This window comes from Loxodonta africana, chromosome 3 (genome assembly GCF_030014295.1).
Source record: "Loxodonta africana isolate mLoxAfr1 chromosome 3, mLoxAfr1.hap2, whole genome shotgun sequence".
Lineage (NCBI taxonomy): Eukaryota > Metazoa > Chordata > Mammalia > Proboscidea > Elephantidae > Loxodonta > Loxodonta africana.
The window spans coordinates 30,377,522-30,520,926 of record NC_087344.1 but is presented as its reverse complement, the minus strand read 5'-3'; the positions used below and the strand labels follow the sequence as shown (position 1 = coordinate 30,520,926).

General features: G+C 45.7%; 6 protein-coding genes across 6 annotated transcripts; 2 read left to right on the top strand and 4 right to left on the bottom strand.

The window, feature by feature from the left end:
- Positions 1 to 6,015: 6,015 nt before the first annotated feature.
- LOC100661834 (olfactory receptor 10T2-like) lies at positions 6,016 to 7,822 on the bottom strand. The gene has a single exon (XM_003413299.3). The coding sequence runs from the start codon at positions 7,680 to 7,682 to the stop codon at positions 6,693 to 6,695; it is 990 nt and encodes a 329-aa protein (XP_003413347.1). The 5' UTR covers positions 7,683 to 7,822; the 3' UTR covers positions 6,016 to 6,692.
- A 42,983-nt stretch (positions 7,823 to 50,805) lies between these two features.
- Positions 50,806 to 51,675, top strand: LOC100662394 (olfactory receptor 10T2-like). The gene has a single exon (XM_010593477.1). The coding sequence runs from the start codon at positions 50,806 to 50,808 to the stop codon at positions 51,673 to 51,675; it is 870 nt and encodes a 289-aa protein (XP_010591779.1).
- An 18,779-nt stretch (positions 51,676 to 70,454) lies between these two features.
- On the top strand, positions 70,455 to 82,016 carry ILVBL (ilvB acetolactate synthase like). The gene is made up of 16 exons (XM_003413047.4): positions 70,455 to 70,566; positions 71,043 to 71,187; positions 73,044 to 73,245; positions 73,338 to 73,465; positions 73,548 to 73,686; positions 73,775 to 73,886; positions 76,632 to 76,731; positions 76,865 to 76,962; positions 77,083 to 77,219; positions 78,719 to 78,853; positions 79,941 to 80,055; positions 80,144 to 80,313; positions 80,388 to 80,458; positions 80,539 to 80,610; positions 80,755 to 80,860; positions 81,179 to 82,016. The coding sequence occupies exons 2-16, from the start codon at positions 71,053 to 71,055 to the stop codon at positions 81,355 to 81,357; spliced, it is 1,899 nt and encodes a 632-aa protein (XP_003413095.2). The 5' UTR covers positions 70,455 to 70,566; positions 71,043 to 71,052; the 3' UTR covers positions 81,358 to 82,016.
- Positions 81,602 to 88,865, bottom strand: SYDE1 (synapse defective Rho GTPase homolog 1). The gene is made up of 7 exons (XM_064280856.1): positions 88,761 to 88,865; positions 86,166 to 87,119; positions 85,524 to 85,738; positions 84,820 to 84,946; positions 84,463 to 84,623; positions 83,489 to 83,714; positions 81,602 to 83,131 (listed from the first exon to the last, which is right to left on the bottom strand). The coding sequence occupies exons 1-7, from the start codon at positions 88,846 to 88,848 to the stop codon at positions 82,725 to 82,727; spliced, it is 2,178 nt and encodes a 725-aa protein (XP_064136926.1). The 5' UTR covers positions 88,849 to 88,865; the 3' UTR covers positions 81,602 to 82,724.
- Positions 88,866 to 102,819: 13,954 nt separating this feature from the next.
- On the bottom strand, positions 102,820 to 103,761 carry LOC100662959 (olfactory receptor 1I1). Its single transcript, XM_010593480.3, has one exon. It carries the CDS (start codon positions 103,759 to 103,761, stop codon positions 102,820 to 102,822), a length of 942 nt encoding a protein of 313 aa, XP_010591782.1.
- Positions 103,762 to 133,591: 29,830 nt separating this feature from the next.
- Positions 133,592 to 136,863, bottom strand: CASP14 (caspase 14). The gene is made up of 6 exons (XM_064279906.1): positions 136,831 to 136,863; positions 135,613 to 135,897; positions 135,292 to 135,517; positions 134,975 to 135,091; positions 134,357 to 134,460; positions 133,592 to 133,696 (listed from the first exon to the last, which is right to left on the bottom strand). The coding sequence occupies exons 1-6, from the start codon at positions 136,861 to 136,863 to the stop codon at positions 133,592 to 133,594; spliced, it is 870 nt and encodes a 289-aa protein (XP_064135976.1).
- Between the last annotated feature and the right edge of the window lie 6,542 nt (positions 136,864 to 143,405).

Sequence of the window (143,405 nt, the reverse complement as noted above, 5' to 3'; positions counted from 1 at the left end):
TCTGTCCAAACAACTGCCTCTTGGTTTATGTAAAGGTTCCTCATGAGCACAATTAAGTGTTCTGGAGTTCCCATTCCTTAGCAATGTTATCCATAATTTGTTATGATCCACGCAGTCAAATGCCTTTGCATAGTAGATAAAACACAGGTAAATATCCTTCTGGTATTGTCTGCTTTCAGCCAGGATCCATCTGACATCAGCAATGATATCCATGGTTTCATGTCGTCTTCTGAATCCGGCCTGAATTTCTGGTAATTCCCTCTCGATATACTGCTGCAGTCACTTTTGAATGATCTTCAGCAAAATTTTACTTGTGTGTGATATTGATATTGTTCAATAATTTCTGTGTTTGGTTGGATCACGTTTCTTGAGAATAGGCGTAAATAAAAACCTCTTCCAGTCAGTTGGCCAGGTAGCTGTTTTGCAAATATCTTGGCATAGGCCAGTGAGCACTTCCAGTGCTGCATCCGTTTGTTGAAACATCTCAGTTGATATTCTGCCTTGTTTTTTGCCAATGCCTTCAGTGCAGCTTGGACTTCTTCCTTCTGCATCATCATTCCTGATCATATGCTACCTCTTGAAATAGCTGAACATCAACCAATTCTTTCTGGTGTAATGACTCTGTGTATTCCTTCCATCTTTTTTTGATGATTTCTGTGTCTTTTAATATTTTTCCCTTAGAACCCGTCAATATTGGAATTCAAGGTTTGAATTTTTTCTTCAGTTCTTTCAGCTTGAGAAATGCCAACTGTATTCTTTCCTTTCAGTGTTCTATCTCCAGCTCTTTTTACTTGTCATTATAATACTTTACTTTGTCTTCTCGAGCTGTCCTTTGAAATTTTCTGCTCAGGATAATATCCATATGCCTACAAGGAAGACCAGTTATTATGACCATTATACAAATTTATGCACCAACGATAAGGCCAAAGATGAAGAAACTAAAAATTTTTAACAGCTTCTGCAGTCTGAAATTGATGGAACATGCAACCAGGATGCATTAATAATTACTGGTGATTGGAATTTGAAAGTTGGAAATGAAGAAGAAGGACCAGTAGTTGGGAAATATGGCCTTGGTGATAGAAACAATGCCAGAGATTACATGATAGAATTTTTACAATACCAATGACTTACTTCATTGCAAATACCTTTTTTCACCAACATAAGCAGCAGCTATACACATGGACCTTGCCAGATGGAATACACAGGAATCAAATTGACTACATCTGTGGAAATATCATCAGTCAGAACAAGGCCAGGTGCCGACTGTGGAGCAGAACATCAATTGCTCATATGCAAGTTCAAGTCGAAACTGAAAAAAATTAGAATTCCATGAGAGCCAAAGTATGACCTTGAGTATATCCCACCTGAATTTACAGACCATCTGAAGAATAGATTTGACACATTGAACTCTAATGATCAAAGACCAGATGAGTTGTGGAATGACATCAAGGACATTATACATGTAGAAAGCAAGAGGTTATTAAAAAGACAGGAAAGAAAGAAAAGACCAAAATGGGCCATATGGTAAGAGCTTATTTAACTTTATAAGAAACTGTCAAATTGTTTTCCAGAGAGGCTATATCATTTTGCATTCCCCCAAGGAATATATGAGGATTCTAGTAGCTCCACATCTTCACCAGCACTTGGTATTGTCAGTGTTGTTTTCGTTTGTTTTACCATTCATATAGAAGTTAGAGACATCTCGTTGTGGTTTTTGTATGCATTTCCCTAATGGCTAGTGATGTGATGACCTTTTCATGTGCTTATTTGCTATGTGTATATCCTCTTTTGTGAAGTGTCTGTTCAAGTGTTCTGTGTATTTTCTAAGGTGTTATTTGAGAGTTCTTTATATATTCCAGGTAAAAGTCTTTTGTTAGATATGTAGTTTGCACTATGTGATTTGTAGCTTGTCTTTTCATTCTTTTAACAATGTCTTTCACAGGGCAGAAGTTTTGAATTTTTGATGAAGTACAATTTATTAATTTTTTCTTTTAGGGATTGTGTTTTTGATGTTATATCTAAGAACTCCTGGCTGATACCCAGGTCATGAAGATTTCTTCCTAAGTTGTTTTTTTTTCTCAAAATTTTATAATTTTGCATTTAGATCTATAGTCTATTTTAGGTTAAATTTTATATAAGGTGTGAGGTATAAATTGAGGATTTTTTTTTTTTTGCATGTGAATAATCAGGTGTTACGCCATTTGTTGAGAAGACTATCTTTTCTCCTTGAGTTGCTTTTGACCTCTACTGTTAGGTGATGTGGAGTCGACGCCGACTCATAGTGACCGTATGTGACAGATCAGATTGCCCCATAGGATTTCCTAGGCTGTAATCTTTATGGGAGCAGATTGCCAGGCCTTTCTTCTGTGGAGCTGCTGGGTTTGTTCAAGCTGAGTGCTTAACCATTACTCTACCAGGGATCCTTTTGCACCTCTACCAGCAATCAATTGGCAACACTGGTGTGGGTGCAAGGTATGAGACTCCTATGCTGTGGACAATTTTGCCTTTTGGTCTTGTTTCTGAGAGTAGAACCACACCTGAGGCCAGTGAGTAGGGGGCCAACCCAGCTTAGTGGGATCATTTGGGGGCCGATACTGCTATGCCTCAGGAGGCTACATGGTGAGGTCAATAAAGGCCTTGGAAGACAGAGACTCACAGGGTCTTCCCAGGTTGGAGGTTGCAAACATTCTGCTCTGGGAGTGGTGGTGAACATGGCCCCTGGAGACACCCTCCCAGTAATTCTTGTCCCAGAGTGGAGAAGTCAGCCTAGGGGATAAGGGATTGGAAATTCATCAAAAGGGACTGGCACCAGAGCAGAAGAAACTCTGGATCAGGTAGAAGGCAAGCCGGGAGAAAACAGCAGCAGAGGCCAGGAGAAGCAGAAGCAGGTGTCTGGTGAACACAGAAGTGAGAAATCGGCTGAGAACTGTAACACGCATAGGGCTATGACACCACTGGAAACAGTGGAGACCACCAGTGGCCCTGGGCTGTGGCAGAAACTCTGCCCGAAGGGCAACGGTGGCCCTGTCCGAGGCACAAGGGGTCCTGTCTGCTCAGCTGGGCAAGTTGAGCTTGTAGAGGATGCCCTCTGCACAGTTCTGCTTTGAGAGCTGTTGTGATGCTGGCCCATGGCTGTCCAGAGCTGCTCTGGTTGAGAGATGGACCAGCAGTGAAGTGGGCAGAGCCAACCAAGAGGAGCTGTGGAGAAAGAGAAAGTGCAGTCACACCACACCTGACCTGAGCTGGCAACAGTGAATGCAGCATCTAAATTGTGTCACACCTGCTGACAACTGCGATGTACCCCCGCAGTGACATAAGAGTGAACGTCGACTTCTCACCGTTATGGATTGAATTGTGTTCCCCTCAAATATGTGTCATAAATCCTAAACACTATACCTGCGGTTATAATGCCATTTCAGAATGGGTTTCTTTGTTGCCTTAATGGGGAAGTTTTAGTATATCTTGAGTACATTTCTTTTGAGGAATAAAAGGAAAAGATTAAGAGAGCAGAGATGGGAGGAGATAGATGCCATGCCACATAAAGATCACTAAGGACCCAAGGAATAGAAATTGTGCCATCTTTACTCGCTATAACTTCTTTACTTTCTGCCCTCAGTCCTCATCTCTGGGGCTAAGGCATCATTCAAAGCATTTGTACCAGCTTGAAGGTCCCTGGGTTGTCCCTAACAGTTGGTGGTTTGAATCCACCCAGAAGGTCTACAGGAAAAAGACCTGGCATTCTGCTTCCAGAAGGTCACAACAAAGAAAACTCTATGGAGCAGTTCTAGTTTGTAATAATGGGGTTGCCAAGAGGCAGAATCAACTCAACGGCAGTGGGTTTGCTTCTGGTGTTTGGTATCAGTTTGGGGGAGAGGGGCTTTGAGCTGAAAGTAACAGAAAACCACAAGTGGGTTTAAATTATAAGAACAATTCATTCTTTCACAAAACAAGGAATCTCATCAAGGACCTGGGACTGTTTTATTTTATTCTTTGTACTCTGCCATTCTCAGATACTGTGCCACAAAATGGCTGCAGAATCTCTGGACATCACTTTCTCACACAGCCCCAGCTAGAGGCAAAAAAACCCAAGCCAAAACAAAAGAACACAAAACAAAAAGTCTCTTGAAACATATTTTTTTAAATGTAAATTTCAGGTTGCCCATCCACTGACTTCCCTTCCAGTCTCATTAGCCGGTGCCCATTCCTATAACAATCTTTAGCAAGAAAATGGAGTTACTATGTGCATGAGTTTCCTGCGAGTGCTGTAACATGGTACCACACACTTGGTGGCTTATAAGAACAGAAATTTATTGTCTCACAGTGCTGGAAGCCAGGGTGTCAGCTGTTTCATTCCTTCTGAGAGCTCTGAGGGAAAAATCTGTCCTATGCCTCTCTCCCAGCTTCTGCTAATGGCCGGTGACCCTTGGTGTTTCTTGGCTTGTGGCTGCATCACTCCAAAGCTCTGCCTTCGTCATCACATGCCATCTTCCCTCTGTGTCTCTTCTCTTCCTTTATAAAGATATCATTCATACTGGATTAGGACCTACACTACTCCAGTATGACCTCATGTTAACTGATAACATCTTCAAATACCTTATTTCCAAACAAGGTTGTATTCACAGGTACCAGGGGTCATTACTTCAACATATGTTTTATGGAGACACAATCCAATTCATAACACTATGATTGGCTTATTATAATCAAAATTCTTCCCTCTGGGGCTAGCTAGACAGAAGCCAAACTTCCAAGATTCCCCCGAAACCCAAACAAAATCAGGGTTCTGTTAGCGAGCAGTAAGAGGAAAAAGAGATGTTGGGTGGGTTACAAAAAAATCTACATAGTTTCTTCTGGCATCAACTAAATTTGTCTTTCCATTTAAAACCACCACTTTCAGGTACACTCTGTCTCATTTGAATAGCATCCTCCACGTCCCTTCCCAAAGACGGTGTCTGAGTGAGGTGGAAACTCTCAGACTCCAGTGGTCCCCTTGGGCTAACTCAGATCACCTGAATTTGCCCTAGAGATGCAGACCCTGCTAAGTCTCAGGGCCATGACCTTTCCTTGTCCTACCCATGGAGACTCTATGGCACACCTACCAGCTGTCACTGCCTTTCCAGGACTTGTGGAAACATCCAGATCCTTCCCATGGCACATGAGAGCTGAGGGAGGCTTTGGATGCCTAGTCTATCTACCTAAATATGGTGGAGACAACCACGCTTGTCTGGGGCCACTGTGCATGGGAAGTTCTTTACAGATTTCGTACTGTGGAGAGGAGAAAGAAGGCTTCACTTTTCACAACCCTCCCCATAAAAAAAACAAACAAACAAACAATTTATTGGTTATATATTGCTATTCAAAAAAATTACCCCAAACTTAGTGGCTTACAACCACTGGAACACTGGGGAGCTGTTAACACCTACTTGCCTGAAGCTGCAAGAGTGGTTACAGCTATCTAGAGAAAGTATCTGTGGCCACTGGTTAAGGGGAAAACCCATCCATGGCAACCAGGTAGAGAGGGACCTGGGAGAGTGAAACCCCAAACTTTCTTTTTTCTGTCGTCCATCTCCTGCCTGGGCCACTCATTGGCCAAACCCAACTGGAAGTCAGAAGGTGAGCCCATCAATGTGGTCCATACAGGTTGGTCTCCCAGGTTACAGTGTAGAGTGGAAAAGGTTGGACCTGGACAGGTGAATAGAAGATACAGCACATTAAGCTCAGGCCATATTTTCCTGGAGAATAACATGACTGCAGGCCCATTACCAGTGTTTAATTTACTCCTTTTTCTAGTTTCTTTATACTTAAGTTATAAGTTATGTTATTAATTTGGGATCTTCCTTCTTTTTTAGCATAGGCATTTAGAGCTATGAATTTCTCTCAGAGCACTGCTTTTTCTGCATCTTATAAGTTTTGCTACATCGTGTTCTTACTTTCACTAGCCTCAAAGTATTTTCCAGTTTCACGTGTAATTTCTCCTCTGACACACTCTTTAAGAACGTGTTGTATAATTTTCACATATTTGTGAAGTTTCCACTATTCTTTTTATTTTTGACTTCTTATTTCATTCCATCATGGCTGGAGAAAATTCTTTGCACGATTTCAATCTATCAACAGAATTTAATTAAACAAAAGTGAACTACATCTCAGTGAGACAAAATAAAGGAATGCTGGACATCATGCCCTTCACTGCTGACTCCTTCACTGCACAGAGAATGCTGGGCTGTCAGAGGCTTCCTCCACTGGTTTTCATCATACACAGCAGATCACACTGGATCCTGACCAAGGCAAGAAGTTAAGACAAAGGGAAAAAGCAGCTTTTATTAAGCTTATACCATGTCTCAGGCACTGTTTGTTAGTTGCCTCACACGGTTATTTCATTTAAGGTATGGTAGTGGCCTCTGGAGTCCCTGGGTGGTGCAAATGATTGATGTGTTCAGCTGCTAACTGAAAGGTTGAAGGTTCAAATCTGCCCAGAGGTACCTCAGAAAAAAAGCCTGGAAATCTACAGAAAAATCAGCCATTGAAAATCCTATAGAGTACAGTTCCACTCTGACATGCATGGTGTCATAATGATTGTAGTTGACTCAATGGCAACTGGTTTTAGTGGCTCCCACTTCCCAGATGAGGAAGCAGAATCTTTGGAGAGTTACATGTGTTAATAAAAAGCTAATGGAGAATGTGGAACAAGTCCTTATTTAAAAACTCTGAGACCCACAGCTACGTGCCAGATTCCGCCTCAGAGCCACCCTCACCTCCTTATTCCGCAGCGTGTATACCACAGGATTCATCAAGGGAGTCACCACCGTATAGAAAACAGCCACCAGGCGGTCTTGGTCATGGTTTCCCCCTGACTCAGGCCGCAGGTAGATGATGGCGGCACAGCCAAAATGCACAATGACCACAGTGAGGTGCGCTGTGCAGGTAGAGAAGGCCTTGTGCCGGCCAGCTGCTGAGGGGATCCTCAATATGGTGGCCACAATGAAGGCATAGGAGAAGAGGATGAGGAGAAAGGAGACCAGCACGACAAGGATGCTCAGGAAGAAGATGACTAATGCTTTGCTGGCACTCTCTGTGCAGCTGAGCTTCAGGACAGGGGCAATGTCACAGAAGAAATGCTCCACACGGTTGCTATGGCAGAAAGGCGAGGAGAAGATCATGGTGGTCTCTATCAAGGCCACAGAGAACCCAGAGCAAAACACAAGGGCTCCCAGACAGAAGGAAATGGTGGGTCTCATGATCGTTGAGTAGCGGAGGGGGTGGCAGATGGCTACGTACCGGTCATAGCCCATCAGGGTAAGGAGGAAGCAGTGACTGCAACCCAAGCCCAGGAAGAAGAACATCTGAGCCTGACAGCCAGCAATGGAGATAGCCTGGCTCTCCATCAGCAGATGGGCCAGCATATTGGGGATGGTCACCAGTGTGTAGCAGGTCTCGGAGAGGGACAGCACTGCCAGGAAGCGGTACATGAGAGTGTGGAGGGTTCGGTCCACATGAATGATGGTGATGATGGTGGCATTGCCACTGAGGGTGATGATGTATGTGACGAAGAACAAGGTGAAGAGTATGGTCCTCAAGTCTGGAAGGTTGGAGAATCCTACCAGAACAAACTCTGTCACAAGCCAGGTCCTATTTCCCTGCTGCTCCTCAGGAGCCTGAAAAGAGATAACGGAGTCTATAGAATACATTGTATTATGAATGGTCTGCTATGCATCATGTACCAGTGGGTTAGGAGAGTTGTGATGATAAATTTATGGTCAATTTGGCTAGGCTATTTTTTTATGGGTCCCAGTTGTTGGACAAACACAAGTCTAGTATTTATATGTAATTAAATCATTGACCTTAGGTGGAGGAGATCCTACCACTCATCTGTCAGTCTGTCAAACTGTGATGGCTTGTGTGTGGCTGTGATGCTAGAAGCTATGCCACTGGTATTTCAAATACCAGCAGTGTCACCCACAGTAGACAGGTTTCAGCAGAGCTTCCAGACTAGGACAGACTGGGAAGAAGGAACTGGTGATCTACTTCTGAAAAAATTGGCCAGTGAAGACCTTAGGCAGAGCAGTGGAGAACACTGTCTGATATAGTGCTGGAAGATGAGCCCCTCAGGTTGGAAGGCACTCAAAATACTACTGGGGAAGATCTGCTTCCTGAAAGTAGAGTCAATCTTAACGACATGCATGGAGTAAAGCTTTCAGGACCTTCATTCACTGAGGTGGCCAGACTCAAAATGAGAAAAAAACAGCTGCAAACATCCATTAATAATTGAAACTTGGAAGGTATGAAGTATGAATCAAGTAAAGTTGAAAGCTGTCAAAAATGAAATGGAATGCATGAAGATCGATAACCTAGGTATTAGTGAGCTGAAATAGATTGGTATTAGCCATTTTCAATCAGACAATCATACAGTCTACTGTGCCAAAAATGGTAAATTGAAGAGTAATGGAGTGGCATTCATTGTCAAAAAGATCATTTCAAGATATATCCTGAAATACAACTCTGTCAATGATAGGGTATTATCCGTATGCCAGTAAGGAAGACCCATTAATATGACTATTATTCAAATTTACAAACCAACCACTAATGCCAAAGATGAAAAAATTGAAGACTTTACCAACTTTTGCAGTCAGAAATTCATCAAACATGAATTCAAGGTGCATTGGTAATTACTAGTGATTGGAATGCAAAAGTTGGAAACAAAGAAGTATCCGTAGTTGGAAAATATGATTTTGGGGATAGAAATGATGCCGGATGTCATATGATAGAATTTTGTAAAACCAATGACATGTTCATTGCAAATACTTTTTTTTCAACAACATATACAGCGACTATACAGGTGGACCTCACAAGATGCAATACACAGGAATCAGATCAATTACATCTGTGGAAAGAGATGAAGGAGAAGCTCAATATCATCAGTCAGAACAGACCATCAATTGCTCATATGCAAGCTCAAGTTGAAGCCAAAGAATATTAAAATAAGTCCAGGAGAACCAAATTACACCTTTGAGTACATCCCACCTGAGTTTAGAGACAACCTCAAGAATAGATTTGACACATTAAACACTAATGACTGAACACCAGACAAGTTGTAGTACAATGTCAAGGACATCACACATGAAGAAAGCAAGAGGTCATTAAAAAGACAGGAAAGAAAGAAAAGAACAAAATGGATGTCAAAAGAAACTGAAACTTGCTCGTGGGCACAGAGTAGCTAAAGTGAACGGAAGAAATGATGAAGTGAAAGAGCTGAACAGAAGATTGCAAAGGGAGGCTCAAGAAGGTAAAGTAAATATATAATTAAATGTGCAAGGACCTGGAGTTAGAAAATGAAAAGGGAACAGCTTGGCATTTCTCAAGCTGAATGAATTGAAGAAAAAAGTTCAAGCCTTGAGTTGCTAAGTATTCAATGAGCAAAAATTGAACTACACAGGAAGCATCAAAAGAAGATGGAAGGAATACACAGAGTCACTGTACCAAAAAGAATTGGTCGATGTTCAACCAGTTCAGAAGGTAGCATATGATGAAGAACCGATAGTATGAAAGGAAGAAGTCCAAGCTGTACTGAAGGCACTGGTGAAAAACAGGGCTCCAGGGATTGTTGGAATGTTAATTGAGATGTTTCAACAAATGGATGCAGCACTGGAAGCCCTCACTTATCTATGCCGAGAAATTTGGAAGGCATCTACCTGGATGATGGACTGGCTGCTTTTGTTGTTAGGTGCTGTGAAGTCAGTTACGATTCATAGTGACCCTATGTATAATAGAACGAAACACTGCCCAGTCCTGGGCCATCCTCATAATCATTGTTATGCTTGAGTTGATTGTTGCAGCCATTGTCAATCCATCTCCTTGTGGGTACTCCTCTTTTTCACTGACCCTCTACTTAACCAACCATTATGTACTTCTCCAGGGAGTGGTCCCTCCTGATAACTTGTCCAAAGTATGTGAGACAAAGTCTTGTCGTCTTTGCTTCTAATGAGCATTCTGGCTGTACTTCTTCCAAGACAAATTTGTTCCTTCTTCTGGCAGTCCTTGGTATATTCAGTATTCTTTGCCAACATCAAAACTCAAAGACATCAATTCTTCTTTGGTCTTCCTTATTCATTGTCCCACTTTCTTATGCATATAAGGCAATTGAAAACACCATGGCTTGGGACAGGTGCACCTTAGTCCTTAAAGTGACACCTTTGCTTTTTAATACTTTAAAGAGTCCTTTTGCAGCAGATTTGCCCAATGCAATACATCATTTGATTTCTTTTCTTTTTTCTTTTATTGTACTTTAGATGAAGGTTTACAGAACAAATGAGTTTCTCATCAAACAGTTAGTACACACACTGTTCTATGACATTGGTTAACAACCCCAAGACATGTTAACACTCTCTCTTCTCAACCCTGGGTTTCCTATTACCAGCTTTCCTGTTCCCTCCTGCCTTCTAGTCCCTGTCCCAGGGCTGGTGCACCCCTTTAGTCTTGTTTTGTCCCATAGACCTGTTCAATCTTTAGCTGAATGGTGAACCTCAGGAGTGACTTCATTACTGAGCTGAAAGGGTGTCCAGAGGTCATACTCTCAGTGTTTCTCCAGTCTCTGTGAGGTCAGCAAGCCTGGTCTTTCTTTCTAAGCTAGAATTTTATTCTACATTTTTCTCCAGCTCTGTCTGGGACCCACTACTGTGATCCCCGTCAGAGCAGTCAGTGGTGGTAGCTGGGCACCATCTAGTTGTACTGGACACAGTCTGGTAGAGGCCATGGTAGATGTGGTCCATTAGTCCTTTGGACTAATCTTTCCCTTGTATCCTTAGTCTTCTTCATTCTTCCTTGCTCCCAAAAGGGTGAGACCAGTGGAGTATCCTAGATGGCCACTCACAGGCTTTTAAGATGTCAGGCGCTATTCACCAAAATAAAATGTAGAACATTTTCTTTACAAACTGTGTTATGCCAGTTGAGCTAGATGTTCCTGGAGACCATGGTCCCCACAGCCCTCAGCCCAGCAATTCGATCCCTCAGGGAATCTGGATAAGTCTATGGAGGCACCATGACCTTGCCTTGTACAGGTTGTCCTGGCTTCCTCAGTACTGTGTACTGTCTTAACCTTCACCAAAGTTACCAGTTATCTATTGTCTATTAAGTGTTTCTCCATCCCCATCCCTCCCCTACCTTGTAACCATCAAAGATTGTATCTTTTTGAAAGTAAACATTTTCATGAGTTTTTATAGTAGTGGTCTCTTACAATATTCATCCTTTTGTGATTGATTTATTTCACCCAGCATAATGCCCTCCAGATTTCATTTGATTTCTTGACTGCTGCTTCCATGGACATTGATTGTGGATCCAAGTAAAATGAAATCCTTGACAACTTCCATCTTTCCTCTGTTTATCCTCATGTTGCTTATTAGTCCAGTTGTGAGAATATTTGTTTTCTTTATGTTGAGGTGTAATTCATACTGATGACTGTGGTCTTTGATCTTCAACAGTAAGTGCTTCAAGTCCTCTTCACTTTCAGCAAGCAAGGTTGTATCGTCTGCATATGACAGGTTGTTAATGAGCCTTCCTCCAATTCCAATGCTGCCTTCTTCATATAGTAGAGCTTCTCGAATTATTTGTTCATCATACAAATTGGATAAGTATGGTGAAAGGATACAAACCTGATGCACACCTTTCTTAATTTTAAAACACGCAGTATCCCCTTATTCTGTTAGAATGACTCCTTCTTGATCTAAGTACAGGTTCCTCATGAGGACAATTAAGTGTTCTGGAATTTCTAGAATGTGGTAATTATTGAACAATATCATTAATAGCATGCACAAGTGAAATGTGGTGATGACCATTCAAAAGCAGCTGCAGAAGTACATCAATAGAGAACTCCAGAAATTCAAGGCAGATTCAGAACAGGATGAAGAACAAGGTGTATCATTGCTGACGTCAGATGGGTCATGGCTGAAAGCACACAGTACCAGAAGGATGTTTACCTGTGTTTTATTGACTATGCAAAGGCATTCAACTGTGTGGATCACAACAAATTATGGATAACATTGCGGAGGATGGAAATTCTGGAACACTTGGTTGTGCTTAGCCAAAACATGTACATAGGTTAAGAGGCAGTCGTTCAAACAGAACAAGGGAATACTGTGTGGATTAAAATCAGGGCGGTGTGTGTCAGGGTTGAATCCTTTTACCACACTTATTCAATCTGTATGCTGAACAAATAATCCAAGACGCTCTACTATATGAAGAAGAAGGCAGCACTGGAATTGAAGGAAGGCTCATTAACAACCTGTCATATGCAGACGACACAACCTTGCTTGCTGAAAGTGAAGAGAACTTGAAGCACTTACTGATGAAGATCAAGGACTATAGTCTTCAGCGTGGATTGCACCTCAACATAAAGAAAACAAATATCCTTACAACTGGACCAATAAAAAAAATCATGATAAACAGAGAAAAGATTGATATTGTCAAGGATTTCATTTTACTTGGACGCACAATCAATGCTCATGGATGCAGCAGTCAAGAAATCAAATGATGTATCACACTGGGCAAACCTGCTGCAAAATTCGTCTTTAAAGTGTTAAAAAGCAAAGATGTCACCTTGAGGACTGAGGTGTGCCTGACCCAAGCCATGGAATTTTCAATCACCTCCTATACATGGGAAAGCTAGACAGTGAATAAGGAAGACTGAAGAAGAATTGATGCCTTTGAATTATGGTGTTGGTGAAGAATATTGAATATACCAAGGACTGCTGGGACAACAAATTTGTCTTGGAAGAAATACAGCCTTAGAATGCTCCTTAGAAGCCTGAGGCTTTGTCTCATGTACTTTGGAGTCGTTATCAGGAGGGACAATTAAGTGTTCTGGAATTTGGTGAAATAGAGGGTCAGCAAACAAGAGGAAAAGCTTCACTGAGATGGATTGACACAGTTGCTGCAACAATGGGCTGAATAACAGCAATGATTGTGGGGATAGACCAACCAATGTCAAGTTCTCTTGTACATAAGGTCGTCGTGAGTTGGAACCGACTTGACGGCACCTAAAAACAGAGCAGATTACTTTCTGTAATGTAACCTAATGTAATTACATTACATTACATATAATACAATGTATTATAATGTAATTATTTTCCATAATGCAATCTATCCTAATGTAATCGATCATTGAGATCATACCATTGTAGTGTGGATCCTCAACCTAATCACCTCTGAGTTATAAAGAGACCAAATAGACACACATAGGGAGAAGACTGAAAGTTAAACTTCAAATGATCACATGACCCAACAATTCTACTCCTAGTTATATACTCAAACACATGCTTGCACAACAATGTTCATTGCAGCATTATTCGCAATAGCCAAAAGATGGAAACAACCCAAGTGTCCATCAGCAGGTAAATGGATAAAAACAATGTGGATAACCATGTTGTTGTTGTTGTTCTTGTTGTTAGGTGCCGTCGAGTCGGTTCTGACTCATAGCGACCCTATGCACAACAGAACGAAACACTGCCCGGTCCTGTGCCATCCTTACAATCGTTGTTATGCTTGAACTCATTGTTGCAGCCCCTGTGTCAATCCACCTTGTTGAGGGTCTTCCTCTTTTCCCCAAACCCTGTACGCTGCCAAGCGTGATGTCCTTCTCCAGGGACTGATCCCTCCTGACAACATGTCCAAAGTATGTAAGATGCAGTCTCGCCATCCTTGCCTCTAATGAGCATTCTGGCCGCGCTTCTTCCAAGACAGATTTGTTCGTGCTTTTGGCAGTCCAAGGTATATTCAATATTCTTCGCCAACACCACAAGTCAAAGGCGTCAACTCTTCTTCGGTCTTCCTTATTCATTGTCCAGCTTTCACATGCATATGATGTGATTGAAAATATCATGGCTTGGGTCAGGCGCACCTTGGTCTTTAGGGTGACATCCTTGCTCTTCAACACTTTGAAGAGGTCCTTTGCAGCAGATTTACCCAAAGCAATGCGTCTTTTGATTTCTTGACTGCTGCTTCCATGGCTGTTGATTGTGGATCCAAGTAAAATGAAATCCTTGACAACTTCAATCTTTTCTCCGTTTATCATGATGTTGGTCATTGGTACAGTTGTGAGGATTTTTGTTTTCTTTACATTGAGATGTAATCCATACTGAAGGCTGTGGTCTTTGATCTTCATTAGTAAGTGCTTCAAGTCCTCTTCACTTTCAGCAAGCAAGGCTGTGTCATCTGCATAATGCAGGTTGTTAATGAGTCCTCCTCCAAGCCTGATGCCCCATTCTTCTTCATATAGTCCAGCTTCTTGTATTATTTGTTCAGCATACAGATTAAATAGGTATGGTGAAAGAATACAACCCTGATGCACACTCTTCCTGACTTTAAACCAATCAGTATCCCCTTGTTCTATCTGAACAACTGCCTCTTGATCCATGTAAAGGTTCCCCATGAGCACAATTAAGTGTTCGGGAATTCCCATTCTTTGCAGTTTTATCCATAGTTTGTTATGATCCACACAGTTGAATTCCTTTGCATAGTTGATAAAACACAGGTAAACATCCTTCTGGTATTCTCTGCTTTCAGCCAGGATCCACCTGACATCAACGATGATATCCTTGGTTCCACGTCTTCTTCTGAAATCAGCCTGGAGTTCTGGCAGTTCCCTGTCGATATACTGCTGCAGCCATTTTTGAATGATCTTCAGCAAAATTTTGCTTGCATGTGATGTTAATGATATTGTTCTATAATTTCCACATTTGGTTGGATCAACTTTCTTGAGAATAGGCATAAATATGGATCTCTTCCAGACAGTTGGCCGGGAAGCTGTCTTCCATATTTCTTGGCATAGATGAGTGAGCACCTCCACCACTGCATCTGTTTGTTGAAACATCTCAATTGATATTCCATCAATTCCTGGAGCCTCATTTTTTGCCAGTGCCTTTAGAGCAGCTTGGACTTCTTCCTTCAGTACTATCAGTTCTAGATCACATGCCACCTCTTGAAATGGTTGAATATTGACTAATTCTTTTTGGTATGGATATCCATACAATGGAATATTATTCAGCCATAAAGACAAATGAAGTCCTGATACATGCTACAATGTGGATAAACCTTGGAAACATTATGCTAAGTGAAATAAACCAGACACAGAAGGTGGCATAATGTAAGACTCCACTTATATGAAATGTCCGGACCATGCAAATCTATAGAGACAGAAAGCAGATTAGTCCTTGCCAGGAGCTGTGGGTGGTGCCGAATAGGGCGTGACTGGTTAATGGCTTGCTATGTTGTTAGTAAGGAACCCTGGTGGTGCAACTGGTTAAGCACTAGGTTGCTAACAGAAAGATTTCGGTTTCAACCCACCCAGCAGCTCCTTGGGAGAACGATTTTAGCCTAGAAAACCCAGGAGAAATCTATATCAATTGGCATAACATGGTGCATAAAACAATATTCTGTATCTTCCTTTGGTCTGAGGTCTTAAAAGCTTATGAGCAGACGGGGCCAAGATGGCAGAGTAATCAGATGCTTCTGGTGATCCCTCTTACAACAAAGACCAAAAAAAACCAAGTGAAACAATTATATTTATGACAAGCTAGGAGCCCTGAACATGAAAGGCAAAGTTAGAAAATGGACTGAGTGGCAGGGGGAGGGAAAGATGGTTCAGAAGTGGAGCGGAGTTGCAGGACCTGAATCGCCTGGGAACCCACAGGCACCATTCCTGGGAGTGACTGCTGCGGGCTGGTGGTAGCATTTGGCCACAGTTTTCTTGGGGAGAAACAACCAGGCTTACAGCCTACTCACACCTCTGGAACCAGAGAAGAATGGCGCTCTTAGCAAAAGCTAAGTACTTGCATATATTTTACCACGTCCCCAGCCCACAAGTTGGCTTCAGTGGCTGTTGGTTTTCCTTGGCCTGAGATAGGCTCTGCTGAGCATTGTGAGCCATTCTCCCTGCCTTGGGGCAGGAAAAAATTCACAACTGGGGGAAAAGATAACCTGCCAGCTCCACTAAGCTGGGGAGATCAAGACACAGGTGGCTCCTGTCCAGGCATAAACGGCCCCTGGACTTTGAATACCTTTCCCCCCTGCATGGACCTGTGTGGCCCTATTTCAGGAGAATAGGCCCTAGTTGGAAGGCTGCAACTGTTTCAGCTGTGCGGTGAAGAGGTGGGTGTTTGATGTTTGACACCACTTTGCCTATTAAACAGGGTCCTCGCCTACCCACATCAGTGGCCTAAGGACTGGTGGCTCCACTTAGGTCACCCAGCCACCCGCAACAGGGATCTAAGGATAACTGGTACCTCCCAGTCCTTACAACTAAAAGCATTGTGTGCCCATGGTCCCTCTGCAGAACCTACCCACCTCTGCACTGTAGGAAACAGGGAGGCGCTTTCCTCACAGACACTCGGAGAATGATTGTCAGCCCCCTGCTTGTTCAGAGTGTGATCCTCTGCTGCAGCCAGATACCAGTACCTACACCAATCACCCCTGCCCCACTAAGACTGTAGGACAGAGCCTCTACCACATACTTGATGACCAGCTACCTGGACACCTAAGCTGAATCCATACAAGAAGGGTGAATGGACTCTTAGGCTGATATACCTGATACCAGCTCTAGCCATCTGGTGACAGGGTGTTAGAGCTTCAAAGGTGAAAGTAATCAAGCTAGCTTACTCAAGCAACTTATTTGGGCATATCAAAACAAAACAAAGCAAGAAGCTAGGATAGAGTAAGCAAACATAAAATAAACTAACACAATAACTTATAGATGGCTCAGAAACAACAGTCAATATCAAATCACATAAAGAAGCAGACCATGATCGCTTCAACAAGCTCTCAAAACAAAGAATCAAGGGCTCTTTTGGATGAAGGTGCCTTCCTGGAATTACCGGAAGCAGAATACAAAAGATTAATATACAGAACTCTTCAAGACATCAGGAATGAGATCAGGAAGGAGACCAGGCAATATGCAGAACATGCCAAGAACACACAGATAAAGTAGTTGAAGAAATTAAAAAGGTTATTCAAGAACATAATGAAAAATTTAATAAGCTGCAAGAATCCATAGAGAGAAATCAATTAGAAATTCAGAAGATTAACAATAAGATTACAGAATTAGACAACTCAATAGAAAGTCAGAGGAACAGAATTGAGCAAGTGGAAGGCAGAACTGGTGAGACTGACAATAAAGCACTTGGCATCAACATATTTGAAAAAAAATCAGATAAAAGAATAAAAAAAACAACAACAACAAAGGAACCCTAAGAATCACGTGGGGCTCTATCAAGAGAAATAACCTATGAGTGATTGGAGTACCAGAACAGGGAGCAATAACAGAAAATACAGAGAGAATTGTTGAAGACTTGTTGGCAGAGAACTTCCCTGATATCGTGAAAGATGAGAAGATATCTATCCAAGATGCTCATCGATCTCCACATAAGGTAGATGTTAAAAGAAAGTCACCAAGACATATTGTAATCAAACTTGCCAAAACCAAAGATAAAGAGAGAATTTTAAGAGCAGCTAGGGTTAAACGAAAAGTAACCTACAGAGGAGAGTCAATAAGAATAAGCTTGGACTACTAGGCAGAAACCATGCAGATAAGAAGGCAATGGGATGACTTATATGAAGCACTGAAGGAAAAAAATTGCTAGCCAAGGATCACATATCCAGAAAAGCTGTCTCTCAAATATGGAGGCGATATTAGGACATTTCCAGATAAACAGAAGTTTAGGGAATTCTTAAAAACCAAACCAAAACTACAAGAAATACTAAAGGGAGTTCTCTGGTTAGAAAATCAATAATATCAGATATTAACCCAAGACTAGAACACTGGACAGAGCAATCAGATGTCAACCCAAATAGGGAAATCACAAAAATAAATTAAGATTAAAAAAATGCTCAGAACAGGGCAACAGCGACATCATTATGTAAAACAATGTAAAACAAGACAACCTTAAAACAATAAAGAAGGACTAAGAAATGTAGTCATAGATCTTTCATATGGAGAGGAAGACAAGGCGATATAAACAAATAAAAGTTTTGTTTAACCTTAGAAAAATAGGGGTAAATATCAAGGTAACCACAAAGGAGACTAAGAATCATATTTATCAAAATAAAATACAAGAAAAAATAGAGACTCAGCAGAAACAAAATCAACTACAACGAATAAGAGGAAAAGACAATATATAAAGATAAACTACTTGGCACAAAAAATTAAGTGGGAAAAAGAAACTGTCAACAACACACAAAAAAGACATCAAAATGACAGCACAAAACTCATACCTATCCATAATTACACTGAATGTAAATGGACTTAATGCACCAATAAGGAGGCAGAGAGTGGCAGAATAGATTTAAAAAAACACAATCTGTTTATATGCTGCCTACAAGAGACACACGTTAGACTTCGAGACACAAACAAACTCAAAGGATGGAAAAAATATATCAAGCAAACAACAATCTAAAAAAAGCAGAAGTGGCTATATTAATTTCTGACAAAATAGACTTTAAAGTTCAATCCACCACAAAGGATAAGGAAGGACGCTATATAATGACTAAAGAGACAATATGCCAGGAGGATATAACCATGTTAAATATCTACACACCCAATGACAGGGCTTCCAGATACATTAAAAAAACCCTAACAGCATTGACAAGCGAGATAGACAGCACTACAATTATAGTAGGAGACTTCAACACACCACTTTCGGTGAAGGACAGAAAATCCAGAAAGAAGCTCAATAAAGACATGGAAGATCTAAATGCCACAATCAACCAACTTGACCTCATAGATTTATACAGAACATTCCACTCAACAGCAGCCAAGTATACTTTCTTTTCTAGTGCGCATGGAATATTCTCTAGAATAGAGCACATATTAGGTTATAAAGCAAGCATTAGTGGAATACAAAACATCAGAATATTACAAAGAATCTTCTCTGACCATAAGGCCATAAAAGTAGAAATCAACAACAGAAAAAGCAGGGAAAAGAAATCAAACACTTGGAAACTGAACAATACCCTGCTCAAAAATGACTGGGTTATAGAAGACATGAAGGATGGAATAAAGAAATTCATAGAATCCAATGAGAATGAAAACACTTCCTATCAGAACCTTTGGGACACAGCTAAAGCAGTACTCAGAGGTCAATGTATATCAAAATATGCCCACATACAAAAAAAAAAAAAAAAAAAGAAGGGCCAAAATCAAAGAATTATCCCTACAACTTGAACATATAAGAAGAGAGCAACAAAAGAAACCCTCAGGCACCAGAAGAGAGCAAATTATAAAAATTAGAGCTGAATTAAATGAAATAGAAAACAGAAAAACAATTGAAAGAGTTAACAAGAGCAAAAGCTGGTTCTTTGAAAAAATTAACAAAATTGATAAACCATTGGCCAAACTGACAAAAGAAAAACAGGACAGGAAGCAAATAACCTGAATAAGAAACGAGATGGACGATACTACAACAGAACCAACTGACATAAAAAGAAACATAACAGACTACTATGAAAAATTGTACTCTAACAAATTTGAAAACCTAGAAAAAAAATGGACGAGTTACTAGAAACACACTACCTACCTAAACTAACACAAACAGAGGTAGAACAACTAAATAAACCCATAACAGAAGAAGAGATTGAAAAGGTAATGAAAAAACTCCCAACAATAAAAAAACCCTGGTCAGGACAGCTTCACTGCAGAGTCCTACCAAACTTTCAGAGAAGAATTAACACCACTACTACTAAAGGTATTTTAAAGCATAGAAAAGAACAGAATACTCCCAAACTCATTCTATGAAGTCAGCATATCCCTGATACCAAAACCAGATTAAGACACCACAAAAAAAGAAAATTACAGACCTATAATCTTTATGAACTTCGATGCAAAAATCTTCAAAAAAATTCTAGCCAATAGAATTCTACAACATATCAAAAAAATAATTCACCATGACCAAGTGGGATTCATACCAAATATGCAGGGATGGTTCAAAGTTAGAAAAACAATTAATGTAATCCATCATACAAATAAAACAAAAGACAAGAACCACATGATCTTATCAATTGATGCAGAAAAGGCATTTGACAAAGTCCAACACCCATTCATGATAAAAAAAACTCTCAGCAAAAGAGGAATAGAAGGAAAATTTCTCAACATAATAAAGGGCATTTATTCAAACAACAGCCAACATCATCCTAAATGGAGACACTCTGAGAGCATTCCTCTTGAGATCGGAAAGTAGACAAGGATGCCCTTTATCACCACTCTTATTCAACATTGTGCTGGAGGTCCTAGCCAGAGCAATTAGGCTAGATAAAGAAATGAAGGGCATTCAATTGGTAAGGAAGAAGTAAAAGTATCCCTATTTGCAGATGACATGATCTTATACACAGAAAACCCTAAAGAATCCTCAAGAAAACTACTGAAACTAATAGTTCAGCAGAGTATCAGGATACAAGGTAAACATACAAAAGTCAGTTGGATTCCTCTACACCAACAAAAAAAAATCAAAGAGGAAATCACCAAATCAATACCATTTACAGTAGCCCCCAAGAAGATAAAATACTTAGGAATAAATCTTACCGGAGACGTAAAAGACCTATACAAAGAAAACTACAAGACACTACTGCAAGAAACCAAGAGAGACCTACATAAGTGGAAAAACATACCTTGCTCATGGATAGGAAGACTTAACAGTGTAAAAATGTCTATTCTACCAAAAGCGATCTATAGATACGATGTAATTCTGATCCAAATTCCAATGACATTTTTTAATGAGATGGAGAAACAAATTGCCAACTTCATATGGAAGGGACAGAGGCCCCAGATAAGTAAAGCATTACTGAAAAAGAAGAACAAAGTGGGAGGCCTCACTCTACCTGATTTTAGAACCTATTATACTGCCACAGTAGTCAAAGCAGCCTGGTACTGGCACAACAACAGATACACAGACCAATGGAACAGAATCGGGAATCCAGACATCAGTCCATCCATACATTTGACAAAGGCCCAAAGTCAGTTAAATAGGGAAAAGACAGTCTTTTTAACAAATGGTGCTGGCATTACTGGATATCCCCCTGCAAAAAAATGAAACAAGACCCATACCTCACACCATGCACAAAAGCTAACTCAAAATGGATCAAAGACCTAAATATAAAATGTAAAACGATAAAAATCATGGAAAAAAAAATAGGGACAACATTAGCAACCCTAACACATGGCATAAACCGTATACGAAACATTACTAACAATGCAGAAGAGAAACTAGATAACTGGGAGCTCCTAAAAATCAAACACCTGTGCTCATCCAGATTTCACCAAAAGAGTAAAAAGATTACCTACAGATTGGAAAAAGTTTTTAGCTGTGACATTTCCAATCAGTGCCTGATCTCTAAAATCTACAAGATACAGCAAAAACGATAAAGATCATGAAAGAAGAAATAGAGACAACGCTAGGAGCCCTAATACATGGCATAAACAGTATACAAAACATTACTAACAATGCGGAAGGGAAAGTAGATAACTGGGAGACCCTAAAAATCAAACACTATGCTCATCCAAAGACATCACCAAAAGGGTAAAAAGATTCCCTACAGACTGGGAAAAGTTTTTAGCTATGACATTCCTGATTAGCACCTGATCTCTAAAATCTACATGATAGTGCAAAAACTCAACTGCAAAAAGACAAATAACCCAGTTAAAAAATGGGCAAAGGATATGAATAGGCACTTCACTAAAGAAGACATTCAGGTAGCTAACAGATATTTGAGGACATGGTTACAATCATTAGCCATTAGAGAAATGCAAATCAAAACTAAATGAGATACCATCTCACTCCAACAAGGCTGGCATTAATCCAGAAAACACAAAATAGTAAATGTTGGAGAGGTTGTGGAGATACTGGAACAGTTTTATACACTGCTGGTGGGAATGTAAAATGGTACAACCACTTTGGAAATAGATTTGGTTCTTCCTTAAAAAGCTAGAAATAGAACTCCCATACGATCCAGCAATCCCACTCCTTGGAATATATCCTAGAGAAATAAGTGCCTTTACAAGAACAGATATATGCACTCCCATGTTCATTGTAGGATTGTTTACAATAGAAGAAAGATGGAAGCAACCAAGGTGCCCATCAACGGATGAATGGATAAATAAGTCATTATATAGTCACACAATGGAATACTATGCTTGCTAGCTTTTAAGACCCCAGACTCCACTCTCCAAAGTGGGATGCAGAATGTTTCTGCATAAAGAACAATGATGAATCTGTGAAATACTTCATAACATGGAGGAATCTGGAAGGCATTATGCTGAGTGAAATTACTCAGTTGCAAAAGGACAAATATTGTATGAGACCACTATCTTAAGAACTGGAGAAATAGTTTAAACAGAGAAGAAAATATTCTTTGATGGCTACGAGAGGGGGGAGAGAGGGAGGGAGGGAGGGTGAGGGGCTTTCACTAATTAGATAGTAAGTAAGAATTATTTTTAGGTGAAGAGAAAGACAACACAACACAGGAGAAGTCAGCACAACTGGACAAAACCAAAAGCAAAGAAGCTTCCTGAATAATCTGAACACTTCGAAGGCCAGTGTAGCAGGGGATGGGGTGTGGGAACGATGGTTTCAGGGGACATCTAGGTCAATTGACATAATAAAATCTATTAAGAAAACATTCTGCATCCCACTTTGGAGAGTGGAGTCTGGAGTCTTAAAAGCTAGCAAGCAGACATCTAAGATGCATCAATTGGTCTCAACCCACCTGGAGTAAAGGAGAATGAAGAACACGAAAGACAACGTAATTATGAGCCTGAGAGACAGAAAGGGTCACACAAACCAGAGACTACACCAGCCTGAGACCAGAAGAACTAGATGGTGCCAGGCTACAACCGATGACTGTCCTTACAGGGAACACAACGGAGAACCCCTGAGGGGGGAGGAGACCAGTGGGATGCAGACCTCAAATTCTCATAAAAAGACCAGACTTAATGGTCTGAGACTAGAAGGACCCCAGAGGTCATGGTTCCCAGGCCTTCTGTTAGCCCAAGACAGGAACCATTCCCGAAGATAACTCTGCAGACAGGGATTGGACTGGACTATAAGATACAAAATGATACTGGTGAGGAGTGGGTTTCTTGGATCAAGTAGACACATGAGACTATGTGGGCAGCTCCTGTCTGGAGGGGAGATGAGAGAGCAGAGGGGGCCAGAAGCTGGCCAGATGGACAAGAAAATAGAAAGTGGAGGGAAAGAGTGTGCTGTCTTACTAGGGGGAGAGCAACGAGGAGTATACAGCAAGGTGTATATAAATTTTTGTATGAGCGACTGACTTGATTTGTAAACTTTCACTTAAAAAAAAAAAGCACGATAAAATAAAATAAAATAAAATAAAATAAAAGCTTATGAGTGGTCATCTAAGACACAGCTAGTAGACTCTTTCCATCTAGAGCAAAGGAGAGTGAAGGAAACCAAAGACTTAAGGGAGCAATTAGTCCAAAAGACTAATGGGACACACATACCACAGCCTACATGACCCTGGGACCAGAAGAACTAGATGGTGCCTGGCCATCACTTCCGGCTACTCTGACCGGGATCACAAGAGAGGGTCCCAGACAGAGCAGGGGGTGGGGGGGAATGTACAACAAAAAACCAAATTCATAAAAAAAGACCAGACTTACTGGCCTAATAGAGACTAGAGGAGCCCCCGAGGGTCTGGCCCTAAGACACCTCTCTGACTTGGAACTGCAGCCATTCCTGGACACCACTTTCCAGCGAAGCAATAGACAGGTCTATGAAATAAATATTTAATACCCGAAAGGAACGTGATCCGTAGAACAATCAATCATAGGAGACCAACAAGGCAACATTGGCCCAAAAGCAAAGATGAGAAGGCAGGAAAGGGCATGTAAACCTGACCAAGGAAAAGGGGAACCCAGGGAGAAAATGGGGAGAGCGTCGATACAGTGTGGGGATTGCAACCAGTGTCACAGAACACTTCGTGTACAATTTGTTGAACGGAAATTAATTTGCTCTCTAAACTTCAACCTAAAACACAATGAAATGTTAAAAATAAATAAATAAAACCCTGTGGGGCAGTTCCTCTGTCACATGAGGTCACAATCTGTCTAAAACGACTCTACAGCACCTACGACATGTAGTTAGTTGACTCCGCTTTGGCTCTGACTCACGGGAATCTTGTGTGTAACAGGAGGAAACATTGCCCAGCCCTGGGCTATCTTTAGGATCATTGCCATGTTAATGGGTACGGGGTCTTTTAGGGGCGAGAGAAATGTTCTGGAACCAGATAGAGGAGAGGTATGACATTTTGAGTACATTAAATGCCACCGAACTGTATACTTTTGTTAAAATGGTATGTTTATGTTGTGTGAATTTTACCACAGTAAAATCTTTTTAAACGAAATGAAATTTTAAAAATATTTAAAATGGCAATTGTTCTGATATTTATATATTTACCAGAGTAAAAAATTTTAAATATAAAAGAATTAAAAAGAAAGAATACACACATAAAAAAGAAAGAAATGCCCATAATATTGACTTCTGAAATAAACAAGATAATATTTTTAGAAACTCTTAATTTCCAGAGCCACGTCATGGCTTTCACAGGCCCTCCACACTTTCGTCTTCCTCCATTAAAAAAATATTAAAAATTATATTTTATTCCTGAGTTGCTATAAAGATGAATGTAATCTTCAACCTTAAAAGCTCATTTATTCTTTTTAATTTTAAGAGAAATTAAACCATGTTTGTGAGCCCCTAATAGTACTGTAACTAACAGGTGAATCTGTTAATTAAATGGAAAATAACTGAGGTTGTCGACCGTTTCAGTTAAAACAATGACACAACAGTTGCAAAACGTGGATTGAAGGGCATTTTTTAGTTTATGAATTATGCAAAAACCCAGAACCATCGTGTCGATTCCGACTCATAGCGACCCTATAGGACAGGGTACAACTGCATTATATAACCTTGTAATTGATGAGCCTGCGATCTCAGAAAGAAGTTCCAAAATGTTTTTGAGAGTCATTTGCACTCATTTAGAACATGAAACTTTGTTTCAAGGCCAATGTTCCTAATACAGTCTTTCCTTATTATTTCTTAAGAACTAGCTATGCCAGTTATAGTTTTCATTTATCAATAGTGAATTGGCTTGGATAAGCATAATCCAGCCTTGAGTTTCCCAAATACCTCTCAGAAGATGAGGGTGGTCAATTTTCTGATTTACACCAAAGAGAGCAAGATGGCCACCTAATGGCTATTTGGGTACTATGCAAGCAAAACCACCAACCCCATTGCTGTCCGACTCCTAATGACCCTATGCCACAGAGTGGAACTGCCCCATAGGGTTGTAAAGGCTGTAAACCTTTATGGCAGCAGACTGCCACATCTTTCTCCCTGGAGAGGCTAGTGGCTTTCAACCACTGATCTTTTGGTTAGCAGCCGAGCTCTTTAACCACTGCGCCACCAGGGCTCTACAAGTCAGTGACCCTTAAGCCAAAACAAACCTACTGCTGAAGAGCCAATTCTGACTCATGGCGACCCCATCATTACAAAGTAGAACTGCTCCATAGGATTTTCTTGGCTGTCATCTTTATGAAAACAGATCACCAGGATTTTCTTCTGCAGTACTACTGAGTGGATTCAAACCACCAACGTTTAGGTTAGTAGTTGGGAGCAAACCTTTTAGGCCACCTAGGAACCTTTTTATTCTTCTTAAAGAGGTTTAATCAATCCCGTTTTGATATAGGAAGTTAAAGGAAGAGACAAAGAGGTACCTCTTTGAATGCAAAATATGCTAAAACCAGTAGTAATTCGGGTTGTCAGGAAATGACCTGACCAGGAAGAGCAATGTCTAGAAAAAACTGAACGTGTAGATGACACTGAGCTCTCCTGGCAAGCTACCAGGTGGATCTTTAAGGAGGATCATAGGGAGCCATGTGTAGGGACATACAGGAGTTAGAGGAATTTTCCAGAGTGAGGTGATTCTTTGTAAAGAGAAGAGTCCAACCCAAGAGATCCCTGGGTGATGCAAATGGTTTATGCTTGACTGCTAACCTAAAGGCTGAAGATTCGAATTCACCCAGTGGCAGTGTGGAAGAAAGGCCTGGCAATCTGCTTCCATTAAGATTACAGCCAAGAAAGCCGTATGAAACGGTTCTACCCTGTAACACATGTGGTGGCCACGAGTTGGAATCCATCTGACAGCAACTAACAACAATAACAGTCCAAGGTACCACTCGAAAGTCCAAACCAGGCTGGTGGGCTCCCAACTGTTAATTGTCACGTAGGGAAAGGACCTGGTATTATCAAGCCTCCTCCAGGAATAAGAGCTCTCTTAAGCATCTTTTAAAAAGCCCTTTTGGCATCTTATGAGGAAACCCTGGTGGCATAGTGGTTAAGTGCTACAGCTGCTAACCAAAGGGTTGGCAGTTCGAATCTGCCAGGCGCTCCTTGGAAACTCTATGGGGCAGTTCTACTCTGTCCCGTGGGGTGGCTACGAGTCGGAACGGACTCGAGGGCACTGGGTTTGGTTTTGGTTTTGGTATGAGGCAATGGCGGTTCAGTGGTAGAATTGTAGACTTCCATGTGGTTCGATTCATAGCCACTACATCTCATGCGCGGCCACCACCCCTCTGTCAGCGGAGTCTTGTGTGTACCAGGATGCTGGACACGTTTCAGCGGAGCTTCCAGACTAGGACAGACTGGGAAGAAAAGCTTGATGATACTTCTGAAAATCAGCCCCTGAAAACCCTATGGGTCACAATGCTCTAGTCTACGATGCATCATGGGGATAGCAGCATTTCTTTCCATTTTTCATGGGGTCGCTATGAGTCAGGGCCAACTCCACAGCAGCTAACAACAACAATGTGGTCATCTCTAAAAGGGGGGTTGGAAACAAACCTCTCCTCGATATACACTCAACATAGGAGTCTCTTCTACCGCCATTATCCAGCCTTCACTTCAATGCCTCCAGTGATGGGGAGGTCACTACCTAGCGAGAAACTCCCATTATATGGAGCAGGAATTCTCTGCCCCAAAACAGCCCTTCAGCGACTGAAGCCTACGAACTCTGGAATGAGACAAGCCTGGGTTTGGATGCTGGTACCTTCCCTTGCTGGGGGCTGTGTGTCCCTGGGCAGCTGGCTCTGTCCCTCTGAGCCCCATCTGTGTAAGCGGAGATTGACCGCCATGGGCTCTAAGACCCCTGAACACTGCTGGGAATCCATCATCCCCTGCGTCTTGTGATGATGGTCTATAGCTGGGATTATTATTTTTCCCACTGCACCCGCGAGGGGTCTTGTGTGATGCAGACGGTTCACAGTTCAGCTGCTCACAGAAAGGTTGGCGGTTCCAGGGCAGGGAGTCAGGGTATGTGGGGGAAGGGCATTCCAAGTGGAGGCAACAGCCTGCGCAAAGGTCCTGAGGGTGGACGATGCCTGGTGTGTTCAAGTAATAGAGAGGAGGCCTGTGTGGCCTGAGCTGGGGGAGTGAGGGTAAAGTGGGAGGAGACAAGGGCAAGAAAGGATGGGACAGTTTGTGGAGGGTACAGTGGGCCAAGGGGGGGGGGTGGGCATTGGCTTTTACCTGTAGTGAGGTGGGAGCCACGAACTGATCCAAGCACAGAAGGGACTTGTCCTGACTCAGGTGCTCACATTCGCCCACTGGCAGCAGTGGAGGGAATAGACTGTGAGGTCAAGAGGGGAGCAGGCAACTACAATGGTCCAGAGAGTGATGAAGGGGCTGTACCAGGTAGGTCAGTGGAGGTGGGGAGAAGTGGTCACACCTGGACAGAGTTTGAAAGTGGAGCCCACGGCATTTCCTGATTGGTTACATGTGGTATGAGAGAAGAGTGGAGTCCAGGAGCCTGCAGTGACTGACATCAGGAGGGTGGGGCCGGGCCGGTCCAGTCAAGGGGACAAAAGAGAGCGCTGATTACTGCTGAGGCTGCTGGGGGCAGGGGACATCATCTGGAACCCAGGCCAGCTCAGGAAAGACACCTGAACCCTCAATACCTTCACCATAAATGTGGCATTTCTCTGAATCCCTGAACTCAGCACCCACCTCAGAGAGGAGGAAGGAGGGAGTGGGCCACCCCGAATGTGGCTAAAATTTAACACTGCAAATGCTGAGAAACTGTGACTGTGACTTTGTTCAAAGTGTCCAGAATCCATGTTGTAATCCTAACAAGTGAGGGTGCCTGGTCGAAAGGAAGTCCAGGTAGAGGGCAAGAAAGTTACTTACTGGCATCACTAAACCAAAACCAAACCAGGTGCCATAAGTCGACTCCGACTCCTAGAGATCCCATGTGTCACAGAGTAGAGCTGTGCTCCATAGGGTTTTCAGTGGCTCATTTATTGGAAGTAGATCGCCAGGCCTTTCTCCCCAGGTGGACTTGAACCTCTAAACTTTTGGTTAGCAGCTGGGTGCGTGAAACATTTGCACCACAGGGGACTCCTGGAGCCCGTGAAAATCACACCCATTGATGCCAGGAGTTTGCTTAGTAGGAGAGTTGCTGAATTCTGTGACCAGGACCGGTGCCACCTCTTAGGTGGGCAGGAGGAACCCAACTGTCACTCCTGAAAAATCAGCCATGAAAACTCTACAGAGCACAGTTCTGCTCTGACACACACGGAGTTGCCACGAGTTGTAGTCAACTCAACGGCAACTGTTTTTGTGTGTGTGTGTGTGTGTGTGAGCCCAGGGAGTGAGGAACCTACGGGGCCAGGGGTCTGGAGTCTCTCTTTGTCTTCTTCCTTCTCACTAGGAAGCCTCCCCACCACCTTTGAGCCCTCGTTCTAAGACTCTGTTTGAACTTGTGTGTGCATTTATCCCCATGAGACTTCAGGCCACACACAAACACACACACACACACAAAACCCAAGCCAAAATAAAACCAGTTGCCTTGGAATGGACTCCAACTCATGGTGACCTCATGTGTGTGGCAGAATGGAACTGTGCTCCAGAGGGTTTTCATGGCTGATTTTTCAGAATTAGATGCTCCAAGAATTTGAGTCCCAGAAACCCTGGGTGGTGCAAAGAACAGGCTCAGCTGCTAACTGAAAAGTTGCAGGTTTGAGTCCACCCAGAGGTGCTTCCAAATGAAGGCCTTATGTTATGATCGTCTTCTGAAAAATCAGCCGTTGAAAACCTTAGAGAGCACAGCTTTACTCCCACACACGGGGTCGCCATGAGTTGGGGTTCACTCCAGGAGCAACAGGTTTATCTTCAGACTGCATGTGGTCTAGGCCTGGGGTGGCAGAATCGGCATGAGCGTCCCGCAGCCCCGCTGTCTGCTCACTCAGCACCTGTGCGCGCCAGGGTGTGGGTGGGTGTGTGCAGCAGTCAGGTGTCTCCTTAAGTTCCCCATAACACCCTCTTCCTTTCCTGGGCAGATCTCAGATTCTCCTCCACATCGTATTCCGTCGCCTGTAGAAAACAGACAAACTTCACGCAAGCCCTCATTGCTCGACGTTTCCAGGTTTATTTAAAGCTCAGTCACTCCGCAATTTCTCGCTTTCCCCCTCATTCTCAGATCTCACCCCTCGGGCTGGGCAAGGGCCGGTGGCTTTTCAGCCCGGCAGAGGCCCCAAACTCATACTCACCATGGCCGAGGGAGGCTTCAGAGGAGCCTGCGCGCACCTCTTCCCCGCGCGCCTGAAGCGGTGGCGCTGAGGACGCGAGTCCTGTTATACCCGGGTCCCAGAAGCCGCCGTCCCGACGGCTTCCCGAGGCTAACAAGCCCCCCAGCGCTCAGGCTGGCTGTGCCCTGCGGGGTTTTTCCCAACTGGAAACTCCGGACCCCAGTCGATTTCCCCAGCCCCCCAGGCCGGGATGTGCAGAGCCGCAGGAGGAGTAATTACCCGTTCTCCTTGTGGATGGCGGCCCCAAATGGCTGCCTCACTCCATCAATGCTCCCTAGTGCCTCTAGGGCCCACCCCGTGCTGGGCAAGGCTGCTGCCCCACCCCGCGGGCACGCAGCCCCAGCCCCTGCCTTCAGCAGAACCCTGTCTGGTAAAGGAGGGAGAGGTAGACCGCTTGATGTTGTCATGCAAATGTTGCCTCCTAGTGGTCACGCCTTCTCTGTCCCTTCCCACTCTTCCTCCCCAATCGTGCCCCACCCCCTGAGCCCCACCCTAACTCAAGACTCCATATTTCTTAAGCAGTCTTGCTTCCTTCCAGGTCTTCCACCCTGGCTGCCAGAACGTGGGGCTCTACTCAAGGACCTCCTATGGCTCCCCATTCCCCTTCTAATAAAGTTCAGAGTTCTCCCATCCTGGCATTCAAGACCCTTGTGATCTGACCTCTGCCACCTTCTCTACTTCAAAGGCAGCCATTGCTCCATGCACAACTGAAACCCATTCATTTATTAAATCAGCAATAAGTGAGGAAATGAGGTGTAGACCTAGCCATTCCAAGTTGCCCAGCATACTTCAGAAATTTCCATGGTGTTTTACATCATTTTGCCTCTCCCCATGCTGTTCCCGCAGTTGGAAATTTTTTTTCCCCTCCTCTCTTCCGGGTACATCTCCAGCGTCACCTCCTCCAGGAAGCCCTCCCTGTTACCCCAGGGTTGTCATCTGCAGTGTTTGTGCTCCAGGAGGCCCTGGGTTTCCCCTTCATATTGTCTGTGTCCTTGTCTGCCTCCCCCTAGTCTGAGAGCTCTCCAGAACTGTCCTCATCTGTTCCACCTTCCAGTAACATTAAACCCAGATGATGAATTTCCTTCTTGCCATGCCCTCTTTTCTTAACTTCCATGGTGCCTGTTTTTTCTCCTGTCTGTCTATCCACCCTCTCCTCAATTAGAATTCCCCAGGGCTTGGTCCTAGACCTTCTTCTCTCTTCTTAGCTGGCAAGTAGAGTCTCATGATTTTGCTTACCCACGCTGTGTCAACAACACCGTATCATAAATTGGGCTCCCCCAGAAGCTGACCTTGAGACGATTCGAGTGCAAATAAGTTAGTTTGGGAGGTTATCTCAGAAAACACCAGTAGGGGAGTGGAGTTAGACAAAGGAAATGAAATGAAGCTGATAAAACATGTGTTATCAAGCAAGTAACCACTGTGAGCAACTGGAGCTCTATCCTACCAGGGACCTCTGGGAAGCAGCGTAGAACACGCACCTCAGAGGGGTGAGGAAGCTGGGGTATATATACACCAATTCCAACTGGTGGTTGTTGAGGGCTGCTCCTGAGGGCACTAATTTCCCAGTACTCCTGGCCTGCTATACATGTGAATAGAGCAAGCTTTGGTGGCTAGGGAAAGACCTCAGGCAAAGAGATGCAAGTGCTGGCAGCTGGAAGTTAGGTTGATATGCACTGAAGTGGTAGGAGCAGGAGGTATGGGCAGGGACTGACGACATGTAATTCATTTGTTTCAATCCCTTCATCTGTAACCACTCCTTTTCAGTCTCCTTCTCTTCTCCCCAAACTCTGCACCCAATATATACAGATGCTCTTGCAAAGCTCTCTCTCTCTCTCTAGATCCTGTATCTGGCTCATCATCATCTGACCTTTGGTTCTTGGGTCTTGAGCTAGCAGCCTGCCATCTGACATGATTTGCTAGCTTCCACAGCCTGGCGGGCCAGCAGCCTGTCGTCTGATCTGCCAATTTGGGTTTGTCAGCCCCTGCAACCATGTGAGTTTGGAGAAACCTCCAGTCTGACATCTGACCCAAGATTTTGGGACCTGCCAGGTGAGAAATCTATTTATCTACCTACCTACCTATCTATCTATATGCTTCAGTGGTTTTGTTTCTCTAGAGAACCCAGACTAAGACATCAGCTGATGATTGGGCAGAGATTTCCTTAAATGCTTGGAACCAATAAATCTCTCAGTCTTTCCTGAGGGACTCTGTGTATTGGGGTGCACCTTCAACACTTAGCCAGGCAGTTGACAATTCTGCCTTAGCCTTCACTTCATTCTTGTGTAGAGCCTCAAGGTAAGCCAGAGGTGAGAGCACACGACCTTCTCAGGTTTTCTCTGAGCCTGTGCACAGCCCTACACGTGTGTGGCCTTTTTGAGTCCCAGGAATATGTCTGAGATTTCCAAAGCCCTTAGAGAAATCTCATTTCCCGGCTTTTTGTTTCGTCTGTTATTTGCTCCAACTGTCATCCACTGCTTCAAGCAGCCACAAAATTAAAACGCTTGCCTGCAATCATGTTCAACAAAGGACTCCTGGGGAGAAGGCTTTTCACACAGAGTGAGCTCCTAGTCAGCTCAAATACAGACAGCCTTGTAAGTGGAGTCTTCTAGATCAGATAACAATAGTTCCTTGGGAATGAGGCTTTGAAAGGGTTCCAGCTCTGCCTTGCTTCCTCTGGTGGCTTCCAGGCTCCACTGAGATGTGGGCCATTACTTATTTTTTTTGCGGTGGTAAAAAAATATATATATATATTTAAAACAGAACATTTCCCAATTCAACAGTTTTTACATGTAAATTCAGTGACATTGATTACATTCATCACGTTGTCCATTACCAGCTTCTTTTAATGATTATTTCACAATCATTGAAAGAAGCTCAGTGCCCCCTTGTTGTCGTTGTTAGGTGCCATCGAGTTGGTTCCAACTCATAGCTACTTTATGTACAACAGAACGAAGCCCTGCCTGGCCCTGTGCCATCCTTATGATCATTGTTATGCTTGAGCCCATTGTTGCAGCCACTGTGTCAATCCATCTCCTTGAGGGTCTTCCTTTTTTTTTGCTGACCGTCTACTTTACCAAGCATGATGTGTTTCTCCAGGGACTGATCTCTCCTGATAACATGTCCAAAGTATATGAAACGAAGCCTCGCCATCCTCACTTCTAAGAAGCATTCTGGCTGTACTTCTTCCAAGACAGATTTGTTCATTCTTTTGGCAGTCCTTGGTATGTTCAATATTCTTCCCCAACGCCACAACTCAAAGGCATCAATTCTTCTTTGATCTTCCTTATTCATTGCCTGGCTGTCACATGCATATGAGGTGGATGAAAACACCATGGCTCGGGTCAGGCGCACTTTAATCCTTAAAGTGACACCTTTGCTTTTTAATACTCCAAATAGGTATTTTGCAGATTTGCTCAGTGCAATGCGTTGTTGATTTAATGACTGCTGCTGCTTCCTAGTGGGGTGTTATTTTAAAATTCTACTTACTTTGTTGTTGTTTGGGTTGTTATTTTTTAATGCTACCACGGAGCTGGAGAGTAGGAGATGGGACTAACCCAAAACACCGCAGAGCTCACTGTTCTTACTGATACCCAGCTGTTTTTCTTGAATAAACTCTTCCCACGTTGCTACAAGCCTTTGGGTAATTTCCAGAGTTCTGGAAAAGTTTATTCTGATGATTTTTGCTAGTTTTCTCATTGCTTTTAGGAAAGAAAGGATTTTTAGAAGTTCTTACTCTGCCATTTTTGGTGACGTCGCCCTTCATGTTGATTGATTTTTTATTGTGGTGAAAATATACATAACAAAACACACATTGTCTCAGCAATTTCTACAAGTATGATTCAGCAACATTGATTACATTATTCAAGTTGTGCAACCATTCCCGGTATTCTTTTCCAAATCATTCCACCAGCATTAACATAAACCCAGTGCCCCAGAAGCAAAAACTCTTCCTTCTCCTACCTTCCCATCCTGGGTAACCACTAATAATCTTTGGTTTCTATATATTTGCTTATTTCCTATAAGTGAGATCATACAGTATTTGCCTTTTGCAACTTATTTCACCCAGGGTGATGTTTTCAGTGTTCACTCATGTTGTGGTGTAGATCAAGATTTCATTTCTCTTTACAGCTGAGTAATATTCTATTGTATGTATGTATCATGTTGTGTTTATTCATTCATCTGTTGATGAATCTGTTGATGTCAGTCGTTTCCACCTTCTGGGTGTTGTGAAATGTGCTGCAATAAGCAATGGCATACAGGTTTCTGTTTGTATTACTGCCTTCTTCTGGGTGTTGTTGTTAGGCGCTGTTGAGTAGGCTCTGACTCATAGTGACCCCATGCCCAACAGAACGAAGCACAGCCCAGTCCTGCGCCGTCCTTACAATCGTTATGCATGAGCTCATTGTTGCAGCTACTGTGTCAATCCACCTCGTTCAGGGTCTTCCTCTTTTCCGCTGACCCTCTACTGTGCCGAGCATGATGTCCTTCTCCAGGGACTAATCCCTCTTGACGACATGTCCAAAGTATGTAAGACGCAGTCTCACCATCCTTGCTTCTAAGGAGCATTCTGGTTGTACTTCTTCCAAGACAGATTTGTTCATTCTTTTGGCAGTCCATGGTATACTCAATATTCTTCACCAGCACTGCGATTCAAAGGCATCAATTCTACTTTGGTCTTCCTTATTCATTGTCCAGCTTTCACATACATGTGATGCGACTGAAAATGCCATGGCTTGGGTGAGGTGCACCTTAGTCTTCAAGGTGACATCTTTGCTTTTCAACACTTTAAAGAGGCCCTTTGCAGCAGATTTACCCAATGCAATGAGTCTTTTGATTTCTTGACTGCTGCTTCCATGGCTGTTGATTGTGGATCCGAGTAAAATGAAATCCTTGACAACTTCAATCTTTTCTGTGTTTATCCTGATGTTGCTTATTGGTCCAGCTGTGAGGATATTTGTTTTCTTTATGTTGAGGTGCAATCCATATGAAGGCTGTGGTCTTTGATCTTCATTAGTAAGTGCTTCAAGTCCTTTTCACTTTCAGCAAGCAAGGTTGTGTCAGCTGCATAACTCAGGTTGTTAATGAGTCTTCCTCCAGTCCTGATGCCCTGTTCTTCTTCATATAGTCTGGCTTCTCGGATTATTTGCTCAGCATATAGATTGAATAGGTATGGTGAAAGGATACAACCTTGATGTACGCCTTTCATGACTTTAAACCAATCAGTATCCCCTTGTTCTATCCGAACAACTGCCTCTTGATCTATGTACAGATCTATGTCTGTCAGTTTGTTGTACTGTGGGGGCTTGCATGTTGCTGTGATGCTGAAAGCTATGCCACTGGTATTCAGATACCAGCAGGCTCACCCGTGGAGGAAAGTTTCAGCTGAGCTTCCAGGCTAACACAGATTAGCAAGAAGGACCTGGCAATCTACTTCCGAAAAGCATTCGCCAGTGAAAACCTTATGAGTAGCAGCAGAAGCTTTCTTCTGGGTAGATACCTAGAATTGGGGTTGCTGGGTCATATGGTAGTTCTATGTTCACTTTTTGAGGAAATGCCAAGCTGTTTCCCACAGTGGCTGTAACATTTTACATTCCCACCAGCAATGGACGAAGGTTCCACAACCTTGCCAACATCTGTTGTTTTCCTTGAATTTATTCATTTGATCATTGCCATTCTAATGGAGGTGAGGTGCTATCTCATAGTGGTTTTAATCTGTGTCTCCCTAAAGGCTAATGGGAAACGCTGGTGGTGTAGTGGTTAAGAGTTATGGCTGCTAACCAAAAGGTTGGCAGTTTGAATCCACCAGGTGCTCCCTGGAAACCCTATGAGGCAGCTCTGTCCTTTAGGGTCAGTAGGAGTCAGAATTGACTCAATGGCAACAGGTAATGGCTAATGACATTGAGTGTTTTTTCATGTGTTTGCTGGCCATCTGTACACCCTTTTTGGTGAAATGTCTGCTCAGTTCTTTTGCTCTTTTTTTGATTTAGTTGTTTCTCTTCTTGTACATTGGTTTTTGTTGTTGGATTGATGGGTCTGGAGCTCAGAGGGAATGTCTGATCTGGGATATAGACTTGAGGATTAATGGCATGGAATTGGGACCCTGATGGTGCAATGATTAAGAGCTTGGCTGCTAACCCAAAAGGTCAGCAGTTCCAATCCACCAGGTGCTCCCTGGAAACCCTGTGGGGCAGTTCTACTCTGTCCTATAGGGTGGGCTATGAGTCGGAATCAACTCAACAGCAATAGATTTGGGTGTTTTTTTTTTTTTTTGGCATAGAATTGGTATTTAAAACCATATGACTCTGGGTCAGCTAGGGAGAGAGAAGAGTTGAGACTGGAGACTGAAAAGGAATGGTTAGAGAAGAAGAGATTGAATCAGGTGTACCAGATGTTGTCAGTCCCAGCCCATATCCCCTGCTCCTACCACTTCAGTGCACATCAGCCTAACTTCCAGCTGCCAGCACTTGCATCTCTTTGCCTGAGGTCTTTCCCTAGCCACCAAAGCTTGCTCTATTCACATGTATAGCAGGCCAGGAGTACTGGGAAATTAGTGCCCTCAGGAGCAGCCCTCAACAACCACCAGTTGGAATTGGTGTATATATACCCCAGCTTCCTCACCCCTCTGAGGTGCGTGTTCTACGCTGCTTCCTAGAGGTCCCTGGTGGGATTGAACTCCAGTTTCCAACAGTGGTAACTTGCTTGATAACATGTTTTATCAGCTTTGTTCCCTTTCCTTTATCTCCACACCCCTACTGGTGTTTTCTGAGATCACCTCCCAAGCTAACTTACTTGCATATGAATCCTTGTGTCAAGGCTGGCTTCTTGGGGAACGCAAATTATGACAGAGTGTTGTTGACATAGAGTGGGTACCCAAAATCATGAGACTGTATTCATTGGCTCCCCACTCATCTGTCAATTTGTCCTACTGTAGCAGCTTACGTGTTCCTGTGAGGCTGAAAGCTATGCCACTGGTATTTCAAATACCAGGAGGAGCACCCCTGGTGGATAGGTTTCAGTGGAGCTTTCAGACTAAGATCGACTAGGAAGAAGGACCCGGCAGTCTACTTCTGAAAAAATTGGCCAGTGAAAACCTTATGAATAGCAGCGGAGCATCGTCTGATGTAGTACCAGAAGATGAGCCCCTCAGGTTGGAAGGCATTCAAAATACAACGGGGGAAGATTTGCCTCCTCAAAGTAGATTCAACCTTAATGATGTGAATGGAGTAAGGCTTTCAGGACCTTTATTTGCTGAGGTGGCACTACTCAAAATGAGAAGAGGCAGTTGCAAATATCCATTAATAATCATGGAACATATGAAGTATGACTCTAGGAAAATTGGAAGTCGTCAGAAATAAAATGGATTCCATAAAGATTGATATCCTAGGTGTTAGTGAACTGAGATGGACTGGTATTGGCCATTTTGAATCAGACAATAATATGGTCTACTATGCTGGGAATGAAAAATTGAAGAGAAATGGCATTGCATTCATCATTAAAAAAAAGAAAAAGTATTTCAAGGTCTATCCTGAAGTACAAGGCTGTCAGCGATAGGATAATATCCACATGCCTACAAGGAAGACCAGTTAATGAGACTATTATTCAAATTTATGCACCAACCACTAAGGCTAAAGACGAAGAAATTGTAGTTTTTTTTTTAACTGTTAAGAAAATTTTCATGGTTTTATTGTTTAATGAGGCATCAAAACATCTGAACAAACCAATATCTGGACAGTGAGGCAGCTGCTTTCTCCTTCATTTCTTTAGGTTACTAGAGCAACTTGTCAGTAGATTAAAAAAAGACAACCTTTGATGCCTTTGAATTGTGGTATTGGCGAAGAATATTGAATACACCATGGACTGCCAAAAGAATGAACAAATCTGTCCTGGAAGAAGTACAACCAGAACGCTCCTTAGAAGCCAGGATGGTGAAACTGCATCTTACATACCTTGGACATGTTATCAGGAGGGATCAGTCCCTGGAGAAGGACATCATGCTTGGCAGAGTACAGGGTCAGCAGAAAAGAGGAAGACCCTGAACGAGGTGGATTGACACAGTGGCTGCAACAAAGAGCTCAAGCATAACAACAGTTGTAAGGATGGCGCAGGACCAGGCAGTGTTTTGTTCTGTTGTGCATAGGGTCGCTGTGAGTCTGGACTGACTTGACAGCACACAACAACAACAAGAACAAACAACAACAAAACTTTGCATCAGCAAAGTCTTTTCAAGGCATGCACTGGTACAACAGAAACTTCTCCTGTCAGAAGCAATGAGTGTAACACCCAAGCATCATGCCCTGCGCTCACCCCTACCGTGGCCCGGCTCCTTTGTATATGATGTTTGGAACATCTGAAGGAGTGTGAATGGTATTGGGGAGAAGAGAGAGGAGAAAAGACCATGAGTACCTGGCTGGAAGGAGACCAGCTGAAGTCTTGCAGGGCAAGCCTGAATGTGTCACTGGGGAAAACCCAAGCATTGCTGATGCTCTTTAATAGGAACACCTGGTGAAAGCCAATAATGGAGGCCTTCATCAGCCTTGAACTGGCCCACAACTGATGATGCAGCTGATAATGCAGGTATCTGGCTTGGGCTGATGGTCTTGCGGCCTGATGCTGTGCTGGATTCTGGAAAGGAAGGCTAGACAACTTCTCTGCAATGGCACCTTTCCCTTGGAACTGTTGTCCTTCCCACGTAAGGCATAATGTGTCAATGTGAATAGGACCTAGTTGGGTTCTGTCATAAAATAACTGATAGTAATGTTGAATGAAGCTGGATCCAGTCTGTTCCTAAACTGGCTTTGTCTCCCATTCTGGAATGTCACCCAGCATTGTTGAGACCCGAAAGGCTGGCACGGTGGTGGCTGTGGCAGCGGCAGCCCAGTGCGGTCTGCAACCAAGTGGAAATTGTAGATTTTTACCAACTTCTGCAGTCTGAAATTGATCAAACTTGCAACCAAGATGCATTGATAATACTGGTGATTGGAATGCACGAGTTGGAAACAAAGAAGAAGGATCAGTAGTTGGAAAATATGGGCTTGGTGATAGAAATGATGCTGGAGGTCACATGATAGAATTTTGCAAGATCAATGACTTCTTCACCGCAGGTACCTTTTTTCAACAACATAAATGGCTACTATACACATGAAGCTCACCAGATGGAATACACGAGAATCAAATCAGCTACATCTGTGGAAGGAGGTGATGGACAAGCTCAATATCATCAGTCAGAACAAGACCAGGGGCCAACTACGGAAGAGACCATCAATTAATTACTAGCATGCAAGTTCAAGTTGAAGCTGAGAAAAATTAGAGCAAACGCACAAGAGCCAAAATATCACCTTCAGTATATTCCACCTGAATTTAGAGATCATCTAAAGAACAAATTTGATGCACTGAACACTAATGACCAAAGACCAGATGAGTTGTGGAATGGCATCAAGGACATTATACATAGAGAAAGCAAAAGCTCATTAAAAAGACAGGAAAGAAAGAAAAGACCAAAATGGATGTCAGAAGAGACTCTGAAACTTGCTCTTGAAAATAGCTAAAGATAATGGAAGAAATGATGAAGTTAAACAGCTGAACAGAAGATTTCAAATGGTGGCTGAAGAAGACAAAGTATTAAAATAAAATGTGCAAGAACCTGGAATTAGAAAACCAAAAGCGACGAACATGCTAGCATTCCTCAAGCTGAAAGAACTGAAGAAAAAATTCAAGTCTCAAGTTGCAATAGTGAAGGATTCTATGGGAAAAATATTGAATGATGCAGGAAGCATCAAAAGAAGATGGAAGGAATACATGGAGTCACTGTACCAAAAAGAATTGGCTGACATTCAACCATTTCAGGAGGTAGCATATGACCAAGAACTGATGGTATTGAAGGAAGAAGTCCAAGCTGCACTGAAGGGAATGGTGAAAAAAAAAAGGCTCCAGGAATTGATGGAATACCAACTGAGATGTTTCAACAGACAGACGCAATGCTGGAAGTACACACTTGTCTATGTCAAGAGATTTGGAAGACGGCTTCCTGGCCAACCAACTGGAAGAGATACATATTTGTGCCCATTCCAGAGAAAGGTGATCCAACAGAATGCAGGAATTATAGGAAAATATAATTGATATCGCACACAAGTAATATTTTCCTGAAGATCTTTCAAAACTGGTTGCAGCAGTACATTGACAGGGAACTGCCAGAAGTTCAAGCCAGATTCCGAAGAGGACGTGGAACGAGGGTTATCATTGGGATGTCAGATAGATCTTGGCTGAAGGCAGAGAACACCAGGAATATTTATTGACTATGGAAAGTCATTTGACTGTCTGGATCATAACAAATTCTGGATAACATTGCAAAGAATGAGAATTCCAGAACACTTAATTTTGCTCATGAGGAACCTACTTAGACCAAGAGGCAGGAAAGGTGTGTGTCATGGTTGTATCCTTTCACCATACTTATTCAGTCTGTATGCTGAGCAAATAATCTAAGAAGCTGGGCTATATGAAGAGGAATGGGGCATCAGGATTGGAGGAAGACTCATTAACAACCTGCAATACGCAAATGACACAACCTTGCTTGTGGTAAATGAAGAGGACTTGAAGCACTTACTGATGAAGATCAAAGACTACAGCCTTCAGTATGGATTGCACTTCAACATAAAGAAAACACAAATCCTCACGGCTGGATCAGTATACAATATCATGATAAACTGAGAAAAGATTGAAGTTGTCAAGGATTTTATTTTACTTGGATCCACAATGAACACCCACGGAAGCAGCAGTCAAGAAATCAAACCACATATTGCACTGGGCGAATCTGCTGCAGAGGTGTTTTTTTTTTTTTAACACTCTTTAAAGCGTTAAAAAGCAAAGATGTTATCTTGAGGACTAAGGTGGGCCTGACCCACGGTATGGTTTTTTCAATTGCCTCATATGCATGCGAAAGCTGGACAATGAATAGGCAAGACCAAATAAGAATTGATGCCTTTGAATTACCATGTTGGCAAAGAATGTTGAATATTCTATGGATTGTCAGAAGAACAAACAAATCTGCCTGGAAAGGAGTAGAGCCAGAATGCTCCTTAGAAGTGAGGATGATGAGACTTCAACTCACGTACTTTAGACATGTGATCAGGACGGACCAGTCCCTGGAGAAGGACATTGTTCTTGGTAAAGTAGAGGGTCAGTGGAAAAGAGGAAGACCCTCAACGAGATGGATTGACACAGTGGCTGCGACAATGAGCTCAAGCATAACAATGATTGTGAGGATGGCACAGGACCAAGCAGTGTTTAATTCTGTTGTACATAGGCTCACTATGAGTCGGAATTGACTCGGCAGCACATAACAGCAACAACTCATCAGCTGGGAAGAGTAAAGAAGGTCTAAGACCAAGCCTCAAAAATTTTAAGTTAGGAGGCTAAGAAAGGATGGCTACACAGGTGGTAGAAAAAACAGGCACCTTGGAAATTAAGAGAGGAAGGCATTGCAAGAAGGAAATTAATCATCTGGGTTTAATGCCCTGGTGGGGCAGTGGTTGAGAGCTTGGCTGCTAACCAAAAAGTCATCAGTTTGTATCTACCAGCTGCTCCTTGGAAACCCTATGGGGCAGTTCTGCTCTGTCCTGTAGGGTCAGTATGAGTTGGAATCGACTCGATGGCAGTGAGTTTCGGGGTTTAATGCTGCTGGGAAGTGGAACAGATGAGGACAGTTCTAGAGAGCTCTCAGGCTAGGGGGAAGCAGGCAAGGTCATAGACAATATAAAGGGGGAAATCCAGGGCCTCCTAGAGCACATGTGCTGGACATGACAAGCCTGGGGTAATCAGGGAGGGCTTCCTGGAGGAGGTGATGCTGGCATAGAGGCATTTGCCAGGAGGATAGGAGGAGGGAGAAAGAAATTTCCACCTGAGGGAACAGCATAGAGAGAGGCAAAATGATGTGAAATAGCATAGAAATTTCAGAGGTACCGTCGTCCACTTGGAATGGCTAGGTCTACACCTCGTTTCCTCACTTATTGTTGATTTAATAAATGAATGGGTTTCAGTTGTGCATGGAGCAATGGCTGCCTTTGGAACTAGAGAAGGCAGCAGAGGTCAGATCACAAGGGTCTTGAATGCCAGGATGGGAGAACTCTGAACTTTACTAAGAGGGGAATAGGGAGCCATGGAAGGTCCTTGAGTAGGGGATGAACACAGCCAGAGCCCAATGTTCTGGCTTCCAAGGTGGAGGACCTGTAGGGAGGTGAGGCTCCTTGAGAACGGGGAGTCTTGAGTTAGGGTGGGCCTCAAGGGGTGGGGGACGATCGTGGAGGAAGTGTGGGAAGGGACAGAGAAGGCATGGCCACTAGGAGGCAACATTTGCATGACAACATCAAGCGGTCTACCTCTCCCTCCTTTACCAGACGGGTCTGCTGAAGGCAGGGGCTGGGGCTGCGTGCTCGCAGGGTGGGGCAGCAGCCTTGCCCAGCGTGGGGTGGGCCCTAGAGGCACTGGGGAGCATTGATGGTGTGAGACAGCCATTTGGGACCGCCATCCACAAGGAGAACGGGTAATTACTCCTCCTGCGGCTCTGCACATCCCGGCCTGGGGGGCTGGGGAAACCGACTAGGGTCTGGAGTTTCCAGTAGGGAAAAACCCCGCAGGGCACAGCCAGCCTGAGCGCTGGGGGGCTTGTTAGCGGCGGGGAGCCCTCGGGACGGCGGCCCCTGGGACCCGGGTAAAATAGGACCCTTGTTCTCAGCCCCTGTCCTCTCAGGCGCCCAGCGAAGAGGTGCGCGCAGGCTCCCTGGGAACCTCCTTCGGCCATGGTGAGTGTGAGCTCCCAGCCTCTCCAGCTGGAGAAGCCACCGGCTCTTGCCCAGCCCGAGGTTTGAGATCTGAGTAGGAGGGGGATAGCGAGAAATTGCGGAGTGACTGAGCGTTAAATAAACCTGGAAACGTCGAGCAATGAAGGCTTGCGTGGAGTTTGTCTGTTTTCTACAGGCGACGGAATACGATGTGGAGGAGAATCTGAGATCTGCCCAGGAAAGGAAGAGGGTGTTATGGGGAACTTAAGGAGACACCTGACTGCTGCACACGCCTACCCACACCCTGGCGCGCACAGGTGCGTGAGCAGACAGCGGTGCTGCGGAACACTCATGCCGATTCTGCCACCCCAGGGCCTAGATCACAAAATGCCGTGTGGAAATAAACTTGTTGCACCTGGAGTGAATCCCAACTCATGGTGATCCCGTGTGTGGGAGTAAAGCTGTGCTCCCTAAGGTTTTCAGTGGCTGATTCTTCAGAAGAAGACGATAAAGACTTCATTTGGAGGTGCCTCTGGGTGGACTCGAACCTATAGCTTTTCAGGTAGCAGCTGAGCCTGTTCTTCATTTGCACCACCTAGGAACTCTGGGGGCAAAATGCTCATGCGTGTGTCAGCAGCCTCTACTTCTGAGAAATCAGCCATGAAAATCCTATGGAGCACAGTTACACTTTGCCACACATGGGGTGGCCATGAGTTGCAGTGGACCCCATGACAACTGTTTTTTTTTTTTTTGGTGGCCTGAAGCATCATGGGGACAAATGCACACACATGGTTATACCGAGTCTTACAGCCAGGGCTCAAAGGTGGTGAGGTGGGGGTCCTGCCTTGGAGAGTCTTCCTTGTGAGAAGGAAAAGGACAAGGAGAGGCTTCAGATCCCCCCCTCCCAACCCACCCTCACTCCCTGGGCACTAAAAACGACAAACAACCAGCCCAGTTGCCCTGGAGTTGGCTCAGACTCATGGTGACCCCACGTGTATTGGAGTAGAACTGTGCTCTGTACGATTTTCACGGTTGATTTTTCAGGAGTGACAGCTGAGTACCTCCCCCTCACTCCGGAGGGAGCACTGTTCCTGGCCCCTGAACTCAGCAACTCTCTTACTAAGCAAGCCGCTGGCATCAATGGGTGCAATTTTCATGGGCTCCAGGAGTCCCTGGTGGTACGAAAGGTTCAAGCGCCCAGCTGCCAACCAAAAGTTTAGGAGTTGAAGTCCACCCGGGAAGAAAGGCCTGGCGATCTACTTCCAAAAATTCAGCCACTGAACACCCTATGGAGCACAGCTCTACTCTGTTTAACACATGGGATCTCTCAGAGTCGACTTCATGGCACCTGGTTTACTTTTGGTTTAGTGATGCCAGTAAGCAACTTTCTTGCCCTCTACCCGGACTTCCTTTCAACCAGGCACTCTCACTTGTCAGGATTCGAAAATGGAATCTGGACATATTGAACAAACTCAAAGTCACAATTTATCAGCAGTTCCAGGGTTAAATTTCAGCCACATTCAGGATGGTCTCCTCCCACCTTCATCCTCTCTGGTGTGGGTGTTGAGTTCAGGGGTTCAGGGAAATGCCACATTTATGGTGAGGGTTGTGAGGGCTCAGGTGACTTTCCTGAGCTGGCCTGGGTTCCAGATAATGTCCGCAGTCCCTGGCAGCTTCTGCAATAATCAGCGTCCTCGTTTGTCCCCTGACTGGACCGGTCACGCCCCACCCTCCTGATGCCTTGGTTGCAGGCTTTTGGACTCCACTCTTCCCTCACACCCACATGTAACCAAACAGCAAATTCCATAGGCTCCACCTTCAAACTCTGTACAGGTGTGTCCACTTCCCCATCTCCACTGTTGTACCTGGTGCAGCCCCATCATCGCTCTCTGGATCATTGCAGTTGCCTGCTCCCTGGTGCATGGCTCCCCGCTGGACCTCACAGTGTATTCCCTCCAAGGCTGCCAGAGGGCGCATGTGAGCACCTGAGTCAGAACAAGTCCCTTCTGTGCTTAGATCACTCCGAGGCTCCCACCCCACTGTGGCAAAAGCCAACGTCCTGCCCTCGGACCACCACGCCTTTCAAGAGCTGCTCCGTCACCACCTTGCCCTTGTCTCCTCCCACTCTCCCCTCCCTCCCTAGGATCCAGCCACCCAGGGCTGTTCTTTCCTCCTTGAACCCACAGGCATGGTCCAGGCTCAGGATCTTTGCACCGGCTGTTGTCGCCACTTTGAATGTCCTTCCCCCACGTATTCTGACTCCCTGTCCTAGAACCACCAACCTTTCTGTGAGCAGCTGAGATCATGAACCGTCTCCACCACCCAGGGACCTGTCGTGGGTGCAGAGGGGGAAATAGTGATCCCAACTGTAGACCATGCTGTCGGGTCCTGTGCCATCCCCGTGATCGGTTGTAAATCAGAATATTGTGATTCATAGGGTTTTCACTGGCTGATTTTCAAAAGTTCATCACCAAGCTTTTCTTCCCAGTCTGAGGTACTCTGGAAGCTCCACCTAGACGTGTTCACCATCATAGCAACATGCAAGACCCCACTGGCAGAAGGGTGGTGGCTGCGCATGAGGTACGTTGGCCATGAACCCAACATGTAGAGCTGCACGGAAGCCTTCGATTCTACCGCTGACCCACCACTGCCTCATAAGATGCCCAAAAGGGCTTTTTAAAAAGATGCTTAAGAAAGCTGACTTATTCCTGGAGGAGGCTTGACGATACCAGGCCCTTTCCCTACATGACAATTAACAGTTTGGAGTCCACCAGCCTGGTTTGGACTTTTGAGTTGTACCTTGGACTGTTGTTGCTAGTTGCTGTCAAGTTGATCCCAACTCATGGCCACTGCATGCCTTGCAGAGTAGAACTGTTCCATGTGGTTTTCTTGGCTGTAATCTTAATGGAAGCAGACTGCCAGGTCTTTCTTCCACACTGCCACTGGGTGGGTTCAAATCTCCAATCTTTAGGTGAGCAGTTGAGCACAAACCATTGACATCACCCAGGGATTTCTTGGCTTGGACTTTTCTCCTTAAAAAGAATCACCTCATTCTGGAAAATTCCTCTAACTGCTTTACGTCCATACACATGGCTCTCTGTGATCCTCCCTAAAGATCCACCTCATAGCTTGCCAGGAGAGCTCAGCAGATCACCTACACGTGTTCAGTTTTTTCTAGACATTGCTCTTCCTGGTCATTTATTGACAACTCTAATTACTAGTGGTTTTAACATATTTTGCATTCAAAGAGGTACCTCTTTATCTCTTTCTTTAACTTCCTATGTCAAAACTGGATTGATTAAATCTCTTTAAGAATAATAAAATTGTTCCTGGGTAGCCTAAAAGGTTTGCTGTCAGCTACTAACCTAAAGGTTGGTGATTTGAATCCACTCTGCGGCAGAGCAGAAGTAAGTCCTGGCCATCTGTTTCCATAAAGATTGTAGCCAAGAAAACTCTGTAGAACATTCTACTCTGTAACAATGGGGTCACCATGAGTCAGAATCGACTCATAGACAGCAGGTTTGGTTTGGCTTAAGGGTCACTGGCTTGTAGAGCTCTGGTGGCGCAGCAATTAAAGAGATCGGCTGCTAATGCAAAGATCAGAGGTTTAAACCCACCAGCTGCTCCAGGCAGGAAGATGTGGCAGTCTGCTTCTGCAATGATTTACAGCTTTGGAAACCCTGTGGGGCAATTCTACTCCCTCCTTAGTGTTGCTTTGAGTCAAAATGAGCTTCAGGGAAACGGTTTCGTGGTTTTGGCGTGCATTAGTGCCCAAATGGCCACTAGGTGGCGATCTTACTGCTTCGTTGGCATAAATCAGAACATTCACCACCTTACCTTCTGAGAGGTAATTTGGGGAACTCAAGGCTGGACTATGCTTATCCAAGCCAATTAACTATTGATAAACGAAAACTATAACTGACATAGCTAGTTTTTAACAAATAGCAGGGAAAGGCTGTATTAGGAACATTTGCCTTGAAACAAAGTCTCATGTTCCAAATGAGTGCAAATGAGTCTCAAAAACATTCCGGTATTTCTTTCTGAGATCGCAGGTTCATCAATTATAAGATTATAAATTATATAATTTATAAGTTATAAAACGATCCTCAATCCAGCGTCTCTACTGTTGCATCATTGTTTTAATAGAAACAGTCAACAATCTGAGAATTATTTTCCTTTTATTTAACATGGCTTAATTTCTCTTAAAATTAAAAAAGAAAAAACAAAAACGAGCACTTAAGGTTGAAGATTACATTCATCTTTACACCAAGTTAGGCACAAAATATAATTTTTAATATTTTTTTTGTGGAGGAAAGCAAAATTGAGGAGGGCCCCTGAAAACTATAACGTGGCTCTGGAAATGAGAGTTTCTAGAAGTATTATTTTGTTCATTTCAACTATAAGTGATACGGGCATTTCTTTTTTTGATTATTCTTTCTTTGAAAAATTTTTTTAAATTAAAAAATTTTATTCTGTAAAAAAAAGTATATATACATATAAAACAAAAACGATTGCCATTATAAGTACTTTTAAAATTTTATTTTAAAAGATTTTATTGCGGTAAAATTCACACAACATAAAACATACCATTTTAACAAAAGTGTACAGTTCGGTGGCATTTAATGTACTCAAAATGTCATACATCTCCTCTATCTGGTTCCAAAACATTTCTCTGGCCCCTAAAAGACCCGGCACCCATTAACATAGCAATGATTCTAAAGATAGCCCCGGGCTGGGCAATGTTTCCTTCTGTTACACACAAGGTCCCCATGAGTCAGAGCCAAAGCAGAGTCAACTAACTACGTGTTGTAGGTGCTGTAGAGTTGTTTTCAACAGATTGTGTGACCTTATGTGACGGTGGAACTCCCCCACAGGATTTTATTTACTTACTTTTAACATTTCACTGTGTTTTAGATTGAATTTTAGAGAGTAAATTAGTTTCCCATTCAACAAATTGTACACAAAATGTTCTGTGACATTGATTGCAATCCCCACACTGTGTTGGCGCTCTCCCCATTTCCTTCCTGGGTTCCCTGTTTCCTTTGGTTGACCTACCCCTTCCTGCCTTCTCATCTTTGCTTTTTGGGCCAATGTTTTCCTGTTAGTCTCCTATGATTGATTGTTCTGCGGAGCACGTTCCTTTCAGGTATTAAATATTTATTTTATAGACCTGTTTATTGCTTCACCGGAAAGTGATTTCCAGGAATGGCTGCAGTTCCAAGTCAGAGGGATGTCTTACGGCCAGAGCCTCAGGGGTTCCTCTAGTCTCTATCAGGCCAGTAAGTCTGGTCTTTTTTTTTTTTTAATAAAGTTAATTTTTTTGTTCTACATTTTTTTCCCCCGCTCAGTCTGGGACCCTCTGTTGTGATTCTGGCCAGAGCATTTGGTAGTGGTAGCCAGGCTACCAGTCAGCTAGTTCTTCTGGTCCCAGGGTCTGTAGGCTGTGGTGCGTGTGATTCATTAGTCCTTTGGTCTAATTACTCCCTTAAGTCATTGGTTTTCTTCACTCTCCTATGCTCCAGATGGGAAGAGCCTACTAGTTGTATCTTAGATGCCTACTCATAAGCATTTAAGACCCCAGATGCTACTGACCGAAGGAAGATACAGAACAGTGTTTTTATGTACTACGTTATGCCAATCGATGTAGATGTCTCCCGCCCATAGAGTTTTCTAGGCTAAAATCTTTCTTCCCGAGATGCTGCTGGATGGGTTCGAACCAAAATCTTTCTGTTAGCAGCCTAGTGCTTAACCATTTGCACCACCAGCTTTCCTTACTAACAAAATGTTATTAAGTACAGTGGAGTCGGTTCTGACTCATGTACAACAGAATGGAACACTGCCTGCACCATCCTCACGATCGTCGCTGTGCCTGAGCGCGTTGCTGCAGCCACTGTGTCAATCCATCTCCTGTGGGTCCTCCTCTTTTTTGCTGACCCTCTACTTTATCAAGCAAGCATGATGTCCTTCTTCAGGGACTGGTCCCTCCTGATAATATGTCAAAGTATGTGAGAGGAATTTTTGCTATCCTTGCTTCTAATGAGCATTCTGGCTGTACTTCTTCCGAGACTGATTTGTTCATTCTTTTCGCAATCTATGGTATATTCAATATTCTTCACCAACACCATAATTCAAAGTCATCAATTCTTTGGTCTTCCTTATTCATTGTCCAGCTTTTGCATGCGTATGAGGCAATTGAAAACACCATGGCTTGCATCAGGCGAACCTTAGTCCTCAAAGTGACATCTTTGCTTTTTAACACTTTAAAGAGGTCTTTTGAAGCAGATTTTCCCAATGCAACACGTTGTTTAATTTCCTGATCGCTGCTTCCATGGGCGTGGATGTGAATCCGAGTAAAGTGAAACCCTTGACAACTTCGATCTTTTCTCCACTTATCATGATGCTGCTTATTGGTCCAGTTTGAGGATTTTTGTTTTCTTTATGTTGAGGTGCAGTCCATACTGAAGGCTGTGGTCTTTGATCTTCATTGGTAAGTGCTTCAAGTCCTCTTCACTTTCAGCAAGCAAGGCTGTGTCATCTGTAGGTTTTTAATGAGTTGTCCTCCAATCCAGATGTTGCCTTCTTCTTCATACAGCCCAGCTTCTCATATTATTTTGCTCAACATAAGATTGAATAAGTATGATGAAAAGATACAACCCTGATGCACACCTTTCCTGAGTTTAAACCAGTCAGTATCCCTTTGTTCTATTCAAACGACTGTCTCTTGGTCTATGTACAGGTTCCTCATGAGCACAATTAAGTGTTCTGGAATTTCCATTCTTTGCAGTGTTATCCATAATTTGTCGTAATCCACACGGTCGAATGCCTTTGCATAGTCAATAAAACACAGGTTATTGACTAACAATATAGCAACTCATTAAGCAAGCTGTACCTCTCCATCCCCCCACCTCAGCCCCTGGCAAGCACTCATCTGCTTTCTATCTCTATAGATTTGCCTGTTCTGGACATTTCATATAAGTGGTATCATACACTATGTGGCTTTTTGTGTCTGGCTTATTTCACTCAGCATAATGTCTCTGAGATTTATCCACATTGTAGCATGTACCAGGATTTATTTCTTTTATGTCTGAATATTTGATTGTATGGATATCCACATTGCGTTTATCCATTTCTCTGTTGAGGAACACTTGGGATGTTTCCATCTTTTCGCTATTGTGAATAGTGCTGCGATGAACATTATTGTACAAGTATCTGTTTGAGTCCTTGCTTTCAAGTCTCTTGAGTATATACCTAGGAATGAAATTGCTGAGTCATGTGATTAACCTTCAGTCTTCTTTTTCTCCCTGTGTGTGTCTCTGTGTCTGTTTTGGTTTCTTTATAACTCAGAAATGATTAGGTTGAGGATCCACCCTGCAGTACTATGGCCCCAACTGATTGATTACATTAGATTAGGTTGCAACGTGGAAGATGATTACATTACACTGTATTAGATGTAAGGTAATTACATTACTTTACCTTATGGACAATGAATAAGGAAGACCAAAGAAGAATTGATGCCTTTGAATTTTGGTGGTGGTGAAGAATATTGAATACACCATGGAATGCAAGAAGAATGAACAAGTCTGTCTTGGAAGAAGTACAGCCAGAACGTTCCTTGGAAGCAAGGATGATAAGACTCATCTCAAGTACTTAAAACATGTCATCAGGAGGGACAAGTCCCTGGAGAAGGACTGCTCAGTAAAGTAGACGGTCATTGAAAAAGAGAAATACTCTTGACGAGATGGATTGACACAGTGGCTGCAGCAATGGACTCAAACAAAGCAATGATTGTGAGGATGACTCAGGACCGGGCAGTGTTTCATTCTGTTGTACATAGGATTGCTATGAGTTGGAACCTACTTGATGGCATCTAACAACAACAATGACACATTATAGAATGTAATCTGTTCTACCCAAGTTCAACTGATTTAATCATATGTAACTACTAAACTAGTGTTTGGCCAAACAACTAGGAATCATGCCATACCATACCCATTGCTATTAAGTCAAGTTTGACTCATACAGACCCCATGGGACAGAGTAGAACTGCCCCATAGGGCTTTCTCGGCTGTAACCTTTATGGATGTAAACTGCCACATCTTTCTCCTGGGAAGCAGGTGGTGGGTTCAAACCACTGACCTTTCAGTTAGCAGCTGAGTGCTTAACGAGTGTGCCACCAGTGTTCCTTCTGGGAACCATAACCCAGCCAAGTTGACCATAAAATTTAACCATCAAAACTCTCCTAACCCACTGGTACCTGATGCATAGCAGACCATCCATCCATCACTGTATTCTATTGACTCTATCGTCTCTTTTCAGGGTTCTGAGAAGCAACAGGCAAATAGGACCTGGCTGGTGACAGAGTTTATTCTGGTGGGATTCTCCAACCTCCCAGACCTAAGGACTATGCTCTTCACCTTGTTCTTTCTCACATACCTGGTCACCATCAGTGGCAACATCACCATCATCACCATCATCCATGTGGACCGAACCCTCCATACTCCCATGTATCGCTTCCTGGTGGTGCTGTCCCTTTCTGAGACCTGCTACACACTGGTGACCATCCCCAATATGCTGGCACATCTGCTGATGGAGAGCCAGGCCATCTCCATCACTGGCTGTTGGGCTCAGATGTTCTTCTTTCTGGGACTGGGTTGCAGTCAGTGTTTCCTCCTTACACTGATGGGCTATGACCGGTACGTAGCCATCTGCCACCCCCTCCGCTACTCAATGATCATGAGATCCACTATTTGCTTCTGGCTGGGAGCCCTTGGGTTCTGCTCTGGGTTCTGTGTGGCCTTGATAGAGACCACCATGATCTTCTCCTCGCCTTTCTGCCATAGCAACCGTGTGGAGCATTTCTTCTGTGACATTGCCCCTGTCCTGAAGCTCAGCTGCACGAAGAGTGCCAGCAAAGCATTAGTCATCTTCTTCCTGAGCATCCTCGTCGTGCTGGTCTCCTTTCTCCTCATTCTCCTCTCTTATGCCTTCATTGTGGCTGCCATTGTGAGGATCCCCTCAGCAGCTGGCCGGCACAAGGCCATCTCCACCTGTGCGGCCCATCTCACCGTGGTCATTGTGCATTTTGGCTGTGCCTCCATCATTTACCTGCGTCCTGAGTCAGGGGGAAACCGTGACCAGAACTGCCTAGTGGCTGTGTTTTACACCGTGGTGACTCCGTTGATGAATCCCGTGGTGTACACACTGCGGAATAAGGAGGTGAGGGTGGCTCTGAGGCGGAACCTGGCCCGAAGCTGTGAGTCTCAGAGTTTTTAAATAAGGACCTGTTACACTTTTTACTCTAGCTTTTCATTAACGTGTGACTCTCCAAAGATTCAGTTTCCACATCTGGGTATAGGGGCCACTAAAACCAGTGGCCATTGAGTCAACTATAATCATAATGACTTCATGTGTGTTAGCGTAGAACTCTACTCCATAGGGTTTTCAGTGGCTGATTTTTCAGAAGCAGATTATCAGGCCTTTCTTTGAGGCACCTCTGGGTGGACTTGAACCTCCAACCTTTCAGTTAGCAGCTGAACACATTAATCATCTGTACCACCCAGGGACTCCAGAGGCCACTACCATACCTTAAATGAAATAACTATGTGAGGCAAATAACGAAGAGTGCCTGAGACATGGCATAAGCTTAATAAAGGCTGCTTTTTCTCTTCGTCTTAATTTCTTGTCTTGGTCAGGAGCCAGTGTGTTCTGTTGTGTATGGTGAGAGCCAGTGGAGAGAGCCTCTGACAGCCTAGCATTCTCTGAGCAGTGGAGGAGTCAGCAGTGAAGGGGGAACTATGCCCATCCAGCATTCCTTTGTTTTGTCTCACTGAGATGTAGTTCACTTTTGTTTAATTAAATTCTCTTGATGGATCGAAATTGTACAAATGATCTTCCCCAGCCTCAATGGAATGAAACGAGAAATCAATAATAAAACAGGAAGTGGAAATTTCACAAATAGGTGAAAATTAAACAACACACTCCTGAAAAGCCAGTAAGTCAAAGAAGAAATTACAAGTGAAATTGGAAAATACTTTGTGGTAATTGAAAATAAAAATACAACATAGCAAAACTTATGAGATGCAGCAAAAACAGGGCTCTGAGATAAATTCATAGCTCTAAATGTCTATTTTAAGAAAAGAAGGAAGATTCCAAATCAATAACCTAACATATACTTTAAGTATAAAGAAGCAGAAAACAGAACAAATTAAACACTGGTAGCCATGGTGGTGCAGTGGTTAAAGTGCTTGGCTGCAACCAAAAAGTCAGTGGTTCATACCCACCACCCACTTTGCTGGGAAAAAAATGTGGCAATCTGCTTCTGTAAAGATTTACAGCCTTGGACACCCTACGGGGGCATTTCTATTCTGTCCTATAGGGTTGCTATGACTTGGAATCGACTTGACGGCAGTGGGAATGGGGCTGCTATCATGAAATTCTCCAGGAAAATATGACTTAAGCTTAATGTGTTGTGTCTTCCATTCATGTGGCCTGGTTCGACCTTTTCCACTTTATTCTGTGCCTGGGAGACCAACCTGTATGGACCACATTGATGGGCCCTGACTTCTGACTTCCAGCTGGGTTTGGCAAATGGGACGCCCCAGCAGGAGATGGAAGGCAGAAAGAGAGAAGGTTTGGGGTTTTGCTCTCCCAGCTCCCTCTCTATCTGGTTGTTATGGGTGGCTGTTCCTCTTATCTAGAAGCCACAGATACTTTCTCTAGATAGTTGTAACCACTCTTGCACCTTTAGGCATGTAGGTGTTAACAGCTCCCCAGTGTTGCAGTGGTTGTAAGTCACTAAGTTTGGGGTAATTAGTTACACAGCAATAGGTAACCAATACACAGGTTGTATGGAAGTGTGTGTACAAAAGTGAAGACCTTTTTCTCCTATCCCTGGTGTGAAACCTGTGAAGAGCCTCCCATGCACAGTGGCCTCAGACGAGCATGACTGGCTCCACCATATTTAGGTTGATAGAGTAGGAACCCAAAGGCTCTCTCAGCTTTCATGTGCCATGACAGGGGCCTGGAAGTTCCCAGAAGCCCTGGAAAGATAATGACAGCTGATAGGTGTGCCATAGAGTCCCCACGCTAGAGCGAGGAAGGATCAAGTGGCTAAGACTTAGCAGGGTCTGCATCTGTAAGGCAAATCCAGGTGGGCTGAGTTAGCCTGAGGGGACCACTGGAGTCTGAGCATTTCCATCACACTCAGAAGACATCTTTGGAAAGGGAAGTGGAGGAAGTTACTCAAATGAGACAAAGTGTACCTGAAAGAAGTGGTTTAAAATGGAAAGACCCAAGTTAGTTGAAGTCAGAAAAATAATGTATGTAGACTTTTCTTGTAGCCCACCCAACATCCCTTTTTCCTCTTACTCCTTGCTAACAGAACCCTGATTTTTGGGGAGCTTTGGGGGAATCTTGGAAGCTGGGCTCCTATCTAGCTTTTTATGAGAATTTGGGGTCTACATCCCACTGCTCTCCTGCTCCCTCAGGGATTCTGTGTTGTGTTCCCTGTCAGGGCAGTCATTAGTTGTGGCTAGGCACCATCCAGTTCTTCTGGTCTCAAGCCGACGTAGTCTCTGGTTTATGTGGTCCTTTCTGTCTCTTGGGCTCATAACTACCTTGTGTCTTTGGTGTTCTTCATTCTTCCTTGCACCAGGTGGGTTGAGACCAACTGATGCATCTTAGATGGCCACTTGCTAGCGTTTAAGACCCCAGACATCACTCTCCAAAGTGGGATGCGGAATGTTTTCTCAATAGATTTTATTATGCCAATTGACTTAGATGTCCCCTAAAACCAGCTCCATAGGGTTTTTAAAAACTGATTTTTCAGAAGTAGATCACCAGGCCTTTCTTCTGAGGTGTGTCTGGGTGGACCTAAACCTCCAAACTTTTGGTTAACAGCCAAGTATATTAACCTATTGCACCACCCAGAGACTCCAGTATCACAACTGGAAACTCCTATTTCCTAACAGGGTTATATTAATAGGTAGAGGAATTAGGACTTCCACACACATTTTTGGGGGTTCTGTATTCAATCCATAACACCTCTCTCTAAGGGAGATATCTTAATGAGTGTTATGGAGTGAATTGTGTCCTCCCAAAAATATGTGTCAACTTAGTTGTGGAAGTCCTAGTGTGTGCCAGGGTTATATCCTTTCACCGTACCTATTCAATCTGTATGCTGAGCAAATAATCTGAGAAGCTGGACTACATGAAGAAGAATGGGGCATCAGGATTGGAGGAAAACTCATTAACGACCTGCATTATGTAGATGACACAACCTTACTTGCTGAAAGTGAAGAGGACTTGAAGCATTTGCTGATGAAGATCAAAGACCACAGCCTTCAGTATGGATTACACCTCAACATAAAACAAAAATCTTCACAACTGGACCAATAAGCAATATCATGATAAACTGAGAAAAGATTAAAGTTGTCAAGGATTTCATTTTACTTGGATCCTCAGTCAACACCCATGGAAGCAGCAGTCGAGAAATCAAGCGATGCATTGGATTGGGCAAATTGGCAGCAAAAGACCACTTTAAAGTGTTGAACAGCAAAGACGTCACCTTGAAGACTAATGTGCGCCTGACCCAATCCATGATATTTTCAATCACCTCACATGCATGTGAAAGCTGGATGATGAATAAGGAAGACCAAAGAAGAATTGACACCTTTGAATTGTGGTGTTGGCTAAAAATATTGAATATACCATGGACTGCCAAAAGAATGAAAAAGTCTGTCTTGGAAGGAGTACAACCAGAATGCTCCTTAGAAGCAAGGATGGTGAGACTACATCTCACATCTGTGGACGTGTTATCAAGAGGGATCTGTCCCTGGAGAAGGACATCAGGCTTGGGTAAAGCAGAAGGTCAGGGAGAAAAAGGAAGACTCTCAATGAGATGGATTGACATAGTGGCTGCAACAATGGGGTTAAGCCTAACGATTGTGAAGATGGCACAGGACTGGGCAGTGTTTTGTTCTGTTGTACACAGGACCTCTATGAGTCGGAGCCGACTCGATAGTACCTAATTGTTCCCTTAACTGTTACCAGGGTCTCAGGTCCTTGCTCAGTGTGGCCATAGAGACATGAAACTAGTGAAAGTGAAAGAAGAAACTTTACTTAGTTGGCCAAGCAAAGGAACACACTGGGACTTGCATTGCCAAGATGGCTCCCTGAAAAACGGCTGAAACATTATTTATTATGGGAAGGGTCCTGGCGGGAAGCAGCAAGGTCATTGATTGGTCTGGCCCAAAATAGTGTTCCTGGGCCAGTTCCATTGTCTGCACTTGCTTGGTCCAAAAGGGTGGGTCTCTCAAACTGGATCTTAGGCTCAAGCCCTTTGCTTCTGAAAGTCTTCCCCCAGTCTTGGGCTGCGAAAGTTTGGTTCCGTCTGGAGGGAGTAAAGTTCCGGGGTCACTCAGAAGACAGGAGTTGATGGTTCTGCGAATGTCAGGCAGGCTACATTTGGTCTTAACTGGCTCTGTGGTTTGTGACCCCAGCCTCATTTTTCTTATCTTGGGCAGGAAGTTGGCTGATTGCTTAAAAAAACATCTGGAGAAACCATTTAGAAGAGGAGGTGGCTCATGCTACTCTACTTACAAGTTGGGGGTTGGTAACGGTGCCTGGAGGCTGTCGGCCTCATAACAACAACAACTGAGGCACCTTGGAAGAAAGGCCTGGCTATCTACTTCTGAAAAATTAGCCATTGAAAACCCTATGGAAAACAGCTCTAATCTGACTCGGTGGCAACTGGTTATTGTTACGCTTGGATGTTGGCACTGTCTCAGGTTAATGGTGGCTACCCTGAGCCTCCTAAAATGTGAATTTGGGAGGGAAGGCTGCACCTTTGCTGCTGGGTTGACTCTCACAATCTAGAAAAGAAGCAGGAGGCTCCTGAGGAAGGGTCAAGGCTTCAGTCTAATTTTTTTCTATGACTACCTCCTCAGAGAGGTGCAAAGGTGTTTTGAAGCCCTGTGAACTCCAAAAAACCAGACGCAGTCAATTTAGATTGCAGCCTGTGTGGAAACGACCCACCCCATTGCTGTTGAGTTAATTCCAACTCACAGTACTCTTTAGGACAGAGTAGAACTGCCCTTCATAGGGTTTCCAAGGCTGTAATCTTTACGGAAGCAGATTTCCATGTTTTTCTTCCACAGAGTGGCTGGTGGGTTTGAACCATTGACCTTTCAGTTAGTAGCTGAGGGCTTAACCACTGTGTAACCAGGGCTCCTTCGTGGACAGAAGGCCTCCCTTAGTATAACTCTATTCCCTTCTGTGATGTGTGTCAACTTGACTGGGCCATGATTTCTCAGTGGTTTGGCAGTTATGTAATAATGTAGCTTGGCAGTATGTAATGGTGTAGTCATCCTCATTTTGTGATCTAATGTAATCATCCTCCATTTTGTGATCTGATGTGAGCAGCCAATCAGTTGAAAAGGGAGTTTCCCTGGGGATGTGGCCTGCATCCAATATATATGGACGTTCTGGCAAAGCTCGCTTGCTTGTTCTGGGTCCTGCATCCAGCTCACCATCATCTGACCTCTGGTTCTTGGGACTTGAGCCAGCATCCTGCCATATTGCCTGCTGATCTTGGGATTCATCAGCCTCCAGAGCCCGTGAACCAGTGACCTACCATCTGACCTGCTGATCTTGGGCTTGTCAGCCCCTGCAGCTATGTGAGTCAAGAGAAGCCTCCAGTCTGATGCCCGACCCACAGACTTGAGGCTTTCTAGCCTCTACAACCATGTGAACCATTTCCTTCAGATAAATCTCCCTCCACACATATTTATATACGTAGGCTTCACTGGTTTTTATTCTGTAGTAAACCCAGCCTAAGACACCTTTCATCTTTGCTTGCCTCAAAACTTCTCTCTTTTTACTAACAGTGGAAAGGAATAGTCAACACACACAAGTAATCTGGCTTCTCCCAACAACTTCCCCAAGGGCTACAGGCTCAATAGACATGTAGTCTGTCTTCTAAGACATCACGGCCTTACCTCATGTTTTGCCATAGCATTACGGGGTCACCAGCTTTCCACCTGGTATCTGTGTCTTCATGGCCCACTGCCTGATTGTTAAGTCAATGCCTCATAGTTTAGGTTTTCATTGCAGCAGAACCCCACTTCCAGTACTAACTTCGCTGTTAGTTATTGTGCAGTGTGAGCTGCTATAACAAAGAGCACCCAAAATACAGTCACTTAAATTGGATAGAAGTCATGTCTTGCTCAAGTACAGTTTAGAGGTGGGTGGCTCAGGGCTGGTAAAGTTACCTTGGTTTCCTCAAATCATGGCTTCTATGCCTAAGTCCAAAGTAATTCCTTCTTTCCTTCCTTGCTTCCATCCTAGTTTCCTTTCATTCCATTCCCTTCCTTCTTTCTCTTTCTTTTTTGTGGTAAGTATATACATAACATTTAACATATATACATATAACATTTGTCATTTTCAGCATTATTTATATCTACAATTCATTAACGTTAATCACCTTCATCATGTTGCTCAGCCATCACCACTGTTAATTTTCAAATTTTTCCATCACCCTTAACAGAAGCTCAGTGCTCCCCAAGCAGTGACATCCTCTTTTCCCCTCTCTCCCACCTCTAGTAGCCATGAATAAACTTTACTCTCTATACATGTGCCTCTTCTAGATATTTATGTAAGTGGGATCATACAATAGCTGTCCTTTTGTGACTGAATTATTTCACTCAGCATAATATTTTCAAGGTTCAGCCACGCTGTAGCATGTATCAGGACTTCGTTTCTCTTCATGGCTGAATAATATTCCATTGTATGTATGTAACACATGGTGTTTATCCATTCATCTGTTGATGGACATTTCTGTTGTTTCTACCTTTTGACTATTGTGAAAAAGTAATTTATTTAGTTCCAACCATCACATCTGCTTCCCAGGCCATATAAAACAAACAAAACAAAACAAAAAACCCCAACAGTTGCTGTCAAGTTGATTCTGACTCATGGCGACTGCATGATTGTCTGAGAAGAACTGTGCTCCATATAGTTTCCAATGGCTAATTTTTTTGGGAAATAGATCACTAGAGCTTTTTTTTCTGGGGCACCTCTGGGTGGACTCCAAACGTCAACTTTTCGGTTTGCTGCAGAGGGCATTAACCATTTTCGCCACCCAGAGATTCCACATCCTAGGCTACAGGAAAGGATAAGAGGCCCAAAGGAGTGCACACGCCTTCCTTCTAAGGGCAGAACGTGGTCATCACTCCCATTCACATCCCATTGACTAGACCTATGGCACAAATTACAGCTGGCAGCAAGGGTGTCTGGATTTTCATGTGCCTGGCCACATCTTGGGAGTTCTGCTATTAAAGGAAGATTGGAAGAATGAATTCTGGTGAACAACTAGCAACACATTACTTGTTTTATCCTCAGAAGCAAGGTTATTATTTCCATTTTTTGATGAGAAACGTTGAGGCTCAGAGAGTTTAAGAAACTCACTCAGTATCACCCAGCTACTACTGAAAGGCTAAGGTAAGATGCAGACCCAGGTGAGGTGTGCTCTTAACAGTCTTAACCAGTTCGTTGGGAGCCAGGGTCCTGTGGGTAGAACCAAGAGATTAAAAAACAATCCAAGGAAAAGTGCGTAAAAAAAGACGGGAGTCTAAAGAGAAGTTGTTGTTAGGTGCCATCCAGTTGGATCCAACTCATAGGAACCCTATGTACAACAGAATGAAATCTTGCCCAGCCCTGTGTCAGCTTCAGAATTGGTGCTATGTTTGAGCCCATTGTTGCAGCCACTGTGTCAATCCAGCTTATTGAGGGTCTCCTTGTTTTCACTGATCCTCTAGCTTACCAAGCATGATGTCCTTCTCCAGGGATTTGTCCCTTCTGATTTTGTGTCCAAAGTACATGAAACCAAGTCTCGCCACCCCCGCTTCTAAGGAGCATTCTGGCTACACTTCCTCCAAGACAGGTTTGTTTGTTCTTCCGGTATTCCATGGTTCTAAAGAGAAGGACTCCCAGATTTCCTTCTGAGCTGAATTGACTGGAGGCTTAAGAGAAAAATAAAGTTTTGGACCAATTTCTAGATTCTGTGTATTTATGATTGTCTAGTATTAAAACTTTCTTTCTGGGACTGGAATGTTCCATTATTTCCTTCAGCCGTTGGGCAAGGCTAAAGAGTTACATATTTGGGGAGGTTTGTTTGCAAGAGCACACCTCTTTTCTCTGATGATAATAACTGCCTTTCTTTTCTAGGTTGTTTGATTTCAATTTCTATTTTAAGGGTCAGATGAAGCACATTAATATTTTTGTAGGCTGCCTTTTTTATTTTTATTTGGGGCATCGGGTCATTTGTAAATTACTAGCGACTCCTTTAGTAATGTTTGTGTTGTTTCTGTTGACTTTGTATTTTTCCCGGTTTCAAGAACTTGTTGGTGCTCATTTCTGTTTGGGTGGATGGAAATACCGGTTCCGCTCTTCCCTGTCAGCATGACCTCATGCAGGTGTGGAGCCAGGTATGAATCACACCTAATGAGGGTGATTGAAAGCCCAGATGATGGTGTCTATGGCTCAAGGAGGTGGAGCCAGGATTGAGAGTTTGCATCACAGTTCAGAGGGGCCCTTGGGTGCCTTGTGCTCCTTTTCAAGGGCTGTATGAGCGTTTGGAGATCCCTGGGTGGAGCAGTTTGCACTTGACTATTAACCTAAAGGTTGGTGGTTTGAACCCACCCAGCTGCACCACAGAAGAAAGTTGTGGAGATCTGATTGTGTAAAGATTACAGCTCAGAAAACTCTACAGAGCACAGTCCTACTCTGTAACACACGGGTATGGCATGAGTTGGACTCAACTTGATGGCAATGGGTTTGGTTTGGATTTTTTTTATGAGTGTTTGGAAAAAGGGGGCATCTCATTTTTCTCGGTTCTGAATCAGGAGATTTGAGTCCCAGCTTAGCTCTGAACCACTCACTGAGACCTGGGGAGGTCCCTTCCCCTCTCTGTGTTCCAAGGAGGATTCAGCGAAGGAGTTGGCTATGATGAGCTCTTCTCTCTTTTATATTTTCAGACCCTAGGATTTCTCTGATCCCAGTGCAAATGGTTTGCACTCAACTACTAACCTGTATGTTGGCAGTTTGGACCCACCCAGCAGTGACATGGAAGAAAGTCCTGGCAAACTGCTTCTGTAAAGATTACAGCCAGGAAACCCCTATGGAGCAGTTCTATTCTGTAACACATGGAGTTGCCATGAGTTGGAATCCACTGAACAGCAATGAGTTTGGTTTTGATTTGGTTTGATCTCTCTGAAACTCACAAAGATGAGGATTGATGATAATATGAGTTTACTAAATTCACGGTTTCCCAAAGTGTGAAGCACTTAATCCATAGCATTTCCTACAGTCGGCATTTAAAAACCTTTGAATTATCCCCTTTCCCAATTCTCTTTCAAGGCTTTTAATTAGTTTAGGGGAAAATTTTGGTGTAGTATTAGTCCATATTCAATTTCATTTTTTTACATTGTGTATGTCTTTATATTTTACTTATAGATTTTTTCTTTTTTAAATTTTATTGTCTTTTAGGTGAAAGTTTACAGCACAATTCAAAAATTTATGCACTAATTGTTTTGTGACTTTGATTGCCAATCCCTGCATTGTATCAGGGCTCTCCTCTTTTCCCTTTCCACCCTGGATCCCCCAGTAATTTTATTTTTATAAAATATCGTATAGTACAATCAAATTTTTTAGTGAACAGTTCAGTGAATTTTAACACATGCATGTTGTTGTTATTGTTAGTTGCCGTTGAGTCAATTCAGACTCAAGCAGACCCTGTGCTACAGAGTAGAACTGTTCCATAGGGTTTTCTTGGATGTAATCTTTTTTTTTTAATTTGTGTTTTAAGTGACAGTTTGCAAAACAAGTCAGTCTCTCATACAAAAATTTATGTACACCTTGCTATGTACTCCTAGCTGCTCTCCCCCTAATGTACAGCACAATCCTCCTCTCCACCCTGCATTCTCTGTGTCTATTCAGCCAGCTTCTGTCCCCCTCTGCCTTCTCATCTCACCTCCAGACAGGAGCTGCCCACATAGTCTCATGTGTCTACTTCAGCCAAGAAGCTCACTCCTCACCAGTATCATTTTCTGTCTTATAGTCCAGTCCAATCCCTGTCTGAAGAGTTGGTTTCGGGAATGGTTACAGTTTGGGCTAACAGAAGGTCCAGGGACCATGACTTCTGGGATCCCTCTAGTCTCAGTCAGATCATTAAATCTGGTCTTTTTAGAAGAATTTGTGGTCTGCATCCCACTGTTCTCCTGCTCCATGAGGGATTCTCTGTTGTCTTTGCTGTCAGGGTAGTCACCGGTTGTAGCTGGGCACCATCTCTAGTTCTGGTCTCAGGCTGATATAGTCTCTGGCTTATGTGTGGACTCATATTTACCTTGTGCCTTTGGTGTTCTTCATTCTCCTTTGCTTCATGTGTTTTGAGACCAACTAATGCATCTTAGATGGCCACTTGCTAGTGTTGAAGACCCCAGACGCCCCTCACCAAAGTGGGATGCAGAACGTTTTCTTAATACAGTTTGTTATACCAGTTGACCTAGGTGTCCCCTGAAACCATGGTCGCCAGACCCTCGTCCCTGCTACTCTGGCCTTTAAAGTGTTTGGTTGTATTCAGGAAACTTCTTTGCTTTCGTTTTAGTCCAGTTGTGCTGACCTGTCCTGTATTGTGTGTTGTCTTTCCATTCACCTAAAATAGTTCTTGTTACTAACTAACCCTGGTGGTATAGTGGTTAAGTGCTATGGCTGCCAACCAAAGGGTCGGCAGTTCGAATCCACCAGGCGCTCCTTGGAAACTCTTTGGGGCAGTTCTACTCTGTCCTATAGGGTTGCTATGAGTCGGAATCGACTCAACGGCACCGGCTTTGGTTTTGGCTTACTAACTAGTGAATACTCTTCTCCCTCCCTCCCCACCCTCGTAACCATCAAAGAATATTTTCTCCTGTGTTTAAACTTTTTCTTGAGTTCTTACAATAGTGGTCTCATACAGTATTTGTTCTTTTGCAATTAATTTCACTCACTGGCTGTTATCTTTACAGAAGCGGATCACCAGCCCTTTCTTCCATGGTGCTGCTGGCTGAGTTCAAACCACCAACCTTTAGATTTCTAGCTGAGCACAAACCATTTGCACTACCCAGGGTCCTAGATTTACATAACCACCACCATAATCAGGATACAGAGCAGCTCCATCATCCTCCAAAATATCCTCAGACTATCCCTTTATAGCCACTCCTCCCCTAAGCCCTGGCAACCACTGATCTGCTCCCCATCACTATAGCCTTGTCACTTTGAGAATATCATATACATGGGATCATACAGCATGTAGTCTTTCAAGACTGGTTTCTTTCACTCAGTATCATTATTCTGAGATTCACCCAAGTTGTGTATTTCGATAGTTTTCCCTTTTGATGACTGAGTAGTATTCCACAGAGTCCCTGAGTGGTGCAAACAGTTAACACAATTGGCTGCTAACTGAAAGTTTGGAGCTTCGAGTCCACCCAGAGGCACCTCAGAAGAAAGGCCTGGTGATTTGCTCTTGAAAAATCAGCCAATGAAAACCCTGTGGAGTGCAGTCCTACTCTGACACATATGGGGTTACCATGAGTCAGAACTGACTCAAATGGTAACTTTTTTTTTTAAGTATTTTATGGTAAGGATGGACTACAGTCTGTTTAATCAGTCACCTATTAAGGGACATTTTGGCTTTTGTAGTCTTTGGCTATTATGAATAAAGCTCTTATGAGCAATCATGCACAGGTTTTATGTCACTGTACACTCCCCTGAGTGGCGCAAATAGTTTGAGCTTACAGGTTGGTGGTTCGAATCCACCCAGTGGCACCATGGAAGAAAGACCTGGTGATCTGCTCCCATAAAGATTACAGCCAAGAACACCCTACGGAACTCAGCCCTGCTCTGTAACACAAGGGGTTGCGCTGAGTTGGAACTGACTCAACGGCAACTTTTTATTTATTTTTTTATGTAGCTCAACACCCCCTGACCCCCCGCCCCAGTCCACTGCCGACTTCCCAGCTCACTCAGAATAAAACCCAAAGTCCTTATTGTGAGCTGCAAAGCCTTATGCCCCCCGGTCCTTGCCGATCCTCTGACCTCATCTCCCTTTCCTCCTCCTCCGTGTTCTCGTATATTCCAGCTATACCGGCCTTTTCAATTTTCCCTGCTCATATGAAACTTATCCCCACCTGTAGTTGGTTCAATGGTAGCCTCCCCCAACCCTGCAAAAAAAAAAAAAATTGTCTACCTGGAACCTGAGAATGTGACTTTATTTGGAAAAAGTTTCTTTGAAGATGTAATTAAGTGAAAGATCTCAAAATGGGATCATCCTGAATTTCCTGGGTGGGCCCTAAATCTAACGACCAGTGTTCTTAGAACAGAAGGAAGAAGACACAGGGGAGAAGACCACATGAAGATGGGGACAGAGATTGGAGTGATGCAGCCATAAACTAAGGAATTCCTGGAACTGCCAGAAGCTGGAAGAGGCAGGAAAGTATTCTCTTCTAGAGCCATCAGAGGAAGCCTGGTCCTACAAACACCTTGATTTGGACTTCTGACTTGCAGGACAGTGAGACAATAAATTTCTGTTGTTTTAAGCCCCCTAGTTTGTGGTAATTTGTTACTGCAGCCACAGGAAATGAATACTCTACCTCAGGGCCTTTGCACTAGCCATTTCCTCTGTCTGGAATCTTTCTATAGATTTTTTATGAGGCTCATTCCTTCACTTCTCCTCGTCTCTCTGCTCAAATATCACCTCAGAGAGCCTTCCTGACTATCCCAGCTAAATTAATCCCCTTACCCTGTCCCTCCAACTCTATACTCTGTTTCAGTTATCTTCAGAACAAAAGACCCTGGGTGGCGCAAACAATTTGCTATTGGCTATGAAAGGTTGGCGGTTTCTACCCACCCAGTGGCACCATGGAAGAAAGGCCTGGCAATCTGCTTCTGAAAAGATTATAGACAAGAAAACCTATGGAGCAGTACTACTCTGTGACACATGGGGTCACCATGAGTCAGAATTGATTCAATGGCAACAGATTTGGTTTTGGCTTTATCTTCAGAACACCAATCACTTTTGGATACATTATATTTATTTGTTGCCTTGTTCATTGCTTTTCCTCCCTGTGTCTTTGTTGGATAAATCTAGCTTCAGGAGGAAAGCCTTCTGGACATTTGCCTGATGACAGTTTTTCATCACCTGGGGAGAGATAGAATCAATAAACATTTCCATTAGTCCTGGAGTGTAGCAAAGCTTTCTCTCTCATGAAAGAGTTTACACATTGTTGCAACATTTCTCTCTGGAAAACTTTATGTGCTTGCTACCTAAAAATTTTAATTCAGATTTACAGAACAGCTGGAAAGATGGTGCAGAGAGGTTCTGTATACCTTTCACCCAGCTCCTCCTGATGTTAACATCTTATATAACATAACCTTATACATACAGTACATTCGTTAAGAGATCAAAGTCGGCACAACAGTATTAACTAAACTCCCAAGTGTACTTGGATTTTAATCAGTGTTTTCACTAATGTTCTTTTTCCATTCCAGGATCCAATCAGGATACTGTATTGAATTTAGTCATCATGTCTTCTTAGTGTCCTCTGCTCTGTGACATTTTCTTAGTCTTTCCTTGTTTTCATGATCTTGACAGTTTTCAAGGGTGCTGTTGTTAGCTGCCATGGAGTTGATGCCAAATCATGGTGACCTTACGTACAACAGAACAAAATGCTGCCTGGTCCTGCACCATCTTCACAATCATTGGTGTGCTCAAGTCTGTTGTGGCCATGTGTTTGAGTACCTTCCAACCTAGGGGCCTATTTTCTGGCACTATCTTGAACAACATTCTGTGGTGATTCATAGGGTTTTCATTGGCTGATTTTTGGAATTAAATTGCCAGGCCTTTCTTCCTACTCTTAGCCTGGAAGCTCTGCTGAAACCTGTCCACCATGAGTGACCATGCTGGTATTTGAAATCCCAGTGGCATAGCTTCTAGCATCACAGCAACACATGAGCCACCACAGTGCTGCCAAGTATTTTGTAGAATGTCCCTCAATTACGGTTTCTTCTGCTTGCTACTTTCAATGCCTCAGATGAGCAGAAAAAATTTGCATTTGGGTTTCATTGCTGCAAACACATAGGTTCTTTTTGGGTGGCGGGAGGACAAGCCATCTGGAGCCCCTTCCTTTTTGGGAGCAGTGATGTCTTAGTTTCTTAGTGCTGCTATTAACAGAAATATCAGGAAGGGATGGCTTTAACAAATTTATCTTCTCACAGTTTAGGAGGGTAGAGTTCCAAATTCAGGTTTCATTGGCTGATTTTGGGAATTAGATTTCACCGGCTCCAGGGGAAGTCTCTCTCTGTCAGCTCTGGAGAAAATTCTTGTCTTTGCTTCTGTAGCCCTGGTGTTCCTTGGTTACTTGGTGATCTCCATGTGGCATCCATCTTTCCCCCATTTGTGCTGGCTCATGCTTCTGTGCCTAATTGGCTCTTTTAATATTACAAAAGTGACTAGGTTTAAAAAAAAATTAAATAAAAAAAAAAAAAAAAAACTAAACTCGTTCCCATCGAGTCGATTCCGACCCACAGCAACCCTATAGGACAGAGTAGAACTGCCCCACAGAGTTTCCAAGGAGCGCCTGGGGGATTCAAACTGCTGACCTTTTTGTTAGCAGCCTAGTGCTTCACCACTACGCCAGCAGGGTTTCCTTAAAACACATGACTACCCTGATATGGCCTCATCAACATAACAAAGCTCTATTCCCAAGTGGGATCACATGCCCAGGTATATCCTGTTGCCATTACGTCAATCGCAACTTCTAGCGACCCGATAGGATAAAGTAGAACTGCCCCACAGGGTTTCCAAGGAGCAGCTGGGGGATTTGAACTACTGACATTTTGGTTAGCAGCTGAGCTCTAAACCACTGTGCCACCAGGGCTCCTTCCCAGGTATAGGGGTTAGGATTTACAACACATATTTTTGGGGGACACAATTCAATCCACAACAAGTAGTGAGGCTGTGTCCACAGAACATGACCACAGGAACGTCTTTTGATCCCACATTTTCTAAGACCAAATGAGAGAAACTTTAAGAGCAAATGCCTGAGAATGAGCGTGGGCAACATCTGACTATTAATGTGATCTCAAAAGAAAAAAAGGGGATGCTGAAAAACCTGTTTTGAGGTCGTTGACTCTTGAGTTCTAAAACGTATGCCTCTTTGCACCAACTGCCATCTCTTTACCACCTTCCCAGTCACACTTCTATCCATTTGTTACCCTGTGGAGGCTCGTGTGTTGCTGTGATTCTGGATGCTACGCCATTGGTATTTCAAATGCCAGTAGGATCACCTAGGGTGGACAGATTTCAGCAATGCTTCCAGACCAAGACAGAGTAAGAAGAGAGGCCTGGTGATCTACTTCCAAAAATTAGCCAGTGAAAACCCCATGGGTCGCAACAGAACATTGTCCAATAGAGTGCTGCAAGATGAGCCTAAACATACAAACAATCATGAAGATGGTGTGGGACCTGGCAGTGCTTCATTCTGTTATACTTAAGGTCGCCGTGAGTTGGAGTCAATTTGATGGCAACTAACAACAACACTAAGACCAAAGGATAGAAGCCGTAGGAGCAGAGGCCTAAAGATGAGCGTGGGCAACATTTGCCTACTAGTATGATCCCATAAGAAGAATACAGAATGTTGAAAAACCTGCTTTGAGATCCTTGACTCTTGAATTCTAAAACATATGCTTCTCTGCACCAACCACCATTTCTTTAACACCTTCCAGTCACATTCTATCAATTTGTCATACTATGATAGCTTGCATGTTGCTGCGATGCTGGAAGCTATGCCACCAGTATTTCAAATACCATCAGGGTTACCTGTGGTGGACAGATTTCAGTGGAGCTTCTGGACTAAGAGTAGGAAGAAAGGCCTGGTAATCTATTCCTGAAAATTGTTTGACAGATGAGCCCCCTATGCGGGAAGGGGCTCTAAATACACACTGGCTATACCAATGGACTCAACCATACCAATGATCATGAAGATGGCACAGGACCGGGCAGTGTTTTGTTCTATTGTACACGGGGCTGCCATGAGTCAGAGTGGCTTGATGGCAACTAAAAACAACAGTCACACTTCTGGGAAAAGTGGCATAGACTAGCTGTGTCCACTTCAGCCTTACCTCAAAACCACCACTGAATTGGCTCCTAAATCTTCTCATCAAGGCTACATCAATGAACTTGACCTGGGCTGTTTGTGTGCAAGAAGCAGAAGCTCCCTCCAGCTGCTTCGAGTGCCAGTATCTAGAGTTGGTTGCTTCTCCACCTTGTTGGAGATGACTATTCTTGGTCTCTTGGGTTACTTTCAACCAGACCCTTGCCGGTTTTCTCAGACACCTTTTTCCTGCCTCCTGGCTCCTGCTTATTCACGGCTCCTGTGCCTCAGCCCCGCTCTCTCTGGATTTTTGCATCTGCCTCTGTTACGAATCAATTGGAGTCCCCAAGAGGTGGAAATGGTAAATGTGTTTGAAAAGGTTGGAGGTTTGAGTCCGCCCAGAGGCAACTCAGAAGAAAGGCCTGGTGATCTACTTCCAAAAGATCAGCCATTAAAAACCTTATGGAGCACAATTCTATTGTGACACACATGGCTCGATGGTAACTGGTTGCTGTTATTGCTGCCTTTTTTTTTTTTTTTTAACTCATCAACTGCTTCCCTCTTGGCCTCTCTGGTTCAGGCTTTCAACATTTCAAGACAAAGAATCTAATCCAACTGTAGTAAATTGAATCTCATCAGTTTGTTCATATACCTACAAGGAAGACCAGTCAATATGACTATTATTCAAATTTACGTACCAACCACTAATGCCAAAGATGAAGAAACTGAATTTTTTTTTTACCAACTTCTGCAGTCTGAAATTGATCAAAAATAGAATCGAGATGCATTCATAATTAGGATGCGGGAGATTGAATGATAGAATTTTGCAAGACCAACGACCTATTCATTGGAAATACTTTTTCAACAACAGAAACAGTGACTATACACATGGACCTCGCCAGGTGAAATACACAGAAGTCAAATCAACTACATCCGTGGAAACAGACTATAGAGAAGCTCAATATCATCAGTCAGAACAAGGCCAGGGGACGACTGTGGAACAGGCCATCAATTCCTCATAAGCAAGTTCAAGCTGAAGGTGAATAAAATTAAAACAACTCCATGAAAGCCTAAGTATGACCTTGAGTATACCCCACCTGAATTTAGAGACCATCTCAAGAATAAATTTGATGCATTGAACACTAATGACCAAAAACCAGAAGAGTTTTGGGATGATATCAAGGACATCATATATGAGCAAAGAAAACTGTCATTAAAAAGACAAGAAAGAAAAAGACCAAAACGGATATCAGAAGAGACTCTGAAACTTGCCCTTGAATGCAGAGTAGCTAAAGCAAATGGAAGAAATAATGAAGTAATAAGAACTGAACAGTAGATTTCAAAAGGCAGCTCGAGAAGAGAAAATAAAGTATTATAATGTCACATGCAAAGACCTAGAGTTAGAAAACCAAAAAGGAAGAACACGCTCAGCATTTCTAAAGCAGAAAGAAATGAAAAAATCAAGACTCAGGTTGCAGTGTTGAAGGATCCTATAGGGTCGCTCTGAGTCGGAATAGACTCAACGGCAGTGGGTTTTGTTTTGGTTTGGATGGGGAAAAGTAACAATTACTACTTCGTTATTGGCCCTGGGAGTTTGGGTATACGAGGCCCTTCTAGAAAGTTTGCATTTTATCCTGTTGATTATTGGTCAGGCAGGTGGTGACTGGGGGTGACGCCCTCCCCCACTGCCTTTGGTGAGTTCACAGCAGCTGCCTTGGGGAGAATGGGGTTGAGCCAGTGGGTGAGAGACACAAGGAAGAGGGACTGGTTTGGAGACTGTTGGAATAATACAGAGCAGCTCTCATGGACTGGTGGGCAGAAACCTGTGTGGAGTAGGTTTAGGAGGGAGTAGGAGGCATGTTCATGGAGTCAGCAAGTATAGACAACTTCTACTAAAAAGGACCAAAGGAGCAGTAACTGGTGGAAAATTATGAGGCCAGGGGAGGTAAGATTTTTTCCATTAATGGGTGATATTAAAACCTAGAAATGATTTAGTAGAAGGAAAATTAACTATTGGGAGAATGTTCGGAGGGGCATCCCCAAAATTGACAGGGATGGGAGTTAGTGTAAAACCTGCAGTATTTGTCTCGGATAACAGGGCGCTCGATCCCTCCCCCCACCCCTTTACCGATGGGGGATCAGTTTCCAGAAGCTACATGGCTGGAACGTGGTGGAACGTGGGCTCGAACCAGGTACCCCGTGGCTTCCTTGGGTCCGTACTTCTCCCGCCCCTGCTCCGCTGCACTGAGAGCTGACAAATCCCGAGAGTCCGGGAAAGGGGGCGGGCCTGTGGGGCAGAGCCAAGGTTGGGGGCGGGACCTTTGCCGTCGCAGGATTACACGATGGCGGGGTGGAGCCTGGTTTAAGGCGAGGGGCGGGGTTTGTTTGGGGTGCTGTCCTTGAGGATAGAGCTCTGAAGAGCCGGCCTGTGACTGTCCACACTCTCCGGCGTGGAACACGGGGCAGGGTTTGGGGAGCCCCGGGACCGACAGGCCTACAAACCGGAGCCAAATGAAGGCTGCGGTAGTGGGCCCATGAAGATCATAGCCTGAAATCTGTTAACTGCAAGGCACCGAGGAGCGTGACCCTTTGGTAAAGAAGGGTGTGAGGCCTACTGTTAGAGCCAGTGAAAGTCGAGGGAAGGCGGGATCTGTGCGCAAGGCGGCCAATAGAGACAGGGCTCTTACGGGAGGTGCCCTTGGCTCCGGAGCGTGGCTCCGGCTCTGCGCACGCGCATTGGGCCGCACTACGGGGCGCAGTTTATTCAAGTGGGCGAAGGCGCACTGCTTCGGGCTCCGGCCCCGCCCCCTCATGCTGCGTGTCTGGGTCACGTGACGCCGAGGGTGCCGAGTCCAGCTGGGGACAGCGCCATTTCCTTTAGGTAAAGGTTGAAGGGCCTTCGGGCCCGGCTGGCCGGCGTCAGAGAAGCATTCCGAGGCGATCTGACCCAGAATCTTGGCCTGGGGTCGGGGATCTAGCCTGGGTGAGCGACCGGAAGGAGGGGGTGGCTTGACAAGTGGGTTGCGCATGCCAGCCAGGGGGCGTGGCCTAGCCTCGGTGACGTAGTCGTGGGGCGGGCTCACCACCGGAGCCTGACGTAAAAGAGAGGCAGGGCTTCGCGGCGATTTGTGGAGAAATAGGTAAGTGGGAAAATGAGTTTTGGGGTCGTTGTCGCCGTATTGGTCTGTGAGGCGCAGAGGACGGGGACCTCGTTTGAATGGTAGTGGTGATGTAAGGGTCTGGGGCTTTTTGTCGCAAGAGGTGTGGCCTGGCGTCTAGCAGGCATGGTCTGGGCCCGGAGGCGGGGCCTAGCCTGGAGCGTAGACGCTTAGGGGGCGTGGCTGCCCAGCCTCTTGACAAAGGGGCGTGGCCTGGGAGAGGGCACCGAGAAGTGGCGTGCTTTCTTCCGATTGCTGTATCTGTCGCGCCCAGTAACTTGCACTGTCCTTTCTCCCTTAGGTGCCATCTCATGGATCTCCCCGCGGTCGCCCCCGCTGCCTGGAGTTTCGTCTCTTCGCTTCTGCTTCTGGCCGTTGGTACAATGGTGGCCGCCCTTCTGGGCGTCGCACATCGCTTGGGGCTCTTCTACCAACTGAGGCACAAGGTGCGGGCACACGGACGGGAGGCGGGCTAGGGTCAGGCAAGAAAAGGGGACCCCCGGCACCCCTTGCAGCTCACCCACATTACAGGCAGGGAAAGCAAGGCCCAGCCGGCCCGCAGGGACTAGCCTATGGACTCTGCCCAGGACCCTGTCCCATTGCCACGCATCACTAGGGAGAACCTGGACTTTGCTATGGAGAAGGGAGAACTGGGAAGCTACGGCTGCCGGCCCTCACGCCCCGTGCATCTCCTTCCCCGGGGCTGGCCCCTTTCAGAGAGTGGATGACACCACTACTGTCCTGCACTCCAGACCCCATGGGATCAGAATGGACAGGCATCTGAGGGGATGGCAGTGACGGTTTTGTGACCGTTTTCTTCTGCTGAGCTTCATGATTTAGAGGGACTTCTCAGGTAGCTCAAACCACATCTCTGAATTAGGTGCTGTTGTGATGGTCCCGTTTTCCATCAAAGAAACTTAGGCCCAGAGAGGTCATGTGGTAGTTTGCTCTAAGTGACTTGTTTGGGGAGAACTGGCCCCATAGTCATCACTTGTAACTACTTGGCACGTCTCTGTGGAATTTACTTTCCAGACCCCTCCCTAGACCTTTCTCTCAGAGCTGGGAGGAACCCTTACCCCCTCCGCAGTGTGTTTCAGAGTAGAGCTGTGCTCCATAGGGTTTTCAGTGGCTGACATTTCAGAAGTAGATTGACAGGCTTTTCTTCCAAGGCCCCTCTGGGTGGTCTCAAAGCTCTGACTTATCATTTAGTGACCAAGGGCAGTAACTTCGTACCACCCAGGGACTAACCCTCTATGCAGGCACCCCAGTCTTTCATAAGGGGGACCAACACTAATTCCCTCCCTAGTTGTTGTGGAGTCGACTCTGCCTCATGTCAGCCCCGTGCTGTCAAAGTAGAACTGTGCTGCATAGGGTTTTCCGTGGCTGACTTTTCAGCAGTAGATTGCCAGGCTTTTCTTCCAGGGTCCCTCTGGGTGGATTTGAACCTCCAGCCCTTCAGTTAGCAGTGGAGTGTTAACTATTTGCACCACCCAGAGACTGCCCATTCCTCAGGCCCTCCCTGTTTCTTCTTGTCATAGCCAGCAGCAACACTGACCCTTCCCCAGGCCCCTCTGCTGTCCTTCAACCTGGACCTCCACAGGCCCCTCCCCAGCCCTTCCTCTCATAGCAATCAAGCAACATCACCAGCCTTGAGGACTTGTGGGGTTAAAAGCACAGGCTTCTGGGGTGCGTGGGGCACGGAGCCTCGGGCTGTGCGAGTGGCATGTGCCAGGCCCGTGGTGGCTGGCAACCTGTCAGCTGGGCCTGTGCTTATGTCACGGGGGTGAGAGATAAGGGAGGGAAGGAGTCAAGCCATCAGGCTCTGCAGGGACACTGGTGGGCAGGCAGTTCTGGATTCCCAAGCCGGGAGTTGGGCCCGTGCCCCATGCCCTGGCCAGGGTCCTTGGGGTCATCTAGGTCCCTTCCTTCCTCTGGCTCAGGTTGCCCCACCATCCCCGTAGCAGGTAGTGTAACGGAGCAGAGAGTTGAAGATCGTGGGTTCTATCTGAGTGTCAGTCTTCCTTTTATTACTTTGTAGCTGTGGCTTTGGGTAACGTGGCTTCCTTAACTGTTCAAGAATATAGTGATGATCCCTCAGCTTAGGGCTCACGGGAGGGAAGGAGGAAGGAAAGGAAGGAAGAGATGATGAGATGACCGCCTCATCGACACCAGGCATCCCCTGACACCGACCCTGCTCCCACCCTTTTTTCTGGGGTGGGCTCACACCTCCACCACCTGCCCTGGTGCCATTGCCCTGGTTGTTGACCTTCTTGTCCCTCCTCCTCTTCCCCCTGGGGCCCAGGTGGACAAGGCCAGTGTCCGGCATGGCGGGGAGAATGTGGCGGCCGTGCTGCGTGCCCACAGCGTGCGCTTTGTCTTCACGCTGGTTGGTGGGCACATCTCCCCACTGCTCGTAGCCTGCGAGAAGCTGGGCATCCGTGTGGTGGACACTCGCCATGAGGTCACAGCCGTCTTTGCAGCTGACGCCGTGGCCCGGTTGACTGGTGAGGGCAGCAGGAAACGGACTGGGGTGGGTGTGACTGCCAGTTGGGGTGTCTGGGTTGGGGGCAGGGCCATGACGGTGTCTGTGTTTCAGGGACGGTGGGTGTAGCAGCCGTGACGGCAGGCCCCGGCCTCACCAATACTGTGACAGCAATAAAGAATGCCCAGATGGCCCAGTCCCCGGTTCTGCTCCTGGGGGGTGCTGCTGGCACCCTGCTGCAGGTACCTAGCCCACAGGGGGCAGTGGGGGCCCCGGGGAGGCCTGAGGGGCTCACGTGCTGATGTCCCAACTTGTCTTTTCTAGAACCGGGGGGCACTCCAGGCCATTGACCAGATGTCACTATTCCGGCCACTCTGCAAGTTCTGTGCATCGGTGCGGAGGGTGCGGGACATCGTGCCCACCCTGAGGGCTGCCATAGCCACTGCGCAGTCAGGCACCCCGGGTAGGTGGTGGGGGCCGGGCAGTGGTCAGGTCCTGGGGGCTGGAGGCCTGGGGTGCACTGCAGGCTCAATGCCCCCCTGTCCCTGCAGGCCCAGTGTTTGTGGAGCTGCCTGTTGACGTGCTGTACCCCTACTTCATGGTCCAGAAGGAGATGGTGCCCACCAAGCCGCCCAAGGGCCTCCTAGGTTGGGGGGTCACCTGGTGAGGACCCCCAGCTCACCATACCCTCTCCTGTCCCTGGCCTCTCCTGCAGCCTCCTGCCCACACTCTTCAAGGAGAGCCCCTTTTGTCTGTTGATTCAAGTGGGAGGAGCAGTCCAAGTAGAGGGAGCGGTACACGCATAGGCCCTGGGGCAGGGATGAACTTTGGGTTGGCAAAGTCAGGAGTCTCCTGTGTGTGGAAGCACGAGAGCAAGGGGCAGAGCGGAAGGGGGGTGAGCTCAGAGCAGCTGGCAGGGGCCACTGTGAGGACCTGGGGTTTTGTTTTTACGTCGTGCTTCCTGGAGAAGCATTGGAGCAGCTGAAGCAGTGGCATGGAACTCCCCGAATTTGGGTTTTGGTAACGTTCTCTGGGGCTGCTGTTGGAGAGAGGTCTGTGGGGTGGGAGTGGGGGTGGGGGTGGGGGCTGGAAGCCAGGAGAAGGTGTCAAGGACCGCAGGGCGAGGGGCAGTGATGGCCTGGTTCAGGGTAGTGGCTCTGGGATGGGGAGGGTGGATGGATTGAATATAAGTGCCTAGATTTCTGTGAGGGCCAGATAAGGGGACAGTGGGTCACAGTAGGTCCCTGTAGGCCCATTGACTTCAGGCCCAAGTGGCAAGGAGCTTAGAGAGTTAAGGGCAGCAGGGCTGGCCTGGAATAAGCATGAAGGTCTTTCTGGAAAAGCCGACAGTTTGAGGTGAGCTTCTTGGAGTTGGGGAGCCTAGGTGGAGCAAGTCGTTTGCAGTCGGCTGCTAACTGAAAGGCTGGTGGTTCAAGTCCACCCAGAGGTGCCTTGGAATAAAGGCTTGGCAGTCTGCTTCTAGAAGGGTCACAGCCTTGAAAACCCCGTGGAGCACACAGTTCTGCTCAGGTACACGTGGGGTTGCCAGGAGTTGGGGTTGACGTGACAGCAGCTGGTGTCTTTCAGTGGAGAGGGTAAAGGGCGCTCCCAGTAGGGACATAGCCTGAACAGAGGTGTGTGGAAGGTGGGGTCAGTTTTGGGGCACTACCAAGGTAGGCCTAGCTGAAAGGGGCACAGGATGGAGATGTGTCTTTCTTCTTACACCAGGCCGGACAAGAGACAGGCCAGCCCCTGCTCTCTGGACGTGTGCAGAGTGCCTTGAGGGCCAGCTCATTCAGCTATTTTGCGGTAGTGACAACTTCATTCTTAGAACTCCCTACTCCTTGGCCTCCGGGCTACTCCCCGCCCCTTGTCCTTCTAATCCTCTGCCAGGCCGGCTCTTCCCAGGCCTTTTTAAAAAAAATTATCAGTGGTGAAAACACAGATAACAAAACATGCCATCTGTACGGTTGCCACACGTGCAATTCGGTGACATTGATTCCATTCTTTACGTTACACAACCATTCTCTCTACCCTCTTCCAAATCATTCCATCACCATTGACAGAAACTTGGTGCCCACTAAGCCAAATGTCCCCCTTTTTCCTTTCTTCCCACCCTGGTAACCACTAATAATCTTTGGCTTCCGTGTATTTGCTAATCTCAGATACGTGAGATCATACAGTTATTTGTCCTTTTGTGTCTGACTTATTTCACTCAACATGTTTTTAAGATTCATCCATCTTGTAACATGTATCAGAACTTGGTTTCTCTGTGGCGGAGAGGTCCTAACCCTGACCCTAACCCTAGGAATGGATCACATTTTATTTATCCACTCTTTTGTTGATGGACATTTTGGTTGTTCCTGCTTCCTGGGTCTTATTTATTTATTTATTTTAAATTGTGCTTTAAGTGAAAGTTTACAAATCAAGTCGGACTGTCATACAAAAGTTTATAAGTACCTTGCTATATACTCTTAATTGTTCTCCCTCTAATGAGACAGCATACTCCTTCCCTCCACTCTCTCTTCGTGTCCATTCGGCCAGCTTCTGACTTCCTGTACCCTCTCATCGCCCCTTCAGATAGGAGATGCCAACATAGTCTCATGTGTCTACTTGGTCCAAAAAGCTCATTCTTCACCAGTATTGTCTATCCCATAGGTCCAGTCCAATTCCTGTCTGAAGAGTTGGCTTTGGGAATGGTTCCTGTCTTGGGCTAACAGAAGGTCTGGGGACCATGACCTCCAGGGTCCTTCTAGTCTCAGTCAGACCATTAAGTCTGGTCTTTTTATGAGAATTTGAAGTCTGCATCCCACTGCTCTCCTGCTCCCTCAGGGGTTCTCTGTTGAGTTCCCTGTCAGGACAGTCATCGGTTGTAGCTTGGCACCATCTGGTTCTTCTGGTCTCAGGCTAATGTAGTCTTAGCTTTATGTTCCTGGGCCTTTTCTTAAACGTTGGGGTGTCTCTTGGCTTCATCCTTGATCTTTCAGTCTCTGAAATCTTGACTCCCCTTTAAAAGAGAAAGTGGAAGCTTCTGGCTCGGAACTTCAGTGGCTGCAGTCTACGTTTCTGTTCTTGGGCTGATTGTATGTTCCTTGAGGGCAGGGGCTGGGCCAGGCTTACCTTTATGCCTCCAGGCCCTGCACAGGTTTGGAACAAAGTCAGTGACTAAACCAAACCAGTTGCTGTTGAGTCGATTCTGACTCATGGCAACCCCATGTATGTCAGAGTAGGACTGTGCTCCATAGGGTTTTCAGTGGCTGGATTTTTGGGAGTGAATCGCCAGGCTTTTCTTCTGAGGCACCTCTGGGTGTACTCAAACCTTCAGTCTTTTGGTTAGCAGCCGGCGCATTCACTGTCTGCACTTCCCAGGGACTCCTGGTAACCAGCCCCTTCCTCTGCCCTTCACAGGTACTTAGAGAATCACCTGGCCAACCTCTTTGCGGGGGCCTGGGAGCCTCAGCCTGAAGGGCCCCTGCCACTGGACATCCCCCAAGCACCCCCTCAACAGGTGAATCACCTCTTTTCCCCGGCCGAGGACCACTGCTTGGCAGTGTGGCCTTCCCCTGAATTGGTACCGAGGCCTTGATCGTGAGGGCTGATGGAGACTCAGGGATGGCCCTGTGATCCCGTTCTCATCTCAGGTCCAGCGCTGTTTGGAGATCTTGAGCCGGGCTAAGAGGCCCCTGATGGTACTGGGGAGCCAGGCCCTGTTGCCCCCGACACCCGCTGACAAGCTTCGGTGAGAAGCCCCTGGCCCTGCCCTTGTTATCATCGAACTCCTGTCCCTGGCTCCTTTGGTGCCTGTTGCAAGGGGGTGGGCTCTTGGACTTGCTGATCCCTGCTCTGCCTGGACCACCAGGGCTGCCGTTGAGACCCTGGGCGTCCCCTGCTTCCTGGGGGGCATGGCACGGGGGCTGCTGGGCCGCAACAACCCCCTCCACATCCGGCAGAACCGCAGCGCCGCCCTGAAGAAAGCCGACGTGGTCATCCTGGCAGGTGGGCTGGCCTCCTTCCCTTCCACCTTTGCCCCATCACGTGACACCCCTTACCCTGTTGGCCGGCCCCTCCCAGCCATGGACTCCCTGGCACCTGCACCCCAGCCTTTCCCTGATCTGGTTTCTTCCACAACCCTGAATCTGAAATCCAGGTTATTGTCTCCAGGCTGTGGTTGTGTTGTGCCCCAGGTGCACAGAAAGGAGAGTGGACGTATATTGGGCACTTATTCTGTGTTTTCTACACATCGTCACATGAAGTGCTTTGAACTCTGCCAGACACATGATAGGTGGCTGTCTTAGTTCCCTAGAGCTGCCGTAACAGAAATACCATCAGTGGGTGACTTTAACGAACAAAAAGTAATTTTGTTACATATCAGGAGGCTAGAAGTCTGAATTTCAGGCGCCAGCTCTAGGGGAAGGCTTTCTGTTGGCTCTGGGTGAAAATCCTTGTTTCAGAGTCTCTGTCGTTCTCGGTTCCTTGGCATACTCCACATGGTGTCTATGTTCTCCCTTTTGTCCTTGCTTTTCACTGTGCCTGATCTGCCCTTTTAATATCTCAGAAGCGGTTATGTTTAAGATACACATTATGCTGATACGGACCCCTGGTGGTGCAGTGGTTAAGAGCTGGCTGCCAACCAAAAGATCAGCAGTTAGAATCCACCAGCCGGTCCTTGGAAACCCTGTTGGGCACTTCTACTCTGTCCTGTAGGGTCACTATGAGTCAGAATCTACTTGACGGTAAGGGTTTTTTTTTTTTTTGGTTTGTGCATATGTGGCCTTATTCACATAACAGTGAAAATCCTATTCTCTGTAGGGTCACTATGAGTCGGGATCGACTTGACGGCACCGATACAGGGGTTAGGATTCCAGCACAGATATTTGGGGGTTACAGTTCAGTCCATAACAGTGTATCAATGAGCTATTGCTGTGTGATAACCATCTCCTAGGCCAGTGTCTTAAATTGCATTTATTATTTCTCAAGACCCAGCCATGGGTCAGCTGGGCAGTTCTTTTGGTTTCAGTTGGGCTCATTCACATGTCTGCAGTCCTTTGAGGCAGTCAGCTGGGGAGGCAGCTCTGCTCATCCAGGCTGGGCTCTTTCATACATTTGGGGGTTCGCTGGCTATAGGTCTCAGTTGGAGTAACTGCATTCTCCTCACTGTGTTCTCTTCGCCCAGCAGTACAGCTTGGGCTCGTTCACTTGGGGGAGAATGAGAAACACGTGGGTCAGTGGGGGAGCCCCGATATTCTAGAGGGAGAGAGAGGAAGCTGCAAGGCTTTTTGTGGCTTAGTGTCAGGAAAGGCATGCTGTCATCTCTGCCATGCATGTCACAAAGCCAGCCCAAAATCAAAGCAGAAGGCAGGATACAAGGAGGGGTGGAGAACGGGGCCCCTTTGCACTTAATCTACACAGTGGAAGAGGTAAGGCAGCGAGCCCATCCCCAGGACCCTGGCCCTCTGTCCACTGAGGCCCCACATCCTCTCCCCTGCCACCCTCAGGAGCTGTGTGCGACTTCCGCCTGTCCTATGGCCGTGTCCTCAGCCGTAGTAGCAAAATCATCATCGTCAACCGTAACCGGAAAGAGATGCTGCTCAACTCAGACTTATTCTGGAAGCCCCAGGAGGCTGTGCAGGGTGAGCCCCCGAGTCTCCCCACTCATGCCTGCTCCTCCCAGCTTCTCTCCTCCCTGCTTGAGCTGGGTACTCGTGAGCAAGGCCCCACACTTGCCAGGAGTAGCCAGTCTCGGACGGATAGGCAGTTTTGTGTGAACAGACGGAGATTTGGAAACATGGGTGCCATTGTGTCGCCTGGCTGCCCACCCTTCCGTGGCAGCCCACTGCTCCCAAAAAATGAAGAACTCATCCCTGGGCCCCTAAGGCCTCCTCCCTGGTCCCCTAGCCCCCATCTTTTAGCCCCATCCCTGGGGCCTTTCCTTGCCCCCTTGTGGATCACCCTGAGGATGTGACTGTCCTGCTTCTGTGTTTGGTACAGAAGTGGCACAGTTGAACTTGCGTTTGGAAAGGTCTCCTCTGGCAGCTGGTGGGGCAGGTGGGGTGAAAGGTGGCCTAGCAGAAGCAGGGGGCTCAGGACAGAAATGATGGTCTCTGGAGGAGAGATGAACAAGGACAAGAGATGCAACTTCCCTGATCCCCGTTTGCTCATTGCCAAAGTGCACGATACGAAGTGCACCCCAGGCCATTTATCCATTTGTGGAACGTTCTCTTTGGGGCTCTGTGCACCTGGCTTGTAGACATGTGCCCCGTGGGTGCAGCTGTGTTTTTTGACCTATTTCAAGGCTGAATCGACAGGCCCAGTGGCCTGTGTGGGAGAGGGTGGCGGGCAGGCCAGCTTGTATTTCCCACGTGCTCCTTGTTGGTGTTAGTTGTGGTAGAGCCGACTCAGACTCATGGCACCCCCATGTGTGCAGAGTGGGACTGTGCTAGGGTTTTCAAGGCTTAGACCTTTCGGAACCATTGCCAGGCCTGTCTTCTGAGGCACTTCTGGGTGGGTTTGAACGACCACACCTGAAGTTCGTTTCTCTGGCCTACCCTTCATTCCCCTGGGCAGTCTCACCTGGCAGGCTCAGGGTGTTTCACCCACTTGGACCTATTGGGAAACTGTTCCAAGGGGACCCTAGCCTGCCACCACACCTCCTCAGATGTCCCTGTCCTCAGGGCCTTGCCCGTGCCCCACAGGCAGACCCTCTTGTTCCTCCTACAGGAGACGTGGCCTCTTTTGTGCTGAAGCTGGGGGAGGGCCTGCGGGGCCACACGTGGGCACCAGACTGGGTGGAGGAGCTTCAAGAAGCCGACCGGCAGAAGGAGCAGACTTTCCGGTGGGGCTGGGTAGGGTGGAGGTAGGGGTCCCAGTGCGTGTGGGTGTTCCCGCTGCTGCCTGCCACTGACCTGTGTGCCTGGTCACAGGGAGAAGGCGGCAAAGCCCACTGCCCAGCACCTAAACCCAGTGAAGGTGCTACAGCTGGTGGAGGAGACCCTGCCTGAGGATGCGGTGCTGGTGGTTGATGGTGGAGATTTTGTGGGCACTGCTGCCCACCTGGTGCGGCCCCGTGGGCCCCTGCGCTGGCTGGACCCCGGTAAGGAGGGGCCCATACCCTGGAAGGCGTGTGCTCCTGGCCCCTTCACACCCACTTTATCTTGGTCCTCTTAGGGGCCTTTGGGACGCTGGGGGTCGGTGGCGGGTTCGCGCTCGGGGCCAAGCTGTGCTGGCCGGACACTGAGGTGAGCTGGGGCACTGTAGGTGGGGGACTGGCTGCTCTCTGAGCCACAGGCCCTACTCACTGCCCTCTGCCCCTTACCAGGTCTGGTGCCTGTTTGGGGATGGAGCTTTTGGCTACAGCCTCATTGAGTTTGATACCTTTGTCAGACACAAGGTGAGCAGGCTGGGGTTCCCTGCCCTGAGGGACGCTCAGGGAGATGTCATCAGGGGTGGGGAGGCCACCCTTCAGTCTGGCAGAAGCCTTGTCCCCTTCTGTCCTTTCACCGAAGGCCATGGCTGGCCTTGTCTCTCTCTGTAGACCCCGGTGATTGCCTTGGTGGGCAATGATGCTGGCTGGACACAGATTTCCCGGGAGCAGGTGCCCTCTCTGGGTAGCAACGTGGCCTGTGCCCTTGCCTATACGGGTGAGGGGCTCACTTGTGGGGAAGGAGAGGGTGGTAGGGAGGAGGAGGGGCTGTGGGGAGGGAAGAGGGACTGTGGGGAAGGGGAGGGGCAGTGGGTAGGAGGGAAGGACCTTGGACAACTGGGAGTGGGGAGGGGCAGGGGGCCCCGTGTTAGGTTTGAGGGGCTGTGAGGAGGGAGGGAATGTGGGGAATGGCATGGGATAAGGGACCTTGAGGAGGGCGAGGGTCCGTGGGGACGGTGGCAGGCTGTTTCAGGCCCAGGCTGGCTGTATGGTGGCCTGGGTCCCTGGTCCCATCTGACTGAACCTCCCCCTATAGATTACCATAAGGCGGCTATGGCCCTGGGGGCGCGGGGATTGCTCCTCTCCCGGGACAATGAGGATCAGGTAGCCCAGGTGCTACGTGAGGCCCAGCAGCAGTGCCAAGAGGGCCACGCAGTTGTGGTCAACATCCTTATCGGAAAGACTGACTTCCGGGATGGCTCCATCGCCGTGTAAGGTCTCATGCGTTGGGATCCTTGGCTCCTTCCCACCCCTGGTCTGTGTCTTGCTGGCCTGAGTTTCATCCTTCCCTGCCTCAGGCCCACATAGTGACCCCAGTGACTCCTCCACCTCCCTGAACACAGGGAGGGGCTGGAGGAGTCAGGGCCCAGGGAGGCTCCCAGCAGTACTCGTCAAATCTTAGGCCTTTTCCTTGGCTTCTCTCTAACAGACTGAATAAACCACTTTTGGCCCTTGGGGGTGAGCCTGTGCATATTGATTTATTGTCTACAAAGATGGAGGTGAGGGAAGGAGGTGGAGACAGGAGGGGGCCCTACTCTCCCACTGGAACCTTCCCCCTCTGTGGTCCCTCAAAGAGCCCCACACACCCACTCCACACACATCCACTCACAGGCATCCTCACACACAGACACACACATGCATGGAGGCAATAAATAGTTTCCGTACCAAAGTGCCCCAGCCTGAGGGTTCAGGCAGGGCCCCTCCAGAAGGGAGGGGTTAAGTGCTCAGAGTTTTTTGGGAGATGGGGAAGGGGAGTTGGGGAGGGGAAGGGCCAGACCCTGCTATCTCCATTTGCTGGTCTGAGGCAATGTCGGGGTCTTCCCTGGAAAAGGGGCTGGGGAGACCAGCTGTTTTTCTGTAAGCCTCAGAAAAACCAGTTGTCAAGCTGACTCCATCTTGTGATGACCCCATGTGTGTCAGAGTAGAACTGTGCTCCACAGGGCTTTCAGTGGCTGATTCTTTGGAAGATAGCCAGGCCTTTCTTCCCACGCACCTCTGGGTGGACTCAAACCACCAACCTTCAGTTAGCAGCCGAACATGTTAACAAATATTGCCACCTAGGGACACCCTATAAGCTGGAGCCCAGGATAGGGGCTGGCCTCCCAAAACAGTACCCAATAATGGTCCTTAGGTCTTCCAGGGGCAGGAGAAGCAGAGTGTGGCCTTCAAAGCTAATACTGACTTGGTTGGCAGCAGCAAGAGGCTTGGCTGGTGTAGACTGGGGGTGTTTCACCCTTCCAGGTTGATGCTCACAGTAACTGGTATTTCCCCGGACAAGGAAAGGCAAGAGAGGCAGCCCTAGTAAGCTGTAGAGCTGCCTTTTTGGCAAAAAGAGAAGCCCTTGGTACTCAGGAAAGCTGGTCCCTAAAACCCCAGTACCCGGCCTTTGCAATGGGCCAAGTATCAGCAACTGGGTACCAGAAATGGGGTTGGATTCTCAGCAAGGGATTGGCTGGTCCCCTGGCAACTCCCTAACAACCAGGAGTTGGGCCTTGACAACAAATGTGGTCCTTGGTGATTAGGGCTCCGCCTTAGCAACCGGGAGGCTGGCCCTTAGCAACCGGGGTCCCGCCCCGCCTGGTTCAGAGGCACACGTTGATTTGCTTGGAGAGCTCTCTCTCCAGGTCAAGGATGAGGGCGTCGAAGTCTTTAAGATTCAGGTGCGGGTTGAAAGGCGCCTCGAAGTCGTCTTCGAAGTCGGCAGCGCCCTGCGCCTCGCCCGCTTCCTCTTCGTCGTCGTCCTCACTGTCGCTGCCTGTCACGTGGTCGTAGTCTGGGCCCGACAAAAAGTCCCGCCCACAGGGTAAGAAGTCTCGTCCGCAGACGCTCCAGTCGCCAGCGTAGCGATTGCTCGGGGGGCTCTCGGGGCCTCCCCGGCCGCGGGGCCTGGTCACCACTTCCGGGGCCGCCAGCGGCAAGTGCAGTGGTGGCTGTCGCTTGGGCCGCAGGCACGGAGCTTGGTCCAGAGCCTCTGGGGGCCGCTGGGGATCTGCGGAGAGGAGAGGGTGTCACACACAGTGGAGACGCCCTATCCTCTGATTGGCTCCTGAGGCCACCAGGCGTCTGTTGGGCTAGTCGAAAGGCGACGCCTTCGATCGGATCAGGATCTCATTGGCTGGGCCAGAACTGGTTGCTGAGGCAACCAGGCGTGTGATTGGTATGCCAAAAGGCAGGGCCTCTGACCGCATCAAGGATGGATTGGCCGAATCAGAAGTGGTTGCTGAGGCAACCAGGTACGAGTTTACCCTGACGAGGGGGCGGGGGCGGCCTGTCTCATGTTCGATACTTTGGCCGCCCGAGTAGACATTGCCGCGGCGGCCTGGTCTGATTGGCGGAGCGGGCTCACCTGGCCAGGACTGCAGCAGGTAATGCAGCACCTCGATGTGGCGCTTGAAGTCCACTGCGCTGGCAAGGCCAGGGCCGGAGCCGCGGACGCGTGGCCGGGAGGGCGCCTGGCGCGCCGGCAGCAGCACGGGTCCGAAGCACACGGCCAGGTTCTGCGGTGTCATGCGGTTGTGGACGTGGAAGGAGGAGACTAGGCGCAGGTGATCCAGGAGGAGTGTCAGCGTGGCCTGGGGAGAGGGCTGGGATAGCATGAGGCTGGCAAATCCAGACCCCGGTTGTACGTGAGGGAGACTAAGGCTCACAGTGGGGAAACAGGATCTAGGTCTCATAGCAGAGATGTGGCAGAGCCAAGACTGGAATCCAGGACTGGCTGTAGTGGGTATTAATACTATGATCCCATTTTGCTGGAGGGGAGACTGGGGCTGGAGGTAGCTTTGGAACTGGCAGAGCTTGGACCTGAACCCACTCCTCTATGTATTAGGCAGGGCTGGCATTAGCCCCACTTTACAGATGAGGATCTTGAGGCATAGAGAAGGGCAAGACTTGTCCAGGATCCCACAGCCAGGAAGCTGTCTGTGGCAAGTTGACTGACCCTAGTTCAGAGTCTAGGTTTTTGACACATCCCAGCTGTGTAACCTTGGGCAATCCATGCAACTTCTCCGTGCCTCGGTTTCCATATCTGTGAATTGGTGATACTAGGAGTCCCTGGGTAGTGCAAATGGTTAACACACTCACTGTTAACTGAAAGATTGGAGGTTCGAGTCCACCCAGAGGCACCCTGGAAGAAAGGCCTGGTGATCTACTTCCAAAAAATCAGCCACTGAAAACCCCACTGAGCACAGTTCTACTCTGACACACAGGGGGTTGCCATGAGTCAGAGCTGACTTGACTTCCTAGGGTTGTGATGCCATGAGCTCATGCCCATTGCCCATGCGTTCCATCCACCCCTGACAGGCCATCCTTGGCCCAACTCACCCTCTCCACATCTGGCAGGCAGCTTAGGAGCCCTCTGGTGCCCTCAGGACTGGGGGGAGCCCGGTCTGGGGGCCCCTGGGCCATGGCCTCCAGCACCACCTGATAGAGGGGCTGGGTGATGAGCGGGGTGGGCAACTCCCGAAGATAATCCTTGAGGATGCCTATGGACACACAGCACCCTCTGGTTAGGGCACCCCTAGCTCCTGAGGCCAGAGGGGTCACTTAGGACTGGGAGAGGGGAGAACAACAGCATCAGGAGGGTGAAAGCAAAGCCAGGCAGAGGAGGTGAGGTCCCAGAGGGACCACAGGGACAGCTTGAAGGTGAGGGGGCAAAGCAGGTGGGGGGGGCATGCTGACCAGTGATGACATTGATATCGGGATACAGGTCCTCGGAGAGGCAGACAGCTGCACTGTCCCGCTCAAAGGCATCCCGTAGCTCTTTTTTCACTGCAGCCGAGCCGCATAAACGGTACAGCCCCACGACCTGGGGTTGGGGACGGAGAGAGGGTGGGGTGGGTACCAGAGGTCTAGGCCAGGTTGGCAGTGGATGCTGTGGGCTGGGAGATTGGAGAATGGTCTGTAACCCCATTGGCTGTCTTCCTGCTCCTGACACCTGTTGTGGGTCCCTGCCTCGATGCCTGGACAACCTGGCTCATATACACTGATTAGATCACTTGTCTTGAGCCTCCACTGACATAGGAAACTCTGACTCCCTGTCAGCTCACTTGTCACCTCCTCAGGGAAGTCTTCTGTGACAACCCCAAGCAGACCAGGTCCTGCTTTCAGCTCTCACAGCCTCAGCTAGCTTGCCTCCTTAACTGTCCTCCTAGCTGCAGTTTTACATTTGTGAGTTAATGGATTTCCCCATCAGACTCTGAGCTCCAGGAGGGCCAGGATGCTGTGTTATTAAGACGGTGATGACCCAGAGGGTTCCAGGCTGGTGCTATGGTCTGGAGGCCCCCTGCCCCTGTGAAGGCTGGGATGGATGTTAGGAATGGCCCAGGCTGGGACCAGGCTGGGCATCCTGAGGTCTGGGGGCAATGGGGTGGTGGGAGGCTCACCCGCAGTCCACGGCGCTCAATCTGCCCCACACACTTCTGGATGATGAGGGGCACCTGGCCAGGGGGCCGCTCCCGCTCCACCAACAGGGGCAGGGGCAGCCCAAAGACGCGGGGCTCAGCTGTGCCTGGGGCTTCCTGCTGCTCTGACAGGGTCAGCTTCGCATACAGTAGCCCTTGGGGCTCCAGGCGAACAGCCAGCTGCTGGGCCTGACACCCTGGGAACGAAAAGGGGCCTGACTGGGTCTGGGCCCTGCAGGCCCTTGTACCCTGCCCTGCATACTCCCACTCATCCCTTTACCCAAAGCCCAGACCTGGAGGACTTCTGGGAGTTGGTGGATCCCTGAGTTGGGGCTGCCCTGAAGGATCCTGTGCCCTGGGACCCCTACTCCAAGCCACCTCCACCGCAGGCCCTTACATACCCTGTGGACTCTGAGGGGGGTAACCCCTAGTTGGGTCTGCCCCTGCAGGTTTCTGTGCCCTGGCCCCCAGCCCCCCACCCATCTCCTCACCCTGGGCTCAGCACCCTGGGTACTCCTGGGAAGGGGGGATCCCTGAACCGCATCTACCCTCCCACCCCCCATCCCCCAAGGATTCAGTGTCCTACCCCACTCCACCCCTCACCCCTCTGTAGCCCATGCATACCTCGGAAGACCATGGGTAGCAGCACAGTCCCCTGGGCACAGGGCCGGTGCCGCCGCACTCCAGGGTCCCAGGCCAGCACCAGGGCCCGCAGAAGCCGGGCGGCCTCGAGCTCCAGGTGGAAGGTATGATCCAGCCGCAGGAAATCTGGGCCACCGCGCAGCGGCCCGGTGCGCGCCCGGGCCACTCCGTCCACCTGCAGCAGGCAGCAGAGGTCCCGCGGCGGCGCCCCGGGAGCCAGCCGCAGCCCCCCGAGCCCGTACAGATGCAGGCTCAGGCGGCCCCATAGCGCGGGCGGGGGCGCGCGGGCGGTGGGGCCCGCTTCGTAGGGCCGGAAGGCGTTGGGTGACGGGGGCCCTGCCGCGCGCTCGGGTGAGTCGCCGTCGCTCAGATAGCCGGCCCGGGGCCCCCGCGCGCCCCCGGCCCCTGCTGCGCGCCCGGGGGCCCCCACGCTGCTGTCCAGGTGGTAGCGACTGATGACCGAGCCCGCCGGAGCAGCCCTGTCACGCTCACGGCCGCCCCGGGGGCCCCGCAGGCTCAGGCGGCGCCGCAGCTCCGGCAGTTTTTTCATCTTCAGGGACAGGCGCCGCGCTGGGCCTGGGGACTTGGTGCGAGAGGCCTTGGCCGGGGGCGGCGGCGGGTGCTCGCCGTCCAGCTCCTCCGAGCCTGGCTGCGTCCCCGCGGGCGCCGGCTGCCGGAGGTCTTCCTCGGGTATGGGGTTATACCAGATCTCCCCGGCCGGCTCCCCGCTGCCGGGCACCCCGAGCCCCAGCGTGGCTTCCTCCTGTGGCTTTGCCCCGCCCAGCACCCAGCGGCGGCTGCTGGACTCCAGGCTCTGCAAGTAGGCCCCCCGTGCGGGGCTCCGAGAGGCCTCGGGGCTGGGGGGGCCCTCTGCGCCTTCGGGGGCCTGAGGCTCCGGCTCGGGAATGATGGGCTCTAAGGGTTGGGTTGGGCGACCTGATGGAGAGCAAGGAGATGCGACTCAATGTCCTCCATCCTCCTGCCCCCAACCACCCCTGGCTGCCCCTGGCCACCTCCAGCCACTCTTAGACTAGTGCCAGCCCAGGGCTCTTTCCCCAGCTTCTCCCAGGGCTGGGATACCGCTCAGTACCTACATCCACTAGAAGATTGTTGGACAGTGAGAGCCAGCCCTGGCTCATCCTGTGGCTTTGGACAGGTCACTGCCCCCTGAAGCCTGGTGCTTTGTCTGGGATGGGTGGCCTCAGGCCAAGGATCTCAGCAGTTGCCATCTTAGAGCCCACCCTCTCTCAGGTCCCTATGTCCAAGCAGGGACTCGACACCTTCCAGCCTTGGGGTCTGGGTTGATTTCTCAGGGTCCTGTTCCCATATTCCTGCCCCTTTCCTTAGCCCTGGCTTCCCCCCTACCCCCACTGGGTGGCCTTGGGCACTTCACTTCCCCTCCCTGAACCTCGGTGTCCTATAAATCGGGAATGTGAGGCCCACCCCGGAGGAGATGCAGTAGCGTTAGAAGTGCCTACTCCGAGCCTTGTCACAGTCAAGCACATAGTGGACACTCACTTGGGTTCAGGGGCTGGCTGGCATCACGATGAGGCTGAGCTCCTCCTTCCCCGCAGGCCCCCTCCCTCCACCCCTTCCCCACCCCGGGGGCCTGTCTTCCAAACTCTGCCCTCATTCAGGGGCAGGCCCTGCCCCTCAACTCAGGCTTGATCCAGACTGTCAACTTCTGGTAGCCTCTGCTTTGCTCCTTCTTCCCCCTCGGACATCCGGGGCGATTTCCTGTGTATATGTGTGTGTGTGTGTGTGTGTGTGTGTGTGTGTATTTGCAACCCTGTCCTCTCTCCCTGCCCTGGGAACCTGGGAACCTTTGGGAATGGCTGTCGGGATTAGATCCGTGGAATTGTCTGTCCTCCCTTTTCCTCCTTCCCAGGGGCCCCCTGTCCCATGCAGCTTATGCTTCCCTAAAGTCTTGTCTGGGGTGCCTGCTGACCCCTCCTCCAGTCCCCCGATTTACACCCACAGGGCTCTGTCTCGGGGGTTTCGACAAGAAGCATAGTCAAATGAGTCTGTTAAGTTACTTCACTGGCCCCGCTAATTACCCAACTGCCCGGTGACTCAGTTTCCCTATCTGTATAAGGGGAAGAATGTCCCGCGGCTGCCGAAGACGGCCAAACCCTTTGCCAAGCCGCTGCAGCAAGGGGGGTAGTGAACCCGAGCAAGGGGGGTGGGATACCTGCCCTCTTCCCATCTCCCCTTCTCCGGCCGCTCAGGGCCCCAGCGCCTCAGCCTCTCAGCCCCTCCTTCCCTCCAGGCGCTCCGTCCTGGCCCCATTTCCTGTCAGGGGCGAGGCCCCCTCCCGGGCCTCCCAAGGCTCCCGCAGCGCTGGTATCCCGGGCCCGCGGCACATAACGGTCTGCGCCACCCCCTACCTCGTCCCAGGTCCTTCCTTCCAGGACCCCGGCCCCGGTGGCTCCAGGCCCGGTCCCCACCCGCACCCGCTCCCGCAGGGGGCACCGCGGGGCGCCCCCTGTCCCCGCGGCCGCTCCTCCTCGGGGCCCCAGGGCCCCCTCCCAGCTCAGGCAGGACTCGCGCCCCCCAGACCCCCAGCGCCCGGCTCACCGCGCTCCTTCGCGTCCGACTTTTTCCGGGGCAGTTTCTCCCGGCCCCGCAGGCGGGAGAAGGTTTTCCTAAGCAGCGGCTCGGCCATGCTGGGGCCCGGGCCCGGCCGAGTGCGCGCCGGGTCCGGCCGCGCCGCCCCCCGCAGCCGGCCCGCCCCGCCCCGGTCTCTCGCCCGCCCCCCGCCCCGCGGCAGCAGGAAGCACATTCCGGGAATGCTTGGCCCAAACTTTTTTTTTTTCCCCCCCGCAGCCCGAGCGGGCGGTGCTGGGAGATGTAGTCGCTGGGGCCGGGAGGGCACGGGGTGGGGGCTGCGGGCGGCCCTCCGTGGCGCAGCCCGGGCCTCTCGTCTTCCCTCTTACCCACCCGCCGCTGGCGAGCACATCCAGCACTTTCTCTTGAGTCTCCCTCCAAAATGCATTCTGCATGTACCACCCCACCCCTCACTTCCAATCTACTGCTTCAACCAGGGCCAAACCGTGGCATCGTTCCTTTCGACGTCTTCCAGCCTCTTCTGTGGTGTCCCGGATGCCACTCCTGCGCCCCCACCCCCTCACCCCCTTCCAGTTAACTACTGCTGTGTAAACTTAGCGGGCGAAACAGCCATTTCATTATGCCTATAGAGGATGGGGGTCAGGAATTTGGACAGGGCACAGCTGATATTCCTCGTCTGTAGTCTGTGACATCTGGGCCTGTGGTTAGGAGTAACTTGACAGATGAGAGGCTGGAATCCCCTGGAGGCACCTTCACTTAAATGTCTGTTGATTGGCTCTGGTTGAGACCTCTGCTGGGGCTGTGGCACACACATGGGCCCCTTCATGTGGCTTGGGCTTCCTCCCAATATGGCGGCCTTGGAGTAGTTAGACTTCTTACACTGTCATTACCGGTATAAAATACCTGTTGCAGAGAAGTTGATTCCGACTCATATCGACCCTATAGAACAGAGTAGAACCACCCTGCAGGGTTTCCAAGGAGTGGCTGGTGAATTCAAACTGCAGACCTTTTGGTTAGCAGCCAAACTCTTAACCACTGTGCCCTTAGGGCTCAACTACACTGTCACTAGGGCTTCAAAAACGAACAAGGCAGAAGCTGCATTCCCTTTTCTGACATAGCCTTAGGTTTCATATCTGGCCCCAGATTCAAGAGGAGGGGACATAGACCCCACTTCTGTCAGTGGGAGGCATGTCAAGATCACATTGTACAAGAGGATATGGGATGGAAGATATCGTTGTGGCCATTTTAGAAAATATAACCTACTTGTCTTAGTTAACTAATGCTGCTATAACAAAAATACTACAAGTGGATGACTTTAACAAAGAGAAATTTATTCTCTCAAAATCTAGGAGGATAGAAATCCAAATTCAGGGTGCCAGCTCCAGGCGAAGGCTTTCTCTCTCTGTTGGGTCTTCCCCTGGACTAGGAGCTTCTCAGTGCAAGGACCCCGGGTCCAAAGGACACCCTCTGCTCCTGGCACTATTTTCTTGGTGGTATGAGGTCCCCCATCTCTCTGTTGCATCTCAAAAGAGATTGACTCAAGATACCTAACTTTTTAATTGAGTCCTGCATTATTGACATGACTGCCTCTAATCCTGCCTCATTAGCATTATAGAGGCAGGATTTACAACACATAGGAAAATCACATCAGATGACAAAATGGTGGGCAATTGCACAATACTGGGAATCATGGCCTAGACAAGTTGACACACATTTTGGGGGGACAAAATTCAATCCATAACACTACCTCGCTCCTGCATTCTATTTTCTGCACAGAACCCAGAGTGGACTTCAAAAGCTGAAACCATGGCACACTTCTGATGAACAATCTTCCCACGACTGCTCACCCCACCTAGAATAAAATTCCCACAGTGGCCTACAAGATATCGGACCTCATCTCCTTTGTTCACCATGGACTCCTTTTCATTCTTCCTTCAATCCATCCCATGCTGTTTGCACTGCAATTCTCCCAGCCTGGGATGCTCTGGTTCTCCTGAGGCTGCTTCTTTCTCACCCTTTAGGTCAAATGACACCTCCTCTGGAAGCTCTCCGTGACCACCTACTGCCATCCAGTCTTTATCACACCACTCTGTTCTTTCTTTTAACACTTGCCACAGCTTCGAATGAACAGTGCCAATGGTTTGTTCTAGCTTATCTGTCTCCTCCATCCCAGGAGTCCATCATGAGATGCCGGTCTGTCTTGTTTACCCCTGAATATTCGGGTGGGAGACTGGGTGAGAGGTTGTGGAGGCCTGAATGGGGATAGGGAGGTAGCCAAGAGGACTGGAGAGAGGAGATTGTATGTGTTTGGTTATTATGTGTCTTGGAATGGATCTGCTTGAGTTGGTTGAGCTTCTTGTCGTTAGCTCCTGACTTATAACCCTATGAACAATGGAAGGAAATGTCCAGTCCCACACCATCTCCATGATGGGTTGCTGACTGGACAGTTGTGATCTATAGGGTTTCCACTGGATAATTTTCAATGGTAGATCACTAGGCCTTTCTTGCTGATCAGTCTTAGTCTAGAAGCTCCACTGAAACCTGTTCAACATCATAGCAACAGGCATGTTTTTTCATCAAATTTGGGAAGCTTCCAGCCATTATTTCTTCAATATTCTTTCTGTCCCTTTCTCTCTCTTCTCTCCTGGGACTCCCATTATGCATATGTTGGTGTGCTTGATGATGCTCCACAGGTCTCTTATTTCATTTCTCTTGGCTGCGTGCGTTTGGGAGAATTCAGGCTGCAGAGGGATGGGACACACCCTCCTCTCTCCCCATCAGATCCCCACCCAGAGCCTTAGAGGCTGAGGATCAGGCAACACCTCTTCACAAGTCTAGGGTAGGGGCTCTGTTCAGGCCTCAAGGCAGGGATCACATTGGGGTACAGAGCCTCAGAAGGATGGGGGCCAGTGTGGGAGTGGATGTGAGAACAACCCTTGTCCTCACCTATATCACATCAAATGATTCAAAAACACCCATATCCCACATGGCACACAAATATATATATATATATATATATATTTTTTTTTTTGGTAAATCCTTTTGAAAGTGTTTCTGTACTTTTGCATTTATATGGCCACACGTGGTTCATTGAATTCATATTGTTGTGAGCTGCCATCAAGTCAGCTTCCAACTCATGGTGACCCCAGGCTCAATAAAAATGAAATGCTACCTGGTCCTACTCCTTGCCAGTCAGTGATTGGTTGCAGATTGGACCATTGTGATCCATTGGCTGATTTTCAGAAGTAGATCAGTAGGCCTTTCTCCCTAGTCCATCTTAGTCTGGAAAATTTGCTGAGGTCTGTTCAGCACCCTAGCAGCACACAAGCCTCCACTGACAGACAAGTGTTGGCTGTGCGTGAGGTGCATTGGCTAGAAATTAAACTCAGCTCCTCCATGGAAGGTGAGAATTTTACCTGAGCCACCGCTGCCCCTATTGAATTCATAGTTAGCTATCATTCTTTCTCAGCAGTCATATATGTAATACTCAGACAACTCTTGATAAGTGAGAACAAATTACCCACAAATTGCCTATTATAAAAGCTAAATTTAATGCTTGATGAAGTTTGTACAATATTTCATTGGATTTTGCTTGTTGCTGGTCAGATTTTGGGTTCTGTGCATGTGTACTCACATGTGTTTTCTACCCCTCAAACATTCTTACTGGTTTCTAAAAAGCTGCAGGTCTATGGAGCCTGATGGATAAATGAGTTCCTGGAAGACACAAGCGTTTGTTGAAAGGACACTTGCACGTGGAGGGGGTTGGTTAGGTGCGAGCAGAGCTTTGCACCTCTGTGGCAGATCAATGGGAGTTGGTGGATCAATACCGCAGCTCTCTTGCCCCTCATGTGGGCTAGCTCTGAGGTGCAAGTTCTGTATTTATCCCCAGAAGTCCCCATGGGATTGAGCTCCAGCTGCCCACAGTGGAAACTTGCTTATCAACACTCTTTACTGACTTCCTTCCCTTCCCTGTCTCACTTCCAGTGTTTCCTGGGATCTCCTCCATAATAAACACTTGCACGTGAATCTTTGCCTCAGGGTCAGCTTCTGGGGGCGCCCAGATTAAGATATTCTCTGTAGGCTTATTTCCTCATCCATCCAAAGGGAAGGATAACTCCTGCTGTTATCAGGGTTCTGGGGGTGTAGGTCAAGGAGCTGGTCAAGGGTTAGTCCCTTGTATATGTGCAGGGTGTGGACAACCCAAGCCTACTGAGTTAACCCGTTACGGTACAAGCTGAGATCCACAATGGGTGAGGATAAGAGGGAAGATAGGTCTAAGCGGCTCCCACCTTGAGGAGACACTCCAGTTCCTAAGCCTGAGTTGGGTAGGCATGGACCTCCTACCCCACTGCCACCTCTAACCCCAGCCTCACATAGAGTGGAATCTACAGTGAGACCTTGGGATGGGATAAAGGAACTCCCTGCCTCCTGTCTTCCCCCCATCCTTCCCTCTCAGTGGCCAGGAGTAGCAGGGCGGTTCTCCCTGGGCCTTAGATGCCGGGGGTGGAAAGCATGGAGCCTAGGATGGTGTTGCCTGCGGGGGAGACCCAGGGATTCCTAGCAATGGGGCCCCAACACTGGGCGTTGCCTGTTGCCCCACACTCCTGTCTACCTGGCCTTTCCCTCTTAGCCCTATTCACTCCCAGGAGCCCTTTCTCTAGCAGCCATGAATGACAGCCTCGGTGTTATTTACAGGTTGGGCTCAGTGGAGAAGCCCCGAAGTCTGAGAGCAGTCTCGCTACTCAAATGGGGGTCGTGACAGAGGGAAGGTGGGCAAAGCAGGGACTCACACACATCTCATCTCCCCAAGACTGCTGTACCCTGGTGTTCTTGGGAAAGTGGCTCTGGGTCAGTGAATCCTGCCCTGCATGGCCCCAGGGACCCTGTGCCATGGTCTGCTGCTCTTCTCACTGGAAGCCTTCAAGTCTGAGTGCTGGGGGTACATTCAAGGACTAACTCAGCAGGCCTGGGTTGTCTGCACCCTGTACATTCCAAAGAAAGCTCTGACCCTTGACCAGATCCTGGGAGGTGACCTCTGAGCCCTTGGAATGTCCTGTCTGATAAAAGTATCTGTTTACCTGTGGCCTTGGGCCACCCCAGAGAGTCCATGCCAACATTGGGATTCATGGTGGGGGTCTTGTGTCATGCTGGATGGTCTGTGCTAAAAAAAGGATTCATGATGGGGGCCTTGAGGCACCTCAGATAGTCTATGCTGACAATGCGATTCATAGTGGGGGTTCTGAGCCATGCCAGATTGGTCTGTGTAACAATGAGATTTATGATGGGGAATTTGAGCTACCCCAGATAGTCTGTGGTGACAATGGGATTCATGGTGTAGGGCTTGGGCCACACCATATGGTCTATGCTGATGATAGGATTTATGGTGGGGCCCTTGGGCCATCCCAGGTAGTCTATGCCAGCATTGGGATTCACGGTGGGGGGCCATAAGCCATGCCAAATAGTCTGTGATGAAAATGGGATTCTGGTGGGAGTCTTGGGCCACCTTAGATGGTCTATGTCAACAATGGGATTTATGATGCGGCACTCACGCCACCCCAGATGGCTTATGTTAACAATGGAATTTATGGTGGGGGCCGTGGGCCATGCCAAATAATCTGTGCTAACAATGGGATTTATGGTGGGGGTCCTGGACCACATGCTGTCAGTTCAACCTCAGAAGGGGCCAGAGCCTGAGGTCAGCCATGTGGATGATCAGCCATGCCTACAGGACTGACCCTCAGTAAAAATTGTGGACACTAGGGCTCGGAGAGCTTCCCTGGTGGGCAATATTTTGTGTGCGTTGTCACACATCAATGCTGGGAGAAGTAAGCACTGTCTATGACACCAATGGAAGAGGACACCTGGACGCTCATGCTGTTCTCTTCTGGAACCTCCCCCAGACTGATTTTAGTTTCTTTCCTTTTTTGCTGCTATAAACCATAACCATGAATGTCTTAAGCTGGGTTCTCTAGAGAAGCAAAACCAGTAAAGCATATATATATATATATACATCAAGGAAATGGCTCATGAGATTGTAGAGGCTGGAATGTCCCAAGTCCATGGATCAGGATAGAGGCTTCCCTCAATTCACGTATCTGCAGGGGCTGGCGAACTCAAGATCGGCAGGTCGGAGAGCAGGGCTCTTGCTCACAGGCTGTGAAGATCAATGAATCCAAAGGCTGGCAGGCAAGACCACAAGGCTTCTTCTGATTCACGTTGCTGTAGGGGCTGGTGAACCCAAGATTGGAAGATCAGAGGGCAGGGCTCCCACTCACAAGCTGTGAAAATTGGCAAATCCCAAGGTCAGCAGATAAGCTGATAGTTCAAGTTCCAAGAGCCAGAGGTCAGATGAACAGGAGGCAGCCACAGGATCCAGAGCAAGCAAAAAGCCAGAACACCTGCTTTTATTTGGATGCAGGCCACACCCCCAAGGAAATTCCCTTTCAACTGATTGGCTACCCACAGCAGATTCCATCACGATCGTGATCACATATAAACACTGAGAATTGTGGCCCAGCCAAATTGACACACAATCTTAACCATCACAGAGTATAACAGCTTTTCTGAGTTCTGTGAAGTCCTAGTGAATCATCAAACCAAGATTGATTTGCGGACCTCTGATCTCACAGGTTCGCAGAGATAGAAGCACCCCCCAAATCTCCAGGCAATGGACATTTGGGAGTAGGAGCTCCCCCCGGGACCTCCAGCCCAATCTTTAGTGACCATTAATGACTTTCTGGCCACATCCCCAGCTCATCCACCTTTAGCCCTTCATGTCCTATGTGGTACACTTGTTCCCTCCTCCAGTGATAGGTCTTGAGCTCTTCCAAGCACAGTATGACCTTGGACAAGTCACCCACCTGGGAGGCTGCCCAATATCGTGATGGAGGAAGGGGTCAGACTTAGGATTAGCAGCCTGGCTGGAATCCCCCCTTTGCTGTCCAGTGTGTGTCCTTGGAAAGTCACTTTTCCTCTGAGCCTCAGTGTCCAAATCTCTAAAATTGCTTTGAGTTACCCAACAAAACCCCATTCTAAGAAAAAGAAGAGCTCTTGTACTCTAATATGGGCCAGGATCACTTCAAGGTGTGGAACTCCCCTGCAGGAAACAATTTGGCCTTGGGTCCAGGTTCCTGAGAGCCTGACCACACCTGAGACTGATGAATGGGGGCTGACCAGACCAAGAGGGACCAGCTGGGGGCCAGATGCTGACTAAGCCTCAGGAGGTATGATATAATCTGTCACAGACAGGTGGTGAGGCGGATAAACACCTTGGGAGGCAGAAACTTAGTGGAGCTTCCAGGATGGTGACAGCAAACATCTGCTCAGGAGGTTAATTGACATAGATGCTTTGTGCTGACACTCCTGGATCTTGCCCTGGGTGTTTGCATCCTTTTTTCCTTCCAGACTAAAGATAGCTTTTTCCCCGGGGTTGAGTCATTCCATCCAGTTGTCTGATCTGAGAAATAGAGAAGGGGCCAGTGCTGACCTAGCCCTAGGTGAATAAGAATGAGAGAGAGAAGGGGCCAGTGCCAGCTGACCTGGCCCCTGATGAATGAGGATGTGAGGCAAGGGGCTGGTGCTCGCTCACCTGGCCCCAGGTGAATGAGGATGAGAGACGGAAGGGGCCAGTGCCTGTTGACCTGGCCCGGGGTGAATGGGAATGAGAAAGGGCTGCACTGTCTACTGGGGTCTGGAATGACCAGGGAAAGGAAGCTGAGATTTCTACTGGATGCTGTTGGCATGTGGGTTTATTATCCACCACACCTGGGTGTCAGAGGTGGATAATCTGAACCTCCCTGGTCTGGTTTGCACAATTGGAGATGAAGGTGGGATCTGCCATGTGGTCCTGACTGTACCATCGGGCTGCTCCTTCAGAGATTTTTGAGAATCCTGGAAGGTTGTATTTGCATGTTGTTGTTGTGTGCCCTCAAGTTTATTTTCACTCGTAGCGACCCCATGTAACAGATTAGAACTTCTCCATAGGGTTTTCTAGGCTGTGATCTTTACAGGAGCAGATCACCAGGTCTTTTTCTTGATGAGCTGCTCTGTGGTTTGAACTGCCAACCTTTTGGATAGCAGCCGAGTGCTTAACCATTGAGCCCCCAGGGCTCCTAAAAACCAAACTTGTTGCCGTCGTCTCCATTCTGACTCATGGAGACCCTACGTGTTTCAGAGAACAGCTCCATAGGGTTTTCTTGACTGTGACCTTTCAGAAGCTGATTGCCAGACTTTTCTTCTGAGGCACTTCTGGGTGGGATTGAACAGGCAACTTTTTGGTTCATAGCTGAGCACTTAACTGTTTGCACCACCTAGGGACTTCTGTTTTTGCTGAATTAAATAGCTCCGTAGAAAACTTGTTGTTCTTGCCCCCTAGGGTGAGGCACCTGGCCTCTGTCCTTGATGTCTGCAGAAAACCCCCTCACCAAGCCCAGGGGGTGGAACAGGCTTTACTGAGGGTTAGGGGAGTCAGAGGAGAGCTTACATTGCAAACTACAGCAACTCAGCCTCCTTTATTAGATACTTCTGTTCCAACCCAGCCTACCTCGGCCACCCCATCTGGCTTCTTAGAGTCACACTGTGTTCTTATTCATTCGTTTACTCAGCAAATAATTTGGAGTGGCTACTCTGTGCTGCAAACGGATGCAGTGCTGAACGCACTCACTCGTCTACGCCAAGAAATTAGGAAAACAGCTTCCTGGCCAACTGGCTGGAAGCCATCCACATTTATGCCTATTCCAAGGAAAGCTGATCCAACTGAATGCAGAAATTATAGAACAATATCATTAATATCACACGCAAGCAAAATTTTGCTGAAGATCATTCAAAAGTGGCTGCCGCTGTATATTGACAGGGAACTGCCAGAAATTCAAGCCAGATTCAGAAGAGGACGTGGAACAAGGGATATCCTTGCTGGTGTCAGATGGATCCTTCCTGAAAGCAGAGAACACCAGAGAGATATTTACCTGTGTTTTATGGACTACGCAAAGGCATTTGATTGTGTGGATCATAACAAATTATGGATAATATTGCAAAGAATGGGAATTCCAGAACACTTAATTGTGTTCATGAGGAACCTGTATGTAGATCAAGAGGCAGTCATTTGAACAGAACAAAGGGTTGTATCCTTTCACCATACTTATTTGGTCTGTATGCTGAGCAAATAATCCAAGAAGCTGGACTATATGAAGAACAGGGCATCAGGGTTGGAGGAAGACTCATTAACAACCTGCATTATGCAGATGACACAACCTTGCTTGCTGAAAGTGAAGAGGACTTGAGGCACTTACTGATGAAGATCAAAGACCACGGCCTTCAGTATGGATTACACCTCAACAAAAAGAAAACAAAAATCCTAACAACTGGACCAATAAGCAACATCATGATAAACGGACGAAAGATTGAAGTTGTCAAGGGTTTTGTTTTACTTGGCTCCACAATCAACACCCATGGAAGCAGCAGTTAAGAAATCAAACGACGTATCGCATTTGGCAAACCTTCTGCAAAAGACCTCTTCAAAGTGTTAAAAGCAAAAATATCACCTTGAATACTAAGCTGCACCTGATTCAAGTCATGCGAAAGCTAGATGTTGAAGAAGGAAGGCAGAAGAAGAACTGACACCTTTGAATTGTGTTGGCAAAGAATATTGAATATACCATGCACTTCCAAAAGAACAAACAAATCTGTCTTGGAAGAAGTACAATTAGAATGCTCCTTAAAAGCGAGGATGGGGAGACTACATCTCACATACTTTGGACATGTAATCAGGAGGGATCAGTCCCTGGAGAATGACATCATGGGTGGTAGAGAGAGGGTCAGGAAGAAAGAGGAAGGCCCTCAATGAGATGCATTGACACAGCGGCTGCAACAATGGGCTCAAGCATAATAATACTTGTGACAATGGCACAGGACTGGGCAGTGTTTTGTTCTGTTGTCATAGGGTCGCTATGAGTCAGAACTGACTTGAGGGCACCTAACAACAACAACTCTGTGCCAGGCACTGTACTAAGCGTGGGGGACAGAGTTGGGCAAGATAAACAAGGTATCACAGTCTCAGTCCCTAACTCTGGGAATTCTATGAGCCCCTCTAGTGTATCATCAAACCTGAGACTGATCTCGGAGACCTTCGACCCCCACAGGTTCACAGAGATGGAAAAGCCCCCAGAGTTACCAGCCAATGGACACAGTCAAGTGTGTAAAAGGGACATAATCAAAGAATCACAAAAATGACTAATAAAATTATTACTGTGATGAGGAGGAGAATGAGGGGGGTGGTGAGGTTATATCAGGTGAACCGATGTAGCTGGGGCTTGGGGATAAGGGCAGGTGGGGTTTGAGCTGAGATCTGAACTCTGGAAGGGGGTGAGGGGGAGGGGTGGCGTATGCAAAAGTCCTGTGGCACCATCTTTGTTTCTTCTTTTTCTGCTGCTGGGGTTCAGCCCTCCTCATCTCTCATGACATGATCTTTTTTTTTGGTCTTCTTGCCTGTTGTCACTCCCCACCAGGGTTGGCAAACTACAAACTGTGAGCCAAATCTGGCTGGCCGCCTGTTTTTATATGCTCCTTGAGCTAAGAAGGGTTTAAAAAAATTTTTAAATGGTTGAAAATAAATCAAAAGGCTACATTTTGCAAATAGAAACCTGTATACAAATGTTCACTGTAGCACTTTTCACAATAGCTAAAAGGTGGAAACAATCTAAATGTCCATCAACAGATGAATGGATAAACAAAATGTGGTTCATCTATACAATGGGATAAAAAAATTCAGCAATTAAGAGAAATGAAGTCCTGATGCATGCCACGACGCGGACGAACCTTGAAAACATTATGTTGAGTGAAAAAGTCAGTTGCAAATGGACAAACACTGTATGATCTCACTCTTTGAAATAAGCAAATATATGTTGTTGTGTGCCTCCAAGTCCATTCCGACTTGTAGAGACCCTTTAAGACAGAGTAGAAGTGCCCCGTAGGATTTCTAGGCTGTAATCTTTTTGGAAGCAAATCACCAGGTTTGTGGAGAGGCTGGTGGGTTTGAATCACCAAGCTTTCAGTTAGCAGCTGAGTGATTAACCATTGTGCCACAAATACATAGTAAACAAAAATTATTAGTGGTTACCAGGGGTGGGGTGGGTATCGAGTTTATGTTAATGGTGGTGGGATAATTTGGAAAAGGATAGTGAGAATGGGTGCACAACTTGAAGAATGTAATCAATGTCACTGAACTATTCGTGCAGAAGTTGTTGACTGGGCATACGTTTTGCTGTGTATATTTTCACCACAATAAAAGGCTACATTTTGTGATGTATAAAATGACATGAAATCAAATTTCAGCGTCCATCAATAAAGTTTTACTGGCACACAGCAACAGCCATCTGTGGACATATTGATGGGCTGCTTTTGATTCCAAAAGGGTAGCATTGAGTCAACGCAACAGAAATCATATATGATTCACAAAGCTAAAAATATTGACAATATCTTATCCTGTACAAAAAACGTTTGGGGACTTCCAGCCTATAGTGTGGAATCCCTGGGTGGTGCAAAATGGTTACATCGCTCCGCTGCTAACCTGAAGGTTGACAGTTCAAGTCCACCCAGAGGCAGCTTGGAAGAAAGGCCTGGCAATCTACTTCCGAAAAATCAGCCACCGAAAACACTGTAGACCACAGTTCTACTCTGAAGCACAGGGGGTCGCCAAGAGTTGGAATCAGCGCCACTGCGACTGGTTTAATAAATAGAACGGCTCAGCCGAGAGTTTGTTCTGAAACACAGGTCCTGACCACGCCACTGCTTAAACCTTGTGCCTCACTCCCACTGCCCTTTGGACCGACCCGCGTGGTGTGCGCTGACCCCTGTCCCCCTTCACCGCTCCACTGCACACCTCATTCCCAAGCCAAGCTCCTTCCCGGCACAGGAGCTTTGCACATACTGATCCCTGCCAGGGAGAGATGACACGTGAAGCGGCTGGAAATGGGCAGGGTTCACAGTTAAGCTCACAACAAATATTTCTGAAACAGAAACTTTAAATCCATGTTTGTGAAATGGCACTACTGCCACCTGGTGGCCATTTCCTCTCATTGTAACTTCAATCATTTCAAACCGTTTTGGACCATTCACCACCACCTGCCTATCGTTTGGTCGTTTGGTCGTTCAGTGATTCGCTTGCGTGTTGCTGTGATGCTGTGATGCTGTGATGCTGTGATGCTGGGAGCTAGGCCATAGATATTTCATATGCCAGCAGGGTCATCCATGGCGGACAGGTTTCAGCGGGAGCTTCCAGATTAAAGCAAACTAGGAAGAAAAAAAAATTTTTTTTTCTAGGAAGAAAGGCCTGGCAATCTACCTCTGAAAATCAGCCAATGAAAGCCCTATGGATCACGAATATTGTCTGAGACTTCGACTCTCTTACTTTGGTTGTGTTACCAGGATGGACTTATTGCTGGAGAAGTACATCATGTTTGGTAAAGCGGAGTGTTAGAGAAAATTAGAGAAACCTTTAATGAGATGGATTGACACCATGGTTCAAACAATAGGCTCAAACATACCATGGTGCAGGGCAATATTTTGTTCTATTGTACATATGATAGCCATGATTTGGAGCTGACTTTTTGGGGGACACAATTCAATCTATAACAACTAGTATCATCCACTCAGCAATCGTCTAATGTCCCTGGATGGTGTAAACAGTTAACATGCTTGGCCGCTAACTGAAAAGTTGGCAATTAGAACCCACCTACAGGCACCTCAGGAGAAAGGCCTGGTGATCTATTTCTGAAAAATTGGCCACTGAAAACTCTACGGAGCACAATTCCACTCGGACACACATGGTGTCGCCATGAATCGAGGTGGACTCCATGGCAACTGGTTTTACTCCCCACTAAACTCTGAGCCCTTTGGGGTAGAGGTGGTGTCTTAGTTTCTTAGTGCTGTCGTAACAGAAATACCACAACTGGGATGCTCTAAGGAACACAAATTTATTTTCTCACAGCTCTGGAGGCAGAAAGTCCAAATCAGGGTCTCCGCTGTATTGATTCCTTTTGCAGGGCTCTCTCCTAGTTTCTGTATATGCCAGTAATTTTGGCCATCTTTAGCATTCCTTGCTGTTCTTTGGCAGAGGTAGACACCTGTCTTCCCTTGGGTATGTGTCTCTGTGTTTATTCTGCCCTTTTTATAGGACAACTCTCAGAAGTGATCAGGGTTAGGACCTACTTTACATTGGTATGACTTTGTTAACAAAGTCCCTATTTCCAAACAGGATCACATCCACAGGTACAAAGGCTGGGATTCAACACATATTTTTGGAGGACACGATATAATCCATAACAGATGGGACCCATATCTACGTCCCTAGCCCTAAAGGATGGCCTTGGATATGATAAAAAAAAAAAAAAGACCAAACCAGTTGCCATCAAGTCAACTGTGACTCATGGTGAATCCAGTATGTGCAGAGTAGGACTGTACTCTAGAGGGTTTTCAAGGCTATGACCTTTTGGAAGCGGATTGCCAGGCCTTTCCTTCCAGCTGCCTCTGCATGAGTTCGAATGACCAACCTTTTGGTTAGTAGAGTGCTTAACTGTTTTCGCCACCCAGTACTCCTTCCACAGGTACAAAGGCCAAGAATTCAATACATATTTTTTTGGAAAATAATGCAATCCATGATTGCTGCCATCCACCTCTATGGCCCTTGTCCTCAAGGGTGGTCTTGGATGTGGTGAAAACCAAACAAACCAACCAAAAAAAACAAGTTGCCATCAAGTTGGTTCCAAGTCATGGCGACCCCATGTATGCCAGTGTAGAACTGTGCTCCATAGGGTTTACAAGACTGTGGCCTTTTGGAAGCAGGTCACCAGACCTTTCTTCTAAGGTGCCCCTGGGTAGGTGTGAACCTCCAACCTTTCAGTTAGTAGTCGAGGCTTAACCGTTTGTGCCACCCGGGGACTCCTTCCACAGATACAAGGGCCAGGAATTCAACATATATTTTTGAGGACACAATGAAGTCCATAACAGTTGGAATTCATCTCTATGTCCCCAAGGGTGGTATTGGATGCAGAAGACACCCAATAACTTCTCTGGCCTAGAACTGAAAGGAGGCTGCTTTGCCTATGAGCTTCCTCAGAGCCGCCTTCATGTCCTTGTTCCTTAGGCTATAGATAAAGGGGTTCAGCATGGGGATGACCACACCACACATCAGGGCCGCCACTTTGTCTTTCTGTGAGGAGGTGAGTGATGCGGGCTGAAGGTACACAGCGAAGATGGTCCCGTAGAACAGTGACACCACCGTGAGGTGGGAGCTGCAGGTGGAGAAGGCTTTCCACTTGCCCCGGGCAGAAGGGATCTTAAAGACCGTGTGGAAGATGCAGATGTAGGAGAGAAGGATGCAGGACAGCGGGCTGATGCCCATGACAATGCCAAAAGCAAAGATGACCAGCTCATTGATGTGTGTGTCAGAGCAGGAGAGCTTCAGCAGGGGCATGAGGTCACAGAAGAAGTGGGGGATCTCAGAGCCAGCACAGAAGGTCAGCTGGGCCATGAGGCAGGTGTGCACTAGGGACTGGAGGTTGGTGATCACCCATGGGACCCCCACTAGCAACCCACACACACGGGGGCTCATGATGACCGAGTGGTGCAGAGGGTAGATGATCGCCACCAACCGGTCAATGGCCATCACGGCCAGGAGGAAGCTGTCCATGGTGCCAAACAGATGGAAAGCGTACATCTGCGCCAGGCAGCCCGCAAAGGGGATGGTTCTGCTCTGGGCCTGGATGTTCATCAGCATCTTGGGGACAGTGGTGGAGGAGAGGAAGATGTCGACAAGGGACAGGTTGGTGAGGAAGAAGTACATGGGCGTGTGGAGGCGGGAGTCCTTGATGATGGCCAGGCTGATGAGCAGGCTCCCAGTGATGGTGATCAGGTACACGGGCAGGAACAGCCCAAAGAGGAGGGCCTGATGCTCGGGCTTTTCTGAGAGCCCCAAGAGGAGGAATTCTGAGACCGTTGTTTGGTTTTCTGGTTCCATGGATGGTCTGTGTGGCCTGGGGAAAAAGGCGGAGCAACGCGAAGCTGGAAGTTGGAGATGAGATTCCACCCCCAGCTTCCCATTAAGACCTGTAGGATTATGTCAAAGCCCTTTGAATCCTTACATTAATCCCATCTTCTTAAGCTATTAATCCTATCGTCTAAGCTTAAGGAGTCCCTGCGTGGTGCAAACTTGGCTGCTAACCAAAAAGCTAGCAGTTCAAACCCTCCCAGAGGTACCTCAGAAGAAAGGCCTGGTGACCTGCTTCTGAAAGGTCATGGCTATGAAAACCCTATGAAGCAGTTCTACTCTGCACATATAGGGTTGCCATGAGTTGGAGCTGACTTGATGGCAACTGGGTTTTTTTTTTTTTTTGTAAGCTATCTTCAGTGGGAGGAGCCCTGGTGGCACAGTGGTTAAATGCTCTGCTGGTAACTGAAAGATCTGAAGTTTGAACCCACTAGCCACTGCTCCATGTGAGAAAGATGTGGCAGTCTGCTTCCGTAAAGAGTACAGGCTTGGAAACCCCATGGAGCAGTTGTACTCTGTCCTATGGGGTTTCTATGAGTTGGAATGGACTTGATGGCAAAAGGACTTTTTTTTTTTTTTTTTTATCTCCAGTGGGTTTCTGTTCTCATAAACCAAACAATCCATCCTGAGAGAATGTCTCAAAGACTTAATTATTTGGATGACCTTGTCTATATTGTTGTTGTTAGCTGCTGTCAAGTTGGCCCCTGACTCCTCATGGCAGCCCCATGCACAACAGAGTGAAATGCTGCCCTGTCCTGTACCATCCTCATGATTGGCTGCAGATTGAGTGTTGTGATCTATACGGTTTTCAATGATTGGTTTTTGAAAGCAGATGACCAGGCCTTTCCTCCTAGTCCATCTTAGTCTGGAAGCTCCACTGAAACCTGTTCAGCATTATCGCAACATGCAAGTCTCCACTGACAGATGGCTGGTGGCTGCGCATGAGGTGCACTGGCCAGGAATCGAACCCAGGTCTCCTGCATGGAAGGCGAGAATTCTACCACTGAACCGCCACTGCCCTCATGATGTCATCTGTAAACACCTTTGTTTTACTTCAGTGCAGGAAATCAAGCAGAATCAAACCTGAACCAAAACCTGATACAGTGAAAGAGAACTTAATCTATTTTTCTTCTCTTTGATTTTTCCCTCCTCTCTCCCATTTATCCTTCCATAAACAGGATATCCTTTTAGCCTTAGTTTTGTGTTAAGAACTGGTGGATATCCAGATAGACTGTAAAAAGAGTACTCTACGTCTGCTTTCAATGAACTCCCCTTGATCCGGGACACTTCACCACCTGCTACCACATCATCAGTACACTAGCCACCCTTTCACTTGTTGTGATAAAGACCAATACTTATCAGTTTGGGTGGAAACATAAAATCCGTTGAAAACCAGTTGCCTTCAAGTCCATTGTGACTCATGGTGACTCCATTTGCTTCAGAGTAGAACTGTGCTTCACAGGGTTTTCTTGGTTATAATCTTTATGGGAGCAGATTGCCAGGCCTTTCTTCTACAGCACTGCTGGGTGGGTTTGCAATGCCAGCCTTTAGGTTAGTAGTTGAGTGCTTAACTGTTTCTTCCACCCAAGGACCTTTTTGATCAGTGTGTATATAGTAGACACCCTCTCACCTGTCGTGACGAAGACCAGTATTTATCAGTTTGGGTGGGAACATAAATGTGATGCATTCATACCTTTTTCTGAGTACGGATTTGTTGATGGAAGATCTGTATTGGCTTCTTGTCTGAGCCATACATACGGGCCATTGTCTGTGACATCAGTTTGTTTCGTTAACGTGGAACCAGAAATTAAGGATTCTTGCAAAACAATCTGGGTACCCGATCCTTCTAGATTTTTACAATTTTACACCCAAATTGTTTTCAACTATCTTGCTCACATCTAATCTGATAGTGATTTAAAATTTTTTATGAGGTAAAATATATACAACAAAGCATTTGCCATTTTAACCATTTTTAAGTGTAGAGTTCAGGGGCATTCATCACATTCTTCGTGTTGTGCAACCACCGCCACTATCAGTTCCAGAAGTTTTTCATCACCCCAAACACAAACTCAGTACCCCTTCAGCAGTGACTACCCGTGTCCTCCTCCCTCCAGGCCCAGGCAACCACTAATAAATTTTGTTCTCTATGCAGTTGCCTATTCTAGATATTTCACATAAGTGGGGTCATGTGATATTTGTCCTTTTGGGTCAGACTTATTTCACTCAACATGTTTTTAAGGTTCATCCACGTTGTAGCATGTATCAGAACTCCATAGAAGTAGTTGTATGGATGTACCGCATTTTGTTTATATATTCCTCTGTTGATGGACACTTGGGTTGTTTCCAAGTGATTAATTCTTTTAGTGATTTCTTTTCATTAAGTTATTTCAAACCATTTGAGTTAGATGTCACAAAACCATAATCATCCATCCATCCATCCATCCATCCATCCATCCATCCATCCATCCATCCATCCATCCATCCACCTACCTAAAACTTTTCCTTCCTTCCTTAACTTAGCTCTTTCTTTTAAATATTATTTAATTAATGATATAATCACCTGAGCAACTACAACAAGCGCAATCAGGTTTGAGGGTCATATAAAATGACTTAACTGGTGATGGCAGCAATGCTTGGGTGAACTAGCAAGTAGCCTTCTGTCCAGGAACATTCAGCCTGAGGTGGAGGATGGTCAGTATGTTTTCAGAGGAAATGGAGACCATGGATGAAACCAGAAAGTTGGTTAAGGGGAGGTTTTAAAAAAGAGATTAAGCAAAAATAAAATCTGGAGCTTTAAAGCTAATGGCATTTTGGAAGCATAATTTTGCTATCAGCAGTAGTTTTACAGGACCAAGTAATTTTAAATTTCCTTATGTTCTAGATCCAGCTGCTCCTTGGACACCTTATGCGGCAGTTCTACTCTGTCCTATGGGGTCAATACGAGTCGAAATTGACTCGACAGCAGTCAAAATTGACTCGACAGCAACAGGTTTTTTTTTTTTAATGCTGTATGTAAAAGGGAAGAATATTGACTATACGATGGACTGCTAAAAGAATGAACAAATCTTTCTTGGAAGCAGTACAGCCAGAATGCTTCTTAAAAGCAAGGATGGCGAGACTACATCTCACATACTTTGGACATGTTATCAGGAGGGAGCAGTTCCTGGAGAAGGACATAATACTTGGTAAAGTAGAAGGTCAGTGAAAAAGAAGAAGACCCTCAAAGAGATGGATTGACACAGCGGCTGCAACAATGGGCTCAAGCATAGCAACAATTGTGAGGATGGCGCAGGACCGGGCAGTGTTTTGTTCTGTTGTGCATAGGGCTGCTATGAGTTGGAACCAACTCGACTGCACCTAACAACAACAACAACAGATAAACCATCACTGCCAATGGAAACAGTTTTTCACCCTCGGTAAAATATGCATTGTTATGTTACATCAAAGAGTTGTTTTCAAAAAGTTTGTTGAAAATAAAACATCTGAGACAGCCCAGCATGTTCAAAGGTAAGCTCTTTTCATCAAAGTGACAACCCATTGCTGTTGAGTCAATTCAACTCCTAGTGACCCTATACTATAAGACAGAGTAATCTTGGCGGAAGCAGACTGCCACATCTTTCTCCCATGGAGCGGCTGGTGGGTTCAAAGCACCCCGACCTTGCGGTTAGCAGCAAGACGCTTAACCACTGTATCACCAGGACTCCTTTCAAAACGAGAAACTTGTGTGTAAGTGCCTACTTGATGGAAAACAAGTCTGCCGTGCACTTAGTTAATATGATGACAAGGAAAGCAAGCTTATAAAATGACATTGTGATAGGTACTAATATAAAAAATAGCGATGCATACTTGGGGGCATGATTTAAAGAAATGCAAACACTTGGGCAGATTCTGAAATAATCTCATCCACCCATTTTAAGTTGCTGGTTGGCCTGACCCTGGTTTTAGCTCTCCACCTATTTAAAAAGAAACCTTGAGCTCGTCCTAAACCATTTTAATCTGTAGAATCAGAGGCCGTGTTGGACCCTCCTCTGCCTTTGCTTGGACAGTTTGGGACATAGGGCGGCTTTGTGTCAAAAGCCTGGAGATACCCTTCACCCATCACTAGGATGGCTGCTGTCAGAAAAATGGAAAATAGAAGTGTTGATGAGGATGTGGAGAAATTGGGGCCCTCACTCTTTGCTGGTGGGAATGCAAAATGATACAGCTGTTAAGGAAAATGGTGTGGTGGTTCCTCAAGAAGTTAAAAATAGAAATATCGTATGATCTAGCAATTCCAATCCCAGGTAAGTACCCAGAAAAACTGAAAGCAGGAACTCGAACAGATGCTTTTCTGTTCATTGCAACTATTCACAATAGCCAAATGTAGAAACAACCCAAGTGTCCATCAAGGGATGCATGAGTAAATAAAACATAGCGTATAAAAAAACATACAAGAAACCCTGGTGGCATAGTGGTTAAAAGCTATGGCTGCTAACCCAAAAGTTGGCAGTTTGAATCCACCAGGTGCTCCTTGGAAACCCTAAGAGGCAGTTCGACTCTGTCCTTTAGGGTCAGTACAAGGGGTGGGAGGGGGTATACGTACAATGGAATATTACGCAGTCATAAAGAGAAATAAAGTCCTGATACATGCTATGACATGGGCGAACCTTGAAAACATCATGCTGAGTGAAGCCAGTCACAAAAGGATAAATACTGTATGATTGCACTTATATGAAGTATCTAAACACATTACCGCTGAGTTGATTCTGACTCATAGCAACCCCATAGAACAGAGTAGAACTGCTACATCGGGTTTCCAAAGCTGTAATCTTTATGGAAGTAGACTGCCAAACCAAATCTTCCTCCCGTGGAGCTACTGATGGGTTCAAACCACTGACCTTTCAGTTAGTAGCCAAGCACTTAACCACTGCATCACCAAGGCTCCTGATGAAATATCTAGAACAGGCCAATTCATAGAGACAAAAGTCTATTAGTTGTTACCAGGGGCTGTTGAGAGGGGGAGATGGGGAGTCATCAATTAAGGGGTGCTGAGTTTCTGTTTTGGGGATGAAAAACATTTGGAAATGAACAGTGGTGATGACTGCACACCATGATAAATGTAATTAATGTCCTGAATTGCACACTTAAAATGGCAAGTATTTTGTTATATGTATTTCACCACAATAAAACTACTTTTAAAAAAGCCTGGAAAGGCAGATTCTTATTGCATGCATACAAACCCACTAAAGGCTGGCTGCATTTGCCTTTCTAAGTGCGTCTTCATTATTCATTTTACTTGGTGAACATTTGTGGAGACTCTGCAGGCATGAACACTAAGAATTTCTCTCCTGGTAAATAGATGATTTGGAGAAGAAAGACCACCAAAGCACTACTCACACGGTAGTTGCAAAACCTTAATATTGCCTCTTTCCAGCTAAGAGAGGAATTTTTCTTTGCTCGACTCATTTCTTAACCTGGTTTGAAACTAACTGCTGGTAGAAACACATGAGAAACTTCCATCTGACCCAGCAATCCCAATACTAGGTATGTGCCCCAAAGACTTAAAAGTAGGGACTCAAACAGAAACCTGTACACCAATGTTCATTGTGGCTCTATCTGTAATAGCCAAAAAGTAGAAACAACCCAAGTGTCCAGCAACAGATGAATGGATAGTGGTCTATACATACAATGGAATATTACTCAGTCAGAGAGAGAAATGAAGTCCTGATACATGCTCCATTATGATGAACCTTGAAAACATCATGCTGGGTGAAATAAATCAGTTACAAAAGGACAAATATCATATGATCCCGCTTACATGAAATAGGCGGATGTGTAAAAAGTAAAGTTTAATAGTGGTTACTGGGGTTGGGAAGCAAGGGGAAAGGGGGAGTTTTTGCTTACAGGGTGTTTGGTTTCTGTTAATGGTGGTGGAATAGCAGTAATGGTTTTAAAACATGGTGAACGTAATTCACATTGAATTGTACACGTAAAAATGGTTGAATTGGCAAATGTTTTGTTATATATATTTTACCTCAATAGAAAAGAACATATCAAGGGAATTTAAAGACAATTATCTATAATGTGTTGAGCCTTCTTAGGGGTCAGTTCCTCTCTATGTAATTTTCATAACAACTGTGTGAGGCAGATGGTGGTGGTAAGTCATTCAATAACTCTAAGTTGAAGAAGATCGGGGCTAAGATGTTAGGGGCATTCAGCTTGCAAGTGTTAGGTCTGCCATTTGAACCTAGATTTATTTTCGCTCTCTCATACTTCATTTAAACATCATTGGTGGTCGAGCGGTAGAATTCTCCCCTTCATGTGGGAGACCCAGATTCGGTTCCCGACCAATGTACCTCATGCACAGCCATCAGCCATCTGTCAGTGGAAGGCTTGCATGTTGCTACAATGCTGAACAGGTTTCATCAGAGCTTCCAGGCTAAGGGAGACTAGGAGGAAAGCCCTGGTGATCTAATTCTGAAAATCAGCAAATGAAAACCCTATGGATCACAATGGCCCAACAAGCAACTGATCATGGGGATGGCACAGGACTGGGCAGCATTTTGTTCCATTGTGCATGGGGTTGCCATGGGTCAGGGGCCAACTCAACAGCAGCTAACATCAACAGTACTCCATTTCTTGTCTACATGTGGTGATTGTTGCTCCTTTCTGGGGTGAGGAATTTCAAAGCTAAGATCTGTGCTGTCAACATGCGTTAAGGAAAAATATTCAATTTACAAGTATTTAAAATGCTTGTCTCTCTGCCTTCCAAGGAACGTTGGTCTCCAGAAAGATTTAAGGTTTGCTGATGTGGAATCAGGATGCAAATGGGAGAATATATAGGTAGGTCTGTACAAGAAAGGATATGCGTAACCCCAAGGTGTTTTGAGAGTGGGGGAGAAATTTGAATAGCCCCTATGAGGGTAGGACCCTAGGAGGTGGAAGATGTATCTAAAGGGGCTTTTATGAAGGTTGAAGGTCCCTGGGTGGTGTTGACTACTAACCTAAAAGTTGGTGGTTTTAACCCACCCAGTGGAACTGGGGAAGAAAGCCCTGGCAATCTGCTTCTGTAAGATTACAGCCAAGAAAACCTTATGGAGCATGGTTCTGCTCTCTAACACAGAGTCGGCATGAGTTGGAATCGACCCCACAGCAACGGATTTTCTTTGGTTGGTGAGGTGGATTTGCTGTCTAATCTTCTCCTTGATAACCTCAAGAGACCTTAAGAAAAGCCCTGTATTAGTTGCCAAAGCTTTTCAGAGTTGTGTTTGAGGTTTTTGTAAAATGTGACGCTCAGGTTTCTCTGAGCCACATCTGCTACTGTCCTTCCCTTTGGGCAATAAATTTCCAGCAGTTCTCAGTGTTGCCATGAAGTCATTGGGTTGCATTAGAACAGTTGTTCTCAACCTTGAACCTGCACCAGAGTCACCTGGAGCTTAAAACACAGACTGTCAGCTTCAGGAGGTCTAGGGTGGGGCCTGAGACTCTGCATTTCTAGAAAGTTCCCAGGGGATACTGATTCTGCTGGTCCAGGACCACATTTGGAGAACCAATGCATTGAAGAAACCCATTTTTTTTTTTTTAACATCTCTTCCTTTTGTTCAAGTGTCTTCGACTACAGACTGTAAATGCTTTTCTTAGAAGCAATACAACCAGAATGTTCCTTAGAAGCGAGGATGGCGAGGCTTTGTCTCCCTTACCTTGGACACGTCATCAGAAAAGACCAGATGCTAGAAAAAAAACATCATGTGTGGTAAAGTAGAGGGTCAGCAAAAATGAGGGAAACCCTCAGTGAGGTGGATTGACATAATAGCTGCAACAGTGGAGTCAAACATACCACCGACCATGAAGATGGCACAGGGCTGGGCAAGGTTTCATTCTGTTACAATAAGGTCGCCAGGAGTCAGAGTCGACTCCACAGCAACTAAGAAAGTAACAACAATTTTTTTCTCCACGTGTTCTGTCTCAGAAGGTCTGCTTGTGGAGTCCACTGAGGCTGCTATGGCCAACCCCCGCTTTGCCCACACAGAGAGTCTAGAGCTGGACTCAGCCTCTTCCTCTCTCCCCTTCTCCAGCCCTCCATCACCAGCTCACCAGGGTGGCCTCTCCCCGTGATCGTCTCAGCAGGCTTCCTTCTCCATTGGCTGCCAGAGGATCATGAAGTCAGCCACTAAGCCTCCAGGAGGGGCATGGGGAGACCACTCAGCTGTGAAGGCTGGGGTGAGTCTGTGGGAGGAACTCATGTGCCCCCCCAGCCTGGGGCCGGTGAGCAGGGACACAGGGACACAGCAGGATTTTACAATCTGGGGGCTCTTGGGAACTCCATCCGCATGGCATCTTGTTAAGGAAGAGGGTGCTAATTATTTCATTTTTACTCTTGCCCCTTGTGACATGTTCTCTGGGGGTGTGTGTTTTGGGATGGCGAGGGGTGAAGAGATGGAACAGCCACCAGGGACTCATTCCCATCAGGATCCCCCTGTACTTGCCAAGATGTTTACCCCTAGTTATGGACTGAATTGTGTTCCCCCAAAATATGTGTTGGAATTTTAACCCTTTTTACCTGTAAATATGACCCTCTTTGGAAAGAGGGATCTTCTTCTGTGTTGTTAATGAGGTCACACCAGAGTAGAGTGGGTCCAAGCTGCACTAAAGGCACTGGCAAAAAGCAAGACTCCAGGAACTGACACAATATCGGTTGAGATGTTTCAACAAACAGATGCAGCACTGGAAGTGCTCACTCATCTATGCCAAGAAATTTTGAAGACAGCTACCTGGCCAACCGACTAGAAGAGATACATATTTGTACTCATTCCAAAGAAAGGTGATCCAACAGAATGTGGAAATTATTGAACAATATCATTAATACCACACACAAGTAAAATTTTGCTGAAGATCATTCAAAAGCGGTTGCAGCAGTACATTGACAGGGAACTGCCAGAAATTCAACCAGATTAGAAGAGGACCTGAAATGAAGAATATCACTGGTGATGTCAGATGGATTCTGATGATGTCAAATGGATCTCTGGTGATGTCAGATGGATCTCTGCTGGAAGCAGAGAATACCAGAAGGATATTTACCTGTATTTTATTGATTATGCAAATGCATTCAACTCTGTGGATTGTAAAAAATTATGGATAACATTGTGGAGAATGGGGATTCCAGAACACTTTTTTGTGCTCTTGAGGAACCTGTACTTAGACCAAGAGGCAGTTGTTCGAACAGAGCAAGGAGATATGGCGTGGATTAAAGTCAGAAAAGATATGTCAGGGTTGTATCCTTTCACCATACTTATTCAACCTGTATGCTGAGCAAATAATCTGAGAAGCTGGACTATATGAAGAAGAATGAGGCATTAGGATTGGAGGAAGACTTATTAACAACCTGTGATATGCAGATGACACAATGTTACTTGCTGAAAGTGAAGAGGACTTGAAGAACTTGCTGATGAAGATCAAAGACCAGAGCCTTCAGTATGATTACACCTCAATATAAAACAAAAATCCTTACAACTGGACCAATAAGCAACATCATGATAAACAGAGAAAAGATTAAAGTTGTCAAGGATTTCATTGTACTTGGATCCACAATCAACAGCTTTGGAAGCAGCAGTCAAGAAATAAAACAACGCATTGCATTGGGCGAATCTGCTACAAAAGATCTCTTTAAAGTGTTAAAAAGCACTTAAGGACTAAGGTGCACCTGACACAGCCTATGGTATTTTCAATGGCCTTGTATGCATATGAAAGTTGGACAAGGAATAAGGAAGGCTGAAGAAGAATCAATGCCTCTGAATTATGGTGGTGACAAATAATATTGAATATTCCGTGGCCTGCCAGAAGAACAAACAAATCTGTCTTGGAAGAACTACAGCCAGAATGCTCCTTAGAAGCTAAGATGGCAAGACTTCATCTCACATACTTTGGTCATGTTATTAGGAGGGACCACTCCCTGGAGAAGGACATCGTCCTTGGTAAATAGGGGGTCAAAGAAAAAGAGAAAGACCCTCAATAAGATGGATTGACACAGTGGCTGCAATAATGGGCTCAAGCATAACAATGATTGTGAGGGTGGTGCAGAAACGGGCAGTGTTTTGTTCTGTTGTACATGGGGTTGCTATGAGTTGGAACCCACTCGACGGCTCCTAACAACAACAACAATGGAAAAAATGTAAATATAAGGATGCTCATTGTACTGTTTTTGAAATGATGAAAAACTGAAAATCATTTAAATGTCCACTGAGAATCTGGTTAAACATACTATGAAACATCAATAAAGGATTATCAAATCATAGAGGATGCTTTGAAATCATTTTTTAATAGCAGGGGCCATATAAAATATAAAATTTTATGCCACAACATGGATGAACCTTGAAAACATTGTGTTGAATGAAATAAGCCAGTAGCAAAAGGACAAATACTATAAGATTGCACTTATGTGAAATAAACAAATATATAAAAACCAAAGATTACTAATGGTAACCAGCAGTGGAAGAGAGGAGGAAAGGGGGAGTTTATGTTTAGGCGGGCAGTGAACTTATGTTAATGGTGGTGGGGTATTTTGGAAAAGGACAGTGATAATGGTGGCACAACATGTAGAATGTGATCAATGTCATTGAATTGTAAACGTGGACGTTGTGCTGGGAATGTTTTAGTATATATATTTTCACCACAACAAAAAATTTTAATTTTATAGTATAAAATATAATATAAAATAGAACCTGAAATTACTTCATTGCAGACGATACATTAAATGACAATAATCCAGACAAAAATTGCCCGCCGTCCCTCATGCGATACTTATGTCCATCTTGATATCAATACTTTTGTCCATTTCATTTACCAGTAAGAGTTCATGGGCACGGTCACCTTTTAAATGTATACAGTGATATCATAGCATTTGATATTTCACACTTTCTGTTAACATTGTGCCACGCAACAGATGATCCTGGTTAGAAGGGAAGAAAAATGCAGGACAAAACTCAAATTCTTAAAAAAAGGCCAGAAACGGGGCCACCTGAGGCTATTGCCCTGAAACGTTCTTTAAACCTTGAACCAAAATTATCCCCTGAGATCACCTTTTAGCAGAAAAGCAGAGTGACACACAAAATAAAGGATATTACCCAATATTAGATCAGTGCTAGACTAAAAAACCACCTGTATGAGTCCAAAAGGTCAACATTTAATCCACAGCAAAGATGAGATGATAAGGGAGCAGGGAAACTAGAGTACTAGGAATGGAACAACCAGAACACAGTTGAAGAGAATGTTGACACGTTGTGAAAAATGTAACTGATGTCACTAATCAATTTGTGTGGAAATTATCAAACGAGAACTTCACTTGCTATGTAAACTTCCACAAAAGACACAATAAAATATTAAAAAACAACAACAGCAACATTGTGCAGTGAATATTTTTCTACTTTTTACTTTTCCTTCTTATCAGCCCTTTACTCCAGCTGAATCTCCCGTCACCTTCAGGTAATCACTGTGTGTTCTGGAGTCTCTTTCCAAATCTTTCTTCGTACCTGACATTACAAAATTACACTTCTCTAAAATTCATCTTTTTTTTTTTAACTTGGCAGCAAGTACATTATGGACTCCCTCCAGACCCATAGATAGATATCTAACTCTTTACTTTTAATAGCTGCACAATGTCCCATGTTATGAATGTATTTAGAGTATTCAACTATTCCACCTTGGAGGGCAGACAGGTTATTATTTCCAGGTTAGCTATTGTTTCCACTATTAACAATTCTTCAGTAAATGTATTTCTATAAGATGGAGTCCCAGGTGTTGGATTTGAAATAGGTATTGTCACATCAGCTCTCCCAAAATGTAATAAGTCACAATTCCCACTAACAATATACACATCTTTGCAAGCACTGAATCTTACCATTTTTTTCTTTTAAGTTATTGTCAATCTGATGAGTGAAAAGTGGCAAGTCACTCTGATTTAATTTTTATTTCTCTGACTGCTAGTGAAGTTGAACATCCTTCTATTTTTCATTTCATTTCATTTTTTAAAATAATTTTTATTGTGCTTTAAGTGAAAGTTTACAAATCAAATCAGTCTCTCACATATAAACTTGTATATACCTTACTACATACTTCCATTTATTCTCCCCCTAATGAGTCAGCCCGCTCCCTCCTTCCAGCCTTTCCTTTCGTGACCGTTTTGCCAGTTTCTAACCCCCTCTACCCTCCTATCTCCCCTCCAGAGAGGAGATGCGAACACAGTCTCAAGTGTCCACCTGGTACAAGTAGCTCACTCCTCATCAGCATCTCTCTCCAACCCATTGTCCACTCCAATCCATGTCTGATGAGTTGTCTTGGGGAATGGTTCCTGTCCTGGCCCAACAGAAGGTCTGGGGGCCATCACCACCGGGGTCCTTCCAGTCTCAGTCATACCATTAAGTCTGGTCTTTTTATGAGAATTTGGGGTCTGCATCCCACTGTTCTCCTGCTCCCTCAGGGATTCTCTGTTGTGTTCCCTGTCGGGGCAGTCATTGGTTGTGGCCGGGCACCATCTAGTTCTTCTGGTCTCAGGATGATGTAAGTCTCTAGTTCATGCGGCCCTTTCTGTCTCTTGGGCTCATAATTATCTTGTGACCTTGGTGTTCTTCATTCTCCTTTGATCCTGGTGGGTTGAGACCAATTGATACATCTTAGACGGCCGCTTGTTAGCATTTAAGATCCCAGACGCCACTCTTCAAAGTGGGATGCAGAATGTTTTCTTAATAGAATTTATTTTGCCAATTGACTTAGATGCCCCCTGAAACCATAGTCCCCAAACCCCTGCCCTTGCTCTGCTGACCTTCAAAGCATTCAGTTTATTTAGGAAACTTCTTTGCTTTTGGTCCAGTGCAGTTGAGCTGACCTTCCCTGTATTGAGTGTTGTCCTTCCCTTCATCTAAAGTAGTTCTCATCTACTATCTAATCAGTAAATAATGCTTTCCCACCCTCCCTCCCTCCCCCCTCTCATAACCACAAAAGAATGTGTTCTTCTCAGTTTAAACTATTTCTGAAGATCTTGTAATAGTGGTCTTATGCAATATTTGTCCTTTTGCATCTGACTAATTTCACTCAGCATAATGCCTTCCAGGTTCCTCCATGTTATGAAATGTTTCACAGATTCGTCACTGTTCTTTATCGATGCGTAGTATTCCATTGTGTGAATATACCACAATTTATTTATCCATTCATCCGTTGATGGACACCTTGGTTGCTTCCAGCTTTTGCTATTGTTAACAGTGCTGCAGTAAACATGGGTGTGCATATATCTATTCGTGTGAAGGCTCTTATTTCTCTAGGGTATATTCCGAGGAGTGGGATTTCTGGGTTGTACGGTAGTTCTATTTCTAACTTTTTAAGATAACGCCAGATAGATTTCCAAAGTGTTTGTACCATTTTACATCCCCACCAGCATTTTACTTTTAAAATATTTTTTTTCCTGTGTATTTCTCCTTTCAAATATTATTTGCATATTTGGACACATTTGGATTGTTTGTGTTTTCCTTATCAATTTGTGGGAGGTTTTTATATAAGTATTAACTTTTTAATTGTTACATGTGTCATCTGGACCCAGAGCTGTCCAAAATATTATTAACCCTGACACATCCTTCAAATGAACTCTAGGTAGATAGATAGCGACCATGGAGTCAACTCCAGTTCATGGTGACCTTATGGACAACAGGAGGAAGTATTGCCCAGTTCTGTGTCATCCTCATCATTGTTGATGTTCAAGTCCATTGTTTGGCTGTTGTGGGAATCCATCTCCCAAGGGTCTCCCTCTTCCTCAGTGGACCTCTACTTCACCAAACATAATGTCCTCTTCCAGGGATTGATGCCTCCAGATGACCTGTTCAAAGTAAGCAAGTCTGACAATATTATGTTAGCTCCATAGGGTTTTCATTGGCTAATTTTTGGAAGTAGATTGCCAGGCTTTTCTTCCTTATTTGTCTTAGTTTAGAGGCTCTGCTGAAACCTGTCCACCATGGGTAGTGACTCTGCTAGTATTCAAATACTGGTCATATACCTTTCAGCATCACAGCGTCTCTCAAGACACCATAGTAAGCCAAACTGACAGATGGTAGAAATGAACTCTAGACCCTCACCTCCAAATTAGCTGCTGCTATTGATATATTCCAGAGCCTCAGAATAATCCAAGGGACATCAGAAAAGAAAAAAAACACGGGACTAATGTTGTAATCATGCACTGAAGCTATGTAGCAACTGTTACCTTTTCTTTTTTTTTTTAAATAGATTTATTGAGGTATAATTGGCATATAATAAATTGCACAAGTTTGTTGTTGTTAGGTGCCGATGAGTTGGTTCCCACTCATAGCAACCCTAAGTACAACGAAACAGTGTCTGGTCCTGCACCATCTTCATGATCATTGCTATGTTTGAGGCCATTGTTGCAGCCACTGCGTCAATCCATCTTGCTAAGGGTCTTCATCTTTTTTGCTGACCCTGTACCTTACCAAGGACACCCTGGTGGCATAGTGGTTAAGTGCTACGGCTGTTAACCAAGAGGTCGGTAGTTCAAATCCTTTTGGGGCTCCTTGGAAACTCTATGGGGCAGTTCTACTCTGTCCTATGGGGTTGCTATGAGTGGGAATCGACTCGATGGCAGTGGGTTTGATTTTGGTTTTGGTACCTTACCAAGCAAGATGTCCTTCAGTGACTGGTCCCTCCTGATAACACGTCCAAAGTACATGTGATGAAGTTTCCCCATCCTTGCTTTCAAGGAACACTCTGGTTGTACTTCTTCCAAGACAGAGTTCTGGCAGTCCATATTCTTCACCAACATCATAATTCAAAGGCATCAGTTCTACTTTGGTCTTCCTTATTCACATGCGTATGACACTATTGAAAATATCATGACTTAGGTCAGGTGCACCTTAGTCATCAAAGTGACATCTTTGCTTTTTATCACTTTAAAAAGCTCTTTTGCAGCAGATTTGCCCTCTGCAATACATCCTCTGATTTCTTGACTGCTGCTTTCATGGGTGTTGATTGTGGATACAAGTAAAATGAAGTCATTGGCAACTTCAGTCCTTTCTCTGTTTATCATGATATTGCTCATTGGTCCAGTTACGAGGATTTTTGTTTTCGTTATGTGGAGGTGTAATTCATACTGAAGGCTGCAGACTTTGATCTTCATCAGTAAGTGCATCAAGTCCTTTTTGCTTTCTGCAGGTAAGGTTGTGTCATCTGCGTACTGCAGGTTGTTAATGAGTTTTCCTCCAACTCTGATGCCTTGTTCTTCTTCATATAGTCCAGCTTCTCAGATTATTTACTCAGCATACAAATTGAATAAGTATGGTGAAAGGATACAACCCTGATGCACACCTTTGCGGATTTTAAAACATGCAATATCCACTTGTTCTGTTCAAATGACTGCCTCTTGGTCTATGTACAGGTTCTGTATAAGCACAATTCAGTGTTCTGGGATTCCCATTCTTCCCAATGTTATCCATAACTTGTTATGATCCACATAGTCAAATGCCTTTGCATAGTCAATAAAACACAGGTAAACATCTTTCTGGTGTTCTGTGCTTTCAGCCAAGATCCGTCTGACATCACCAATGATATTTCCCATTCCACATCCTCTTCTGAATCCAGCTTGAATTTCTGGCAGTTCCCTGTTGATGTACTGCTGCAACTGTTTTTTAATATCTTCAGCAAAATTTTACTTGCATGTGATATTAAAGATATTGTTTGATAATATCTGAATTCTGTTGGGTCACCTTTCTTTGGAACAGGCACAAATATGGAGCTCTTCCAGTCAGTTGGACAAGTAGTTGTCTTCCAAATTTCTTGACATAGGTGAGTGAGCACTTCCAGTGCTGCATCTGTTTGTTGAAACATCTCAAGTGGTATTCCTTCAATTCCCGGAGCCTTGTTTTTTGGCCAAAGCCTTCAGTGCAGGTTGCATTTCTTCTTTTAATACCAGTGGTTCTTATCATGTGCTATCTTCTATAATGGTTGAATGATGACTAATTCTTTTTCATACAGTGACTCTGTATATTCCTTCCATCTTCTTTTGATGCTTCCTGCATAGTTCAATGTTTTGCCCACAGAATCTTCAAAATTGCAACTCAAGGCTTCGATTTTTTCTCCAATTCTTTCAGCTTGAGAAATGGTGAGTGTGTTCTTCCCTTTTGGTTTTCTATCTCCAGGTCTTTGCACATTTCATTAAATACTTTACTTTGTCTTCTCGAGCTGCCGGGAATCTTCTGTTCAGGTCTTCAACTTCGTCATTTCTTCCATTCACTTTAGCTACTCTACATTCAAGAGCAAGTTTCAGAGTCTCTTCTGACATCCATTTTGGTTTTTTTCCTGTCTTTTTAATGACCTTGCAAAAGTTTCAAATGTGTAATTCAAAAGTATACTATCTTGATGGGGGAGAAATTTTCACAAGTATACACATATGGCAAAATTCATTAAAGTAAATTGCAAAAGTTTCAAGTGTATAATTTAATGAATTTTGAAATATGTATATACCCATGAAATCTTCACCCCCATCAAGATAGTAAACATTTTCATCAACCCCCAAAGTTTCCTTGTAACCCTGCCCTCTCCACCCCACCCCTAGGCAACCACTAATCTGCTTTCTGTCAGTATAGATGAGTTTGAGTTTTCTAGAATTGTACACAAATGAAATCATACAGTATGTACTCTTTTTCCCTCTCACTCAACATCATTATTTTTGAGATTCATTCATATTGTAGCATGTATTTTAGATCGTTCCCATTATTACTGAATAGTATTCATGATAAGGATGGGCTACAGTTTGTTTATTCATTCATCTGTTGATGGATATTTGGGATGGGGCTATTACACACAAAGCTGCTCTGAACATTACATTATTTTTAAAACTCCACTCAAGGTACTTATCCTGTGCAATGAGAACAACAAATTCAACAAAGTAGTTGTATCATAGGTTACAAAAAACCTGACATGGCCTGTCTACACGACATACACTCCAGGACTATTCTTGAAAAATCAAATGGCTTTCTCATGCTTGTTGTTGTTAGTTGCTGTCTAGTTGGCTCAGACTCATGGCGACCCCATGTACAACAGAATGTAACATTGCTCATCCTGCACCATCATCATGATTGTTGGTACGCTCAAGTCCGCTGTTGAGGCCATTGTATATTCTGAGTGTCTTCCAGTGTAGGGGACACATCTTCCAGCACTGTATCAGGCAATGTTCTATTGTGATCCATAGGTTTTCACTGGCTAATTTTCAGAGGTAGGTTGCTGGGACTTTCCTCCTGGTCTGTCTTAGTCTGGAAGCTCTGCTGAACCTGTCTACCATGGGCGATTCTCCTGGTATTTGAAATACTGGTAGTATAACTTCTAGCATCACAGCAACAGGCAGCCATTACAGTATGACAAACAGACAGACGGCTTGTGATCACATTAGCTAGAACCCTTAAAGGAAGGGTTCTCTAACTGGAACGTGCATCAGCATGACCTGGAGAGCTTGTTTAAACACAGATTTCTGGGCCTTAGATTCAGCAGACCTGGGTTGGAGCCCCAGATTCTGCATTTCTAACAGTCCCAAGTGATGCTGATGCTGCTGGTCCAGGGACCATACTTTGAGAACCACTACTTTCAGGTAGTGTTAACTACCTTCAGTGATCACAACCACTTCTTTCTTTTTTAATAGAAATGTCTTTAGAGTTTTACTCTTCAGTAAGGTTTTTTTTTTTTTTGCTTTTGGCTTCCAGTAAGTATTCTTTATCACACTTATTTGTTTTGTTAGAGTTTTTATTTTTAAATTACAAAGAACTGTTAAATTATTGCCTTCCTTGTCGACGGCACTGGGTTTTTTTTTTGGTGATACCTATTGCTATACTCACACAATTTTTTTTCTTTTTTTCCTATTTATGGGATGCTGTCTCATTTGTTTACTTATTTCTACGTTTTTCTTTACTTTTTGATATGATAAAACTATGATAGATCATTTTATTCATGTTAATAAATAATTTTATTTATTAGAGAGCACAAGACCTATCTTTGCAATTGTGGAATAAGCTCTATTTTGTGAAATAAAATTATAAGTTTTGCTTTATGAAAACAGAGAATTCTCTTTCCCATGACACTAAAGAAGGTCATCTTATTAAATGTCGGAAGCCTATGGCTGTATAATGACGTATATATATGTATGTGTATACATATCTATATTTATCTATATATATATAATTTTTAAAGCTTATAGTTGTGCCTTAAACTGTAAATAACTTTTAGAAGCAGCTTGTCTAGTTTCACATAATTGTATTTAGGTGATTAGGCTCACTGGAACACTTGAAACTTGTTTTTTCAGCAAACAATTGAAGATTAAGGAATGTGTTCCATTTCTGAGACCCCAGAGGTCTCACAATCATGGCTCACTGATCTTGCGATTGTCTTAGCATGATTTTTATTTTTCTATTCTTCATAATTTTGCTGAAGATCATTCAAAAACAGTTGCAGTAGTACATTGACAGGGAACTGCCAAAAATTAAAGCTGGATTCAGAAGAAGAGGTGGAACAAGGGATATCATTGCTGATGTCAGCTGGATCCTGGCTGAAAGCAGAGAATACCAGAAAGATGTTGACCTGTGTTGTGTTGACTATGCAAAGGCATTTGACTGTGTGGATCGTAACAAATTATGGATAACATTGGGAAGAATGGGAATTCCAGAACACTTAATTGTGCTCACGTGAGGCCTATACATAGACCAATCAATTGGGTGTGATCAGGAAATGTTCAATACCTGCTCCTAGTCTCTTCCCACCAGCCCCCTCACCATGAATCAGCCCAAAGGAATAGATGTGCTGCCTTAAAAAGTTAAACCCCCTGGGATGGTAAAGACTGATGGAAAGCTAGTTCATCTTGAAACAATAACCGTTCTAACACCAAGCACCAGGAGCAGAATCTGAATTCTTTTCAAGCTAAATGTAATATCAAAGTGTATGACTTGCCAATATTTTATCATGCCTCAGAAATTGCATTGTATCCCAATAACAACAAGATTCAAGTTGATGAACTCATTTACATGGATTAGCTGCTCTATGTCTTCTCCTTTATAATCAGCGATGGCACAATCAGAGTTAATTAAATCCAGGGAACAAAAACCACCCTAGTAATTTTTGTTCGTTTGCTTCAAATAACCTTTTTATTCTGGAATAATTTTAGATTTACAGAAAAGTTGCAAAAATAGTTCAGAGAGTTCCTGTTTACCCTTTACCCAGCTCCCTTTAATGTTAACATCTTATATAACCAGGGTACGTTTGTCAAAACTAACATTGGTACACTATTACTAACTAAACTCCAAACTCTCTTCTGGTTTTACCAGTGTTTCCACTAATGTCTTTTTTGGTTCCAGGGTCTAATCTAGAATAAAAACCAGCTGCTGTGGAGTGAACTGTGACTCATGGTGACCCCATGTGTGTCAGAGCAGAGCTGTGCTCCATAGGATTTTCAGTGGATGGTTTGGGGGAAGTAAATCAAGCCTTTCTTCCAAGGTGCCTCCAACATCTCGGTTAGCAGCCAAGAGGATAAAGCATTGGCACTACCCAAGAACTCCCATCTAGGATACCACGTTGCATTTGGTCATCTTGTCTCCTTAGTCTCCTCTGATCCATTATAGTTTCTTTGTCTTTTCTTCTTATGAATCAGATTTTACCAGTTTTTCCATTGTCCTTTTTTCCCCCCAGAATCTAGTCCAGGGTACCTTGTTACATTTAATTGTCATGTCTCCACAGTCTACCCTGGTGTGTGACTGTTTTTCAGTCTTTGTTTTTTTTTTTTTTTTAACTTTTATTGAGCGTCAAGTGAACGTTTACAAATCAAGTCAGTCTGTCACATATAAGTTTACATACATCTTACTCCGTACTCCCACTTGCTCTCCCCCTATTGAGTCAGCCCTTCCAGTCTCTCGTGACAATTTTGCCAGCTTCCCACTCTCTCTATCCTCCCATCCCCCCTCCAGACATGAGATGCCAACACAATCTCAAGTGTCCACCTGATATAATTAGCTCACTCTTCATCAGCATCTCTCTCCCACCCACTGTCCAGTTCCTTTCATGTCTGATGACTTGTCTTCGGGGATGGTTCCCGTCCTGTGCCAACAGAAGGTCTGGGGAGCATTGCCGCCGGGATTCCTCTAGTCTCAGTCAGACCATTAAGTATGGTCTTTTTATGAGAATTTGGGGTCTGCATCCCACTGATCTCCTGCTTCCTCAGGGCTTCTCTGTTGTGCTCCCTGTCAGGGCAGTCATTGATTGTGGCTGGGCACCATCTAGTTCTTCTGGTCTCAGGATGATGTAGGTCTCTAGTTCATGGGGCCCTTTCTATCTCTTGGGCTCTTAGTTGTCGTGTGACCTTGGTGTTCTTCATTTTCCTTTGCTCCAGGTGGATTGAGACCAATTGATGCATTTTAGATGGCCGCTTGTTAACATTTAAGACCCCAGATGCCACATTTCAAAGTGGGATGCAGAATGTTTTCATAATAGAATTATTTTGCCAATTGACTTAGAACTCCCCTCAAACCATGGTCCCCAAACTCCCGCCCTTGCTCGGCTGACCTTTAAAGCATTCATTTTATCCCGGAAACTTCTTTGCTTTTGGTCCAGTCCAAATGAGCTGACCTTCCATGTATTGAGTGTTGTCTTTCCCTTCACCTAAAGCAGTTCTTATCTACTAATTAATCGTAAAAAACCCTCTCCCTCCCTCCCTCCCTCCCCACCTCGTAACCACAAAAGTATGTGTTCTTCTCAGTTTTTACTATTTCTCAAGATCTTATAATAGTGGTCTTATACAATATTTGTCCTTTTGCCTCTGACTAATTTCGCTCAGCATAATGCCTTCCAGATTCCTCCATGTTATGAAATGTTTCACAGATTCGTCACTGTTCTTTATCAATGCGTAGTATTCCATTGTGTGAATATACCACAATTTATTTACCCATTCATCCGTTGATGGACACCTTGGTTGCTTCCAGCTTTTTGCTATTGTAAACAGAGCTGCAATAAACATGGGTGTGCATATATCCGTTTGTGTGAAGGCTCTTGTTTCTCTAGGGTATATTCTGAGGAGTGGGATTTCTGGGTTGTATGGTAGTTCTATTTCTAACTATTTAAGATAACGCCAGATAGATTTCCAAAGTGGTTGTACCATTTTACATTCCCACCAGCAGTGTATAAGAGTTCCAATTTCTCCGCAGCCTCTCCAACATTTATTGTTTTGTGTTTTTTGGATGAATGCCAGCCTTGTTGGAGTGAGATGGAATCTCATCGTAGTTTTAATTTGCATTTCTCTAATGGCTAATGATCGAGAGCATTTTCTCATGTATCTGTTAGCTGCCTGAATATCTTCTTTAGTGAAGTGTGTGTTCATATCCTTTGCCCACTTCTTGATCAGTCTTTGTTTTTTAGGACCCTAACAGTCTTGAGGAAACCCTGGTGGCATAGTGGTTAAGAGCTACAGCTGCTAACCAAAAGGTTGGTGGGTAGAATCCACCAGCCGCTCCTTGGAAACCCTATGGGGCACTTCTACTCTGTCCTATAGGGTTGCTATGAGTCGGAATTGACTTGACAGCAACGGGATTTTTAACAGTCTTGAGGAATACTGGCCAGATATCGTTTAGAATGTCAACTAATCTGGGTTTGCCTGATGTTTTTCTCATGACTGGAGCCCCTGGGTGGCGCAAATGGTTAAGTGCTTGGCTACTAACCAAAAGGTTGGTGGTGCTACTTCAGACAGATCACAGCCATTGAAACCCTATGGAGCAGTTCTACTCTGACACACACATAGGGTTGCCATGAGGTGGAATTGTCTTGACAGCAACTGTTGTTGTTTTTTTTTTCTTTTTAATGGGATTTTGGAAAGAATATCAGAGAGGATGTATCCTTTTTTATCACGTGACATCCACAGGACATCACCGGTGATATTAACCTTCAACACCTGGTCAAAGTAGTGTTTGCCAGTTTTCTTTACTGTAAAGTACCACAGTTATTTTAACAGACTGAATTTAATATAGGAATTTATCCTCATAAAATCACTGGACCAACAGTCTAATTTGGTGTTTATACAAATAAAATCAGTTGAAGGATTGAACTGCGGGAGAGCACGCGTTCAGCTTGGCTATAACAGTCCTCTCTGCCTCATAGACAAAACAAAGATATTTAAGAAGCAGCATGAGTATGGTGCTCTGGTGGCATCGTGGCTCAGGAGCTCAGCTGATAACAAAAAGGTTGGCTGTTTGAATCCACCAGTTACTTCTTGGGAACCCCGTGGGGTAGTTTTACTCTGTCCTATGCAATGGGTTTTTTTTTTTTTTTTGGGTATCATAGATAACAATTTCACATCAAAGCAATGGCAGGAAAGGAGGTGAGATTTACAACGGTGGCAATTAACTGTGAAACTTTCTTTACATCAATTTCTAGTCTAACACAAATCTCTCCTACTTGATACATTTTATCTAAGACAGTATCCTCGAAATGAAAAGTATAAACAATTTCCACAATGAAAGTTTAGTGATATGGAAGTTAATGTTATAATTGCAGCTGGGCCAGCTTAATTGGAATCTTTGAATACAGAACTGACCATTAGTTAGGAAAGTGTGAATAACCAACCTCTGCTTATTTAGCTGAGAGAAAAGAGATAATGTCTAGGTGCTTGCTGGGGAACTTCTTTAAGGCAGTTAAAACATGTTTATCTATAGGCTCTAATTTACTTCAACAACTCAATGAAGCTTTCTCTAAGGCCATCTGTGGGAACACTCTTAACACAACAGAAGTGACTTAGCATTGTTTTTGAAACAGCCATTTTAACAGAACCCGAATGGTTAACAGAGAAACCCTGGTGGCATAGTGGTTAAGAGCTACAGCTGCTAACCATAAAGGTCAGCAGTTTGAAACCACCAGGCACTCCTTGGAAAACCTGTGGGGCAGTTCTACTCTGTCCTATAGGGCCGCTATGAGTTGGGACTGACACAACAGGTAATTTCGACACAATTGGCAATGGTTATCAGGAGTGTAGAAGTAAAATCCTCAGTTTAATTTCTGAATGGAGCACTTCATTTTAGCTCCAGAATCTCCTCAATCAGACCTACTGGCACCTCAGTGTTTAAAAGTTGCTCACTTAAGTTATTTAAGCAGGTAGTGGAGGGTGGGAAATCCAAGAAGGCAACCCAAAACAAAAGAAGCCAAAATCGTTGCCTTTGAGTCAATTTCGACTCATGGCGACTCCATGTGTTACAGAGTAGAACTGCTCTATAGGGTTTTCATGACTGTAATTTTTATGAAAGTGGATTGCCAGGCCTTTCTTCTGCAGTGCTATCGGTGGGTTCAAATTGCCAACATTTAGTAGTCAAGTGCAAACTGTTTGGCCACCCAGGGACCAAGAAAACAGCATTAGAGTTAAAACGAAGATTGTTCCTATGGGAATCCGCTGACCTTCGCAGGCCTGGGAAACAAAGGAAAAAGTTGAGGTTATCAGACCCTAGGAGGATAGAGGAGGGAGATGAAGGCACCGTGTGGATCTGGTACACATATGGCTGAGAAGGGGTTGCTGATCTCTTAATCCAAAACCAAACTCATTGCTGTCGAGTTGAAACCATAGGGTTTCCAAGGTTGTAATCTTTACAGAAGCAGACTGCCACATTTTTTTCCTGCAGAGCAGCCGGTGGGTTCGAACGACTGACCTTTCTGTTAGCAGCTAAGCACTTAACCCCTGTACCAACAGGGCTTCTTGCCAGTCACTTAGTGCTGGTATATTTGAGAGGGCACGATGGTGCTGGTTCTGCTAGTGGGGCAAAGAAAAAAAAATCTGGAAACTAGGATAATCTGATGATGCTGGGACTGGAGCATCTAGTAGCAAATTCCATTTCTTCTTTTCTGCCTTCCTCTCTCCCTCTTGTGCCTCATGCTGGCAGAACCTAATGGGAAACCAGCTGGGTGTAATGAACCTGCCTTGAGGCCATAGGTGTAGACTATGAGCAAGCAGGTGCAGCAGGAGGGTAACTGGTTTAGTTAATTGACCACAAGTGAGGGTGACCTCATTCCTGCAATTGATCGTCTGTAAGAACAACTTCTTAAGTGGCTGACATGTTTTAATCCAAATAACCAAACGAATCAGAATGAAGGCAGGCCAGTTTGTGTTCCAAGTTTTCAAAACTAGAAATCCCATCCCTTGTGTCTAATGCTGAGCTGGGAGCCTTTGAAATGGATTAGGTCATTGGTTCTTCATGCTTCCCTTGTTAGTGGATAAAATTCGAACATGATTAAATGCAATTAATTCACAGATATAAGAAAGTAGATTTGTTTCTATCTCGTAACCAGTTGGCTTCAAGTTGATTCCGACTCATGGCAACCCCATGTGTGTCAGAGTAGAATTGTGCTCAGTAGGGTTTTTGATGGTTGGTTTTTTGGAAGTGGATCACCACCCCTTTCTTCTGAGGCACCTCTGTATGAACTTGAATCTCCAACCTGTTGGTTGCAGCTGAGGGCGTTAACCGTTTGCTTCACCCATTGTCTCCTATCTCGTGGATTCTGTGAATTTTCTCTTTGGCTGCTAGGAACCCCAGAGCTTCATTCGTTACAGTACACACTTTTACTCTGGCTCCTCTTTAGGCCTAAGCATTGTCTGGTGTATCAGTCAGCATAGTTTAGGTTACACTGCAACAACAAATGACCCCTAAAACTCAGCAGCTTATGTTAACAGAGTTGAGTCTTGGAGCTTACTATCTAGTGGAGGAGTAAGATTTTAAATAAATAACCACATAATTAAAGGCATTATTTTAAAGTATGACTTTTGTTTTGAAGAAAAGTCTATGAAGAACTATAAGCTTTGATCTTGTCTAGGGCAATGGACAAGGAGACTTCCATGAAGAAATGATATTTGACCTGTAATATGAAGGGTAAAAGGGGTAAGAGGTGAAGGAAGTGAGTATAGGCTGGGTGGGAAGAAGAGTCTAGGCCTCTAATGACTGATCTGGGGTCCTCTAATAACTCATCCTTACTGTGCCAATTGTGCTAATCCGTCCAGAGAGGCTGAGATCATCTGCCTCTGACACCAAATGTGCGGTGGATGATAAATTCCACTCCACATGCCAACTGGGTCCTGTGGAAATATCAGCTTCCCTTTCCTGGTCAGTCCAGACCCCAGGCTACACAGCACACTCATCCCCATTCACCTGGGGCCAGGCCAGTGGGCACTGGCCTTCTGTCTCTTAGGTCCGATAATCCATGGAACCCGTTGCTGTTGAGTCGATTCTGACTCATAGCTACCCTATAGGACAGAGTAGAACTGCCCCATAGGGCTTCCAAGGAGCAGCTGATGGATTCAAACTGCCAACCTTTTGGTTAGTGGCTGAGGTCTTAAACCATGGCCACCAGGTTCCAAGCCAATGGAACCGCTCACAAACTCCAGGGATAGGGCTATCTTTAGACTGAAGAAAAAAGGATACACAAAAGGATACAAGTTCATAGCTTGGCACAGATCTTCCGTGTCCCCAGGGGATAGGCTTACCCTCCGGAGAGCAGTTGTTGTCTCTCACCACCCAGCAAGCTCCATTGAGCCTCCATCTTTCAAGGCCTTCATTGGCCTCACCATGTGGCCATGATAGATAACTTCATACCTCCTGAGTCTTAGCATCAGGCCCCCAGGTGATCCCTCTTGGGCTAGTCAGCCTCCACTTTTTGGCCTTTGGTGTGGTCCAACTCTCAGGAACCAGGGCCAAAGGCCAAATTGCTTACTTCAGGGGGGTTCCAAACCTCAAAGGGACTTAGGCAGGAAAGATCCCATTTGAGGAAAAAAAGGAACAGAGTGACAGGGGCAGAAAGAATGAAGGAGTAGAGATGAGACTATATAGTGACATAGAAATTAATATATATATATTTTTTAATCTGAAGAACACTGGAAGACCACAGTAAGGCTTTAAGGTGCACGATAGGTTAGATTTATGCATTTAAAAACAACCAGCCTGGCTGCTGTTGGAGAATGGCATGGAAAACGGATAGTGAACAGGGGTGGATTTGCTGTGAAGCTAACAACATGAAGGCTGCTGGCCCTCACTTTCATGCCCTGCCCCCAAAGGCCCTGGGAGTTTTATTAATTCTGTGTTGGTATTTTTTTTTTTTTCCTCTTAAAGAAGGCCCCTTCCTTACCCAATCGTACGGGCTGTACAAAACCTGAATCTGCACCCTTGATGCTCAATAACACACTTCCAGGCCAAACTTTCAAATCCTTACAGTTATGGACTGAATCATGTACCCCAAAACCGTGTGTTGGAATCCTAACTCCTATACTTGTAGATGTAATCCCATTTGGGAATAGGATTTTCTTTGTTACGTGAAGGTCATATCAGTGTAGGGTGTGTCTTAAACCTAATCACTTCTGAGATATAAAAAAAAAAAAAATGAGCACAAATGTGGGAAAGATAGATCCAGGTGGAGACTGCCAAGGAACCAAGGAAGGAAAGAGACAAAGATTTTCTCCCAGAGTGGACAGAGAAAGAGAGCCTTCCCCTAGAACCAGTGCCCTGGATTCAGACATCTAGCTTCCTAAACTGTGAGAAAGTTAATTTCTGTTCATTAGAATCACCCACTTGTGGTATTTCTATTACAGCAGCACAAAGAAACTAAGGTGCTTACTAAAGAATTGGGAAAACCCTTAGCCAGGGACGTTTAAAAATTAAGCCGGGGTTTCAGTGCTTTGTGCCTGTTGTATTAAAAAAAAAAAATTAGGGTTTTTGGTTGACTTCAGCAAAATAGGAATTTGTCAGAAGGATATCAAGATAAAACAACAAACAACAACAAAAAAAAACCCATTGCTATAGAGTTGTTTCTGACTCATAACCCAGTGCCATCCAGTTGGTTCCGACTCATAGTGACCCTATAAACAAACAAACAAAATAAAAACCTGCTGCTGTCGAGTCGATTCTAACTCATAGCAACCATATAGAACAGAGTAAAATTGCCCCAGAGGGTTTCCAAGGCTGTAAATCTTTAAGGAAGCAGACTGCTACATCTTTCTCCCCCAGAGCAGCTGGTGAGTTTGAACTGCCGACCTTTTGGCTAGCAGCGGAGTGGTAGAGGTTGGCAAATCTTTTCTGTAAAGGACCAGGCAGTAAATATGCTCAGCTTTGCAGGCCAGGTGGTCTATTTTGCAATTATGTAACTCTGCCTTTGTTGCATGAAAGCAGCCATAGATAATACCTAAAGGAGTAGACATGGTTGTGTTCCAATAAACCTCGACAGACAGCAGGTTGGATTCAGCTGATGGGCCATAATTTGCCAACCCCTATGTAAGAAGTTGCCAGAATCAGTGGGTGTTTGGATCACAGGTTTGCACATGGTGAACGCATGGGATCTAGATCTACTTGGCTTTGTGTACCCACCCTTGCCTCAGTCGCTTGCTCTGCCATTTCCAACCACTGCCTTGGTTATTGCTGTGCCATAGATTGAAGACCCTGGTCTACCACTTAAGAATATGGATCAGGAATGATATACCCATGCCAATAGACAAGTGTTGGCTTTCCGGGTGCTGAGAGAAGAAAGACTGATGCTACACCTGAATTTAGTAAAAAAGATGGTGTGATAGTTTGTGTTTGCCATGGGCACCAGGATTGAGAGAGGTGGTACCCTTGCCAAATATTTCTGATTCAGTAACCAGCTGATCTCCAAGTCCCTTATGGTTCTGAAAAGCCACAGTTCTGTCTGGATAATTCTTTGGGGACATCCTGGAGGTGGAAAAATCATGTAAAATATAGTCATCTGATGCGGAAGTGTGGCCATAATTGCACAAATTCCCAACTTAATCTGTTTTCATGAAAGAGACAGGATGAGGCTCCTGATTCCCTGTTTATGATAGACACACTTGGGAGGCATAACTCCTTTCACATCCACAGTTTAAGCACAGAGAAAAGATTCCAGCACATTCTTTCCAAGTCTGACAACTGTTTATTGAGCACACATTATGTTGATGCAAAGCCTTATTCCCTCCACTCAAGAAATGGTAATCTTCAGCATGTCCTAGGTAAGAGAACAGTATCAACTAGAAGGAATATTAGGAATGGCTTTATGGAGGAAGTATGGGTGGGAGGTAGAGGATAGGGAGTGAAGGGGAGGATTCACATCAGCTTGGGAAAATGATAACCAAGGCTTGGCGAAGGGATGAGTAAGGAGGACACTGGCTTTGTTAGAAGAGTGAGTTCATGGTTGGGGGAGATGGGAGATGAGTCTAGCTGATTGTTGATAGGGGCTGGAATTGTAAGGGTGTGAGAAATCAGGATGTGGAGTTCGATCTTGGTCTCTAAATAATAGGGTACCATTGTGTTTTGAATGTTCTAGTGAGATCACTTTTGTGGATGGTACAGAAGACAGACCGGAGGGGTGAGATCGGTAGCAGAGAGCCAAGGAAAAAAGCTGTTACAAAGATGCAGGCACAAAATGAACTTGAGCCCCAAAAGTGAGGGAAGAGAAGACACACATAAGAGACATTTCAAAGTCACTCAGGGCTGGGTGTGGTACCTGGTGGCATATAAAGGATGCAACAAAAGAGGAGTCAGAGAACCACAGAATTCCAAACCTGGAGCCCTGAGATTGAGAATGCCAGGGAAAGCTTGGAGTTAGGCATGAGGAGGAATAGACTCATCTTAAGCCGTGAATTTCAATGGTGATGGATTTGTCCCACAGGTTGTTTGGGAAATAAATGTCAGGGTTGGGGGAGAGATATAGACCATAGACTTGGAAGACAGCACATTGGATCCAACTTCTAGCCCAGTACCAGAATTCAGTGGAAATAACCTTGACTGGTGATTATTGAGAATTTCTAGAAGTCTTCTAGAGAGTTTCTACTTCCAAAGGAGGGAGAATTTTTTTTAGCCAGTTCCTATAATTAGAGAAGTTTTCTGATGGATTAAGATGTAGCGTGTAGTGGAAAGGGGGCTGGAAGTCAGACCTTGACTCTACCACTGATGTACGGTGTGACTTTTGGCAAGTCATCTAACCTGTCTGAGCCTTTATTTCGTTGTCTTAAAAATAACAGGATGACACCAGGTGATGTTTCATGGCTCCGAAAATGTGCTCTGATTCACAGAGTGGTGGAAAGGTAGAATTGCAAGGATGGGTGGATGTGTGGATTTTCTTGGGGAGAGGGAAGAGTCCAGGATCTGGTGAAGAGGTGTGTTAGGAAGGAGAGGGACCCAGAAAAGAAGGAGGTTGCTCCATCAGACAGAGAGGCCATGAGCTAGGAGGAGAATGATATCAATGCACTGACTTACAAGCCAAGGAGGACACGTCTTGGAGAGAGAATGGTTATTGCCTTACTGAATCTCCAGGAGTTAGAAGGGAATCACTGGGAGGTTAGATGAGGGCTCAGGAAGTGGTTATAACTCCCGGTGAGATTTAGGAGCCAGGGAAGTTTCTACTGGGGTGGGGATAATGAGTAGGCATTGATTTGGGCTTTAATCAATTGCATGTGGATGGGTGTGATTCATGGGAGAAAGAAGAAGGATTTCAGGTGAGCTCAGGAGCAGAAAGTAGGATAAGTGAATCTTAGGTTGCATTAATAGAGGTAGGGATTCCAGCCAGAGGGAGGTGATATTAATGTTACCGCATGTGACTTGCACTCAGTTTTGATCAGCTTGCTCTAAGAAAGACAGAGATAGATTGATGGAGAACCAGCATAAAGAGCGTGATAGTAAGGGAGACTGGATGCCTTGGGAAGAGAAGGTTTTGGGGAAATGGTGAGAGCTTCCTTTAAATATCTTTGGGGCAGAGGGAGTACCAGAAGGAAAGTCCCTCCCTGCCCTTTCTATTTCTACTGCAGATAGAGCCGTTTCCGAAGGGTGCTTTGGATTTCAGGATTCACTTTCCTTGCTTCCCCTTCCTGAACCAGCTCTGCTTCTGCCATCCGCCGTGTCACCTGCAATGACAGGGGTGGTCAGCTTGGGGCTGGGCCTCTTGGGGGAGCCAGGGTAATAGGGAGAAGGCTAGAGAGTAGGGCAGGTGGGTTCCCAAGTCCTAAGATGAGAGACCCTTTATTCCCTCATTCTATATTATCACATCTATAAAATCATTGGGTAGACATTCTTGGGAAACCCTGGTAGCATAGTGGTTAAGAGCTACGGCTGCTAGCCAAAAGGTCAGCAGTTTGAATCCACCAGGTGCTCCTTAGAAACTCTATGGGGCAGTTCTACTCTGTCCTATAGGGTCACTATGAGTTGAAATCAACTCAACGGCAGTGGGTTTGGGTTTTTTGGGTGTTTTAGACATTCTTGTTACGTATGTTTTTCTAATCCACAATAAAACACACAACTATTAGAAAAAAAAATTGTCCGAACATTGGTTAAATCCAAACGGTGACTAAACAGGTATTTATTTATAGAAGTGGGTCTGTATTTCCTCTAAATTATCTCATGTACCAAGGACTTTGGACATCCTAGCATCTGTGTTGGGACCTCAGTTGGATTTGGGGCAGGAGGAATGGGAGTGGAACATGAAGAAAGGTTTGGGAAGGCTCAACCCCCTCCACTTTCTCCCTGCTCAGTCTGAGAGGGCTTCCAGGTACCTCCTTTCCACTCACCTCTGTCAGAAGTTCCAAAATGTGTCCTTTCCTCTCAGTAAACACTTCAACCAGAGTCTGGATGAAGCAGGAGCCTTCCTTGTCATGTCTGTAGGAAATGTACCCTGGGGATTCCAGAGAGACCATGAGGAGGTGGGCTCAGGGAAGCTCCAGTAGTGTGGTAGGGGGAGGTGATATATCAGTGGATGGATGGATGGATGGATGGATGGGTGGATGGATGGATGGATGGATGAGTGGATGGGTGGATGGGTGGATGGGTGGATGGGTGGATGGGTGGATGGGTGGATGGGTGGATGGGTGGTTGGGTGGAAGGATGGGTAGTTGGGTGAAAGGATGGGTGGGTGAATGGGTGACAGATGGATGGACTGATGGGTGGATAAGTGGATGGATGGATGAATAGGTGGTTGAATGGATAAGTGAGTGGTTGGGTGGGGTGGTTGAATGGATAAGTGAGTGGTTGGGTGGGTGTGTGAATGGATGGCTGGATCACCCCTGGGAGGGGTGGCTCCTGAGGGAGATCCTAGAGGAGAGGCTCAGGGCCAAGTGTGGTGGGTGAAGGGAAGAGGAGAAGCGGAGGCCAGGCTGCAATTGGTGCCTAGGTGGGCTGGTAGCTCATACCCTCTACAGTGGAGTAGACATGCAGGGCATCTGTGTAGGTTGGAATGGTTTGGGGGCTGTCTTTTATGATCATCCTGATCTCACTTCCACCTACTATTTCTCCAGGATCTCTTTGTTCTGAAATACCAAAAAGAGGAGAAGGCAAAGTCAAAGAAGAGAAAGATGGGGAGAAAAGAAGGCCACGGGACAGTCTGGTAGCACAAGGAAGGGTGCACAGGGCTTAGTTGGGGCTTGGTCCTTGAATCTGGGATTTGGGTTGATTACGGGTAACTTTGGGCTCGATTCTACAGGTTCTATGTTCTTGGCTGTGTCCCCACCTCCTCGACAGGCCTGTACGATGTACACTTTGGGTTTGGCTTTTAGGGCCTGGCAGTTCTTGTTGTTCAGGACCTCAAAGAGGTCATCCAGCTTGGCCATCTTCTCATCCTCCCCCTTGAGATAGCCTTCTGACCCATGCGCCATGAGCACCACAAAGCTGCAGCTGATGGGGTCTGTCCGGGCATCCATGGCCTGCTGGAATTTATCCAACTCTTCCTGGAATTGCTGGAGGGAGGGGAATGACTAGACTCAAGCGGGGCCCCAGAGCCCACCTTGTGGCTCAGCCCCTTGCCCCCCTGGCCTAAAGTTGGCAGCAATACCTGAGCGGTGGGATCTCTCTTCAAGGTGCTCTCAAATCCCAGCTTCTGGAACATACGTTCCAGGGCATCCAGGTCTGCCTCGGAACCTTCCCGGGCTTTGGTGACGCAAAGTGTCAGGGCCAGGCGGGCACCCGACATATCGTACACCTCCTGAGCCAAGAAATGACGGAAGTCAGCAAAGGCAGAAAGGTCAGGCAGAAGTAGGGGATGTGATCGAGAAAGGTCTGGGATTAGGATCGCCAGATACAATACAGAATACCCAGTTAAACTTAGATTTAGGTACAGCTACAGTTGCTAGAAAAAGAAATCATGGTTGGTAAAGTAGACGGTCAGTGAAAACGAGGGAAATCTCCAATAAGACGTAGAAATACAATAGCCAAAACAATGGACTCAAAGATATAAACGATCAGAAAGATGGTGCAGGACCAGGCAATGTTTTGTTCTGTCACCCTGAGTCTGAGATGGCTCAACGGCGACTAACAACAACAACAAAAACAATGAGTATAAATATGTCCCAAATATCACTGAGTGGTGCAAACAATTAAGTGCTCACCAAAATGTTGGAGCTTCTGGTCCTCCTAGAGGCACCTTGGAAGAAAGATCTAGTGATCTACTTTCAAAAAATAAACAACCATTGAAAACTGTGGAGCACAGTTCTACTCTGACACATGGGGTCACCATGAGTTGGTATAAACTCAATGGCAACTGGTAAAAACAACCGATAATTGAGTAAAATATGTCCCAATATTGTATGGGACATACTTGTACTACAAAATTATTTGTTGTTTGTCTGAAATTCAATTTAACTGGGCATTCTGTATTTTTATTTGCCAAATCTGGCAACCCGACCTGGGGTCCGGCTGTGTTGTAGCCCCTGTGTGAACTTGAACAAGTCATTACTCCTATCTGAGCCTCAGTTTCCAAATATAGACACTGAATATATGCGGGATTTTGAAGATCCCTTCCAGTTGTCACATTTGGTGGCTTTGTGTCTCTCCTCATCTTTCCCAAGAGTGTTCTGAGCCTTCCTTCATTGGTTCCTCACTTGCAGAGATCTCGTAATTTTGAAAGGAAATACTAAGATCCTAACTCATCCCATAACAGGACAGATATTGGGATCAAATTTGCTTTCTAGAAGAGAACCAGGATGCTGAACGTCATAGCAATAAGCACTCAATCATTGGAAGCAGATGTATCTGTCCCTTCATCCACACTTACCCGGGTTCCATCTCTCTGTTTCCTCATCTTCATGATCACAAAGTACCTTCCAGTTCAGAGTTCAGGTCCTGATTTTTCACTCCCTCCACCCTCTCTGGGACATTAAGCTCCTCGTCTCCACCCCTAAATGCCCTCACCCTCCCAAACTGCACCCAGCCTACCTCTTTCAAAGGCACAGCGTTGTTCATTTTCTTCTTTGACACTGAATCAATCCCTCAGCACCCTTGTCTGGATCCTGATGACCAAGAGAAGAGAGGTTGGGGGTCTCCAAGGGAATGCAGAGGGGCTCAGGGGCCAGAGAATTTTGTCTATCTGAATTTGTGAGCTTGGATAGGAGCCCAGTGGTGGCACTTGGTACATGTTAGGGTCAGATCTGGGCAGGAGATGATATTCCATGAATTATGTCCTCTCTGTTGTGACACTCCAGTGTTTTCTCCCATCCCTGGGTGTCCCCAGAACTCCTTCTAGACACACTCCACAAAATCATCCTTCTGGAGCCCCCCCATCCTTCCCTCAGGACACTCATCAGCCTGTGATGGACTGGTCTCCCCACTGAAGGCCCTGAGTAGACGAGCAGGACAAAAACAAAAAAACCAAACCCGTTGCCGTTGAATCAATTCTGACTCATAGTGACCCTATAGGACAGAGTAGAACTGCCCCATAGAGTTTCCAAGGAATGCCTGATGGATTCAAACTGCTGACCTTTTGATTAGCAGCCATAGCACTTAACTGCTACGCTGCCAGGGTTTCCAAGCAGGACAAGCACCTTTATACACACTCCTTGGCCACCCAGGAGCTGACTGACTGGGGATGAATCACCAAGGAGATGATTTGGTGTTGGGTTTAAAATTAGAATGTCATCAGGTGGGAAATATTACTTTGAAACTGCCTCAGTGGGTTGATCAGAAGAGATCAAACCATCTCCCTCTCTCTGCCTTGGGCATGATGATCATCTGTCCAATTTCTCCACTCTCATCACGGACTCCTGCTTTTCTATTTTCTGGCTGAACAGAATGATTTTGGCCATATTCTTGTCATTTTTCCATCTCCTTGCTTTTTTTTTTTTTTTTAACACTTCCTCCTCAGCTTGGAATGCCCTTGAAATTCTTCACCAGTCAAGATCCCATCCACCCATTCACCCATCTGTCCATCCATCCATCTGTTCATCCGTCCATCCATCCATCCAGGAGCACTAGTAGTGCAAAAGGTTAAGTGCTCAGCTGCTAACTGAAAGGTTGGTGGATGGAACTCAACCAGTGGCTCCATAGGACAAAGACCTGGCAGTCTGCTCCCATAAAGATTACAGCCAAGAAAACCCTATTGAGGCAGTTCTACTCCACCACATGGGATTGCTATGAGTCAAAATTGGCTCAACGGCACCTAACAAAAACAACCTCCATCCATCCACCCACCCACCCATCCATCTGCCTGCGCACCCATTCATCCACTCGTTTATACAAACAACCACCTATTCATATATCTATCCAGCAAATACTTCTTGAGTATCTTTAGTCTGTGACAAAGATGTACATTAAATCAGTCTCTCTCTCACAGAGAGAGAGAGAAAATGGGAGCCAGTGCTGGGGAAAGAGGAACCAAATGCTGTGAAAGGGGAAGGAGCCTGGGCTGGGCTCAGGAGCCAGACAGACCAGAATCAACTCCTGCCTCAGCCCCTTCCCAGCTGTGAGACTGTGAACAACTCACTCCCCACTCCGAATCTTGGTTTTCTCATCTGAAAAGGACCTGGGAAGAGTGCAAGATGGTTTACAGCAGTGCCAATAGCAAGGTAGGTTTTATGATCTTCGCTAATCCACTGTAAGTGGCCTCTCCCTTTTCTGGACTCCCACTCTGCCTGGTAATACTTGCATTACTATAGTGCCTTTCATTCATATTCTCATGGCAGAACTGACAGCTTAGTTTTCAGGATTGGAACCTTGATTTCTTTATCTCTATCTCCATCAGGGCCACAAGCATGGGGATTGGCACAGAGGTGATGTTGATGGGAATTTGTTGAGTGAACAAATAAATAAATGGGCAAATGAAAATAAGATGGGTGGATGGGTAGGTGGATGGATGAATGGACAGAAGGAAATTTCTTTAGCTCTGGAACAAACTGGTCAGCTCATCCATTGCTAAAGGGAGGTGAGCGATCGAGAGAGAGAGAGAGTGGTAGAATCTGCCAAAGCACTTACCGACTCTAAATGTAGCTGCTCCTTAAGGCCAGGACAAGTCTCGCCCTCTCCTACCTGCCAGCACAAGTCTGGGCACCAGGGAGGGGCCAGGCAAGTGCTAATCTGGGAGAATGGGCCGACAGTGTGGGATCTTCCCAGGCCTCTGCCGACAGCCTGGTCTGTGAATGAGTTGGGCAGCGCAGCCGTCTGGCCTTTATTGGCCAGGTAGTTTTCTGTTGCTCCAGCAACCTCATGACAAGAGCGACACACCCTTGGCACAGCCTTTGGTGAGGAAATAGAGACAAACACCCATAGGGTGAGTGAAGGCAAGGCTCAGCTGGCACCCCTGGCTAAGGTGGTAAAGGCAGAGCACCCAAATTAGTCAGAGCTTGTGTCCCAGCTCAACCACAAGGGTCACCCCAGCCCCAGCTCCTGCTATGAACAATCCATCATCACCGCTCTCATTACGTCCATGCCCGCACATTCCACATTCAACAGTGCAGATAATATCAACTTCATTGCTCATCATCTCCTCGAATCTTGGAAGACCAACATTGTTGCTCGTATTCTGCAGATGGGAAAACTGAGGTTCAGAGAGGTAAATTGTCTAAGGTTACCCAACCAGTAAGTGGCACAGTCAGGATTCCAACCCAAGAGGGTCCAGCCCCAGAACCAGAGTGATTTTTAGCTGCCTCAGCTGATGACTTCACACCTGACTCCACTTCTTTCTCCTCTTCTATGGCCTTCCTCCTCTATTCTTTTTTGGCCTTCAAATTTTTAAAAAAATTTTGTTTAACAGCTTTATTGAGATATAATTCACATATCATACAACTCACCCAATTATAGTGTACAATTCAAGGGCTTTTAGTACATTCACAGATACGTGCAACAATCACAATTCATTTTAGAACATTTTCATCACCTCAAAAAGAAATCCCGTCCATCCATCCATCCACCCATCTGCCCATCCGCCCACCCACCACCCTCCCACCCGTCCACCCATCCACCCGTCCATCTATCCATCCGTCCATTCCCCTCATCCCATTCCAACCATAGGCAACCACTAATCTACTTTCTTTACCTATAGACTTCCCTGTTCTGGACATTTCACATAAATGAAATCATACAATATGTGACTTTTTGTGTCTGGCTTCTTTTTCTTAGCATAATATTTTTGAGGTTCATTTATGTCTTAACATGTACTTTATTCCTTTTTATGGCCAAATAATATTTCATTGTATGGATTTACCATGTTTTACTTATCCATTTATCAGTTGCTGGACACTTGGATTTTTTTCCTCCTTTTGGCTATTGTGAATAATGCTGCTATAAATATTTATGCACAAACTTTTGTGTGAGGACATATGTTTTTATTTCTCTTGGGCATATAGCTAAAAAAAACCCAAAAACTAAACCTGTTGCCATCTAGTTGATTCTTACTCATGGCAACCCAATGTGTTACAGAGTAGAACTACTCTATAGGGTTTACTTGCCTGTAATCTTTATGGAAGCAGATCACCAGGATTTTCTTCTGTGATGCTGCTGGGTGGTTTTGATGTTAGCAGTCTATCACGAACCATTTGCACCACCTAGGGACTTTTTTTAGGGACCTTATTGTATGTATTTGTTGTTGTTGTGTGCCTTGGAGTTTATTCTGACTCATAGTGACCATATAGGACAGAGTAGAACTGCCCCACAGGGTTTCCCAGGCTGTCATCTTAATGGAAGCAGATTGCCACACCTTTCTGCCATGGCACCACTAGTGCCAGCCGAGGATTGAAAAGGGTATTTCCTGAGGCAGCCCCTCTGCATGGAGGTAGGAGGGTACAGACAGACCAGTTCTTGGGGTGGGGCCATGGCTGAGCAGTTCATTCAGAGCCAAGCACATAGTAGGTACACAGGAAGGAAGAGCTAGATGACTAAATGCTCTGGGATGCCCAGTTGTCTCCTGAAATGGAGGGTGGTGGTGAGAGGTGAATCCAGGAAGGTACCAAAACCAGTTGCCATCCAATCGACTCCAATTCATGGAGACCTCTGAACTGTGCTCCAGAGGGTTTTCAATGGCTGATTTTTCGGAAGTAGATCACCAGGCGTTTCTTTCAAATTGCCTCTGGGCGAACTCAAACCTCCAACCTTTCAGTCAGCAGCTGGGCATATTAACTATTTGCACCACCCAGGGACCTTAACAATGAGGTCGTCAAGGTATGGGAGCCAGGAAACTCAGCTCCTGGCAGGCACTATCACCTTCTAGCTGTGTGAAACCCAGTGAGCTACCATGTCCCTGCTTCAGTATCTGTAGGAGGTGGCTGGAGTATGGGAGACAACTTTTCCAGCTGTAGATTTGTGCCTTGAGTAAATCAAATATGGGAGGATCAGGTTTACTTTGTGTTCCATTTCTGTGACCTTAATTTTTTTTATTTGAAAAAATGCGATGAAAAGCATTTCTATTTATGGAAGGAAGAGCAAATGATAATAGTTCTCATTGACAAACTGTTCAATAAATCAAAGTAGCTTCAATTTAGTTTATACACACACAGGCACATAACATTAGCTCAAATGTGTACAGAAGTGAACACATACAGACGTCTGAGTTTTACTGCTGGAAGATACTCTTTACGGCAGCAGACGTAAATAACTCCAGCATCTTTTCTGGAACACGTAGAAGTCTTGAAGCGGCAGGATCTAGAGAGTCTGGATTTGGTTGGGTTGTTGGATGAACAACAGTCCTGATTTGCCTAGGACTGAGGAATTTTCTGGAATGCAGGCATTTTGGTGCTAAATAACAGGGGAAGCCTGGGCAAGGTGAGACAAGTTGGTTACCTTATCCAATAAGCACTGGGGCGCTCCCCAGGAATTCTAAACCGGGGAGTAATATGAGGACTCTTGGTTGTTAAAAGATCAATCAGCATATACTCGTTACTGTGGAGTTCCTTCCGACTCAGCTACCCTATAGGACAGAGTAGAACTGCCTCGTATGGTTTTCAAGGAGTGGCTGGTTGGATTCAAACTGCTGACCTTATGGCTAGCAGCCGATCTCTTAGCCACTGTGCCACCAGGGCTCCAGTATACATAGAAACCAAGATTATTAATGATTACCAAGGATGAGAAGGAGGGGGAAAAGGAAGATTTCTTGTTTGGGGGCCACGAGTTTACATTAATGGTGGTGGGATATTTTGGAAAAGGATAGTGGCAACAGTGGTACAACATGAAAAATATAATCAATGCAATCGAATTGTCAAGGTGGTAGTTGTTGTATTGGTGAATGCTTTGGTGTGTATATTTTCACCACAATAAAAATAAAGAAACTAAAATTAAAGTGAGTAAAGACAACTCCTGTGAGGAGTCTCATATAAGGACAGAACATAAATGTGTTTTGGGAGAAGTGCGATCAGGAGAAAGTTTCGTTTTTGCTTTTGTTTGTTTTTTAAGATCTGAGAAACAACAGTATGTTTGACTTGTGGTAAAAAAATAAAGTTGATCACAGAGAATAAAAAGTGGGGGGAGAAAAAAAGATCAATCAGATGTAAGCTGAAATGAAGCTTCTACAGGAAGCCTTCTCTGAGCACCCCTGGACTTGGTTGGATCCCATTTTCCTTGGCTCTCTATGCTTCTTCTGGGAGTCACTTGCCTGTTATAATGCTGGCTCGATATTCCCCAAAGAACAGCCAAGCATGTCCTGTTTAGTGTCCTGTTTACTCAGCGCCCAGCATGGGCCTGGCACACAAGGAACACTCAGTGTCTGTGCATTCAAAGCAAAGGCATGGCTTTGTCGGATTGACCCTCATGCTCCTCAACCCTACAGGTATATGCTGGGCATAGGAAAACTACCACCCCCCTCTTCAGGAATCCACGACCTGTCTGTCAGTGAGTCATCCTGTGGTGGCTTGTGCATTGCTGTGATGCTCGAAGCTATGCCATCAGTATTTCAAATACCAGCAGGGCCACCCATGGTGGACAGGTTTTAGTGGGGCTTCCAGACTAAGGCAGAGTAGGAAGAAGGCCTGGTGATCAACTTCCAAAAATTAGCCACTGAAAACCCTACGGATCACAACAGAGCATTGTATATCTGATATAATGCTGGAAGATGAGCCTCCCAAGTTGGAAGGCACTCAAAATACACAGCAACCGCCAACAATGGACTTGGGCATACCAATGATCATGAAGATGGCACAGGACCAGGAAGCATTTCGTTCTGTTATACATGGGGTCACCATGAGTCTGAGCCAATTTGACAGCAACTAATAACAACATTGACTCGAAGGCAGTGGATTTTTTTAACAACATCAAGAATGTGGTATCCAAACACTTAACATGGGGCTCCGGGGGCATAATAGGTGCTCAAGACATCTTAGTTGACCATGAATCAAACTAGTAAGTGAGAGGAAGGTGAATCACCATGGAGCA

Coding starts and splice junctions, on each gene's coding strand:
- LOC100661834 (XM_003413299.3), bottom strand. CDS start 7,682: ATGTATTCTATAGACTCCGTTATCTCTTTTCAGGCTCCTGAGGAGCAG.
- LOC100662394 (XM_010593477.1), top strand. CDS start 50,806: ATGCTCTTCACCTTGTTCTTTCTCACATACCTGGTCACCATCAGTGGC.
- ILVBL (XM_003413047.4), top strand. CDS start 71,053: ATGGATCTCCCCGCGGTCGCCCCCGCTGCCTGGAGTTTCGTCTCTTCG. Junction 73,246..73,337: donor CGCCGTGGCCCGGTTGACTG/GTGAGGGCAGCA, acceptor TCTGTGTTTCAG/GGACGGTGGGTGTAGCAGCC. Junction 80,611..80,754: donor ATACCTTTGTCAGACACAAG/GTGAGCAGGCTG, acceptor CTCTCTCTGTAG/ACCCCGGTGATTGCCTTGGT.
- SYDE1 (XM_064280856.1), bottom strand. CDS start 88,848: ATGGCCGAGCCGCTGCTTAGGAAAACCTTCTCCCGCCTGCGGGGCCGG. Junction 87,120..88,760: donor GTCGGACGCGAAGGAGCGCG/GTGAGCCGGGCG, acceptor GCTCTCCATCAG/GTCGCCCAACCCAACCCTTA. Junction 83,715..84,462: donor GCCTGCCAGATGTGGAGAGG/GTGAGTTGGGCC, acceptor CCCTCTCCCCAG/GCCACGCTGACACTCCTCCT.
- LOC100662959 (XM_010593480.3), bottom strand. CDS start 103,761: ATGGAACCAGAAAACCAAACAACGGTCTCAGAATTCCTCCTCTTGGGG.
- CASP14 (XM_064279906.1), bottom strand. CDS start 136,863: ATGAAGATGAGGAAACAGAGAGATGGAACCCGG. Junction 135,092..135,291: donor CGTACAGGCCTGTCGAGGAG/GTGGGGACACAG, acceptor TTGGTATTTCAG/AACAAAGAGATCCTGGAGAA. Junction 133,697..134,356: donor TTTTGGAACTTCTGACAGAG/GTGAGTGGAAAG, acceptor CTGTCATTGCAG/GTGACACGGCGGATGGCAGA.